The following is a 143248-nucleotide window of genomic DNA, read 5'->3' as shown; positions in this document are numbered from 1 at the left end:
GGGTCATAGGCCTGGAAGGTTATTGTCATTCTCTACACTAATAAGTCAGGAATTCTGGACCTTTGTGAAAGAGCCACCAGGATGAAGCTCACCATGGTTACCAAGAATAGGAAACATTCCAAGAAAGTGCTTTGGGCTTTCTGAGAGAGGAATCGCTCACCTGACCATGCATTCAAAGACCCCAAGTGTTAGAAGCACCTAGAAGTTAGGCTGACTAAATGCATCCCTCAGACCCTAGTATGACATTCCCAGCCCCTGACTCATGTATGTTGGCAGCAAGTGGGGAGGTGACCGCAGTGAAGGGGACTGTGTGGCAGTAGCTCCGGTTACACAGCAATAGCAAATGTTCAAGAACAGCAAGACAGCAAAAAGGGCTTTTAGAGAGAATGAATAATTCACATTTTGAGCAATGTCCTGGCGACAGGAAGAGTCCAAATAGGTCCCTGGGGCAGGGCCCACCGAGGGAACCACGAAGAACGATGTCAGAAAAAGTGTGGTAGGGAGAGTAGAAGGACACCGTGTAAGGGCAGGGCACAGTGTGTAACAGTAAGGGCTCCTATTTGTGTAACAGTTCAGTAAAACAGAGAACTTTGGCAGGGCCAGCTTCTCCCCCCATTGCAGAACTACACCAAGAGAAGTTTTGCTTGTACACATTGGTCTGTAAAATTGCTGAAGGCACAGGAGTAATGGGCGATTATGAATCCAGTTACCCTAGTGCTGGGAAGAGCTTGCCACAATAGGGGGGTAGAATCTGGGGTCTGAAAGGATGAGAGAATGGCAGTAGAGTACACACCTACCATACTCAATGTCCAGCAAGACCTTTACTAGTTCTGAGAAGCTTCACTCAGTACCACCTGCCTCCACTCAATATTATGGGATTGTCCCCAGCTATTGTGGCACAAGAAAGTGGATTATGGTACTTTTCTGGCATTCCTCCTACTTCAGCATCTACACAGCATAGTACCTGACAAAAAGAATAAGACAGCTGCAACTGGGGGCTCTCCTGAGGAGTGGGGAGAGAGAGATGATGTGTAAGATTTAGGACCTGAGATTTGCTCTTTATGTCATTCTTGCTTTTCTCACAGTGAGGACACTCTGCCTTTGGTAACACAGTCCAACATTGTCTGTCATTTTTCCCTGCTGATAGTTTACAGACTTACCTGAATCTCCAAATCTTACAGACTTGGATTTTCTATCACTTATTTTTAGCCTGATGAGGGGAAGATGCAAGCCAGTGTATAAAATGGAAGCTGGGGATTATTTTTCATTTCAAGCAACCTGAAATTCCTCTTGTCTGAGTTGTTCAGCTTTTTAATGTACTTGAAGGTAACTGCGCAGCACAAATTCCAGCTTATCTTAGCATACAGCAAGTAAATGTTCATGAAAGGATTACAGAAGTGAAGTTTATCTAACCACTTGGATCTGTATATGTGGAGTCTCCTTCTTTGGAGGTTTTTAAACATTGGCTGGATGGTCATCTGTCAGGAGTGCTTTAATTATGTGTTCCTGTGTTGCAGGGGGTTGGAATTGATGGCCCTTGGGGTATCTTCCAAGTTCCAACTCTATGATTCTATGTTCAAAATAATATAGGTGGATTATCATCAACTCAAAAAACAATCACTGCTGTTTTCAGTTCCAAAAAGGAAAATCACAGCAATCTAAGGCTCATTCCGCACATGCAGAATAATGCACTTTCAAACTGCTTTCAATGCTCTTTGAAGCTGTGCGGAATGGCAAAATCCACTTGCAAACAGTTGTGAAAGTGGTTTGAAAATGCATTATTTTGCATGTGCAGAAGGGGCCTATGATAGACACACCATTTTACTCATATCACATTAAAATGTTCAGTCCCCAAATCCACACGAAATACTTCAGTATTCTCTTGGAGCTGTTTTTCCTAAATCAAATTATTTCACTCTCTGTTCTTTCCTTTCTGTGCAAGATTCCTTAGAGCCTCTCTTTACCCCCTTGCCAGGTCTTAGTTGTCAATCCAGCAATTCCCAGTTCATTTTTTCTCCACCCATTCACTGAAATCTTCCTTGTATATTCAGTTTAAATGCCCCCTCTTATTTCTTATGTTGACCAAATCTGATACTCACTCCTCAAGAAGTCATTTTTTTCATCATATTCTCTCCATACTTCAATTTTTTATTTTACAGTGTCCCTCTGAACTCAAATAATCTGAAATTCGTCTTTGCAAGATTCTTTGCTGTCCAGGTCAGCCATTTTACCTTCAATTCATTCATTAGATCATACAACATTCCATATACACTTTCATGCCAATGATGATGTCTGTATTATTTAGCCTTGTTTACTGCACCTGGAATGGAAGAGAAACACAAAATGTGCATGCACGCACAGGCACCTGCACACACACACATACATACACCCAGCCCCCACTCCACTGGCCTCTGACTGCCATATCTCCCAGCCAACTCCCGTCTAATATCCTGTCCATTGTTCCCTGTTCACTAAGCTGCACTCCCACAGTTTCTCTGCCAAGCCAACTCACTTAGTACTATTTACTGCCCCCCCCTCCGCTTTTTACCACTTTCCCCCAAATCACCCCATCCTCCTGCTGTTCTCTCTGCTTATTTGACACCTCCCAATTTAGTATAAACTGCCAATATCATTAGCACTGTTTATTCTTTGGAATTGTTAATGTGAAGACATCACCTGAGCAGCAGCCATCCAAGGCATCATTGTTCAAACTCTGTACCCCATTGCCCAGTTTAGCTCCCAGGGCAGCCAGAGCAAGTCCCATGATGGGCCAAGCTGGCCACAGAGTGATTTGCACAGCCCATCTGAGCATCAAGGTAGGACTCTCTCTGTGTGTGTGTGTCTTTTTTGGGGGAGGAGGGAAAGAAACCATTCAGTTTGATTCAGGTGTGGTAATAAATACCTGAACTTAACATGATATCCCCGTGCTGATTTCCATATTGAGATACTGTTGCACTGAAGAACACAGAGGATTGTTTTCTGTTGTATACACGAAAGTGGTGATATTTGAAATGTGGAGACTATTAATAGAGCCTTATTACTTTATTTAGTGGCCCTTAGATGATTCTGATATCCATTAATAGGACTGGGTGATTCTTGCTAAATGCGTAACTATACTGAAAATGTGTGGCACAGGTAATCTTAGGCTGAGGAACATGCTGTGTCTGGATTCCTGGATTGTTCCATCTCAGTAGCCTCTGAAGTGATCTGAAGTAATCTGAAGAAGGAATAGATTATTCCACTCAGTTATATGTGCTCCAGATTTCATGAAAAATACTGGGCTGACGCACAATCCAATTTCTGCTAGCAAATTCATTCAGTGGAGCAGATGCCGGGTAGATAGGAAAAATCTAGTCCATGAGGCCTCTTCATGACTCCCTGTAGCTTCAGGCTGGGCACAGGCCTGTCCCTGTTGCTTCTACCCATGTCACAGACTATTTCCCTCAGTCTCAATCTCTCCTCAATCTCACCCAGAAAGATAGTTTATGTATAGATTTATTTGCAAGATTCATTTGCCCCTTGTTTCCCTAGCAGGGTTATATTGCCTTCCCTACAAAATTCTCAGTCTCCATTGTCATTTCACAAAGAAGAAATCAGTCAGAGACAATGACAACACAACCAGAAGAGGAAGAAACTGAGCTAGCCCTGTCTGGATGTACACATGCAGCAAAATGAGGGACAATCAGGTGGCAAAGTCCTCAGATGGCAGCATGACTGCACGTGAGGAATTCTGGCTTTGAATGCTTCCCTGTTTTTTGTTTTTTGAAGCTCCCCGCAAGCAGAAAACTAGATCAACAGTAATTGGATAGAGCAAGAAATGCTTTTTTGAGTAATATGAGATAATCACTCAAAATGTTAACTCACTACCTAAAATTTGCAGTTTTCTACCAGCTCAGGAGGTCTCTGCTAGGTCATTCTGTTGCATGTGTACATCTTGCCTTTACCTCTGACCCAGTTAGTATATAAATGAATGAGAATGTGTGTGAGAGAGAGAGGCTTTGGCATGTATGTGAAACTCTCTGAACTGATATGCTTCTCCATGTATACTTCTGTCTACATTTATTTGTCATTGTGACAAGATATCTTAACTGGAAGCTGTGCATGTTTTTAAGGCACCAGGCAAGGGGAAACAGAGTTTTGCCATGAGAGTTTGTAAAATGTAAAATCACATTCTCAGCATCCCAAAATACATGAAGCTGCAGGCAAACCAGAAATGATCCTAAGCAGACCCTTAAACCTTTCTAAATCCATGGCTTTAGATGGGTGTGACTCTGCTTAGATCGCAATGGCAGTCACAATGCAGCATAGTGCAGTTTGGCGCACTGGTCTGTTTTGCCAGTATACGTTTCATATTTCCTAACATTAAAATGTACACTTGTGCATGCTTACATGTATACTCAGAGCCCAAGCATGAGTGGGAGTATGAATCCACAATACTGAGGACCATAAATCCATTACCATGATATGGTCCATTTATATCATCTCAGAAACAAAACAGATTTTTTTCTGCCATGAATCTTGATTGGGTGTATAGGAAGAAATCATGTGTAAGGAAGGCCCTTTTTGGATAATGGGTCCAGAAAAATGAGGCTCAGGGCTCCACGAGTAGTTTTCATCTCATGTAAACCATCTTGAACACTCCTCAGAGGAGGGGGAGCCATTACTGAGCTGCAGCTCTGGTAAAGATTTGTTTAGTTGAGAGGAAGGGGCTCATAAATATGTTACCTTAAAACACAACTGTTTGATATATTGAGAACATGCCCCTTCTCTAGCAGATGATGTACTAAAACAGAATGAACCATTATGCTTGCTGCTCAGGTTATAGGTAAAGGAAACACGAGATGTAAGTGTTCAAGCTCAGCCACCTATTGAATATAAATTATGGCTGTGTTTGTGCTTGAACAGAGTTTACTGTTTGCTTTAATTTTCTCCAGCCTATCCCAGACTGCCCAGGTAAGTGAATGTTTCAGGCATATACTGCACAATGGAGAATCCACCCAAATCAATGAAATCCTCCATTGCCTTGCTTTTAAAGGCACAGACTGCATTTACTCTGTAAAAAGTCATACAAGTTTCCATTACATGGATGCTTTGATTATAATAGAGCCATCAAAGTGGAATTTTTTTCTTGTGGTGGCTAAATATTTTGGACAATAGTTGTTTCTGTGGCTAAAGTGGGAGCTACAGAGAAATTCTGATGGAAAAGACTGGACTTTCTACCATGCCATGTTACATGTAGATATGATTGCTTGCATTTTTCATTCCTTCCTTCCTTCCTTCCTTCCTTCCTTCCTTCCTTCCTTCCTTCCTTCCTTCCTTCCTTCCTTCCTTCCTTCCTTCCTTCCTTCCTTCCTTCCTTCCTTCCTTCCTTCCTTCCTTCCTTCCTTCCTTCCTTCCTTCCTTCCTTCCTTCCTTCCTTCCTTCCTTCCTTCCTTCCTTCCTTCCTTCCTTCCTTCCTTCCTTTGTTTCTTTCTTTTAAAACATGGCATTCTTTTACAGGAGAAATATTTTCAGGCATAGGTCATTGTAAACTTGTTTAATATCTGTGCAAGAACAGAAACAAATTCATGCACATTAGTACCGGCCCCTCTGATTGAACTGACTTGTAAATGAAACTGTATAATAGAATAGGGCACTGGGAACATCTTACACATATCTGATAGCTTGAGGATTGCATGATGCATTACCATTTCCTGTGCATATTCAGCCACTTGCATATTGCCCATCTAATCAATGTAATTGTGATGGGGGGAGGAAACACTTATGCCACCCTTCAAATAGCCCAGCATAGCTGCCTTCTCCTGTATGGAGATATATGTGGGAAACGATAGCATATGAATCAGTGCATACAGTTTGTGATGGCAGGTGTGGTTTGAATAAAAAAAAACACCCATTAACTGTTTGTGGCTATTGACATCAGAGAAGTGGGATGTCATGATTCCCCCCATTAGACTCAATACTTGCTTCCCAGAGATCTGTGGTATAATTAATGTGGCTGGGTGGGAATCTCTCCTTCTTTGTAATTCTTCCCAGGATAAGCAAAGTTGACATGGAAAGATGAACCCTGGTGTGGGTGGAAGCAAGATCCTTTCCTAACAAAGGACTGGTCGAGCACCACCCACTCATAACTTTCTTCAGGTCAAAACAGGAGACATTTAAAACAACAACAGGGCCTCTTGCTCCATTTCTAGAAAGGTTTTGTGGTGACTGATGAGACATCCAAATGCTTGAAACTTGTTGGGAGAAACAACACCTCGTGTGTGTTTTCCCTTTGCACATCGAGCAGAGCGCACAGAGGCTAAACACAGCGAAGCTTAACTGGACAACCACATGGGTGAGCTTGGGAGAGAGAGAGAGCTTAGGCACAAAAGAAAGTCAGTCTCGTTTGTAGTTTCTAATCTATTAAAAAGAGTATTTATTAGTGAACTCCATTCTGGATAGAAAGGTGGAGAGATAGGTTCACTAACTATCCTATTCTAGCTGGATGGAGACGGATGCGCAGGGGACACATCCTCTCCCTAGGCATGGTGAAAGTAAGATGGAGAGTTCTGAGAAGAAGGCAGAAGCAAGGGAGGAAGTCCCTAAGAGTATCAGTCTACTTCAAAGGACAGGATCAGCATGATAGAGTAAAGGTGACAAATTCCTAGGTCCCTGTCTAGTCACTGGCTATCTAGTAAAAAAAACCCTCTATAGGTTGAGGCATGAAACAGCGTAAAGTGCCTTTCTTCCAACAAAACAGAGGTGTTTTCCCCGCACGAGGACTGTAGGGCTACCACATGACTGAGAAAAGCTGTCAAAATCTTCTCTTCTTTGTGGGGTTTGGGATTACACATATCCCGTACACTACTGGAAGTTTCTGGAAACAGCCTTTGATTCATCCCTGAGCCACCCTTTTTTGGTTAAGAGCACGTTTCTCTCCTAACTTGTATAAGTGTTGGGTTGGAGGGCAGAGGTGTCAGGGATGCCGGTTTGTATCTTATTCCCCCACCCCAAGTTTCCCTCCTGAGATCTCCATCATAGTTAGGCTTCTCCTAGGGGCAAAAGGGATTTTGCTAACCTCAGTGAGATAGAGAAGAGAAAATAGGGTTAGTGCCACTCTAGATGGCCACCAGGCAGCATTGGACTATCCTTGCCAGTTACAGGAGTCCAAAAGCAACCCCTCTCCCCATTTTTGACCGAAGTTGTGGGGCAGCAGATGGACCAGGCAAGGATCCGTAGAGTAGGGTGTGGAAGCAATAGAAAAAAGCTGCAGGGCTGGTTGCTGTGGCGTGCCTTGGGGACAGGTGCTGAGAGTGTGGGCTGGCTACAGGGGAAGATGCCCGGCGTCCGCCCATCTAGGGGGCAGCTTGGGGCACGGCGCCTCCTCTTCGCGAGTGGGAGGGGTCTCTAAGGCTACAGTATACTTTCACGCACCCCCCCCCCCCGCACTCCATTCCATGAATCTTCCTGCTCCTTGTAGGTAGGCAGAATTTCCATCTTCCCGGCGCCTCCGATCTTATCTTCCCACAGTGCGGAGCTTGTCACAACCGGCTGCCCGGTGCCCGCCAAGATCAGCTGTCGGAGAGCCAAAGAGGAGGTGGCTCAGCGCCCTGCGCTTGGCTTGCTTTCTCAGCGGTGCACATCGGGCATCGGGGCAGCTGGGCTTGGTTCTACCCACGGGTATCCCCCCCAGCTGACCCCCACCCCCGTGAAGGTTACACGCCGAGAGTCTGAAGTCTGCTCGTACCCCGCACAACACCCCCACCCCCAACCCCCGGTCACAGTTTGGCTCCGTATTGATCGGCCCTGCCTGGCCGCGCTTCCCCTGCAATTCCAGGTAGTAAATCAGTGCCAGGCGACTCCACCTCCCCGAATTGCTATTGGCTGCCTGGCTGCGCTCGGCCCTCACTGATTGGACGCCCCTGCGCCACAAGGCTTTACATAAAGAAGCGCTCGCTCGCCCGGACTTGCCTAAACTGGAGAGAAGGACGCGCATCTGGAGCCCCGCAGCGCCCGGCGGCAGCAGCTGCTACCGGAGCAGGGTGGCTCGGCCGCCCGCCCGCCAGCCCGACATGCTCCGTGGCCAGCTGGCAGGCATGGCACTCCCGGAGCATGCCATCTCGCGGGTGAGTACCTATGATGACCACTCTTGTCCGGCTTGGTGCACTTGAGGGGGGCAAAGTTTCCCAAAGAGGCGGCGCAGAAAAGTTGGGAGCTGGCAAAGAAGGTGAGCGGCCGCACCTCGGAAGGGAGTCCAGCCTCCCCTGCTCAGAGGCCTTTGAAAGCCGGGCAGGCTCGGCGGGAGAAGATGCTGAGAAGGGAGCAGGGAAGGGAGGGCTGCGCTGGGATGCCCAGACAATGGAGGGAGCCCGCGGGGTGGGAGTGGGGGCTGGAAAGAGAAGTTTTGGAGATGGACCGAACTGCGGGTAGGGATGAGGTGAGGGCAAAGATGCCCTTCCCTTGCAGGCCTGAGGCAAGAGTCTAGTTGCGCACCCCTGGTATTGGGCAGGGACGGAAGAAGAATCCCAAGGGTGTCAAGGTCCTACTGTTCTTAAGGTGACTGCTTGCCTCTATACTGCACCGCCGGCTGCTGGCTGTGCCCCAGCTTTCGGGCTGGCCCACCGTCCCGTGCTGTGGCAGAGACAGAGAGAGCGCGGCGACACCAACTCTGAAGTACAACTCTCAGATCTGGAGCTGAGGAGGAGACTGTGGGTCTGGTGCTGAGCTGCACGAGTTTTGCAGGGAGGAAAAACCCAGCCGCCTGCAGCATTAATGCAGGCTCTGGGCTGGTACCAGCGGTGCAGCCAGAGACTGTGAGAGTCTCCTTTGTAAAGGTCCCAAGAAAAACACCAGAATCATCCTTGAGAGCTGCCTGGGACCGGACACTATCCTGAAGATGCCACATTCCTGCCCATGTCTACTTGCACTAGCGGTGCTTTGGAAGATAATATGGTGGTGTGGGGATCCCGTGATATCACCTTGTTAATTTGATGCAACCACAATCCACTGACTGTAGGGTTGTGATGTCACCGAACAGGGCTTGGAAGTACATTTTGAGGATGACACGGTGAGTCTATGGTATCACTGGGCCACAGGAGTGTAGGGAAGGTAAGATTTGTATGGGGCTGCTGGAGGGGTGTGTTTTACATGTGACATGTTGATGGTCCGGGAGTTGTAATGTCTGTTAGGAGAGCAATGTCAGAAACATGTAGCAGCAGCTGCTTGCTAGTGCAGAGCCATAACACAATTAAGTTTCAGAACCTTCTGAGAGCTCTGCTGTGGGCAAGCAAGGCACCCTCCCCTCTTCCTGGACATGCAATCATGCCGTGCCTTGTACTCTATGCCTGCATGCCACCATTACCCTCACCCAGGGGGACTGCAGGCTGTTGTCATCCCAACACAGTCTCTTGCTTCCCAGAGAATGTCCAGTGACAACCGCCCCTTGGGGCAGGATGTGCCGGGCCGGGAGCCATTCCTCAATTAAACTCTATCAATAGATATGTTGCAGTGTTATTGACCACACCCTGCAGGAGCAAGCAAAGCATGGAAATGTGCAGCAACTGACATGGCCTAAGACGGGCCTTCTCCTTTGTGTGGATGTGAACTAGCACTGCTGTGAGCACTAAAGTTTTAAAAGTTTTCCATCTGGCTAGCGTCTGGTGTCTGATCACCACCACCGTAACCTTGGAATGGGGCGGGGGGAGGCAGTTTACCCAATATGAAGAGGAAGGGAGATGCTACCCCTGGCTAATTTGCTGCACTGCACTTCCTGCACAGAACAGGCCTCCTGGTAGGATGTTTCCTACCCCAAAGATGATTTATTGGAAGAGTAAGAAATGACATGCAGTCTCCTATGGTGTCTTCCTTCAGTGTCGCCAACCAGAACAAGATGGCGACCGACTGTTGTTTTTCTCATCTGCTTCCAACAACTCCTTCTCCCAGTGCATCTTTACTGGCAGTTTAGTATCATGGTGCCCTTGTGGCCCTTGCCAAGGTTCCTAACATTGGTTCTGTGCCTGGTTTGGTAAAAAGACAGACTAAGCCTGGAGTTTGGATACGTCGTACCCAGTTGCCTCTGTCAAAGCCTCCCGAAAGAGAAGGAGGAAAGGATCCACTGATTTAGTGTGGAACATATAGGGAAAATCCTAGGTCAGGGGTGTCCAATGCCAGCAGGGGCTGATGGGAATTGTAGTCCATGAACATCTGAAGCCCCAGAGTTGGACACCCCTGACCTAGGTACAGTCTCATGTTCTGAAAGGTAGTTGGTCTTCAGCCTGAACACGGTAGGCTCTCTGCCTCATTTGCCCTGTCTTTTACCCAGAAGCTTTTGGGCTGTTCTTCTGCCTTCAGCACCCTACAGTGAGTCCTGAAGTGCATCACAGAGGATTTTGGCTGCTTCTGCAGCTGGCACAATGAGAACTGTTGGCACTGAATGCAGCCACCCCAGGGCTTAATCATTTCTGTCTCTGGAGACTGGTGCTGTTCCTTTTCAGATACTCTCCAGGGCTGCCTTTAAGTGGAAGATGTTATCAGTTACTTGAATAAAGTAGGAGTTGCTTCATACGTTACAAAATCTATGCCCGGTCAAGATCATATTGGATTTTGTGAGGACACAGTGCTTCTTATTCTGTGTATGCGTCCTAGGAAGTTACAGCCATTTTTTTCAAGTGAATAACTATTGGAGAAAAATGCTCAGTTATATGGTAATGCACTGCAATCTAAACAAAGGCAAGCAGTGCACATACCAAATGTTGGCATGCAAAACCATTTTGCTAGGCATGGTATCTCCCTCGCTCCACCCCAAAGCAGGACTATTGCCGGGCTGGACTTGAGCAGAACTTTATTTGAACCCAGAGCAGTGATACTATCAATGGAAGCATCTTCTTGCCCCTCCCACAGTGACTGCCAGCAACCCCACCCTCGTAACTGGTGCACAGTGTATTTGTGCAGCCTTGTTACTCAGTGTGCTTAGACCACAAGGTGATGTGGGACGTTGCCATCTGGATATGCAGTGCTGCCACTTTTCAGAAGAGGAGAAGCCATGGCTGACAGGCTCTGCCCCTCAGATGGTGCCAGCACTGCGCTTGTCCCCCCGCCCCCTTTGTTTGCCCCCATACCAACATATTCACAGTCAGACACAGCATTTGTTTTGACACTCACACCAAACGATCTAGATCTAGGGTGTTTTACCTCATTTCCACAGATAATTGTCTTTTGTGCAAGGATGTCACAATGTGTGAACCAGCCCAAAGCCAACCCTTGGTAGTGATATCAGGGCCCCTTAGCTCCACTGAATGGGCCCTCTAGTGAAAGAGCCGGAATGACATAAATCAAATGTGTGTGTCTCTGTCTGCCCATGCACAGGTGTAAGTGCCGTATGTGTGGGTTTAGGAAAGCAGCTTAATTAATGGCCATTTCCCTAATGATCTATCTGGAAAAGCTCACTGATGTATGGGTTTAATTAGCCCAGGCCAAACGCTGAAAGCTCGATGGTGAAACACACCATCCCTGTCATGAGGTGCCTGTTGCCATCTTGTTTGTTGTGGGAGCTTGTTTAATGACAAGTTAATCTGGGCCTAGAGTGGAGCATGGAGCCTGTGCCTAGGCTGCCAGCTCTGAGGGTGATGAATGACTTTGCTGTGGACCAACACACAGAGATGCATTGTGCTGTCACACCTTTTGTTTAGCCCCTCTGCCCAAAGGAATCTCTCCCCTAGGCCACTGACCTCAACAGATTACGTTCAAGGTGAGTGGAATAGATTCAGACCTTGTCCCACTAACACCACCAAATATGGCGGTCTTACTGGCGCATTGCACCATGATTATGAGTGCAGTTCTTTGACAAAGGTACAGAGACCTCATAATAATGGGACTTACAGACCAGTGGTATCTGTTACACAGGTTGCTCAGTGATGTATTCCAGCTGCTGCTTCATGTGTGTGTTAAGTGCCATCAAGTCACTTCCTACTTATGGTGACCTTATATGAATTAATGTTCTCCAAAACATCCAATCATCAACAGCCTTGCTCAGGTCTTGCAAACCGAGGGCCAGCAGCTTCCTCAATAGACTCGATCCATCTTGTATTGGGTCTTCCTTCTTACCTGCTGCCTTCAACCTTCCCTAGCATTATTGTCTTTTCCAGTGACCCTTGTCTTCAGTTTAGCCTTTTTAGTTTCTAGAGACGGTTCAGGCTTGATTTGATATAGAACCCTCTTATTTGTGTTTGGGGGGTGGGTGGGTTCTGTTTGGTTTTTTGGCAGTCCATGGTCTCCATAATCCTCTCTTCCAGCACCACATTTCAAAGGAATCTACTTATTGTCAGATTTTTTTTGTTGTCCAGCTTTCACACTCATACTTAGTAATAGAACATACTGCAGCATGAATTAACTTTATCTTGATTGCCGGTGATTTTGTAATTCCTTCATGGCTGCCCCTCCTAGTCTCAATCTCCTTCTTATTTCTTGGCTGCATGGTTTGTTTTGGTTAATGATGGAGCCAATGAATAGAAAATCTTCAACAATGTTAGCTTCCTCATTGTCCACCCTAAAGCTAAGTAATGCCCTAGGCAGGGGTGGCTAACCTATGGTACTCCAGATGTTCATGGACTACAATTCCCATCAGCCCCTGCCAGCATGGCCAATTGACCATGGTGGCAGGAGCTGATGGGAATTGTAGTCCATGAACATCTGGAGCGCCATAGGTTGGCCACCCCTGCGGCCTAGTGGTTATTACTTTTGCCTTCTTGATGTTCAGCTGCAGTCCTGCTTTGCCACTTTCCCGTTTAACTTTCAGCAGTAGTAATTCCAAGTCTTTGCTATTTTCTGCCAGTAATGTAGTATCATCAGCATATATCAAATTGTTAATGTTCCTCCCCCAATTTTCATTCCACCTTCTATTGCTGATTCATCCTGTATCATAAAACTCAATTAAATGTAGAAACACCCATTCAACCTTTAGGGTATATGATGATTTAGGCTATGTTATGGAACAACTAAGTCTAGCTGGTTCTAGGCTAAAAGCTGTAGAAATTTGAAGTGTATCTAATTTTGGCACATGTGCCTGCTGGTGGCATGAGTGAATCAATTTCCAGGGTGCTACTTGGCCCAAGTGGGAAAATGGGTGCAGAAGGAACAATGCAAAAATATTTCTTTAGCTGAACCACACATGAGTAACCAAAAGATGGCTATGGAAGATGAGGCATGTTTGCTGGAGTCTCGAATACAATGGGATTTGGCTGCAGTGGTTGCAGTCCCAGAGAGAGAGGACCAATGAACAATGAATCGCAGGGATACTTGCAAGGTTACATGTGCACCTTAACTACCCTTTTGTTCACACAATTCAAATGGACAAAGCATGATGAAAGGATGGATCCCCCCTTCTCAAGAGGCTGTGAAGACAGTATTGATTCCTAACCCACAGTAGTGATTATAAGAACACTTTAAGTTGACAGCCCCTTGAAAAAAATATGCTGATTAACATAAGATGCAAGAGTTCTCATATGCATGTGCTGACAGAATGAAAAAGTGCCTCCTTTTACTAACCAGATTGCAGGTACAAATGAGGAGGGGAGAGTTAAACTGAGGAGGACTACATTTAAATTGTGAAAATGTATCTTCAAATGTAGGAGGTTAACCAGGACCGGGGAGGCGCCCTAAACTATTCCTTGAATTGGGCAGGCTGCTCTTCTCTGCTTGTGACATGTCAAGCATTGTGGGTTACCCTGTAGGAGGGATCATTGTGCAGTCGCTGAATATTTTTTAGTGCTGAGAGAATCCTTAAGATTCTCTAGTCTTATAGTCTTTAATCAGACTCAGTAATTATTTTAAGGACAAAAGTAGGGACTAATTAATCTACAAGAGAAATGTGATTATGTGAATGTCCTTGCACATTGCACATCCCCTGGTGTGTATGTGAATAGGTGCAGATACTTCAAGAAAACTGATGGGTATGTTGCACTCTCCTCCACCTTCTCTTGTGGCAGAAACCTTGTGAGTGCATCACTGCCCTCTCATGTTCTCAGCTCCAAGGCCCTGACTAGGAAGGTGGTGAAACTGAATAGTGTGATTCTAAGTAATGACAAATCAAATAAAGCTTCCATTATTAGAGGCAGTATATCTATTGTTCAATGCCTGCAGCAAACAATGTGGCTTAATAAATCATGCCCTATTTTTGAGCAGCCCATGCTGAATACAGTATGTTTGACTAGACAGACCTTTGGTCTGATCCAGAAAAGCAATGCTTATTTCCTTGGGACCTGTAGATTACTGCAGGGTTTTTTGCATTTGGAGGACACTGAGTTCTGCCCACTGAGACTTCCAGAGTAGTGAAAGTCCATTTCCTTAGTTATTTTCCATTCCGATCTATTTTTACCATGCATTATATAGCATTTTAATTTTCTACTAATGCTAATTTAACCTCACTATTACCAGCAAACTTGTGGTTGGAAGGAAGGATGCATCATGTCTTTCTATTGAAATCACTGAATTCTGGATTAAACACAAACACGTGTGCTGTTGCTTAATGTTTTTTTATAGCTACTGTCCCACTATCCAGCCAAATAGACAAAAGTTGGCTTCCTCTCGGAGTGGCTGTATCCCAGCAATAAGGCCTGTTGCGATATCTTTGCCAAAAACAATGATCATGATTGCCAAAAATATGCAAGGTAGGAGCTGCCTACCTCTCCAGAAGGCATTTTAGGCTGCTGTAAGGGAAATAAGGAAGTCACATTCTCAGGATAGAAATCAGATTTCTGAAGAACTTTCCTGCAGGTCCTTTTCAGGAGCAAGATCAGGCTTTATACTGTGCCATGGAGAGAAACACATCTTACTGTGAGATGCCTCTGAAGATGCCAGCCATGGATGCGGGCAAAACATTCAGAGCTAAAACTACTAGACCACAGCCCAGAAAACCCACAACAGCCAGTTGATTCAGGCTGTGAAAGTAGCAAAAAGACAAGATCAGATTGTCAAAGTTCAGGCGAGTCAGTGTGCTGTGGTAACTGGGGTATCAGCCTAGGTTCTGGAAGGCCCAGTTCCCACTATGACTTGGAAATTTGCTGGGTGACCTTGGGCCAATCGCTCTGTCAGGCTAACCTATCTTACAGGGTGGTTGCTAGGACAACATTGAGGGAAGAGAACCGTGTTATAAGCTGCTTCATGTCCAGGATGGGGAGAAAAGTGGGACATAAATGTCTTAAATAAATCACTCATTCTGCAGTCTGGATGGGGAGTCATGTATTGGGGAAAAGAATTATCCCGCCCCTGCACAGGAATGACTGACCTAGCCACATGCCTCTCTGTTTGCAGGTGCCACGGGGGCTGCTGCTGCTCTGGTGGAGCTTGGTTCTGGCTTGGCCTGGTGAAGGATCCCAGCGCAGTGAGCCCATGTTCACAGCTGTCACGGACCATGTCCTCCCCCCTGACTATGAGAGCAACCCCACGCAGCTCAATTATGGTGTGGCTGTGACTGATGTGGACCAGGATGGAGACTTCGAGATTATTGTGGCTGGGTGGGTACCACAGGGCGATGTTTGTTAACTGCAGAGTTATTGGGAAGTGGGATGGTTGCTGGCCGAGAAGCTGCCGTGGCTGGGGTGGTCAGTGGGCTGGCTGCCACAAGGTGCTGCTTCAGGAAGTTGCCATTAACAGGACTAGGGGCCAGTTCATTCTGGTGTTTGGGAAACCTCTTCAGGGAATTTTTAAAATAGGGACGGAAGGGGTCAAGCAGAAGCGTTTGACTGTGTTTTCGCAACAGGTTGGGTTCAAAGGGCAGCGCCAATCTGGCACAGATCTGGAATAAGCCCAAAATAGTAACAATGCGGAGACCCAGAGGCAGTTCAGGCAAGTGCTGAAATGGCCGTGAATGTGCAGACGCCGTAAAACTTCCTTCAGCAGCTTCCTCAGCGCTTACAGCTTAACTATCTACCCAGAGTCATTTCTCTGACAAACTGTCTCTGCCTGCAGCCTGCTTATCCCCACCCGCCCAGCCCCAGCCGTGTGGGAGTCATGACCAAAGTGAATGGACACCAGAGGGGTCTGTCCCTTTATACTTGGCCACCACATGTACAGCTTGTTCTGCCCATAAAACAGCTGTGAATTGCATTCTGCTGGAAAGAGCAAATATACTGTCAGAGAACTTTATGCCTAACACTTCTTAGAGAGCTGGGTGGCTGATCCTATTTGCATCTCCAGCTGAATTTATTCTCCCAAGAAATCTCACTTCTGCGTACCCTGCTTGGCCTTTCCACTGCTTCTCCCTTATAAGTCCCTCAGTTATTTTTTATTATTTAATCCTTCCAAGGAACTGAGTGGTGTGCATAATTCTTTCCTCCACTATTTTGGCTCTCACAGCTGCCCTTTGAGGCAGATTAGACTGACTATATGACTGGCCCAGATCATTTAGCAAGCTTCATGGCAGAGTGAGGACCTGAACCCGGGACTCCCCAACCCCAGTCCCACAATCTAACCACTATCCCCCACTGGCTTTCACTGGCTGATTTGTCCTCTTCATTCATAACAGGAAATGGCACAGTAACAAAACTGCTTTTGTAGATACATATTTTCCCCAGCTTGAAAATTTCCTGTCCATCCCTATTAGAACCTGCAGGAATCTCGGCTGTCTAAACCTGCATTTTATTTTTTTAATAGCCATTTCGCAGTCGTGTTGGCTGTATGATGTTCTCTTAAAATCCCCCCACTGGCTGCTTTCAGATCCAGCACAAGTTCTTCTGTGCCTTCAAAGCTCTCCATGATTTCAGTGACTTAACTTTACCACCCTCATAGCAGAACATCCCTGCCCATGAGCTTTGTGCATCCAACCAGTTGTTGTGGGTTTTCTGGGCTGTGTGACCGTGGTCTGGTAGATCTTGTTCCTAACGTTTCACCTGCTTCTGTGGCTGGCATCTTCAGAGTGATACACCTCTGAAGATGCCAGCCATAGATGCAGGCAAAACATTAGGCACAAGATCTACCAGACCAAGGCCACACAGCCCAGAAAACCCACAATAACCAGTTGAATCTGGTCATGAAATCTTTCGACAATACTTTGTGCATCCAGTTCTAGTCCCACCTTCATCTGTCTGACTGCCTCATATCACTTCAGAGAGTGTTTCCCCTAGGACTGGAAATTGGTACCCAGAACACCCTCTCACTTCATTCAGAACCTTCCTCAAAAGCCACCGTTTCCATGAAGCCTTGCTCACAACTCCTTACTAAAACGGAGGTAGTGGTTAGAACATTTGGACCAACATCTTGGAGACAAAAGTTTGATTCCTAATGAGCTCGTATGGCAGTGACCTTGAGCCTGTCACTCACTCTCGTCCTAACCTGACTCACAGGGTGGTTGTTGGGACAGAATGGAGAACAACACAGTAAACTCCTTTGGGGTCCCGTTGGGTAAGATAGATACAAATAGAGAGACTAAATAGGTGAAATGGGAATGGATGCATTTCTTTTCCTATCCATTCCTGTCTCCCTTAAGGCACATTTTTGATTGTAAGCTCACTGAGCAGAGACCTTGTGTTATTTAAAGTGCTCTGTGCATTGGTGTGCTTTATAAATACCAATAATTCATTAATAGCATCTGCAGCATCATGATGAATAAACAATTCAACAGCCATTCTATTTGCCTTGGTGAAATTCAGCACCCCTCATCAAGAATCCTATGGCTGTTCCCATAACCAGGTTCAATTCTTTGTATGCCATGACAAATCTCAGTCCCTAAGCAGTATAATTTGACAGGAGTTGTGCTGGAAGGGGGCTCACTGGTTTATGAGTCTGTGTGATTGCTGAACTTGCTTTTAAGGCAGCGGTGCAGAATGTAGATTGATGCCCTAACCTGAATTTCTTAACCTTAAGAACCCCATGCAGCATTATACCCAGCACCCCGATTATCTGTGTTGATGCAGAATGATTGTGTGGGGTGAGCGCTATGTGTGTGTGTGAGTGGGGAGGTGAGTTGTGGCTTGCTAGGCACTTGTGCAGGGTAGGCAAACCCTCTCTGCTCCCAGCCCCTTCCCTAGCACCAGTGTCAGCAGCTGTTGTCACAGACTGTGTGGAATAATTGTCTGCATTCTCACTTAACCAGCACCTTTCCTCGTAGTTGATGGTTATCCTTTGCAGGAGTCTGGGGCTGGTTATGTACTGGTGCTGTGCCCCGCAGCAAGGATAAGATTCCTCCAGGGCAGAAATTCCTGTACTGACGTGATCCCATTTGCAGTGTCAAAGATCTTGGAGGCCCTGCAATTAGTGAGAGCAGGGACCCCCCCCCCCCCGATGTTTTCCCCTTGCTTCAGGGTTTTAGACCTTCGGGGTCACTCCCCTATCCAACACAAGATTGAAATTTGCTGGAGGATGTTTTTGAGCCCTTTAAATGTAACAGCGATATTTCTTATATCAATATTCTGTAGGCTGCTATCATTATTTTTGTTTTGTTTTTAAGGAAATGCCAGTTGTTGATCCCTGTGAAGAGTAGGGAAGACCGCTCCCCACACTCCTTGCAAAGATTGACAGCCAACATTTCCCTAAAAACAGGAAAGCAATTACAGCAGCCTGCACAATATCATTATGAGGAATATTGATATTACATTTAAAGGGCTAAAAAATCCCTGGCAATCTTCTATCTTGCATTGAATGGAGGAGCGACCTGGAAGTGAGGGCAGGCAAACTGCGTAGCAGGCTGTGGGGCACCTTCTTGTGTATAAACAAGGAAACATGAGGAGACCGCACAGCGAAGGCACTGAGGGGCAAGGAGCATCGGGGAAGCACTCCATGCATAATGGGCCTGGGTATCTGCATAGCAGCACCCAGCACTCTTCTGAGAGGTGGAGGAATATCTTACCAATCAGCACATCTAGACTAGAGCTCCTGTTTTATTCTGTAGGGCAAAGCTGCCATCCTTGGGATCTAGACACTTCCGAGTCTTTCCCACAGTTACTTGGGTTTAATGTTTCAGCAGCATTTTAGATGGGAGGGAGCTAAGTGAGAGGGACCATAATGACTGTGGGGGGGTCTCAATGGCTGGTCTTGAAGATGAACAAAAGCTCTTTAGCGAAGTGTACCCCAAAAAATGTTGCAATTCCTGGTTTCCTCCTTAAAAGAGAGGGGTGATTCTCTTGCTGTTGTATGTTCTCTTGCTGTTCTGACAGGCTTCAGTGTGTCCCTTGACATTGTGTTAATTGGCTGGAGGGTACGGGAGGGCACCCAGCTCATTTTGGGCAGCCTTGGCTTGGAAGGGTGCACAGGAGAGATCAAGGTAATCAGCTGTGTGCTCCCAGCATCCACAAGCTGCCAGCAGTCCCATTGGGAGGGGAGGGGAGGGGATGGAGCGGAAGCTGGAAGAGGCCGCCAGCTGGCCCCTGTTGCATTTTCTCCTCTCTGATAAGGACAAACCACTTGGAATGAGGGGTGGTAAATGCAGAACAGCACAGCAAGTATAGGGAGAAGTTTCCATGCAAATGGTCAGTGACTTATATGTATGAACTGAGATCCATTTGGGGACACTGGTACGCAACCAACAATAAGCAGACATCAGAAGTAAACTTCGTAGGAAAGCAGTTGAATTCATAGGGTCGCCAGTGCTGGGTTGGGGAATACCTGGAGTTTTTTGGGGAGGGGTTGGGAAGGGGAGGAACTTCAGCAGGATTTAATGCAATGGAGTCTACCTTTCAAAGGAATCATTTTCTCCAGGTGAGCTGATCTTTGTCATCTGGATACAACCGTAACAGTGGAAGATCTCCAGGCTTTACCTGAAGGTTGGCAACCTTAAACCCAAAGGATCCCTTAAGCTGTCTTAACAGATGCCCTATAGCCCTCATAAAGTAAGGGAAATGGCTGGCAATACCCTGATCAATCCTAGCTTTGCTATCATTTAAAATTGTCTGCAAACCACTGTTTTAAATAGTTTGAATCCCAGTGAGAAGGGCCATTTTTGAGTCTGTTACTAGCCATAAAGCATTTTAACAATCCTTTGGCAACTAGTAGGCCCCCTGCCTTACGAGATGGAGCTGGCATTGGAGGAAGGCTGCAACTGAAAATAGGATTGACATTGATTTAAGGATTAATAAATGGTGAAGATTCTGGGTCTCATGGCAAAAACAACATGGGAGGAAACATTAACAAAACCCTCGTTCTGATGTCTGTTACAAAAATCATCCATTATAAGAAATGGAAGGATTCTTTACTGGAATGTTAAACCAGATTAGATGCATCATTCCGTATGGATTAGAATTTGTAATTGCTTGGAGGAGAGGATTAGATGATACTGTAAAGACAAATTTGCACCAATCCTTCGCAGACGTGCTTAGTCACCAATGTCTGTGTTTCATCTGAATCCATCCATCGTCTTTGTCCCATCATTCCACTGACCTTTCTTCATGGACTTGCATTCCAGACCCTTCACCTCCATCACTCGGTTCTGATCTGTCACCAATTTGTCAATGTTCTTATTAAAGGAGGAACGTTGATGATAGCCAGTGCTTTAGATACGGCTTGAGCCTCTCTGGATAAAGCAATTGGCTCCTGTTTTATGAATATATGGTTTCTACTAATCTGTGACTGCTTTTGTTATACTCCTAGTTTGCCTTCAGTTCGAGTTCCACAGCAATAGAGTATCTACACAGGGATATTCTCCATGGAGTTCTGGGTTGAGAAATACTGGAGACTTTGGGGTGGAACTAGAGACGTATTGGGAAAAAATGGAACCTGGAACAACACCTCCTCTAGCCTGCCCCGCCCCCCGCGCCCCACTTATGGCTGCCAGCTCTGACAGACCCGCAGCAGCCTCCTGGCCTGGCTGCTTCTTCAGCCAGTGGAGGAGAGCGGCGGCGGTCCTGGGTATCCTGGTGGGGTGGGGTGGGGTGGGGTGGGGTGGGGCGGGGCTGGACCTGGCGGGGTCGGGAGCCTGCCACAGATCCGCTAGGCACCCCTTTGGCCTAGCCTCGTCAAGCTGCTCCTTCAGCTGGTGCAGGAGGACAATGGCGGTCCCGGCTGGCAGAGCACGGAGCACGGAGGGGGGGGGCTCTCTGCGGGAGGGGTGGGAGGGGCAATTTTGTTCCCCCCACATGATCTAATGGGTAGAACCTGGGATCAATTGACACCCCCCCCCCCCGCAAATGTCCCTCTGGCAGATACACTCCTGGGTAGAACCTGAAGAGGGCAGGGTTTGGAGAAGGAAGGGACTTCAATGGAATATAATGCCAAACAGTCCACCTTCCAAACTGGCCATTTTCTCCAGATGAACTGATCTCTGCTGCCTGGAAATTAGTTACAATACCAGGAAATCTCCAGCAGCCAAACCCCACCTTCCCCAGGCCCCACCCCCAAATCTCCAGAAAGTTCCCCACCCAGAGTGGACCACCTTAGGAAAAGGGCTGGCAGGAGGGAAGATTAAGGCGAAATGGCCTCCAGGGAGGCCACCAAAATCCCTGCCTCCCTCCCCATGTTGTAAGGACACCCTTGGAGTAAAAAAAGCTCCAGTTTAGAAGGTATGGTGAAACAAAGCAACTGTGTAGAAGCAGCTCTCGTCTAAAAATTATTTGGGATTTTCTTTTGCATTAATATATTTTATGTTCTTGATTAGTTTTGGATAACAGCTGAAATTTCTGGTTTGTCAAGATAACTTTGAAGTAGACTCTTATCCACTAAAATGTTCAGGCCCCTGACACTTTTGTGTCAACTTCTGTGATTTGAATGCATTTGTGAGTTTAATACATGCATATTCCAGACTAATGGCAATATTAAATAGCTTTATTCCCAGTACTGATGTATGTAGAAGAATTCTTTTCAAAACAATGTATTTTAACTATTCTGTGGCTATGACTTCCGCTATTTTGTCACCTATTTCATAGTTTGGGTTGCTGACTGACCTGGAGAAAAATGTAATGTCTCTTTAGTAGAGGCTTAACAAGTAGAAATGTGTAGTTGAAGGTTTTCATGGCATGTTGAGCTGAGCTGGATTTTTGCACAAGTTAAGCTACAGTTTAGCGGTTCATTCGTTAAGCCTCCATAAGAACAGGACATTTTTCCTCAGACCAAGTGACAACCTTTATTCATAGTAGTTTTTCTCTCTCATGTTTTTCTTTTCTGCTGCTATTTACTTCATTTATACTCTACCTTTCTTCCCAGTGAAAATCCAAAGCAGTTTACATTGTTCTCCTCTCCTCCATTTTCTCCTTACAACAACCCTGTGAAGTAGGTTAGACTGAGAGGGTGTGACAGGCTCAGCCACCCAGCAAGCTTCCAGACAGAAGGAGGATTCAGACCTGCATCTCCAAGATCTTAGACACTAACCACTATACATGCTACTCTGAAGTCAGTAGTACAACCCATGCTGAGCCTAGAATGAACTTTGTTAGCATCAGTCTCCTACTAAGGAGCTGAAGAGGTTATTCTAACGTGAAGCTTAAACAAAGTCAGGCAGGAGCCCGGGTCTCGACTGTTGGCTTTTCTTTGATGACTGATGAATGGTAACCCAGAGATTTAGAGCTTCTGTGTGCTCTGAATGTAGCTTCCCCTCCCCCACTGTTAATGCTCCTCTTCAGAGGAGTTATCTGGTCCGAGGTCTCTGTTCTTGAAAGGTCGATGTACACTTCCCACCCAAAGCAGCTGCTGCTCCGGAGGTTTTTCAGCCTGAGTTCCCATGAGCTCATTATTGGGCATTCAAGGTAGAAAGAAGGAAGCTAATTGGAAAGGAGTGGCGTGTGGATGGCTTCACCAAGCAATGCCGCAGGCAGCTGTTCTGCACCGAATGGCGGATTCAGCCAAGCTGCAACATACCCCAGCTCCACCAGAAAAAAAAATATTTTGCCCTCAAGCCGAAACTTGTGGCAACCCTGAAGGGTTTTCAAGGCAAGTGATATTGGGAGGTGGTTTGCCTTTGCCTGCCTCTATGCCACGCCCCTGGTACTCTTTGGAGGTCTCCCATCCAAAAAAGGGTTGAGACTAAGAATGTGTGACTGACTTCCAAGGGCACCAGCAAGCTCCCTTGGAGCAAATGGGGATTTGAGCCTGGGTTTCCCAGATCCTAGTCTGACACCTTAACCATTACACTGCATGCTGGCTCTCTAAACCAGAATACGTAGTCAAGCCATCCAGAAACGTAATGCAGTCAAATGTAGATTCTTCTGCCCTGGAATTGAAGATAATCATATTGGAAGTGGAATCTAAAATGGTTTCTGGGGACTGAGCTGCAGCTAAGATTTCCACTTCTGGCTTGACAAATCCTTGGAGTTTGGGAATTGGTGCCTGAGGGAAGTGGAGGGGAGGGAGCTCAGTCAGAAGGTGATGCCACAGAATCCACCCTCTGAAGCTGCCCTCTCCACCAGGGAAACTGATCCCTGTTGTCCAGAGAGCAGTTGTCATTCTGGGATGACTCCAGCCCCCACCTGGAGGTTGTCAAGGCAACCCTAGCTGCAACCCCTACAGTCTGGTTAAGGAGGGGAGCAATTTTACTGCTTTCCTTTTGTGCCAGACCATAATCATAACTACAGGTACAACATTTCATAAGTAGATGAATATTGCTTGTATAATTTGTTTACTGAAGGCCATGATGACTGTTGGGCAAAAAACACAGCATTTGGAGCATTGTGCTGAGAAAGGGGCACTTGAAAGGTGAAGAATGGGGAGGAGAGGGCAGAATTATTATTATTTTTTTGCAGTTCTGTTGAACAGAGCTGACCTTATGCACAAGCCAAGTAAGCTACAGTTTAATAGTTCAGCTTATGAGGGTCCTCTAAATTTTGACTTACTAAATTAACATTGTATTGTCGAAGGCTTTCACTGCCAGAATCCCTGGGGTGTTGTGGGGTTTCCGGGCTGTATGGCTGTGTTCCAGTAGCATTTTCTCCTCATGTTTCACCTACATGGCTGACATCTTCAGAGGATAAATTAACATTTTTTGGTGATGTTACATATGTGACCCTTAAACTTGATATGCTGAGGATCTCCGCTCTTGACTTACTCTTTATGAAGAGGGTTTTCCAATGTCGGGCAGCTCTTCTGTGCAAGTAACATTAATAATCATAGGCCACTTCTGCACAGGAAATGTATAACAGGTTGCAGTTATGAAAAAGGAACCCGGTTTCCTGTTCACATGCGTTCTGTGCAGGCACAGTTGGAGGCCACAGAAACAATCCAGGTTGATATCATGCCTTTGCATGGAGATGCTTCTAACAAAACATGCATAACTATGCCAGCAGGCTGAAATGAACCCCCACAGCCATACTGATGTCCCACAATATGACCAGCTGCACCTGGGTAGCTACGCAGCTGCAAGCCTTTGTAGGTAGGCAGCTGGAAGCTGCAGGCAAAGGGACCTCCCTGCAATGGCCAGGCAATGGCAGGCGGTTTCTCCCTGACCGTGGAGAACGGGGTAGAAGGGAGGCAAATAAAGCACCCCTTGCCTGGCCGTTCGCTCGGGGGCAGCTCCAACCTAGGATTTTTCAAAAGGATCGCTCGTTTAGCAATTTTTTAAAAAATAAAACAGGTTGGGGGAAATAAAACAGGGCAGACTCATTTTGGGGGCGGGACCTGTGCAAAATCCTCCACCCCCAGGGTTACATAGCATCCTACACCCCTGTTTCTTGGCACATGTGGAACAGGCTGTCAAGTCACAGCCAACTCATGGCAGCCTCAGGACCCTGGGACTGCCAAGGCAAGAGAAGAGCAGAAGTGGTTTGCCACTGCCGGTCTCTGTCTGGCAATTGTGGTCTTCCTTGGTGGTCTCCAGAGATCAGGGTCTCCAACCCTGCCCAGCTTCCAAACTCTGACAAAATTGGGCTAGTCAAGCTGCAAGGCTGCTGCAAGTGGCATTATTAGGAGCCAGCTTCAGAACTGGAGAGTACGCCGTGGCTTTCAGAGCTCCTTGACTGTGAAGCACCCTGCTGCTCCTGCTGTCCCAGTGAAACATCTGGGAGGAGACATGAGAGCCATTTATCTCTGCTGTTTTATGGCCTGGGAAATAATGGAGCACCAGGCATTGCTCTCTGCTCTGGATGTAGCAGTCTTAACTGCACAGGAAATGCTCTCAACCCTGTTGGAGGGAAGAATTGGTATTTTCCTGTCCCCAGACCGAAGCCTGGAAACTATGAAGGCTTAATAATCTGAAGCCCCAGATGGAGGGCTTTCTTCTGATTCTGTGGTTGTTCTTTATACGACTATGGGAACCAAAGTCAGTTGTCCTATAAATATCAAGTTACTTGGGCCTTTAAAAAGGCCAAGATCATGGGTTGTTACCCCTTCTTTCCTTCATGCCAATTATGCTAGTATTAGGCTGTTTCCTATGATGATTTTTCAATCGTGTAAATCTCAAGCAAACTACAGCAACATTATATAGAAAAAATTAATTCAGAAGAACTATTAGGGATTTTGTTACATGGAAGTTTCCTCCCTTCCCAAGGTTATTGATAGACAGGACAGTGGTTACTCGCTGTAGGATGGAAACCTCAAATGTTGAGGCTATCACAGGATAATTGCAGTCATTCATGTAAGAGGACCTGTTATCAGAATAAATAAACAGGGAGCGTGTGAATTATCCCAAATATTTTTTAAAGCAAAAAAAAACCACGACTTCAAAGCTGGCACTGTACATTTCCCAAAACCAATCTTTTCCATGCCAAGTCACTGAGCTCCCTGCCTGAAAGGTATCCATCCTTGTCCTCCCGAAGCCTCTTACTAAGAAGCTGGCCCTGTAACTCGGCACGTTCCAGAGATGAGACACCTCTTCTGATGTGTCATAAGATTAAGTCTCTGATGCAATTACGGCCCTTTTCATTGATTGGTCTGCTGTAACCCCTGGCCTGGTCCCACTCATGCGTAGAAATGCATGGGGCCCTGCTACTTTTTTCCCAGAGCTTTGTCCTTTAAGTTTTGCCAGGCTCTATATTTATCTCTGGCTCCCCTGCCCTTATTCTCCTATATTAATTTACCCTTCAAATGGCGCATTTTCATCTTTAGTAAACTTCATGCTAACTACACTAGAGTGACATTGTTAACTGCCAGATGAAACCACTCAGCCGTTTCTGCAGCTTTGCCTTGTGTGGTGTTAATGTGGATGGATGTCTAGGAATCCAGGTATCATCCTGATGAGAACCCTGCCGTTTTGGCTGCTCCGTGACTTTGGATGGGAGGATGTGATTTAAAGCTGGCTCCTTGTTGTAGGATGCTGCAGGAAGATATAAACTCAGCCTGATTTCTGTCACTTTTATTTCTTTCTTTATTTGAAACATGTATATGCCTGACTTTCTCCCAGGTGGGCGTCTTCATGTCTGGCACTTCTTTCAGCCTAATCCAGTGTCAAGCTTCCCTTTGGCACCCCTTTTGTGAACCCCAATGATGTCCAACCTAGTATGAGAAACTTTTGCTAGAATCTGGGAGGCATTAACAATCTGGTAGTGTTAACAAGCGAGCTCTTCTTTTCAGGCCTCTGCTGACCGAAGAATTCTGTGGATTTTCCCAGATGTAAAAGGGAAAATGTCCACAAAGACAGGACACCCCACCCCTCTCTCTCACACACACACACAAAACACACCAGCCACTTCCAGATCTTCTCCCCTTATCCATGTGCCATTTCCTGCCCAATGAATCAAATGTCTTGAGAGCAAAAAGATATAGAATAACTTTCATAATAAAACATAAGCTACGGCTCATCTGATTGTACAGCATTGCCTTCTGGCATGCTGCATAAGGTTTTACTTAACACTATATAGCTTAGTACTGGATCCAACAAGAAAGATCCAGACTTCCTCTAAACCATTTTTATCTAAGTCCAAAGTCATAATCTGCTCCCCCTGAAGACTTTTTGTTTTCTTGGTAGAATTTCTCCTCAAAAATATCAGTCTAGTAGTTTGTCTTTGCTTCTCTTTTTGCCAGGGAAAGCTTCTACTTGGTTCTGTTTGTCAGGCATGGATTAGAAAATGGCTTTTCAAATTTCCATGTGCTGACTACTCATACCACTTGGACAGGTGTTACCGTACACAAGAGGAAGATGTGTTCAGTGGTCTCCAGAGGTGGATTCCAGATGGCTTGATATATTGGGGAAATGTTGGGAAATAAGATAGGCAATGAGACAGCTGCCTCAGACCTGGTTTCACGTTCAGTTTGTGGAGGTTTCTCTCATGATGGGAATTATTCTTGGAGTGCTCTCTCTACCCAGCCTGAAACATCCACGAAACATTATGATCTGTAGTAAATTTGATCATTTACCAGGGAGATCTGGGGTCAATTTTCCATTTATCCATGAAGTTACCTGGATGAGCTCAACCCATTATCCTTTGTCATCCTACTTGTTTTCCAGGTAATCCTCCTCTTGTTCTGAGGATAAAATGTGATAACCCCAATGCATATTGCCCTGACCTTCCTTGATGAATGGCAGGATACCATTGGGATTAAAAAAATATTATTTTGCTTTGAGCAATGTATTGTTTGTACATTGGGGTTCCTATCCATCCCTCTTCCAGCTATGGCAGCTATTGGGATGTGCCCTTTGCTACCTCAACCAGGAATCTGTGCAAGTGGGAATGTGGGGAAGCTCCACTTTGGTGAAACTCTTATCCCCGTGGGGGTGAGGAAGGCTACTTGCCTGAACCACCTCCATGACACATTTCCTGCCTCTCTGTTCCTTCAGGTATAATGGGCCCAATCTGGTGCTGAAGTATGACAAGGCACGGAGGCGGCTGGTGAACCTTGCAGTAGATGAGCGTAGCTCCCCGTACCATGCTCTGCGGGATCGTCAAGGCAATGCAATTGGTGTGACTGCATGTGACATAGATGGAGATGGGCGGGAGGAGATCTACTTCCTCAATACCAATAATGCCTTCTCTGGTGAGTGTCAAACTCACACATCTTTGACACCACTATGTGCCAACCAACCTAGACCTCAACCTTCTCATAAATTATCTTTCCAGGCCTCTGATAGTCCTTTTTAATAGTCCATTGAGAACCACCTCTCGCTCAAAAATGACTTTGCCTCACATCACTTGTCCAACATTTGCTAAGTAATCCATTAATTGCCAGCTAGCCCAACCTTCCTACCTACCTCTGTCCCACAATGTCCACCTAACCCAGGACTCTCACCCATATCACTGATACCAATAACTTTTTTCACAAACTGTTATTCCATTATAACAAACTCTATTGGCACATAACCAATTCCCCCTCCCCCTTTATACTGGCCAGGGCATGGGTGTGATCCAGAGAGGGCATATGGTGACAGGGCATATCCTGTGGGCTCCACTTCCTGGTTGATTGCCAGTGGTGCAGATTCCCTTCCGTTGCATAATTTCCTTTGGGGCTTCTTCCTGCAGCCCTGAGGCACAGACTCCAGTTTCCTGACCTTCACTGGCCACCAGGGTGGGATGTTTCAAGACTGGAGTTAATTTCCCAGCTGAGTGATTTTGTCGATTCTCTGGCAGCAGCCGAGATGGGGGAGGGGGAGAGACTTGGCTGCTGACTCAGGGCTTTGCCACCTCTCCAGTTGCCAGCAGGGACTGCAGTTTGGATCCACCGAGAGGATGGGCAAAGAGAGGTCCCTTATGAAGTCTGTGGGCAAAGAGAGGTCCCTTATGTAGAATGGATTGTAATACACCCAGGGAAGGTCCCCAACCCCTTAACTACATTTTTCACTCCCCACCCCTTACAAATGTGCAACCTAGTGGCAGAGGGCACTACCTTTTTCTTGTGGGGAAGGGATGCCCTGCTTCTTAGCCTGGCACAAAAATACCCAGTGCTTTAGCTGCAAACTGTATTTTTTTAAAGTTATGCTGTGCTGCTGTAGAAATAGAGGAAACATGTAGGGTTCTCTTGCAACCTGCAGTTACACAAACTCTTCCTATCACTGTCCAAAGACTTAGGACACTCTTTGCGCATTTTCTCTCTTGGACGACAGTCCCAGGGGGACACTGCACTGCACTCAACAGACTCTTTGCTTGGGTGATTTCTCATTTGCTTATGGGAATCCTAAGAAAACACTGCTAGATCAGGGCTGTCTAAAGTCGCCTATGGTGGATTCCACACAGCACATTTATAACGAGTTGCAATCATTATAAATGAACTCATTAACATGTTCATTTATAACAATTGCAACTCGTTATAAATATGCTGTGCAGAGTCCACCTATGTGACTTGGCCTCTGGGGTCCATGCTAGATTTTGCAGCCTCTCCTATTTAACCCTGGGATAACTTTGGGAATGCAGATAACCCTCCTCTCCACTTTGCCTGGGGGCCTTTTGTTCTAATTCAGTAACTAGAGATCTCTAGCAACCTGCCTAGAAAGGAGCTCTGCTCCCCTCCAGTGTCCATCTAGAACTGGGCTGGGCCCCTCACCTGCACCATCGACCTGCTCTTGGCTCTACTTATCCGTCTTCCTGACACACCTAATTACTGCTTTGCAGCTGCCAAAGACTCCCGCTCCCTAAATCAGCCATTCACATTACTCCTGGCGTCAGGGCCTGGCCAGGGCCTGCCATTGATTTTCCTTTTTTCCCTTTATGATGTACATGGCTCCGCGCCGCTCTGGCACATTTTACCTTAATGAGTTTATTCTTCTGGGCCTCCCTTACCAGCCCTTAAGCTTTGCTGGGGTTGCTGCATTTATTGTAGTGCGGTCTTGGTCACCATCCTGCAGCATTGCCTGGCAGTTAGGCACAGGGGCCAGGGCTGTGGAGGCGGGGGGCGGGGGTTCCTAGAAGGCCGAGGATCAGAGTGGGTGAGACCTAAAGGAGAGATCAGTGAAGCTGCAGTCATGATCCAGTTGTAGGGATTCAGGAAGGATATGCAAAACCTTTGCATGTACATATAAGCATACAGGATCTCACCTCTGCAGAGGACATTGTTCTGCTTGGGGTCTGTTTTATGCCACATTCCGCCACTCAAGCACCTGCAATCCCTGGAGCCTTAGTGAGTGTCCATGTCCCCTGATAACATACCGAGAGCTCTGCAGAAGCTGTACATAACTCAGACTGATTCCCTGTCTTCAGCACGTGAGCAAGGGACCCTGAAATGAGAAGCGTGATGCCTTATCTCTTCTCCCCAGGTGTAGCCACCTACACAGACAAGCTGTTCAAGTTCCGCAATGGGCGCTGGGAGGACATCTTGAGTGACGAGGTGAATCGGGGTGTGGCCAGCCGGTTTGCTGGGCGCTCGGTGGCATGTGTGGATAGGAAGGTGAGTGTGCAGGCAGGATGAGCAGCGTTATGATTTCTGGACTCAGCTCTGTCAAAGGACCTGAGTGACGTGAACTAGTCAAAGAGGCATTGTCAAAGTTACACACAGAGCGAAAACAGTCTTGAGGGAGAAGTGCTCTTAACAAAACTCCTCAGTGGCCAGATCCTGTCGGCCTTGCTGACCGCTCTGCCCCCTCCCTCACAGCTGTCAGGACTCCCATCAGGGGCTGCAGTGCCAGGCAGGTGCCGTGCTGCTGATAAACACAGCCTGTCTGGGTGATTTATGCCCCTGTCACCTATGCTTTCTTCTCCTTCTACCTTGCGTGGTTTGTTTTCAAACGATTATTGCTAAATCAGGGTGCCATGGGAGAACAATGGGGGCAGGGTGGTGGCTGGTAGAGAGGCTGAGGCAAACGAGGGGCATACAGACTGGGGTCTTCTCTTTGGAAGCCTATGGAAAAGAACTGAAACAAGGATTGGGTTGGGTCGCCTTGTGCTCAGCTGTAGGGTTGCCAGTCTCCCAGTGGGGCCTGGGGAGCTCCTGGAATCACAACTAATCTCTGATGACAGAGATCAGTTTCCCTGCTTTGGAGGTTGGACTGTATGGCATTATACCCCACGGAGGTGCCTCCCCTCCCCAAAGCCTGTCCTCCTCAGGCTCCACCAACAAACCTCCAGGAATTTGTTTACTCTCAGTTTGCAGCCCTACTCAGCTGTCTGGGATTGTGTTACCCGTTTTCCAGAGATGATGGACTGAGAGCCTGCTAAGCTGGGAGAAGGGGGGTGTTTGCTTGGAGGAGGCTCTTCATTGGCTGCCCTACTTCCTGCAGGGCTCTGGACGTTATTCTATCTACATCGCTAACTATGCCAGTGGAAGAGTTGGCCCCCATGCCCTCATCGAGATGGACACAGCCGCCAGTGACCCCAAGCGTGGCATTGTGGTTTTGAGTGATGTGGCTCAGGAAGCTGGTGTCAACAAACTGACAGGTATTGGGAGCACCAGGAGGTCCATAAACCAGTCATACCTGAACATCCGCATTGGAGGAGGGGATCTCTGATTCTAGTCTCACCCTTTGAGAGTACAGCCAGAAATCTTAGCCCTTCTCTCTGTGCCAGTGACTTGGCAGTAACTAGACTTGTGGTCATTGAGGTGAGTTGATGGCTGCCAGTGTTGGAATGAAAGGGCTGAGAATGGGTGGAAGAGAACAGCAGGGTGAACCAACTGGCGGAGATCTTGATGGGCTGGAAACCTTCCCTGTGGAAACCTTCCCTATCGTACGGCTGCCACCTGCCCACCTTGGATGTGACGTGAATATATGTGTGTGATTTGCCTTGGTTCTCTCACTGTTCTTCTTCCCAGGGGGTCGGGGTGTGGCCGTGGGGCCCATCCTGAGCGACGCAGCCTCAGACATATTTTGTGACAATGAAAATGGGGCCAACTTCCTCTTCCATAACCAGGGTGATGGGACCTTTGTAGATATGGCAGCACGTACTGGTGAGTACGTATGAACTGTGTGTGGTGTGTGTTCCAAGGCAATGAACTGTCAGACAGACTCTATTGTGTAGCTGCAGAGCCTTCTATAATCCTCAGGAGCCGAGCAATTTGCCCATCCCCCTCCTTGCTGGCTGCTGGGCCAGGCAAGGAGGGGGTGGGAAGATATGATGAGTGCACACAGGCTCAGCCACCGGTAATTGAGCGTCTGCCTGATCACTGAAGTTTAACGAGATGTCAGGTTGGCATCCATCACCATGGCGCCGCTGATGACACCTATTTTCTTTAGAAACACTCCTTCCTTGTCAGCGGGAGAATAGGAGTAGGGGGGTTTGGGGAGGGAAAGAGGATGGGGGTGGGTGGATTCTTCTGAGGTTCTTTAGTTGCGTTTTCTCATCTGTCTATTTGCACACTCACACCATTTGTCCACCACCACTTTTTTTTTGGTCCTTGCCTCTGCTGACAGGCTAAATTTGGGCTTTGTGAGGTAGGAGTTACCAGATAACCATCCAGTTCTCCCCCATTGTGACCCAGTTCCTCTATTGAGACCTGTGTCAGCAATAAGACATGTTTTGTACATTGAACAGTTCACGTTTCTGACTCCTCTGCTGCACTCCACAGGCCTGGATGACCCCTACCAGCACGGCCGTGGAGTGGCACTGGCTGACTTCAACCGGGATGGGAAAGTTGACATAATCTATGGCAACTGGAATGGACCACACCGGCTCTATCTGCAGATGAGTGTGGGTGGGCGGGTCCGTTTCCGGGTAAGTGCCATTTGTGGGGGTGGGGGGATGTCTGCTGTGCACTGCCAGGGTAACCTGGGCTGTGAGCAGGGTATTCAGGGGGTTCCAGAACTTGAAAAGTCTAAGAATCAGACTGCAGCTCACAAATCAGAGTCACCCACCAAAGAGACTGCCATCTGGGTTGCCAGATGTTCCTTCTCAGTTTTCAGGCCCATTGCTCCAAACTGTTCCTTATTCCTGTTATAGATCTGGCAGCCTTTCCCTCATCTTGGTTTTTGCCCATCAGTCAGTCACCAGAAGAGACTATTGACTCAGTCTATTCCTTCCCACCCAACACTGCTCCCCAGGTCCCAACCCAGCCCTAGCGCCTTCCTTCACCTCACCTTATTCCTAGATTCTAGACTTCCCCTTGGCCCTGCTCCAGCCCCAGCCAGCTCTCCCTGCCCCACTAATCCCCGTCCTTCCCCCAGGACATTGCCACGCCCAAACTGTCCATGCCATCACCTGTCCGCACCATCATCGCTGCTGACTTTGACAATGACCAGGAGTTGGAGGTCTTCTTCAACAACATCGCCTATCGTGGCTCGTCTGCCAACCGCCTCTTCCGGTGGGTGAGAGCCACATGGCCACCTGAGACTGAGGCAGAGGGCTCCCCGTCCTTTTAGGCTCTGGGGCAGGGCAGAAAGGACTTTGCCATGTGAGACGCTGGTGTGAACCAGTTCCTTCTTTAGCAAGACCTGCATGCAGAACTGAGATGGTGGGGTGGGGGAGGGGGGCTGGATCCTTGTTATCCAGCAGAGAGCTTGCCAGTCCCAGTGCCATAATCCGCAGCAGCAGAGTGGCTCCCCATGGATGGGGTGGGTGGTCCTCTCTCTTGTTCCATTCTGTCCTCATTCCTCACTGACAACGCTGTGGCTGAGCACATCCCCACTAATGCAGCAGCCTGCTCTGCCTAGTCTACATCCCTGGAGGTTCTGGCTTTCACTAATTAGCACTTATGCACGGTTCCCATTAATTGTAGACAATCAATGGCTCGTTAAACAGAGCTGCTTACATTTCTCAGTCTAATAAAGTGATAGCACAGCAGCATGTGGCAAATCTGGGGAGTTCATGCAAAATACTGTCGCTGTAAGCATGACCAAGGGCCCCTTCAGTCGAGGACAGCTTTTGGTATGCAGGCACACAGCGTGCCAATTACAGGGGCTTGTGTGGGTGGGGCCAGCCACCCCTCTTCTCTAGCACAACTCTCTTCTGCTTCAGGATTTCCCGCAGAGAACATGCTGACCCAGCCATTGAGGAACTGAACCCTGGTGACGCCTTAGAGCTGGAAGGGCGTGGCACAGGTGAGTTAGTGTTTGAAGGAAGGGTTGGCAGAAGTTGCAACTGAATCTCTTGGTGCCTCATGGTAGGATCAGAAGAACCTTCTGATTTTGTGGCATGCTGAGGGACAAACTGTCCACATTGCTAGAGCAACAAGACTTGTGATTAATGACCCAGTTGGCCAGCTACAACTCTAAGCTTAACAAGGAAGAGAAGTGGCAGTCTTTGTATCTGATTTCCATCCATACTCAGGATTTCAAAATCTTGGGTATGATTTGGGCAAAGGATTCCACACAAGGACCAGAAGCAGGCATTTCCACTGGTGATACTGGGTCCTTTGTCAGGCACAATGGCCGTGAAAGAAAATCAGAATTATGCTTTGGTAGAATCAGGGGATGAAGTCAGTAGAAATGCTCCTCCTTGATTTTTTTCCCCCTCACACTGGATCTCACTTCAGGCATGACTGTGAATGGAGAATGTGGAGCTATCAGCAAGGATGTTCTAGAAGTTCTCTGTGTACTGAAATTGTTGCCTTTCCAGGGGGTGCAGTGGTGGATTTTGATGGTGATGGAAGTCTGGATCTGATTTTGTCCCATGGTGAATCTATGGCACAGCCACTATCAGTCTTCAGGGCCAATCAGGTGAGTTCAGTGATGTAATCAGATCCCAGCCTAAGTGTTGGCAAGCGTGGTCTGCTTTCTCTGGTTTCATGCTCACTACATTCCTCCACTATCTGTCCATCTTTACAGGGTGATGGGAACAACTGGCTAAGAGTGATCCCACGAACACGGTATGGAGCATTTGCTCGTGGTGCTAAGGTGGTGCTTTTCACACGGCACAGTGGTGCCCATCAGCGCATCATTGATGGAGGCTCTGGGTACTTGTGTGAGATGGAGCCTGTTGCCCATTTTGGGTTGGGTGAGTGAAAAGAAGTGGTGGCAGAACACTGTGTCATATTGTCCCAGGGTTCTTCTTTACTTGTTTACACACACACATCCCAATACTACTCATTTTCTGGACTTCCAAGATCATTTCTGTCTCTCATCCAAGACAGTACTGGCCAATTGCTGCCTAAGTACATTACAAGGAATACAAACATTTATTTCTGTCCCCTTCCTTACCACCCAACTTGCTTCAGTCCTTAGCCTCCATCTCTCTTCCTGTTTCCCTACATCTGGACTCCTTTAACTTTGCTAACATCCTCAGAAATGCAAGACTAACAGAAGTCCCATCCTGCATTTCTTGTCTTTCAAAATATTTGGAATGTCCTCCGAATCAAGGAGCTACTATTCCCATGGAGCAGAATGTGTGATTCAGGGTGTCTCTGGCTGTCCCCTGCAGCAGTTTCTGTTGGAGGCACTGCATGTCTCCACACCTCATTACTCTTCCACAGCCCTGAGATAGCCCAGCTTAGTGGGGCATGGCCAGGTCAGACTGGACTGTGAACAGAGAAGCCGACTGGCTCAGAAAGTCAAAAGGTCCAGGCACCAGAGTGTGCCACATCACTAACAGCTGGGATGGTTTCCAGAAGCTGTGCTGCGGTTGGTGTGGAGTAATTAACAAAGGAAGTATCTCCACTGGATTTCAATGGGCTTTTTTCTGTGCAAGAAGAAAATGTTTCAATAATGGTGGGGGGGGCAGGTTTACAGGTAAAGAGAGGAAAGCACAGACCGCTATATGAGAGGCAAGTGGTTGGAGGAGAGCTCTTCTGCTCTGTGAGTTGGTTAGAGTTTGCTACCTGTCTCAGTTCTGGCTTGCCCTTTTTCCTTGTAGGACAGGATGAGCCCAGCAGCTTGGAAGTGACCTGGCCAGATGGCAGATTTATCAGCCGCACTGTAGTGAAGAGTGAGACCAATTCTGTGCTGGAAATTCCCTACCCCCAAGAAACAAAGAATTCACCTCCTGTTGTACTTCCACTTGAGGTAAGCCTCATTTTTTATAATTATTTGGCATGGGGTTCATCCTTCCCATCCCAGATCAGTGTGGTAAGAGCCAGTGTGGCGTAGTGGTTAAGAGTGTCGGACTGATATCTGGAGGACCCAGGTTTGAATTCCCAGCCATGCCTTGGGAGCTTGCTGAGCTGCCCAGACCAGTAACACTCTCTCATCTTACTGGGTTCTTTTGAGGATAAAATGGAGGGAAGGAGAAATATGTAAGCTGCTTTGGCTCTGGGGAGAAAGGCATGGTGTAAATGAATTAAATACATACATCGATATTCTTCTACTTCTCATTTCTCACTGGCAAAAGTCCTGAGTTTGTTTCTGTGCATACAGAATTAAGGCTTTTCCCAGTTATTTAAACAATGGCACATCAAAGCTGAATTTTCTATATCAGGAATATGTAGGCTCAAGAATCCTCCTAATCACTTAATATCTCTAAAAAGTGCCCAAGAAGTGGTAAGAGCTGTATAACATTAAAAAAATCAACAAGGGCTTTGCCTGAAAGCTTAGAATAAAGCATATCTGAGTCAGAAAGAGTGGGAAAGGTCATCAGAACATCAGAAACATCAAGAAGGGAATAAGAGATTGATCCAGGTAAGAAAGCAAGTTTAAAAAAATAGATTTAAAGAATTGTATATGTGTGAGGGTTTTTTTTTAAAAAAAGATGACAGAGAAGAATTCAAGCCAATGTCATAGAACAGCAGTCAGGAACTCTGCCCAGAATATACTGTCGAAGGCTTTTACGGCCGGAATCACTGGGGTGTTGTGTGGTTCCGGGCTGTATGACCATGTTCTAGTAGCATTTTCTCCTGACGTTTCGCCTGCATCTGTGGCTGGCATCTTCAGAGGATCTGAATTAAAGCAAGTGGAGTGTATATACCTGTGGAATGTCCAGGGTGGGAGAAAGAACCATTTGCCTGTTAACAAGTGTAAAGAGTGCAGTTAGCAGGCTTGATTTGCATGTGTTGGGTGGGATCCACCCATTTAGCACGTGAGCAACCATGAAGACAGCATAATCAAAGTGAAGGAATCTGCATCGTAGCAGCCTGGCCTTTTGATTCCTTTGATTGCTTACTGCCTCGAGAATCATATTGGAATGATTTGCCTGCTTTATAATATTGGAATGATTTGCCTGCTTTAAAAAAAGCATCACTTTCTGAGCTTGGAATGCCTGATATGTACAGCAGCCATGTTTTTCTAGGAAGGGGGCATGAGCCAAAGCAGTTCTACAACAAGGACATTCATTTTTTTAAATCCCTACCAATGGTACTATTTTTGCTTCTCTTGATCCACACCAAACCCCCTTTTCCACACCTCTTCAAGCCAGTCAGTTTCACTACTCTGCAGCTCCCTGAATTGTGACAGCAACAAGGAAACTGATCAGAGTGCTCCAAGCTGTAAAATAGCTGAAGGGGCCTTGACGGGAGACAGACAATAACTGAAGTGATGTTGTTATAGAATGTGCTTTGTCAGCACAGTGACTTTCAACACTAGAGTGGCGGTGGCAGGAGGCAAAGAATGGCCAGCCGTTCTGTGCCAGAAAGTCCTGCAATGCTACTTTTTCAGCTCTGGCTGAAACTGAATTGCTGAGATCGCCTCTCGAGAAGCAGTCCAGCTCTGACTTTGTGTGTCCTTCGCCTGCTCTGGTACCTCGCTTGCCTTCAAGGGGAGAGCACGAGCTGACCTGTAAAAGAACTGTAGGAAATTTACGCATTGAATCAGAATATTTGTTTCCTTTGATAAAAGGCTGCCTGATCAGCTTCAGACCAATGGGCTTCGGTGCTTCAAATGCTGCAGCCCATGTGGCATGCAGCCAGCACATCTCTTACATTGCACAACCTCTCTCGTACGTGAATGCCAACTTATGAGTTTTAGCTATGTTCAAAAGTTTATTTTTCAAATAGATTTGGATTTGCACTATGGAAACAAATGACACTTCTCAAAGATGGGATTTGCTCTGGCTGTTTGATTCTTGTCCCAATCCACAAATCTGTTGTTGATGCTGCATTGGAGTTCTCTGTACATAGGGGCTGTCCCTTTAATTTACATAAACGGAGAAAATCTTTGTGGGGCAGATGCACCACAATACTGTGTGAAAGCAGGGGCGGGGAACCAACTTCATATTAGCACCCAAGGTAAACTCAACACCCAGTCAGAAAGCTGCCATAATTTCTACGCACTTAGCAGGCACTGTACATAGACTTTTCTGGATGTACTAAATATCAAAAAAGTCTACGAAGTGGAAATTGCCCTGTGGTCTGAGGCACAAGCATCAGCCGTACAGTTTCCTAAATTCTCTGAAAGTGAAATCTTAGAAGATGCTATGTGAGACAGATGAAATTAAATTAATGGCTAATGACAAACTTTGCTCTTCCTCTCACAGTGTGGCCAAGGATTTGCTCAGCATGAGAATGGGCGCTGTGTCGGTGAGTTACCAGCAGGGCAGATCTGAAAATGGTTCCAGGGTGCCATTTCCTCTACCCACGATAGGACATAATGGGGTGGAATGGAGGCTCTTTGGTATCCAGTAGCAACAGCAAGGCTGTATTCTGAAGATAAAGCAACAGCCCAACTGAGAAGTGGTCACATTAGATTTTGTAATGATCTGGGCTTGTATGTCATACCTCATACCAGCACTGTCTCTGTCTCCTCCTCAGATATGGATGAGTGTGTTGAGTTTCCATTTGTCTGCCCACGAGACAGGCCCATCTGCATCAATACATATGGCGGGTACCGTTGCCGCAGCAACAAGCGCTGCAATCGAGGTTTTGAGCCCAATGAGGATGGCACAGCTTGTGTTGGTGAGTGGTGGCTTGGGCACAGCAAAGAGAGTAATCCCACGCTTTGGGGCTTACTCCCTGATGTTAACCAACATGGGTTTGGGAATATGTGATTCCTGGGTCAGGCAGGGAAATTTTTAGATGGAGATCTGGGTTTTGTATCACACTAGGTCACAGGGAAGAGAAAGCAGACTGTCTAGTGAGATCCTGGATTCGAAAGCCCAGTCTTTTTACATTGGTCAGTGAAAAAAATGGTGCAGAGCAGTAAGATAGGGGTAGAGAAGAGGTGGTGGTTATCTTTGAGGGCCTAACAAGACATTCAGAGACAGGAATGGAGGCCCTGTTGGAAGAGGAGGAGTACAACTTTCCAGGAGGGTGGGGTGCTTTGACTTTTCCTCTGCAATCCCTCCTCCAACTCTCTTGTAGCTGTCCACTTGTAACCACACTTCCCAGACTTGAGTCTGCAGCCAGAATTTTATTTCAGTCCTCTGAAGAGCTGCTCACTGTCGTTGTTTCTTCTCTGCCTTTCTCTCTCTCTCTCTCTCTCTCTCTCTCTCTCTCTCTCTCTCTCTACATCTTCCTTTCTCTTTCTGTTTCCCTCTCTGTGCAGAGCAAGTGGCCTTTTTCGGTGGATACCCTTCTTCAGGGAGCTGGCTGGGCCCCATCTTGCCTTCAGCCCCTCTCCTTCCACTTTGCCTCGGACTCTGCTTTCATTCCTATGCACTTTAAACCTTGCCAATAAAGAACAGAAGCAGCCTTTACAGATGGACTGGCCTCCCCTGTACTCCTTCCCCCCACTCTCTCTCTCATCCAGTCTTATTATGGTGACCCCTAGGAACATGGACTGAGGTGGGGGTAGCCATCTTTGGAGAGGGCACAAACACAGTCCAGATGATGACGCTGTCACTGGTGACTCCCTCCTTGCATGTTTTCTGAGAAAACAGACAGGGCAGAGGCCCCACCCCATGCTTTGTTTCCTCAGTGTGGCTGCCATCTTCCTAGGATCTTGCCCTTTACTTAAGATGGTGGTCCCAGCTGGTAGTCGCTTGCTCTGTCCATTGATACAGTTGCCCCTGTGCCTGCTGGTTTGGCCTGTGATATGATAGCTTCCCTTCCCTCCTCTTTCTCCCACAGCCCGACTGGACCGGGATTCACCTCTGATCTAGTTTTACCAATATGTGTCTGCAGTTTGAACCCGCCCAGTCTTCCAGCTGAAGCATTGCCCTCCCTACTACCTAATAAACTCTACTCTGTCTATAAGCATCTGCTTGTAGCTATGCTTGGGATGTGGGTGGGGATGGGGATAGTCTAAACTGAGCGGGTAAAAGTAGGCTCAAATGAGAAGATGCAGAGGTATTTGCCAGTCCCTTCCCCGTGGACTGCTAAGGACAGTGGCATAGCCAAATGCCTACTGGACAGAGAATTTCTCATGCAGCCATGCACCTTTGGCTCCAGAGGAAGCAATCCTGTTTTGTATGATGGCTGCCATTTGCCTCCAAGCACTCCCTGCTCCCATCTAAAATAATATGATGCTGCTCTGCCTCGAAGTAGCCAAGTGTCTGGCCTGATTTTCCCTAGGGAAACAGAATCGCAGGCCCTTCAGATCATTCTAGTGTGCTCCAAGCACACAGTAGGGCTGAACAAAATGCTCCATACCAAAGACTGTCCCAAGGCAAAAGGTCTGCTTTTTACTTTACATTGCAAGTGTGTTTATAGTGTAGTCACTTTATGCTACACCATGGACACGCACTCACTTTGAATGAGGATGCATGCTTGTAGGCACACACTGGACATAGTTGTGACGTGGTTATGATTTCCAAGTATGTGTCCACTTCGTGTTTACAGATGTGTATTTCCTGTTTGACCATGATGGCTCCCCCCCCCCTTTAGACATGCTAAAAATAAGATTGTTAATAATGAAAATATGCTACATTAATCATGAAACAGCGCTAAGTTTAGCCAGAAAAGCTGAATAATTGGTGACTGTTTCACCAGTCAAAGGAAGGGGGGGGGGTGAAATGAGACAGAAAAGTCAACCAATCTGAGCAGCTAAAAATGCCTTCTCTAAATAGAAAAATTCCTCTCAAAACCCTGGTATTATCTGTCAGTCTCTGTATTTAAAGGAAGGATTCACCCCAAGCTTTACTCAGTTCTTTATCCAAGAATTTTAAGTCATTCTCTGATTCCTTCAGAGAAAGAAAAATCAGTCAGATTCCTCAGGCAGCTGCAGTTTCTTCCTGACTATATCTGGCCATTATTATCATTCAAACCTTTTTTGGACATTTATCTGGCTCAGCTATGATTAATGATATATTACTGTTTCCCTTAACCATTCTAGAGGCAGTTTCAAAGTTTCCCTCTCCTGGTGCTTATAAATCTTCATCTTTAAGTGTCTCTTGGTAGAAAAGTGGGATATATATTTAAATATATGTACAATAAGATATGCATACTTTCGGCTGTACGCTAAATGTATTAACAGATACCATGGTCCCACCTGCTTTTATACACCCTTGAATGGAAACAATCCTCTCCTCAGTGGGACATGGAGTCATAACAGAGTATTACAGCCTCTTTGGGTGTACCTTCTGAGTGTTCTGTTTCTTGTGTCTGCTGGTTTTTCTTGAAGTGCTGTCACATGACTGACACTGTCTCCAGCACCTGCTTGCTGGAAAGCCCACTTGAGGTTGGGCTGCAACCAGTGGTGGGATCCAAAAATTTTAGTAACAGGTTCCCATGGTGGTGGGATTCAAACTGTGGCGTAGCGCCAATGGGGCTGGGCGGGGCATGATGGGGGTATGACCGGGCATTCTGGGGCAGGGCATTCCTGGGTGGGGCTGTGGCAAGGACGCAGCCGCTGCGCCGGTCCTTGGGCGGGAAACGAATGCACGCAGGCGCAGGCTGCCACGCACGCCGGTGCACCTCCTGCTAGACTGTTTCAAGTTCTGTGCGCTACTGCTGAGAGGAGGGGTGTAAATAAGGCAAAAATTACATGGCAAAATCACCAATTAGTAACCCTCTCTCGGCACACACAAATAATTAGTAACCTACTCTCAGGAACCTGTGAGAACCTGCTGGATCCCACCCCTGGCTGCAACAGAACATTGTATCCAGAGAAGTATCACAGCTGTTTTTTTGGAATCTGATCACTTCAGGCAAAACAGATAACACTCAAGTAAGTCTCCAGAAGGATGTTCTTTGTGCACAATGTCCGAGCTCCTTGTTCCATGTTTCTTCCCATGGGAACAGACCAGCTTCTGTCTTTCCCAGGGCCTGGGTCTCAAGACTCAGCCTTGCTGTTGACATGTTGCATGTGTCCAAATGGCAGTTTTCAAGAGGGATCTATCTATTGCATCTGATTCCCATCATAATACCACCTTAACTTGGATCTCGGGCACCCACAACTGAATCTGGAGGATAGCAGCATCCTACGCTACTGCACTAGCCAATGTGCTGTGCTGTATCCTGGGCATCCAGGCTTTAGTTTCATGGAGCATTTGCAAAATAATGAACAGTGATATATGCATTCAGGGGCACAGACTGAGGAGTGAGCAAGCAATTGCTCATTTCCTTTCTACTACATAGCACATTTCTCTCTGCTAGTTTCATCAGTGGGATGGCAACAATCAAATATGGTGTCAGTGCCCTCTAGAGGGCAGAATCAGAACAGCTTCTGGTTGCAAGAATGTCCACTGGGGAGAGAATAGTAGTACATACATGTTTTCCTTTCTAGGGGAAAAAAGCATCCAGTCCAGGATCCTGGTTCTTACAAGAGCTAGTCAGAAGCCTCTAGGAAGCCCGCAAGCAAAGGCTGAAACCAGCAGCTTTTCCCTGCTGTTGCCCCCAGCAACCTGCTGGAGAGGTGCACGGCCTCAAATTAATTCAGCTAACATGGCTAATATGCCATGGATTTATCAAGTCCTGTTTAAAGCTGTTTAAGCTATAGGTCATTGAATCATGAGACATCAAATTGCACAAATTATTGCATTGCATGAAGAAGTACTTCTTTCTTGTCCAAAATCTACTACCCATCAACTTCTATAAACGATTGCCAAATATGACTATGGGAAAGGGGAGGAAAAATTCACAAGCTCCCCCTATAGTCATCAGTTTTCTAAAGTTTAAAAAACTCCCACATTCTTTAGCTTTTTCACATAGGGAAGTTATCCAAGCCTTTAGTTGCTCAGTTCGTACCGACAAGCTCTACAATATCCTTTCCAAGATGAAGTGATTAGAACTGCACATGATATTTCAAATATAGCTACATCATAGATAGATATACAAGGACATTAATATGGTGGTGATTTTATTTTTAATTCATTTCCTAATAAGCCCTAGCATGGAATTTGTCTTTTTCACCATGGCTGCACACTGAGTTGACATTTTCATTAAGCAACCTACAATAACCCCAAGATTTTTCTTCCCGGCTACTTAGTAGTATGTCACACCTCATCAGTGAATATATGCAACAAGATCCTTCCTTTCTTCCTTCCTTGCACCAATGTTCATTACTTCATACACTGGAACTTGATTGCCATGTTATTGTCTATGGGACCAGTTTATGCTAGCCCCAGGAGGTACTCACCATCACAGTGATGACCAGGGTTTTTTGCAGGGGTGGGGGGAACTGTATGGGCTTTTGTGCTACATTTTTATCACCTCAGGACAGATAGCAGGATGGCAATGTTAAGCAGGTTTTCACCAGCGGGGACAATAAGGTCAGTAAAGCTGAAGGGTAAGGTAAATGAGTGGTCATGGGTTTTTCCACCTTACCAAATCAACCTAATGAGCATTCTCCTTTTCTGCCTAAAAACTGGTGAATATGCCTAAGATCTGCCCAACTGCAACAAGGTCTGTATCAATACTCAGGGTATGTACTCTTGCTGTAGCTACCTGGATTTCAATACCACGATGCCAGTAAATGTCTGGGTAAGTTGCAAGCATCTGCTAAGGAGGGGAGCAGCTCCAAAAGCAACACCAGAGGATTACCTGGACCAAACAGCCCTCACCATTGGTCTGCCCTGAGCTTTCTCATCTGAGCTTTCTCATCTGAGCTTCTCCCTGATCGAGCCAGCCTGGAATTCTGCTTGGCATTGAGCTGTGCAGTACACAGTGCTCCCCCACCCACCCACATACACACAAGTTGTAATTATGGGACTGGGCTGAGTTCGTAAGAAGAAGCGGCTCAACTGGGCACCTGGTTTTCTCCATACTTCCTTGTGGTCAATTTAGTCCAGAGGCGTAGCTCCAGGGGGATGGGGTGCGCGGTGCACCGGGCGCATGCCCCTGTGGGGGGAGGGGTGTTTCAAGGCAGGGCGGGGGCGGAGGACACACCGGTGCACTGGGCGCTTTTCCCCCTTGCTACGTCTCTGATCTAGTCCAATCTCCACTGGCCTTCTGGGTGACCCACGGTGTCATCCTCAATAAAGATACTCTGTTCTAATTCTGTTGGAGTCAATGAACTCAGAAGGGTGCAAGTGTGTTTAGGACTGAACTGACATTCCTCTTCCTAGTTTCTACATGTGAAAAATGCAGAGAAAATCAATACATGGGGCTGCTGGCCTTGCCTGACCATAGGAATGACCGAGGGAGTTGCCAAGCGTGTCAGATTTTGAGATGTACCCAAAGTACCCCAGTATTTGGCTGCTCTTCCTGCACTATGTGGCAAAAGGTACCAAGCTGCACTCTCAAGGCCCAGAACAGCTGCCCTTTATGCCAACATTGCCCTGGTGAGGGCTCCTGCATCTTAGTGGCAGCAGGGCTGGCACAAGGAATGGGGGAGCAGGGTGCTGGGCCATGCCATTCTACCCAAGCTGATCTATGGCTGAAACACCAGCAGTGACAATGATGCCACTGCTTTCTCTCTCCACTTGTCCTCTGAGAAAACTCACTGGGCAATTGTTGCTGTCCAGAAGCAGTTTGGGAGAAAAAGAGAAGAGAGCAAGTGGGACTTGCCACCCTACAAAGAAGCTGCCACCTCCCTCCCCTCAAGTATGGAATTGATCAGCCCATCAGCTGCAGAGAACAGGTCAGGAAAAGTCTGCCCCCCACCCCCCAAAAACATAGGCTCTTCTTCCTTCTTTAGAGTGCCCTCCAAACTTGGCCTCTTCTTCCAGTGTGCCTTCAAGAGCAGACCTGTATGGCATTTGTAGGCCCCCTTGCCTGTCTGGCTTAGGTATAACAAGTCCAAAACAAGGCAGTGCCAAACAAGAAGTATCCATAAGTCTCCCTCTCCCAGCCCTGCTGGTTTCCTCTCTCCACTAGGATTGCCAGCTCCAGACTGGGAAATACCTGGAGATTTTTGAGATGGAGTCTGAGGAGGGTGTGGCCTGGGGAGGACAGGAACTTCAGTGGGATATAATGCCATACAGTCCATTTTCCAAAGCAGCCATATTCTCCTAGGAACTGACCTCTGTCTCGTGGAGATCAGTTGTAATCTCACAAGATCTCCAGCCACCATCATGAGGGTGCCAATCCTCCCTGCCCCCCGCCCCCACCCAGCTATTCATCATATTTCTGTCACCCCTAGCCTCGCCCAGTATAGATATTTGTGACTGTCTTATTCACAAAATCTAGAGGGGAAGGAAATCCTGTCTCCCCATTTTTAGGGCCTGACAGTCTTTAATGTGGGATTTGCCTACCCTGTTTTTTATTCTTTTCCTCTCCAAAGCTGTTTTTCTGTCCAAAAAGAACTGGACTAATATAAGATAAAAACAGGAAATTCCTGAAGCTCCAATCCTTTCCTTTGTAAGTCACTCAGTGGGACTTGCTCCAGGGTTTGTATATTTTATTTATTGTTTTTATTATTTATTTATTTATTTATTTATTATTTTGGCTGACTTTTCTTTTAATGTACCTTTTTTAAAAAAACACTCTCCTTTTCATCTCATGGTGTCTGAAGAAATTAATGCTAGTCCTCAAAGGCTTTTGTTGGGACAACATTTTGCTAATTTTTAACATGCCCAAAAAGAACAACATGGATGTCCCTGTGGGATTATCGATCCTTTATCGTTTCTCTTTCCTGGGGAGATTTTAAAGGTGGTCCCTCACTTGCAGCCTCAGCACCAGAGAGGCTCTGAGGCAGGGCCAGGGGCTTTTTGGTTGTCACATTGGAAATGTTGAATGCCAAGTAAATTAAACTTGGCATTTTCATTCTATTTTTTAAACTTTTCTTTCTATCAAATATGAGGAGGGTGCACCAAAATCATAGGGTGCCAAAACCTTTGCACTGGCCCCTGCCTGGCACTTCCCATTACGAGTGCCCAGAAGCCTTTTCCTTTTGGGCAAACAATTGGTTCTCTTTACTGGTATCACCAATGTTTACTGGTTTACTCTTTTTTCTGCACTGTGTGGCAAAAGGTTCCAGGCTGCACTCTCAAGGCCCAGAGCAACTGCCCTTTATGCCAACATTGCCCTGGTGAGTGTACCTGCAGTGCAGCAAACAATGGTGAGTGCCCACACAGTGTAGTAAACAATGTTTACTCTTTACTGGTATCACCAATGTTCTTCAGCTGGGGCCTGCCTTGCACTAATCTGAGCTACATAGCAGGTGTTGACCTGTACTTATGAGTTGACATGGTTGACATCGCCCAGTGGTGGCACTACACAGATGATTTCTTCTATCCCACTGCCTCCAGGTGGGCTTGGTGCTATGTTTCCTCCCAGGCTAACACAGCAGAATCTGTCATGTGGACTAGGATAGCCTTTCCCCTGCTGAATCAAAAATGGAGCTCACACCTCACCTGTTCATTACATGAATCCCATCAATTGTTTTTTTTTTGTGACCCTCTGTGTGTGACGTGTTTCCTTCCTTCCAATACAAAAACTAGGGAACCATCTTGCTAAGCATGTGGTATCTAACAGTAGAAAAGACTGGGGAACTGTGGTCTGGGCTGAAGTCCTGTGTTTCCATTTTTTTCCTTTACTGACAGCTGTGTCCTTATTACAACTGGGAGCCCAAGCTCACAGAATCATCCCAGCTTTTAGCTTTCAGTGACCCAGCCAATTGTTTCCTCCTGGATTATAAGGGAAAATGTAATTGCTTATTTTATAAGCAGGAAGGTAACGCTGCCTGAATAACAAACAAGGGGGAATCCAGATGTTGAAGGTTTCTTCTTGTTACTGATTTAATCCAGAATTTCCAGTCCCTTGTGGATCACTGTGACATGTTTTTTTCATGCAGCCAGCAATAAAAACCAAAAGCAGAAGATTCAAAAATGAATTTACCGAATGTATGACCAATTGCTCAAAATATGAAAACACATTGACTTAAATAAGGGTTGGGATACAAGAGTGCAGACAAACAGTCAGGAAAGGTGCTATTTCTAGCTTAAATTTATTTATAATAGTCTGGTTTATGTAGCACTTTTAATATTTGTTGACATTCATTATTTCAGGAATCCTTACAAAACCCCTCCATGGTTAGATCAGCATCATTGTAGAGATCCTTCTGTGATACTGAGAAAGAGAGAATCTGGAACTGAGAAAAATTTGGAATGAAAATTTTCCATTTTCCACTTTCAGTTACTTGTCAAAGTTGTCTGGAATCAGGAGTACCCACCAGTGTGTTGGCTATGTAATGGGCCATTCATTAGAGACCATGTATGGATTCCAGCTGCAGGTGTACTAGAATAAAGCAAACTTGAGCTTAGAGAGTGGTGAATTTCAGATCCCAGTCATCATCACTTTGAGCCCAGTGCAAACTTCATCTCATGAATCATGAAACAAACATTTATACTTTATTCCTGAAATGACATTAAAAGATCTTATCACAGTCATTCTCTTACAGCCCAAGCTAGGCCATTCATTTCTCTCGCCCCCTCATTTATGTTTGGGATCTGGTGAATCCACAGGGTGGATCCACTAGGGCAGGGGTCTGCAACCTGTGGTTCTCCAGATATTCATGGACAACATTCCCATCAGCCCTGCCAGCATGGCCAATTGGCTGATGGGAATTGTAGTCCATGAACATCTGGAGAACCACAGGTTGCAGACCCCTGCACTAGGGAATGCCTGTTATTCAGAAAAGGGCTAGCTGGAGAATGCCATCTTCATTGGGCTGGAGGACTAGATGATCATCCAGTTAGGTTAGATAATCCAGATGTTTCCATCTAAATTAGGCAAAAAGAGGTCAAGAAAAACAACAAGTAAGGACCCTTGTCACCTGGTATGGATGTCCTTCTGGTTGATTTTGGTAGATTAGAGCTTGGTTTGCACTGCAGAAAGGTGATGCTGCCTTAGGAATAAAGTCCACACAAGGCTTGCACTTTTAAGGACAGTGGACTGAGCTGGAGCAAGAAATCCCAGAAGGTTTACTGGTCACATAATGGGTGTGTGGTCATTTTTATTAGGAAAATGACAGTTCTCAAGCAACGGTCATTGGATGAATTATTTCCTAAAAGCTGAAAACCTGAGCTACCCTGCAGTCAAACAGGGCTGCCGTTGGGTAGAACTAAAATGACTGCACCTTAATCTAGACAAGAGAAAACTCAACAGATATTGCCACCATAATGATTTTCTAGATATTAGCTAAAATATTAGTAACTGTCTATCACAGTCACCTCGGCCATTCTCATTTGGGCTCCCATTGCAATTTTCCTGCTCACTGCAGATGCTTACTATCACTGCGTGTTTGTGGAAGTAATGGAAATTATGGAAATTACAGAGCTGATTGTCAAGAAGTTTAAGGATGGCCGTGTGACTTCATAAGCTGAGATTGTGCTGATAGGTCTCTAATCAACAAGCCATGCACAAAGCATCATGATGTCTGTAACGCACGCTGATTATCACACTAATAATGTCTGTCTGCTAACAGCTGGGCCCATAATCCAGTTAAGCCAAAACATTGGATTTAAGCTGCTTTTAGTCACAAAATGAAATCAGTGTAAGTAGACTGAGCTGATGCCAGTGGGATGGGCAACCTAATTTACAGCTCAGATCACACTGACTCAAGTTTGTGATGCTAATACCTTTTCGGTGATGTCACATGTATCTGATCATATATCTTCAATTTAACATTTTACAATAGTTCCAAATGTTCTGCATTTATAAGAATTACAGGGTCATATATATTCTTGTGTCAAGCAGAGGTTCACATCTTATCTGTCAATTTCTCACATGTAAATGTGATCTGTTGGGGGATTTAGGGTATATAGAGAAAAGTTTTGGGTTATACATTATAATGCCATTCTATGGGTCACAGTTTCTTCCTTTACTCCAGTTTAGCAAAGTGAAGAACACTCCTGTTAGTGAAAATTCAGAAATACAAAAATCTGTCAATTTCCTTCTTCTCCCACAAATGGTTCTGCAATTTATTTACATACATACACAGAGAATTCAGGAGAAATGTCAGAAGTGATAGTCTTGAAGTTCCAAGTCCAACGCTTACTTCATTCTGTTCTAATTCATTGCCTGCTGATCCTGTGTAATATCCCCGTTATCTAACAGCAATCATTTAAAGGAGTAATGCTATGGGCTCAAGAATGCTTTCCCCTAGTGCAGGGTTCTGCAACCTGCATCTCTCCAGATGTTCATGGACTACAAATCCCATCAGCCCCTTCCAGTCCATGGACATCTGGAGAGACACAGGTTGCAGACCCCTGCCCTAGTGGATGACACTAAACACAACAGCATCGACTCTGACAGTTTGTGGAAAGAGCAACTGGAAAGAACTGGAGATTCCCACAGCCCAGGTCTTCTGGAGCCACTCCGTCCAGGTTAGTAGTTCTGCAGGTTTCTATGAGGAAGCCCTCTGTATTACCCAGATCACTTTTCTCAAATAATGTGCAGTTTCCACAACAGCATATTCCACTTACACATGCTACTAAGCTATAAAGTGGAGCTCCTTATCCTGCTGTAGATTTCAGGCAAGGTGTGTATTCTGAATATAAGCTGCTCTATTAGCCCTTTTCTGACTATACAGGAAAATTCAAGGACATTTGTCTTCTGACTGAAGTTTGCAAGACTAGGTAAACATTTTGCTTTGGTTAAGAGGTAGATATGGCTGATGCCTTATGTAGGTAGGATGGGTAGTAATCAGTTCAGCTCATGTCATGTTTGCCATATGCCAATCTTGGGATGAATTGTGATTCATCCCTGGTTTGTCATATTGCTTCACCATGTTCCTGCCTAATGGCACAGTTTAGTGCAATTGATGTCTATTCCCAGACAGTGCAGTTGAGTTATTTCCTCTACTTCTTGCTGTGCTTCTGCTCCACTCAGCAGGCAATTGTTTAAATAGGTCGCTTCGCTGTTCTTCCACACACACCCACAGAGCACATGACAGTTTTCTCCACCCTTTCCTTGATTCTTTGTTGTGGTGCTATAAAGGTGAAGGTGCAACCCCTTAAATCTCTGCAACAAAAAGGGCTACAGACCTACTTTTTATAAATGAATGCTGACAATTCAAAAACATATGCACCACAATAGGTCATTAGAATATGCGTTTGCACTACTGCAATAACAATTGCTGATTTTAAAGAAGCTTGAAAAAGCCCCCTTTTGGAAGAGAGAATGACAGTGCAGAAGGGCTGGGACATAAGAACATAAGAACATAAGAACAAGCCAGCTGGATCAGACCGGAGTCCATCTAGTCCAGCTCTCTGCTACTCGCAGTGGCCCACCAGGTGCCTTTGGGAGCTCACATGCAGGATGTGAAAGCAATGGCCATCTGCAGCTGTTGCTCCCGAGCACTTGGTCTGTTAAGGCATTTGCAATCTCAGATCAAAGAAAACTTTTCTGTGGATGCTTCTTTGTCACGATGAATGTCTCTACCTGGAGTGACATGGAGAATCATGCACATGTGAAAGTAGTCCATTCAGTGCTCTCTAAGTTAGAGGTCCCCAACATGACTCTCGTGGACTGGACACCATGACACCTGCTGTCACTTTTTCTGGCACTCAACCAGTGTTTTTAAAAAGTGGGTGGGGTCAGATGGGGATTTTGCCCTGCTGCACTTCTGATTGACAATTGTCTAATGGACAATGTAGATCCAAAAACAAAACATTGCTTCAGTAGCAGCTGCCATCACAGCACAAGAACCTTAACTTTATGGCTGAAGGGAAGCTGTGTGTATGCATCAAAATATTTTCAAAACAGTATATTCATTTTAAAAGGCAACATGTTCAGCAGAGCTTCTGTCTCAAATGTTGAAGAGTGACTTATGGACATTACACATATTCTCAGTCCCTGACATTTTGTGCTGGTTTGGCACTGCCTCCTGTGGCAGCCATTTAGTGGTTGTGCCCACCACTCTGTGTCAGGTTTCCCAAGGTGCCCTCAACTTCTAAAAGTGGACCCTTTGTGGTTAAACAGGCCTCAGTGACCTTAAAGGTTGCTAATCCTTTTGGATCAGCAGGGTTTTGTGCAGTTTTGAAAATACTTATGCAAACCTGGTTGGCCAGCATTTAATGCCAAACCAAACAGACGTAGGGATCAACTTATGTCTGATAATAACAGTTGAACTAGGTGAGTTTGATGCAAAATCCACAGCATCTTTTATGGCTAATAAAAAACATAATAAGATTGGGAGATACAATAAAGCACCAGCAGCTGCCGCTCACCTATGCCAAAGCAGAAGTATGAAACCTGAGACCCTTCAGTATTATCAGTATGGAATTGTCCTGGACTATGTGATCCTGAAGGTGTAAATCCCCAAAGGAATATTAACATTTCCTCACTTGTGAAGTCTTCAGCTGAGGGGAGAAAATTCACAGGTGCAATCACACATGCGTATATATCATTCAGTTTCTCAGCTATCAAAAGTGTCACTTCATGGCTCACAGCTGAAAGTGTGAACTCACTCCCTTGGGAATATAGTGATTGAGGTGAGCTAAATGCTCTGACAGCAGTGTTTTGATCTGTGATGTTGTTTCATGCATGCAGGTGATGAACATGCATATAGGAACTAATTCATAGAATAACACAGTGGAGCACATGTGAAAGCCCTTGAAAAAAATTAGTTGCCTTTCCCCTTCCTTCATAATTTAGCTAGAAGAAAAGAAGGAAGACCCAGTTTGCAAGATCTGAGTGAGACTGGTAATACCAGGATGTTTTGGGGAACATTAATTCATGGGGTCACCATAAGTTGGGAGCACCTTGATAGCAGTTAATACGTACATCACTGTCAACATAGTTCATGCTTCTGTTTCTGGTTGGCTGATCCTGGTGTTGCCACTCTTACAAAAACAAATATAGAGTCAAATAAGCCGATGGAGTTTGTTGATTCTTTCCCCCTAAAGTCGTACATGGAGCAGCCAGCTGTGAATAAGCACCTCCATGCACACATCACACATGGTCAATGCGATCAGCTTTGATAATTCCCTTCATGTTTGGAGAATACGGTGAGATAGAACATGTTGGATTTCATTCTCACATAGACTGAACTTCTTTTGGACTGAGCCCAATCAATGATGCCAAATCCATGGTAACCATCTGTCAGAGAATGAACTAATTGATCAAGGACCACCATGGAAATAACCCTTGAAGTTAGAAGCAGGGCTTTTTATTCCACTCAGCATCCTTCTGTGTTCGCAGATAACAAGCACTCTAGGCGTGATAACCTGCTTCTGCATATTAATCTACTTTGTTAGCTTGGAGTTATTTGACTGCATAACTGCACTGCCATAGCCAGTGCAGGTTAATTGAACATCAGTTGTAATATGACATCTAAATAAACATTCTTAACAGGAGATACCACCACAATTTTGAAATCTATTGATTTAGGAGTAATGTTAGGCTAGTATCAAGAAAAAAAAACGCCTCTGCTTTGCTCATAAGTTTAAACATGTAACTTTATATCTCACTCATCTAGTGACTGAGTCGAAATGTAGCTCCAAGCTAGTGCAGACACAATCATTAAAATGCGGTTGTCACTGCATTCTACTGACCATGGAATCTGGATAGAAATGGTGGGGTGAAGCTTTGAGGCAGAACTGTATTCTTAAAAAAATTATCTATGAAAGGCATTCTTCATTCTCACGATATAACTCATGGGAACTATTACTTGTAGCAATTTATGTAATCTTAAGACTACAAAAAGCACATGGCTATGAAATAAATGTATGCACAAGTGCAAATGTACCATTTATGAAGAAAACAACATTGGTAGACTCTCATTTGCCATTTATTAATCAGGAGTTTTCATATGGAGATAGAGGTATACAGCCAAGACCAAATCCAAATGGCATGTATGAAGTCCAACATATGGCATGGTGAGTGGCTGCTCAAGGCATCTCTGCACAGAGGAATGCTTACTCAGGTTCACATTGGCCAAACCTCTATCTATCTGCCTTCCTCCCTACAGCTCCCTCCACACGGTCTATTCACTGTCCAAATCCCTGCCAACTCAAATGAGGTTCCATTCTGAGATCTAGTTGTTTGGATCATTAATGAACGAGCTGAGTTTGCCCAGGCCAAGCATTCAGTTACTTTGCCATGTTATCCTGGTGGGACATCACAGAATGAAATCTTCCTCCACCATTCTACAAGGTTTAGAGATGAATGGTTTAGGGCAGTCTCAGCAAGTACATCTGCCCATATGTGAGGTTTGTGGTGAAAAGTTGGAAGCATCTAAGGAGCTGGAAGAGATGGACTTTGTTCACTCTTTGGATATATGTTCTTCAAGTAATCTGGTACAGTCCTCTGTCCCTGTTTTACCATCTTAATTCACAGAGTGGTACATGGGGACTCAGAGAAGTTGTACTATACCCCACCATTGACAGGGACTCAAACACAAGTAGGGCCCAATGAGCTATTTACATAGGGAGAGGGAGGGAACATGCAACAAGAAAACAACCTGTGCATGCAAAGGGATATAATGATGTTGTTGAATACTAGTGTGGATGGGGGACAGGGGTGTCAAGTGCCATAGGTTAGATATAACTATGCCCACCTTGGAGATTCACCCTCCTTTTTCTTTGTCAGTTATGCCAGAACAAACAGGACTGTGGTAATACTGCATTGTCAACTAGGAGAAAATTCAGTATTTACACACATAGTTAAAAGATGCTCAGTGGGCTGGGCTAGTACTGACAAGAACCTCCCTGCCCAAAAGCATTGCCAGCATCTTCCAGTAGCTTCCAGGATGGCAGAATTCGCTGGAACCCACTGGAGTTTGCAGAGCTGATATAGTGCAGTCTCCCAAATTCAGAGGCATTTACAGCCCTTATCTGTATCTGTGATGCTGCTCCACAGGAGGGGCCCAATGGAACCTCCCACTTTCCTCTGGTCTCATTTATTCAACCATACCTATCTAGTGCCTGGACAGATGCAGAACACAGGACATGTTCCTTAATATTTGGGAACAGGTGCTAACCTGGCACTTATGAGAGGGCATGCTGTTGCCAACACAGGTATCTGCACTCTACAGGACCAGTGTAGGGGATAATGTAGGCAACTGCAGTAGCAGAATTATAGAACTCTGGGTCTTGAGGGCTTTAAACGTATGACATACCTGAAGTGCCAGGAGAAAGACATGCAGAGCATCAAGCACAGACAAGAGCCAGGATGCTGCCAGTGCAAACTCATGAGGGAACTGACTGCTGATGCTCAGAAAAAGGACTGCTAGGGGGTCCCAGACACCAGCCCTATCTACTTCCCATCCCAACTCACCATGCTGGATTGATCTTTGCTGATTATTCAACCTTTAGCAAGAGGACAAAGTTAGTCAGAACAATGTGCCCAAGGCTTAGTTGAACAGAACTTAGACAATGACAAATCTGGGCAGCAACAGGTGACACAAGGATGGGGAGCAGTCTTCCCAGAAGCCCTTAGGAAGCGTCCCCACCCCAGGGTGTGAAGATCCTAGGCACAGAAAGTGGGCTTATGTGGGTGCGAGCTCCACTCAGGCAGAGCTGAATCATCCCCGATAGATGACTTTGCCCTTGCTGGTTGTCACAAACCCCAGGGGTGTCACAACACTTTTTGCTGGCATCCCGACCCCCCTGGGGGAGCTCAGAAGCGGGTGCTCTGATAACGCAGCCTGCGGATCTCGGAGACACTATCGTCCCGGCAGTACAAATCCCTGCCAGGACTCTCTGCCAGTCACCGGCCCCCTGTGCCCCCACCCCCACCCCCAGCACTGCTGCTGCTGCTGCTGGAGCTGCCTGAGCTGGAGCTGCTGCAACGGTCCTCATAGATGGAGATCTCAATCTGAAGATAAAGGGTTAAAGACAATGGAGGACAAAGTGGGCCCCCCCCCCACCTCCACATACAATCAAATAGGCTCACTCTCCAATGCACCAGCTCAGCTATGCTGCAAGGTATCGTGTTGCTGGCTGTTAATGTTGTTGTTGTTGTTGTTGTTATAATACCAGCAATAGCTGGTGTTATTACTGTTGTTATTATTAAGAATATTATTATTAATTTAATTTATAGCTCACCTTTTTCACTATGACTCAATGCAAATGACAGAATATCAAAAGTAGTTCACTCGAACAGCAAGGACTCTGAATAAACAGACTAGAGCTGATATTCTCTCCCCCTCTCTTCTAGGATTACAGAACTGGAAAACAACTGGAAAACAGTCTATTATTAATTATGAACAAGGTTTCTGGTTTGCGATGAGGGCAAATGTCCATTGCAGCAAAATTTCTCATACGAACATATTTCTGCAGCCCCACTTTCACTTTCCATTCTCTCCACAGCAAGCGAGACTACTTCTAGTGCAACTTTTAGGCCAATTATGCACAAGGTGTCTGCTGTGTGATGCGTAGTTTGTCTGCTGAACTCTACCGGGCCTCTGATCTCCCAGTTCTCTTAACTTCACCCATCAACTTAGCCTTAAAGGCACAGATCTCATCACACCTGGTAGTCTCAAGACTAGAGCTGATATTTTCTCCCTCTCCCTTCTACTCTCTCTCTCTCTCTTCCTCCTGCTACCAAAGGAGAAGAGAGAGGCTTGTTTTAAAATATGGTGGTCTTATTTGAAATAAAGTTTTAAAAAGCTTTCTTGATCATCAGGGAGGGTGGAAGCAGAGCAGGAAATGTGGGATAGACCCCAAAAGAGACCCTGCTTGTACTGTTCCTTGCAAAAGTCAACCCTTTGAAATTATTTATTGAAATATTGATATATCGTTATGAGCATTTAAAGGAGCCAGGAACATGGAATGGGGGTGAGGGGAAAGGCATGGACAGCAATGTGAAGGAATGGAAAGGCTGGCCATGGGCAGAGGGAAGATGTCTTGGTCAAAGCTGTGCTCACTGGCAAATCTCCCTGCTCTAGTGAAGAAGCAAATTAAAAGTCATGCTAGAAGTGGTGTTACTTGCCACGGAGAGAATGGAAAGTGTATGCAGGCGCAAGGAAATAGGTCCATACAAGAAACCTTGCCACAACAGACATTCGCCCCCACCATGTGCAGCAGACACCTTGTGCATAATCAGCCGAAAAATAGCACTAGAAGTGGTCTCGCTTGCTGTGGAGAGAACGGAAAGTGAAAGCGGGGCACAAGGAAATACGTCTATATAAGAAATCTTGCTGCAACAGACATTCGCCCCCATTGTGCATGAGACACCTTCTTGCATGTAAACAGGGAAACATGAGATGACCCAACTACAAGCCCACTGCACAGTGGAAAGCCCCGGGGTAAGTGTTCCATGTATAATGGGGCTATGGTCTCACTTGCTACAGAGAGAATGGAAAGTGACAGTGGGGCTCGAGGAAATATATCCCTACATTCACCCCCATCGTGCACTAGATACCTTGTTCATAATCGGCCAATGCAAACTTGTCTAAGGTGTAACATATCATAATAAAAGATGAAGAAGAGTTGGATTTATATCCCCCCTTGCTCTCCTGCAAGGAGACTCAAAGCTTACAAATTCCTTCCCCTTCCCCCCTCACAATAAACACCCTGTGAGGTAGGTGGGACTGAGAGAGCTCAGAAGACCTGTGACTAGCCCAAGGTCACCCAGCTGGCATGTGTTGGAGTGCACAGGCTAATCTGAATTCCCCAGATAAGCCTCCACAGCTCAAGTGGCAGAGCAGGGAATCAAACCCGATTCCTCCAGATTATAGCACACCTGCTCTTAACCACTACACCACTGCTGCTTCAAGGAGGTTACAAAGGTGGAGGACATTTCAGGAAAAAGATTCATACAATAATCAGTGCAATGGACTACAATACTATATCTTATAGAAGCAACCTCCTTTGTGGTTCTAACACCATTCTATTCCCATTACAAAAATGCCATTTGGAACATTTCAAGCCTTAGACATTTTGATATGTGATGTACAAATCCCAAATTACAGTCTACTTTTCAGGCAGCTGTTTGCTTGCTTGCTCTATCTCTCTTACACACTCACATACACCAGCAACACTGAATGATCTGGACAGGGGGTAGTAAAAATACAATGAATCCTCTCTGTCCTTTCCTGTTCCCCTTCCAAGTGTCCTATAGTGTCTTACAGACACTCACATTCACAGCTGTCACTTTCCACCCACAGTCAGTCTTCTCATTTCCTCACAACTCTGTCAGCTGTCTCACTCTGCTGGTGAGTTTCTCAATGAGCGTGAGCCACCGTGCTCAGTAGATCAGAGGAGTGGGAAGGGCTCTGCTGGCTCAGTTGTCATTCTTCCAGCATTGCTTTTCCCCACCCCTTACCTAAGAGATAGCAAAAATGTATGGCCGTGCAAGGCGCAGCATGATATGAAATTCATCTGCATTCATGCTGAGTCAGGCATTCATTTCACAGATAAGGGATGCCCCAAGCGAAAATGCAAATCATTCATTGTCTCATCAAATATCTTGTTCTGATAATATGAAAGAAAGTGATAACTTGCTCTTTTGTCGTTTTCCCCAACCATTCATGTTTTACTCGAGTTTAATTCTTCTTTTTAACAACCTCTTTTATGTCAATTGGCCCAGATTTATTTTAGGATGCAGTCTACACTGGTATGGGAGTAAATCCCACTGAATTCAGTATGTACTTAATGTGTGCGCACTGCGGTTTTCTGTATATTTTTACAGCTCAATAATCCCTAAAACTTTGCATTTTTAAAGTCTGCCATGCAGCTTCTTGATGTACGTAGAGAACCATCCATCATGACCCCACAGCATTTTGACAGTCTTCCAGATGCTTTGGAACAAAAATGTCAGCTAGGTTGAAAGAAAGGCTGAGGGTGTGGTGGAATAAACCTTGCACATACATGAGTGTTAGAGATATGAGTTTATGTTTCACCCTTGGTCAGCCAGGAAGGATACAACCCGCATGCCTCGTTCCACTGGGTCTGTCAACAGCAGCCCTCGTGGAGCATAGATTTTCTCATTCTGCTCCTGGATGTACTTGGAGATCTTCTTTAGAACCTGAGGAAAGAAATGGAAAACCATTCAACAAAGGGGTTCATTTAGTGACCTCAAAGAATAAGAAACTCAAGTTGGGGAAGAGGATGCCTTTAACTGGGCTCTCCAAAGTTGTCACCCATTTCCAAACTGAAAGAGAGACCCATGAAGCCTAAATTCTCCCCCAACAGAAGCTCACATTGAGTGAGGTGCCCTATCCCATCTCTGACCCATGGCTATCTCTAATTTCCCATAAAAGCTCTTCTTACTGCTTAGCTTTTTTTGAAACTGAGTATGTTACTGTTGATTTTCACTTTGGGACATTTTCAAAAGTGTACTTTATTCTCTTCTATGCTTTTTACGGACATCTGTAAATTACTGCAGTGCATTTTGGTTTTTCTGGGTGGTTTTCCTGAACATTGGAAGATGGGAAGTCTCATGGACAGTCTGGCACAGAGAGCATTCCTTACACTTGAATCACAAAAAAACCTTGTCAATTTAAATTATATTCATTTCCATTTGAATGTTGTAAATTTTACCTGCATGTATAATTTGAAAGTAGCCACTCCCTGTGTTTATCACAAAAGCAGAAAAACCAGACAACCCTCAGACCACGCAGGGGTTTTTACATGGTTGGTAGGTTCCCGTACATGCAGATGAATTTGTAGTTCAACCAATAAAAGACAAAAAGAAACAAAGTAGTCCAGTGAAGACTAGAAGAGTTGGATCTAAGCAACTTTACTACCACCAAAGAAGCTGCTTGTGGGATCTGTAGGGACAGAAGCCATGCAGTATGGGAACTGTAGTAAAAGGGGCGGAATTCTGAAAGCTGTTGAGCATCCATCTAAAGGGGTGGGATGGAATTTGCCAGATCAAGCCCTGAAAAAAATTACAAAATATAGGAGGGTCTTTCTCTTCCTGTGATTGGCAAGTTCTCACAGGACTTCAGCTCGTTCTACCAGAATTCTCCCCTAGGCAAGGAAATACAAAGTTCCACCTATTAAGGTTCTCAGGCCAGGGTACTTTGAGGACTGCTTCCGACCTTGTTATTCAGTTAAGATCTAGTTCACAAGCCCTGCTCTCTGCACCACTGCCCTTAGAAATGAAGCAGTAGGGATTTCTTCTCTCAGGAATGCCTACCCTTTTGAGTACCCCCAAGATTTCTTTTAGGAGTCAGACCAAAACATTTCTGTTCACCTAGGCTTTTAATTAAAAAGTTTATTTTTAGAACTGTTTTAGTCTGGAAATTATTAAGCTGTTGGTGGTCTGTTTTTGTGATCTATAGTTTTAAGCTGGGCTAGATTTTAATTAATATCATTTAATGTTTTCTTTTTACTGGTTTTGTTTTGTAAGCTGCCTCAGACAGGTTTCTGGAGAAACGGCACAAATGTTTTTTAAACAATGAATATAATCTACTGTATATTGAAAAAAAAATCACATTTGGGGCTAAAGCCATGGCCACTAAACTAGAGAACAGAATCATGCCATTTGTGCACTGTGGTCTGATCCACAGTAAGGTAACATTCCCTTCAGTTCAGATTCTCAATTGCACACAGGTTTTTCCCACTGCCAAACTCACTGCAGATGAGAGAATCCCCACAGTTTCCAAAAGAGGAGGATATACAACTTTTTCCCAGTGGAAAAGGGGCGGGGGGGCTGGAGTTGTGGGTGCCACTTCATGAGGGCACACAGCAGGGCAGTGCCCCCTTCACAACTGTGCCCCATTTTGAACTCTGGGAGGTTTGGAGTGGGGTACAGTTGCACGCCAGCAAGCAGGGCTCACCCCATCACCCATCTCCATGTGGAGATCAGGAGCAGTGCCAGCCAGGCTTGCTCCACCCCCCATCTCCCCATGGAGGTCAAGAATGTGGTGAGCCAGCTCATCCTACCCCCGATCCCCACATGAGTTCAGGAGCAGGGCCATCCAGGCTTGCTCCACCCCCCATCTCCCCATGAAGGTCAAGAGTGTGGCGAGCCATCTCACCCTACCCCTGATTCCCACATGGAGCTCAAAGGCACAAGAGACCATTTGAGCCTGGCTTCAGCCAGCTTGGATTGAGCTATAAGCTGCAGGTTGGAAGTTCTATTGATGCAGCAAAGGACCATGCCAGCAAAGAAACACCAAAATATTTTTTAAAGCAAAAAGAAATCAGCAAATAAAAAGGCAGCAGGAGATGGAAACAGAAAAGCAATGGGAAGGCAGTAATTCCACCACCTCCACCATTATATTAAGAGTAATTTGAAGGACTTTTTAACATAGCAGTGAAGATCTATGTATCTGTTTTTAATCCAGTGAAATAATACTAGACCAAAGAGAGGAAACAAAAAAGGAGGATTGCAAGGAAGCAAGCAAGCCAGTGATGGGCAGGCAGGCCAAATGGTATATTGACTCAGCACATCTAGGGATGCTTCATGGTAGGAGACTTTCCTTTGAATAGAAAGCCTTGAGGCAATCCTACTATGAAGCACACAGTTGCACCACAAACAATAAGTTTCCAAAGGGCCAAAGAATCTGAATATGTCTTTACCAGATTTTTTCCTCCAGGGACCACTGAGTGCACACTGTCCTCAATCTGTATGCACCATAAACAGAGTCCTGGTTGGATGGCATACCCAAGTAACAGAGACAAATAGCACAGTCAGTGCTGACTACATTGTCTGCATGACTTGATGCAGTAGGTACAGGAGGCCACACAATACTTAAGGAATATTGGATTAAAAACAGTAACAGCAGAGGTAAGTAGAAATGGGCTGGTTTCGTTCCCATTCTGCTTTCAAATCACTGTAAAGACCCAGGCTTAGAATTCAGATCCCAAGACTATACCACCCTACTATTCACAACAGGGAGATTCCACCAACATTTTAAACTCTGCTTTAGCAGCTGCATTTATCTCAATTCAATATATTCTCCTCCATTCCCTGGGTGAAACCACACTGATCTGTTCAGTCCCAATCTCTTCCTCTTTCAAGGTTCACAAATTATTATTACTGGCATGAGAAGATGGAATCTAAAAATGATAAACTGTCAACTAGAATGGGTGAAGAAGACCAGTTTTAATCCATGTTTCATCAGATACAGATGGACAGTTGAGTATGGGGTGACTCACTATGTATCAGCTGAACAGTAGCCAACCCTCTTTGCCATATAGTTTGTCTCAGAAAGCTGCCAAGCTAGTCAACCCAAAGCCCAGTGCTCTTTGTACTACTCAAACTGTCTCTTATGTCTACGTGTACTATTTATTATTATTTATTTATTTATTTATTTATTTATTTATTTATTAAATTTAGTATACCGCCCTATCCCCGAAGGGCTCAGTTATATGGGTTTCTGACTATTCGGACGAAAATACCTTCCATTCCCATTATGCAGGCAAAATCAGATTTGCCACTGTTGGCAGGGAGCTGCAATCAATCATGAGTCTTTGGACAAGTATACCTATGCATTCTCCTTTTTGGGATATTTGCTTCTTCTCCAGAAATAGGTGCCTCTAAGAATCCCGTAAGTGGAACTCTTGGTACTAAAACCAGGCTTTGTGCCCAGAATACGTCTCTTTGCAAGAGAGAATCTCTAACCTGAGGATATGTGATTTGGGGAAATCCAAAGCTTACCTTTGGGATACAGAGCAGTTTAAATATCTTAATATTTGTGGTTGGATTGGACACTGAGTAACCAGGAAAATGAATAGGAACCAGAGAAATGAACAGAAAATAGCAAAGAGAACTGACTTCAGCCTCACAGGAGGACAGACTAAGAGAACCCAGCTGAATGGGATTCTCAGGTTACCTTACCACCTGTTTGACAGCCAGACAGATCTGTTGCCAGCTTATTGATTGCAACTCTGCTACAACAAAAGGGAGTCATTTTGCAGTTTCTGTAAGTTACAGAGACATTCATCCTTCACAAGGAAAGAATCCTAACCAAAGGAGACAAAGGCATTAGAGATCTTGCTATTCAAAGGGTTGTTGTTTGCTTCTGGCTGAAGATCATCACTCCACACATTGTACCCTATTCATTTGGGAACCAAGATAACCCCATGGTCTGAGACGCTTGATTCTGCGTTACATTTATACTACTGTACCTAGATAGCTTCTACTGTCTACCGTACCTAGATAACTTCATGGAGGAAGCAGTTTATTACAAATCTTATTTGCTATCTGAAACATTCCTTTCTCCCCATAACAGTTATGAAGACACAGATCCTTTTAAGAGGGCGTGCTTTAGAGCCAAACAAGCCACTAGGGATCTGTAGTCAGCTCCTCTTTTTAGATACATAGCTGGCAAAAACAGCTGGGGCCACTGTACTGGGGAAGGGCTTTCCCCAGTTGGGTATATACCATAGAGGGGGCTTTGTTTCCTAAGGACTTCAGGAGCCCAGGGGGAGGGTTATTTACAATTGAGAAAACTGTGTGGGAAGTTAAATGCCCCTTCCCCAGCCTGGCACCCTTCCCCCCATTGCTTTTTTTCAACTTATCATATCTGAGGATCTAATCATAATGTGGACATAATATAGGTCAGAGACTTTATAGCAGCCCAGAGACCACTTCTTGTAAATAGTTCTGATGTTAGTCCTGATATTGGTTGATTAAATTTACAAGTTACAGGCTGGGCTCATCAATGTGCTATAACAATACTGATTGTTGCTCTCCTTGCCCCATTATGCCTCCCAACCTTCTCATAGCGGGTCTCCATGCAGAGGAAGATGAAGTAGGCTGTGGCACAGGCCAGGCATCCCTCCAGGTAGGAACTGCCCCCAATTTTCTCAGCTTCTGTATAGAAGTTGTTGAGGGTCTTCACCGTTTCTTCAAAAAGTTGCCGCTCAATCTTTAATAGAGGAAGAAGAGAATAAGCACTGTGAGGGCATGTTCAAGAAGACTTTCAATGACCCTCTCCCCCAATGCAAAAAGTGTCAGTACCATGGAGGAAAAAATAGTAAAGGCAGAAGCAGCTATGCTGTGGTGTGGCATTTGTGTGAGTATGCACATCATACCTCTGACAGAGGTGGTCAGCCTGCTTTGTATTCTGCATGCAGTTACAAAGGCTAGCGAGTTGGAATGAATCCCAGAAGTTAATAAGGTTACCCCACATTTCCAGAATATCTAGAATATTAGTAAGGCACTAATACCCTGATCTAATTCCCAGTTTACTGTTCTGATATAAGGTCAGGTTCTTTGCCAGTCAAAGCATGAGGTATGCAAGCCTGTGAGATAACTAACTGTACCCGGCTGTCCAGCTCAGGGGGAAATTTGGTCTGGAACTGACATATAGTCCCATCACTGTAGTCCCGCTGTACAAAGACTTTGGTGGCCAGTGAGGCACTCCGCCGTAGTTCTTGGAGATTGTGGACCTGGAAGAAAAACAGAATTTGGGGGTTTCAACAGGCATGAGGGAAGCTCACACCTTCTTCCATCTCCTGGCACTCGCAGACCAAATGGGTGACACAGTCTTTTCTCATGAGGTGATTCATTCTCCCATTCAGTTTTTCACTGTGACAAGAGTGCTGATTTTTAGTAGTTACGGCAATTTCACTGAATGACAAAATTTCCAGAATAATTCTCTTATTTTCCCGCCTTTTTCCTAAGAGAAGGACAAGTTGAGATGTCCAAGGAAGACATCCTGAAAAATAGCAGGGGGACCAACACCACCAACAAGAGTAAGGCCATCATCCGATTTTTAAAATCTTAACATTATTAATTTATTAAAATACATAAGATTAATTTATGTAATGTCTTTACGTGGGTGAGAGCTTTACTCTTTAATGGTGCTGTCCTCAGTGACAATGCTCTCTTCGTTGTGCTTTTTAGGTGCCCTTTAGACTTCACAGATAAGAGGCTTTCAGGAAGCTGGAAGAATACCTAAAAGGTACCTAATCTGTATATGAATAAAACAGTAGTTCTGAAACAAAAATATTGCATCACTTTTAGATGATGCATGCAAATGTCACAGCAGGCACTTCCTCGGAAGAGGCATTCCTTTCCAAGTGAGCAAGAAGGCTTCTTCTAAGATGGTACTTGCTACATGCATTGTTTGTTTTTTTTGCAAGTACTTGCACTGAAAGCAATTCATTTGAAAGAAAAACAAAAACTATCGCCCAGTTAACTTGGGGTGCTGCTTAAAGGTTTTCCAACCTGAGGAAACATTGCATCACGATCAAAAAAGGAAAAACAGTCTTTCTGTGAGATTCTGATTCGGAACACTACTTACTGCAGTGGATGGAAACCTTGGTGTCATCTTGCTTTGGAACGCTGCTGGTAAAAAAATTAGATTTGGAAATATAATCTAAGGTTAATTTAAATATAATCTGATGTTAATCTGAAGTTAATAATTAATATTATCTGAAGATTTAACATGTGCATGTGTGTCACTTAATTACTCCCCCCCCCCCCTTGTAATACTAGAACTCAGGGGCACTCAACGAATGCCATGGATAATATATTCAGGACAGACAAAAGGAAGCACTTCTTCAGCCAAGAGCTACAGTAATTAAATTGATGGTTCACTACCAATGGATGTGATAACTAATAGCACAAATAGCTTTTAAAGGGTCAGATTCCATCAATAGCTATTAGCCATGGTGAATAAGGGAACCTCCATACACAGAGGGAGCAAACCTCTGAATACCAGCTCTAGGAGGTCTCAGTCTTTGTGCTCTGTTTGGTGGTCATCCAGGGCAACCAGTTGGCCATGTTATAAAATAGGATGCTGAGCTACATGAACCACAAGTTTGATCCAGCTCAGCACCTCTTACATTCTTATAACTTCCATATACTAATCACCCTTCATGGTTCACTGACCACAGGGCCTTTTCTAACATATGACCCTATGTTATTGATGTGTTTATTGATGGTTGTTCTACAATGTTATGTTTATTTGTTATTATGTTGTTGTGCACCGCCCTGAGCCTTTCAGGGGAGGGCAGTATATAAATTAAATATACCATACCATATCAGACACAATAGCTTCCAATAGAATCAATTCACATTATCAGTGGAAAGTCAGAGGTGATAAGATATTAAATAGTATACATGCATGTATGAATCAACTCCCCTTTTCATTTTATGTATCATATTTATGTACAACAAATATTTGCTTATTATTGTTGGGGAAGGAGGATAAAAGGATATCCAGACTGGATGTAAAAAAGATCACACATTTCCATCCACCTATAAAAAGTGAATTGTGGGCAGACACAGCCCCATTTTGGATAATGGCTGCCTGGGGAGGGGATTTAATCCTTGAACTCCCACCAGGTTTGCTAATCAAAACTGGGCTTGCTGTTATTAACATTTTAAAGGTTAAAAAAACAAGATCTGTCTCTTAAGATCTTATGCTACTTTAAAACCTGAATGATTTATTATGGCACATAATTATTATGATTTATTATGGCACATAAGGGGTCTTATGCTACTTTAAAACCTGAATGATTTATTATGGCACAAGCATGTAAAGGAAGTAGGTTGTAGTTCATGAAAAAGTTATATATGTTTCTCCTAATTAGGTTGCCATAAGACTTTTCCCCCCTTTGGTGTTGGAAAACAAGAGAGCTACTGATGAAATAGGTACCACAGACAAATCATAGTAGAAGGTGCTGTAACAGGAGATGGAGCAAAGTTCACCAAAATATTGATGATACTTTAAAAAAGCCCAGCATCCAAAATAAGTTTTGAATTACCCTCAAATCACCCCCCAGACTCCGAGGACTCTGCCCTGCAAAAGAACCTCTGTTGTTCCCTGCCCCAATGCCTGGTTTTAGCATGAACTGCTCAAAAATAACTCCCAGGAGAAACTGGGAGCAGATGTACCTACAGATTCTGGGGACCATGATCTAAAGGGGGACATAGATTCTAAGGTCAGAGTAATTTGGAATGGTCTGAAGCTTATTTCTGGGGGCAGAGATTTGTTAAATATCAATATTTGTAGTTGGATCTGCAAATAAGCAAATAACCAAATTCAGCCTCATTCCACACTATCAGTTAATTTTCATTTCATCTCAGCTGAAGGCCCAAATAATAGATGTCAAGTAGATCCAGCATACAAAGGCTAGAACCTAGAGCTGATATGCAGAACAGACCTTGCCAAGCTGAGGATATACACTTAATGCATCTGATGAAATGAGCTCTGATTTAGAACATCTTAAGTTGGGCTTCTGAGCTTCTTGCCTTTCTTATTTAAGGAAGTGTTAAGAATTTCAGTTCCACAGCAGAATCCACTACAGGCTGCTGTAAACTATGTCATTTAATTTTAGGGAGCAAAGGTCTCTATCCTGCTAAAGACTAAACCATGTTATAAACATTTTATCAATAGCTTCACCTTCTCTCAGTGTGTGAAAACATTAATATATTTTCAATTCACACATTGCCAGCTTGCAACTGAATTCAGTCTGGCAATTCTAAAGTGAGTTCTTCCCTGCCTCTACCTTTACAAAATTTAATTTCGTTGTTTGCATGTTTTATGTAACAAAAACACTTAATTTAATTAGCATTGTCATTCAAAAGCTACAGAATGACTCTTGGAATAGAATAGAATAGAATCTTTATTGGCCAAGTGTGATTGGACACACAAGGAATTTGTCTCCGGTGCATATGCTCTCAGTGTACATAAAAGAAAATACATTTGTCAAGAATCATAAGGTACAGCACTTAATGATTGTCACTGGTTCTGAGAGGTCTGAGTTCATGTCCCTTCTTTGCCAAAGACTTCTTATCATATATTACTCTGACATACCTTACACATTTGCCCAATGAATACACTCAGCATCTTGGTCTTCGCCATAATGGCACATTAACATTGTGTATTTTTACTCACTAATTTTACAGCCAACAGAATCAGGCAAATGATATTCTTCAAGAATTGTCTAATGTATGTAATAATTATACCCTAATTCCTCCCATTGTACTTTCTCAAATGTCCTGTTTGCATTTTAAATAATGTTTAGACTTCAACTTCAGAGCAGCACCTACAGTTGCTTACTTGAACAATGTTAATCACACACTTCTTCACGCAACGTGTGATTGGTGTTTGGAATATGCTGCCACAGGAGGTGGTGATGGCCACTAACCTGGATAGCTTTAAAAGGGGCTTGGACAGATTTATGGAGGAGAAGTCAATTTATGGCTACCAATCTTGATCCTCTTTGATCTGAGATTGCAAATGCCTTAACAGTCCAGGTGCTCGGGAGCAACAGCCGCAGAAGGCCATTGCTTTCACATCCTACATGTGAACTCCCAAAGGCACCTGGTGGGCCACTGCGAGTAGCAGAGAGCTGGACTAGATGGACTCTGGTCTGATCCAGCTGGCTTGTTCTTATGTTCTTATGTTCTTATGTTTGATACCTGCAACTTGTACTGTGGATGTATGAGTTTATGTTCTGTGTTTGCAACCACACTGTGCCTGTATAATTCACTGTCCAAGAGCAAACCTCACCAGACTGCCTTGGAACCAACTGCTACTGCACCAAAAGTTTCCTAAATAGGTATGACTCGATACCTACTGTCAGATGCAAATTGGGCAAGAAACATGTGGAGCTCAGAGAGGTCTGAGAGGACTATGACTGGCCCAAGGTCACCCAGCAGGCTTCATGCGGAGGAGTGGGGAACTGAACCTGGCTCTCCAGATTAGAGTCTGCTGCTCTTAAGCACTATGCCACACTGGCTCCCAAATGATGCTGACAGTGAGCCAATAGCAGAAAGAAAAATAATATCTACAGTAGAGAATGTGGGTTGTTACAGCTTGCAAGCAGTGGTGCTTCAGAGATGAATTTGCCAGTTAGGACTCAATGATTATTGGTAAACTGGCAGCAGGTCTTGTGCCCAATTTAATTTCCCTTATAATGATTAATCAGCATGGCATTCAACACCAATTATTCCCATTGCCCATCTCATTGGTGCCAGTTTCTTACAAGCTTCAATGAAATGCAACACTCTAACCTGCTGTAACCACTCAAAAGATACAGTCCAGGAATCTTTCCAGCTATGCCCACTTCAAAAACTTCACAGGTACGCTCCAACTACTCCTGGATGGAAAGCGTGGGATAATTTGTCATCATGACCATTCACAGTCAGTGCCCAGGTTAGTTCTGACTGGAGAAAGTGTCATATGAATCTCCAAAATGCAGCCTTCCATCCTTCTTGCCATCTTCTTACAAGATGCTAGACCAGTGCCAGCCCACTTGCTGGATCTCAGAAAGTCCAGGTGAAAAAGCATCTTAGACTTGGGGGAAATTAGCTGCTGCTTTACAATTGGCTCTCGCAGCATCTCTAATCAGTAGTTCCAGAGGTGCTGCTCAGTTAATCTGTTGCAGCAAAATTAGTCTGGTAGCATCTTAATGACTAAATAATAATAAGGTACTCTTTAAGGTGTTCTTGGACTTCTTGTTCTTGTGTTTGGGTTCAAGGTTTATTGAAGGAACATGAGCAGGGAATTTAAATGGGCCCTCGGAAGACCAAACCATAACAACAAGGTCTAGGCTTCTGCATATCTGAGGGGAAAAAATGAAATGAGGGTTTTCTGGTGCTGAGGGATTAGATTAGGCAACCTCCTCACAGAAGTCAATTGCTTGCCCAAAGAACCAAGACCTAGTTTCCACTGTGGGGAGCAGCTGTTTTACACAGGATCTAAGTAAAGTGTGTGGGGGAAGGGATTTCAATGTGCACAGCATGCCAAGTGCTTTGGCTCTGTCCCAATACAGGGGCATCCCGCTGCGGCTTTAGCTGGCTGCCCTCCCCCCCCCCCTCCTTCTGCCTTCAGAAGCTGCCGTCTTTCTCCTAGTAACAACAGCCCTTCGGTTACTTCCGCTTTGGCTCAGCCTGGCATCGTCTGTTCGCCGGGGCTGCATCTTGCAATTACATCGGCCTGAGAGCAATAGGGGGTGGGGTGGGGTCCCCCGTAGCGGCTGCTGAATTAACGTCGATTATGAGGGCAGCCCTTGAGAGAGCAGAGCAGGACGAGTGAAATGCGGGGGCTGATCACGGCAGGGGGGAAAGGCGCTTCTATCCACCCTTCCCCACCACCACCACTTGCCGGCTGCTTCGAGCTAGCTCCCCATGGAGCGCGGAACGGTTTGGTGAGGTTGCCGGTGAATGGAAGGAACACACCTCAGCCTGCCCTGAGGGCTAGGTCACAGGTATCCCTTTTCATCCATCCATCCTCCACCACCAACCCGAACCAAAGTGCAACGTGGCCCTGTGACCTCTAGGCTCCACTCCTAGTCTATCCCCGGTAGGCGCTGCCACGTGCTCCGCATCTTCTACCCAACCCCGCGGGTGATTCCTGAGAGTCGCCCCAACCCACAGCTGAGCGCAGCGAGGCATCTTTCCTTGTTGACAACAAGTTGCCTTGCCGTCTGGCCCAGGGTTGCAGAACAGGGGCAATGCCGAATCGGGGAGAAAACGGGGGGCCGGGGGGCGATATCGGAGGGAGCCGCGGAGTCCCTGGCCCAAACAGGTCCTCTCAGCTCGAGCTTCCTTGAACCGCCGCAGAGGCTCCCAAGTGCCCGGCAAAAGTGATTCGTTTGGCCTGCAATGCAAACCCAGGGAAGGGGTGCGGCGGCAGCCGACGCTGGTTAAGGCTGGGGGGCTCCAACTCTGATGCCTCCTTGCAGCATCAGGCAGAAGTACTCATGCAGGGAAACCCAGCAGCCTCCTGCAGGGAGATTCTGCCCGGCGGCGGTCATGACTCAACAGAGCCGGAGCCGCCCGTGCCCGCTTGCGCTGCGTTCCTTGCTCGCACTGCTCACCTCGGTTGCCATGTTGTGCCGGGGCGGTGGGTCTGCGCTGGGCCCGCGGACGGAAGCTGGGGCTCGCCGAGGGGCTGATTTCCCCCGGGAACCGGCCGAAGAGCGCTGTCCCTGGTGCTGTTGGCGGATGATGGGCTCCAATCCCGGAGCGGCTACCAGCAAGCTTGGAAAGTCGCCTGCGCCGGGGCGGTGTGGAGGCGCAGGGAGGGATGGGCGCAGAGAGCTTGGCGCTGTCCTTGGTGCTGGATCGGACCCCCGAGCAGGAGCTGGGGGGTGAGCCCCCAACCTAGCGTCGTCCGCGTTGCTGACGCATTGAGAGACCCATTCCCCAATTCGCCCGCCTCAATCCGTTCGCCCCCAGCTCGGGCTTGCTCAGTGACTGGCAGGCACAAGCGGAGGGGGCGGGCTGCCTTTGCGGGAGCCGCATCCCCTCAGGTCGTCCCCACGCTGGAGCGCTGGGCTCCGGCTCCAGCATTGAGTCGGGGGAGGGATACAGAGAGGCGGCGCCGCCGCACCAAGCGAGGAAAGAGCAAGTGAGCCGGCGCTCATTTCCTGCTTGTCCTCGGAGAGTCGGTGTGCGGGCTACCTTCAGCATTTGCACCTCCCCATCTTGACCGGGGTTCTCCTTAATCTGGCGAGTGCTGGGCTCCCCACGCCGCCACACACACCCCCAGTGCCAAGAAGAAGAGTTGGGTTTATATCCCCCCCTTTCCTGCAAGGAGACTCAAAGGGGCTTACAAACTCCTTTCCCTTCCCCTCTCACAACACCCTGAGAGAGCTCAGAAGAACTGTGACTAGCCCAAGGTCACCCAGCTGGCGTGTGTTGGAGTGCACAGGCTAATCTGAATTTCCCAGATAAGCCTCCAGAGTGCACCTGCTCTTAACCACTACACCATGCTGGTTCTCAGTTAGAATTAGCATGGGGTGGGGGATCCAGTTGTTCGTATCAATGCACATCTGGTGTGCAGGGACAGCAGGGATAATTGTCCAGCCGTCCCTTTGGGAGGCAGCAGTTTTGCACTGTACAGTATTCTCAACACCTTCTGCCCAAAAAATGCCCTCTGGGTTTACACACCCAGATGGAATTAGACATTCAAAGGCAGGTGTTGTCTGACATTTCTGAGCAATGCATTTGGACCACAGAATAAAGCATTCTTCTTATTCGTTCAAATAATAAAGACACACACCCCTCACATACCAGCCTCCGAGAAAGTAATGCTCATCAGTTTTCAGGGACTCTAGAATTAAATGATTATTTATAAACCCTTTCCCTGACTTAAAGTTGGGTAATGTTCAACTTTGAGGCAGTAAACTTAGTTTTCTATATAATGTTCAATTGTTTGGCTGGTTGGTTCAGATTTAAAAGGCATGTAATTCAGACCCTACTGCTTAGACCTTGCTGCTTCCTTAAGCTTGTCTGTCCTTCTCTAAGGTTTCTCAGTTCACTGTTTACTGAACTCTACCCTGCCTCTGAACATTGCTCTCCTTTCCCTTCCCTCCCTCCCTGTCCTGCTTCTACCATACTGTCCTTCCTGACCACATGTCAGTGGTCACTTGAATGCTGAGCTTATTCTGCCAATAAAGCAGATTTGCATATATTTGCTTATTCGACACAATTCATTCTGTAAAGGCAAAAAACTGAATGGGACATTGATGCCACTTTCGTGACCACTGCACTTCTGAGTGCATAACTATCCCTTTGTGGCTTTGGAAATGACACCAGACATCATCTATATATGTTGTTCCAGCTCTCACAGCTTCTTATAGTTGTGAGCTCTGATCTGAGAATTTAGAATGTTCCTGAATGTCTCGCGGCATTGCTAGGGCACAGCCAAGGTTTAGAAAGCTCAGATACAGGCAAGTCACTGATTTTTTTTTAACTGATTGCATGTATGAGTGTGACTGTCTGAAATGTCTTGTTATTACAAGTAAGAGAAAAGAAAATGCTGAGGTTTGAAAATAATGGATCACTGTGTAGTCCAAGAAATATCCCACACATATCCACACTGAAACATCTGCACACACTAACAGGCAGTTTTAGCTGCTTGCCTAACTCCAACAGATATATGAACATATGTCTGCACAGTCCTTACATCCAACAGATAAGCCCAAACATGTGCTCCTCTTGTTTCTCCCTGTCATTCAGCCCTTCTGTCCCTTCCCATCCCCTCTCTTGTCCTGATTCCTGGTAGGCAGACTATGGAGAAGCACATTTCCCCAAAGGGAGTTGTAACTCAGGAAAAAGTAAAGAGTGATATGGATCACTGAGAAGCCTGTCACTCCTAGCTGAGCTCTTCATTTTCCCATGAGCAGAGAATCAGAACCAATGGTCATTCAGTTGTTGGTTGGCATGTACAGAATGGTTGCGTCAAACTGGTAGTTCCAGGCCACAAAAGCTGCTGCTAGGAGCCTATACATCTGCAGAATAATTTTGACATCCTTTCTCAAAACTGAGGATTTGGAAATGAAACCAATGCTACACTTTGGAGATTGCTGCACAAAATGCCATCAGCAAAGAAAGGCTGAAACAATTGCTCTTATCTGCTATTCATTCTCCACCTGATGTGAGCAGAAATGTTGCCAGCAAATTGAACAGAGGCAGGATCTACACATGCCAGAGATAAGGGAGTGAGATGGTAGAAGGGACTGTACTACTTAAAATTCCAAGTGGCAAATATAACTTCTGGATGTTCTTCCAGTGGAAACAAGGTCTATGCAAACAGAAAAGTAGCACAACAAGGAGAAGGGGTTGGCTGCATTCTCTGAGTATTGTGCTGGTTTTTTATTTGTGAAAAGTTTTTTTCATGTAGAAGAGCATTATGAAAGGTGAGACCCTACCTGCAGTCTGTAGGTCATTCAGCCCTTATTCTTCTGCATGTGTAGATGAGACCTGTGCAGTTTGCAACTGGCAGAGTCCTTATGTGAGCCAAAGGGAGAGGCAGAATAGTAGAGAACAGCTGAGGTGCTTTGAAGTTAGTGCAAGGAATCATGTGTGAGCAGAAGAGCAAATTTGGGAATAGCTCTAAGTAAAGGCTGAGCCAAAAGCCAATAATTAAAGGTCCTGCCTGAACAGGTCATGAACATCAGTGCTCATTCCAGAGAAACTCTGAAAAGTGTGTGGGAAAAAGTTTATTATTCACAAGCATGGCTACAAAAGATATTAGACGTACAGCAATTGGAGACACTAAATCACATTTCTGGTTTATGTAAAACAAGCTGTGATCATGTTCCATGAGCAATTGCAGTGTGTGAGAGGGGGATTTGGAAATTCCATTCCTAACCCTCCAGTGTTCTATAAGCTCTCAGGGGCTTAATTATGCTAATTCCCTCTTTTCCATTTTCCCTTTAACTGACCGTCAGCCACTCTCAGTATGAATCCATGCTCCTGAAAGTCAGACTTCATCAGGCTATTTTATTAGAAGGGGTTCACTTTTTTCTTTCAGTTAATTTACAAAATCATTTTTCTGCATACCTGAGGAACAGGTATTTAGAGATCCCTACCTTACTGGGGGGGGGAGGGTTGCTTTTGCTGTTTTGCTGATTGGCATTGCCACTTTGCCACTCAACATGCTGACAAACAGAGGGCCTTTGTGGAATCAATGGACCAGGTATACAATTGAGAAATTTAGTTCTACCTACTATACCCACAATATCCACAACCCCTCCCCCTTCCTCCCCTCCCTTGTAGAATCATGTAATAAATAGCACATAGGTGTATTTATGCAAATATATATAAATACTCTTAAACTGAATAATTTATAAAAGTCACAGTATCTCACCTTTTAAAGTATAGGGCACACAGTCCGGAGTGCCTGCTGGATAGTTTGGGATTGGTTGTTTTGTCTTCTTCTGGTCCCTAACCTTTAGTAACAGTCCATCATATGAAGTATTGCCTTTATATAGGTTGAGGATATTGTGATAGTTGAAACTACTAGATAGAATGTTTCTATTTTAACTTCATGTCCAAGCATATTCTTGGAGAAGACAGATTCCAGTGGTAAGTTCCCTCAACCAGGGATAGGTTGTTATGTTATGTTACTCTGTAAAGTTCCACACAGCATTGTGTGTATATTGTGACACTAACAGACAGAAAATGAACTCTGCCTGTCATCCTGCCTTTTACAGAGTAACAAGAACAAAGCAATAGGTCCCTGCTCCAAGGAATTTACAATCTAAACTGCCTATGCTAATAGTGTGTATGTATACATCTATAGGTACACACTGAGCAAGAAAGCCTAAGCAACTCAGCCTATTGAGAGTATCTAGGACAAACCATAGCCTTTTCCATGACTGCTGACATTTCCCCACAGATTTTGCTGACATCTGAAAACAAGTTTCCCTGCAGGACCTGAGCTGCCCTTGGGAAGCAAGCATGCCTTACAAATCACTTGCAGTAGTCACTGGAGGAAAGAATCTGCCAACATCAGTGCTTTATGGCAAGCAATTATGCCGGCTGCCTAATGGGTTCAAGCCAGCCCTTTCATGTCGAGGCTGAAGCTGGCAGATGCATCATGCCTTGCAATGGCAGGAGCCAGGCAGACATTTTCCCAGCACTCAAGACATTCAAAGGTTACAAAGCAGTATGAACAGGCAGGCAGGACAGAAGTGCAGGTACTGGACAGCAAAGGAAACCTTCAACTACTTGGTTGATTTATTTGCTTACTTATTAAAAACAATTACCGTATATCCTACATCTCTCAACACAAGAACGCTCTTGAGGTGACTTCCAAATTAATAATAAAAACACAAAGAACATCATAAAATAAATGAGCTTGTGATGAAAACAAACAGCAATCATAAAAGCAAACAGAGCGGGATCAATATATTTCTCTAGAAGTTGACATTAAAACCAATCCTTTACAAGTCGGCAGCAACCAACAGACATTTCTTCAGCAACAGAATTTCCCCTCTGCATCAAAAATATGGGATGGTTGATGCCAGGTGAGTGTCTGCAGGGAGGAAATTCCATAAGAACAGATGAACAGCCCCGTTGGTTCAGATCAGAGGTCCATCTAGTTCAGAATCCTATCTCACGTAGTGGCTAACCAATTGCCCTGGAGGGCCAACAAATGAGGCCACAGCATAGATCTATACAGAGGGATTATAATATTGGCTGTACTAGAGGCAAAAGTTACTCCAGTTTTTAAACAGGGCTCCATTGAAAAGGGGCCGGGAAATTACAAGCCAGTTAACCTAACATTTTCCCAGTCAATTAGGAGAAACTGCACTCAAAGATAGCATTATTAAGCATATAGAGGTCAGGAAGAAAAACAGGAAAAAAACCAGAAATGCAGAGGGAAAAATATATTTTATATTTCATTTATGCCTGTAGATCCCTATGCATTTTGCATGCTTCTTTGTCAGGGAATCTAGTTAAAAACAAAAGTAAAGGAATATGATGGTTGCAAGAAATTTAATAAAGTAAGTACAGGCAGCTTAGGAAGAAATTTTAAAGAAATTTTAGGAATGAGCCTGATTTTAAACACTTCTTACATAGGAACTGCATTTAGGTTTTCTTCATACGACAGAACTGCAGTAAGTGGGATAAAAGTGTTTATGTACATTTTTAGTTACTAGATTTGCAGAATTTAATCCAAAAAAGTTGTCAGGCAAAATATTCCCTAAATTAAGTATATTTACGTATAAAGTAGAACTCTTTCTGCGTGTTCCCAAATAAAGGCTTAGGCCTTCCCTAACGTTTTCTCCTGGCACTGGTATTCAGAGGTTTATTGCCTCTGTACGTAGAAATTTTCTGCAGGCACCATAGCTAGCAGTCACCTTCAGGCCTATCCTCCATGAAGCCTTGTGAGATTGGAGTTGTAGTAAGGAGGAGAATTAGATGAAATTGAATGAAAAAGCTGCTGGATCCAACCCAGGGAAGCACACAGTACAGTGGTAACATGACGAGTAAGCTGCATACATGTTGCAGGCAGGGAGAACTCAACCATTTCAATAGCAATGCTGTGCATCTTATAACATTTTCTAAGTCCATCCTTTTACATATCTAAAGAACTGATAATATACAATGTGATAAAATAAGGGTAATGTTGGCCCTTTCTGCACAAAACATATAAAACGTCGTGAGGCTGGAATGTATAAGTGTTCCCTGCAGGAATTCTGCACAGCTTTTCAGCTAAAACATTTTGGAAATGTTTTATTTCAGCCCAAAATGGTTTTATTTGGAAATGTGAAACTAGCAATCTTCTTTCCTGAAATGTTTTCAAAATGTTTCCTGGTTGCTGTGCAGAGATCAGAAAACGTTTTATTTCTCTTGCGCAATTTTGAAACTCTCACTTTTCTTTCTCGGCTGCTTGCCGCCTGCCATTTTCTGCTGCTCTGTGCTGTCTGACATTTGCTGGTGTCCTATGGATGTTTTCTTATATCTAGCATTGCAGCTGCCCACCATTTCCGTCATTGCTGTGCACTAATAAAGTCAGCATGATTACACAAGCATGTCGTTTTTCCTTTTTTGTTTTTGTTTTCTGTGAGGTATTTTTGAAGCTACACAGACACGATATGAAAATTGGCAAGGATGTGCAGATTTTAAGTCTCCATAGCTTCAAAGATATGACAGCATTTTTTTTAAAAAAAAGAGCAGAACCATTTTTGCCCGGAGCACTTTATTTTTCTGCGCTATGCAGATTAAAAAAGTCAAAATGATTCTTTTCAAAATGTTTGCACAATGTTCTAAAGGTTCTGAGTGGAAAAAACCAATGTTGGAATTTAAGGAGCTCATTCATGTTTTCTTTTTTAACTAGCAAAAATATATCATTACAAATTAAATACACCTGATCTAAAAGGGCTTCAGAAGCTAAACCCTTTTGCAACTTTGGATGCCATTCATTCTATGGAAGCTCTAGATTTAAAAGACGTAACTGGGAAGAGGGCCTGGCTTAGTTGTAAAGCATTTGCTCGGAATGCAACAGGTTGCATGTTCAATCCTTGGTATCTCCAGCCACAAGAACCTTGGGGGCTAGAAAAGAGCTTGCAGAGTCTAACGCCCCTTCCGCACACGCAAAATAATGCATTTTCAAACCACTTTCACAACTGTTTGCAAGTGGATTTTGCTATTCCACACAGCTTCAAAGAGCACTGAAAGCAGTTTGAAAGTGCATTATTCTGCATGTGCGGAATGAGCCTAAGATTCTGGAAAGTGGCTTCCCGTCAGAGAAAACAACACTGAGTTAGATGGACTACTGGTCTGACTCTCTATATGACAGCTTCATGAGTTCATTGGCATTGGCTTCATCTGTCAACTTCAGTAGCTTGAAATCCAAACTATGTGCTTCTTCTGGATATAAATTGGAAGAGAAAGTACATGGGATTCCCCCTCCTTTTCAAATTTGGCACAAAGATCCCTGCAACTCGAGCAAGGTTTTAATTTCAGCTTCACTAATTAATCAGACTAAAATGTTTACTTGCACTTGAAGCTTTAGTTGGTTCATTTGGTAAGAATACTGAAGACAACTTGTAACCCTTGTAGATAGATATAGCCACTACCAGCCTCAATATGTTTGCACCTGGCAAGATTCAACCCTGATTTCTGAATCATTTGGAAAAAGGAAATGGTGGCAGTGCTGACTGAGCTAGCACTCTGCAGTAAAAGAAAATTCAGTGGGAATGAAGAAATATTGAGAGGATACAGACATACAGACACAATCAATTACCGGTAGGTCTGCCTTTTTTATGGGTTAGAGGTCTGAAGCAGCACAAAGGATTAGAACCTGTAATTGGCAGGATAACCAAAGAATTTAGATATCAACCTAGTCAGTGTAGCATGAGGACCCTGATGTATAGGTCCAAAAGCATTCTGAAATGCATTATCAGTCATTTAAGATGAATGATAAACTTGCAGTCTCTATGTGCATCTTCTGCCCGTTACATCATCTAGGCAGTAAGGCCAACAAGATAATATCTAATTTAATTATAGTATTACATGCACTGCTAGGAAAGTCCAGTATAAAACTGTATAAAGGAAAACATGCAGCCTTCTCAACATGACTGCAGGTAAATGTGGCATCTTCATAGGTGATCAGAATGGAGAGAAACAGGTAACAGACCAAATGTAAACAAAGTGAGGAGACTTGCAAACCAACACAAGCATTTCAAGAGGCAAAGTCTTATTCAGAATCTGAAAATAAATCATCTGCAAGATATCCTAACATTATACATAATGGGGCGTTAGGACTGCTGTTTTGAAGCTGTGCCAATCAATGTTGTACTCTCTCTTGGACGGGTGGGGAACCTGCTTGCACACCCCAGGGATCCCAGCTAATTAAATGCAGCTAAAGAATGCAGTTAGCTTTGCTGAGAATGCTGCAGTGAACAGGTTTGGCATGCAAATATATCATGTTCAACAGTTGTAACCATTTGTGAGCTGAACCTCAAATCTGTTTGCTGTTCCGCAACCCACTTCAAGAAACTGCCGAACAGCTTCTCAGCTATACAGTAGCTGTACTGTACTGTTCCAGTTTCAGTCTTTCTGTTTTGCAAGCTACTGTTGAACCTTCACAGCAGGTGAAAATGATTTATTCCCCAGGGTCATGTCATCTAATTGCATGATGAGAGGGGATTGATGGCAACTCTGGCAAGGCAAGTGAGAAGAAGTAGTTTGCCATGGCCTCCCTCTTCACAGTCTTCCACAGTGGTCTCCCATCCAAGTACTGATATTGATTATCTTCAAAGATCTGGTGGGAAGAGATTACACCATGCTGCCTTCCATCATTGACCATAACACAGACTTAAATGAAAAAGTATGGCTTTTTTCATAATTGGAAGTGTTTATCATCATTGGTTGATTGCTTTATTTGCTCAGTACACATTAATATGATTGGCTGCTGAGGGTAAGCAACAATGATTCTTAACACTTGCTTCTGCATCAAGATCAACTGGCTCTGTGGGATGCTGGTCTTGGTTAGGTTGTTCCAGGTTAATAAACCACCAGAGTTTGTTTATCAAAGATGCAGTCCGCTGGAGTTGCCCATCACTGTCAAGAAGCAGGCGTTTAACCCTGACAAGAGCCAGAATGCCAGAGTAGGACACAGCTGTAGAACACCCTGTGGCAGTCACTTCCCATCAAAATCACATTTAGGAGGTTAAGAGGAACAGATGCCTAACAGTGCCGGTTCCGAGCTGAAAGAAAGAGGAGGGCATATGACCCACTCTCAGTATTTCCTAACAACTGGCCCTTATCCTGAAAGTCACTGGTCCAATTCAGCAGTTTAAGGGATTCAGCATAACAGCCCAGCCTTAATCCTTTTAAGTAAGTAAGTTTGGGATTGTGGAATTCACTCAGAAATCAAATTTCACCAAATTCAGTAGACAGGGATGGAGAGACCAGTGAAAGGGACAACAGAGTGGTTGACTTCCCTAATAAACTTCCTCTGATCACTACAATATGAATCAGAAGGCCTCAAGCAAGATGGCTCTTGGAGCCATTGGGACTCAGGAACTGATTCCAGGACCTTGCATTGGCTACAGGGACAGAAACATTGGCAGAGGAAGAACTACAAAGACAAGAAAAATGGCATGAGGAGGTCATGGAGATATGAAGAAATGGCATGGGAAGGAAAGGGAAGTGTTAGTCATCAGTGACTCTCTGCTGAGGGATATGGAACATCATGTGTCCAGGTCTGATTCCCTAGTCTGAGAGCTGTGTTTATGGCCAGGAACAAAGATAAAAGACATTGCAGACCAGATGCCAAAATTGATCAAGCATACAGATCATTACCGATGTGTGACTGTCCATCTGGGAAAACTATGACACAGCTGTGAACAACATCACAAGCTGACTATGAAGTTCTTGGGAGGAAACTGAAGGGAATGGGGGCAAAGAAGGTATTCTCTTTGATCCTTCCCATCAGAGGAAGAGGGATGCAATGGGAACAGAAGATAATGGAGGTGAACCACTGGCTGCATTGGTGGTGCCGGCAGGAGTGATTTGGATTCTAGGACCATGAGAGAGGTTTTCTGGTAGATAGCCTACTAGGATGTGATGGACTTCACCTATCAAGATCAGGGAATAATGTGTTTGGCAGAACATAAGAACATAAGAACAAGCCAGCTGGATCAGACCAGAGTCCATCTAGTCCAGCTCTCTGCTACTCGCAGTGGCCCGCCAGGTGCCTTTGGGAGTTCACATGTAGGATGGGAAAGCAATGGCCTTCTGCGGCTGTTGCTCCCGAGCACCTGGACTGTTAAGGCATTTGCAATCTCAGATCAAAGAGGATCAAGATTGGTAGCCATAAATTGACTTCTCCTCCATAAATCTGTCCAAGCCCCTTTTAAAGCTATCCAGGTTAGTGGCCATCACCACCTCCTGTGGCAGCATATTCCAAACACCAATCACACGTTGCGTGAAGAAGTGTTTCCTTTTATTAGTTCTAATTCTTCCCCCCAGCATTTTCAATGAATGCCCCCTGGTTCTAGTATTGTGAGAAAGAGAGAAAAATTTCTCTCTGTCAACATTTTCTACCCCATGCATAATTTTATAGACTTCAATCATATCCCCCCTCAGACGTCTCCTCTCCAAACTAAAGAGTCCCAAACGCTGCAGCCTTTCCTCATAAGGAAGGTGCTCCAGTCCCTCAATCATCCTCGTTGCCCTTCTCTGCACTTTTTCTATCTCTTCAATATCCTTTTTGAGATGTGGTGACCAGAACTGAACACAGTACTCCAAGTGTGGTCGCACCACGGCTTTATATAAGGGCATGACAATCTTTGCAGTTTTATTATCAATTCCTTTCCTGATTATCCCCAGCATAGAGTTTGCCTTTTTCACAGCTGCCATACATTGAGTTGACATTCCCATGGAACTATCAACTAAGACGCCCAAATCCCTTTCCTGGTCTGTGACTGATAGCACTGACCCCTGTAGCGTGTATGTGAAGTTTGGATTTTTTTTTGCCCCTATGTGCATCACTTTGCATTTTGCTACATTGAACTGCATTTGCCATTTCTTAGCCCACTCACCTAATTTATCAAGGTCCGCTTGGAGCTCCTCGCAATCCTTTGTGGTTCTCACCACCTTACATAATTTGGTATCATCTGCAAATTTGGCCACCACGCTACCCACCCCTACTTCCAGGTCATTTATGAATAGGTTAAAGAGCACTGGTCCCAATACGGATCCTTGGGGGACACCACTCCCCACATCTCTCCATTGTGAGAATTTCCCATTTACACCCACTCTTTGCTTCCTGTTTCTCAACCAGTTTTTAATCCATAGGAGGACTTCCCCTCTTATTCCTTCATTGCTGAGTTTTCTCAATAGTCTCTGGTGAGGAACTTTGTCAAAAGCCTTTTGGAAATCCAAGTAGACAATGTCCACTGGTTCCCCCTTATCCACATGCCTGTTTACACCCTCAAAGAACTCTAGTAAGTTTGTAAGACAGGATTTGCCTCTGCAAAAGTCATGCTGACTCTTTCTCAGCAGGTCTTGCTTTTCTACATGTTTTATAATTTTATCTTGAATGATAGATTCTACTAATTTGCCAGGAACAGATGTCAAACTGACTGGCCTAGTAATTTCCCGGGTCCCCTAGATCCCTTTCTTTTAAAGATTGGTTGTGACATTGGCCATCTTCCAGTCTTCAGGGATGGAGCCTGATTTCTCAAGGATAAGTTGCATATTAAAGTGAGAAGATCAGCAATTTCATGCTTGAAGCTCTTTTAAGCAAACTCTTGGGTGAATGCAATCTGGGCCATTGGGGATTTGGTAGCATTTAGTTTATCAATGGCAATGCCAGAACTTCTTCCTTGTCTACCACTATCTTCAAGTTAGGTTCCCTCAGATTCGCTCTCCTAAGAAGCTTGGTTCACAGGTGCAGGAATTTTCCTCCACCCTCCCTCTTACTTGGGTGAAGACAGATGCAAAGAATTCATCTCAGCTTTTCTGCAATCTCCCTGTCATCTTTTTAGCACACCCTTTGTTCCTTTGTCATCCTAACGGGCCTTTCATCCGCTTCCCCTTGCTGGCTTCCCTGCTTTTGATGTAACTTGAAGAAGGAAACCTGTTTTGTTGCTGGTTTTGATGTTCCACAGCCACTGCTGATTCCTCATAATCCTTTTTTTTGCCTCCCTTACAGCTAACTTGCTTCTCTTTTGCCACCATTTGTGTTCTCTCTGGTATTCTTTATCAGTTAAGTTGGACTTCCATTTTCTAAAAGACATCTTTTTTTCCCTAATAATTTCCTCAACGCCCCTTGCATTAACCATGGTGGCTTCTTTTTTGGACTGGGCTGCCTTTTCCTAACCTGTGGAACCTGACATTCCAGCTGAGCTTTTAAGACTGTGTTTTTAAATAACCTCCAAGCATCTTGGACATTTTTGACTCTCTTGATTTTCCCTTTCAGCTTCCTGCGCACTATCCCCCTCATCTTTGAGAAATTTCCCTTTCTGAAGGCGAATGTAACTACATTAGTAGTTGTCACTTGTTCGCATGCAGAGATACAGAAACCTTGGGTGATTCATCTGGAGGGCTTTAAAGTGACCCCACAAGGTGCAGGGAATGAGATGAGACAGGGATTTCAATGAAGGTGTGCAAACAGCAGTGGTCCACCTGGAAGGGCCAGGTCAACTGGAGCCAAAGGTGCAGGGCTGCCTATGTACCAGTCCCCAAACCTTGGGCAATAAGAAGGAAAAGTTTGAACTAATACAGACAGATGGATATGATGTAATAGTGATTGCAAAAACTTGGTGGGATGGTTACCATGACTGGAATGTAGTAATGGATGAACATGAGTTGTTGAAGAAAAACCAAAAGGGTCAAAGAGGAGGTGAAGTGGGGCTGCATGTGAGGAGAAGGTTTGCTTGTCCAGTGGAGGAGGAGAATGACAGACAAATGGATAGTATTTGAGTGAGGATAAGGGAAGGAAGGACTTTTGGAAATTGCTTTCCTCTCCCCACTCTTTTAGTCTGAGGCTTTGTATTCCCTTGCACCTACCCTGACAAAAGCAAGAAGTGAAAAACACACTACTCCCCCCCCCACACACACACACACACACACAACACAGCTATATCTTGGTAGCAAAGCAACCCTTTTGCCTCCCTATTTACTGCATGAGGACAGGATATCTTGACCAGAACAGGGGTAGATCAAGGCTGCTGTTGCACACATCTGGAATCTGCTTAATTCAAGAGGGTCAACAAATACTCCATATTTCTGACAGAACCTGGTTTGGATCCAGATTAGACGTTTCCACAACACAGGGGGCTTCTGCTCATGCGGCATGATTCCCCCACCCTCCCTCCCACGGCAGCCCAGAATGCAACCTGAAGTCTGTCTATTGGGGAGAGGGGACTCAAAGGAGCAGGACTTTGGGGATATATTTGAGGTGAGTATGGAGGGATTTCAGTTTGTGGACAGAAGTCCTCACGCCCATGAAAATGTTAGCTTGGATACAGTCCACTAAATGACTCAGGGCTCAGTGTGTGCTAAGTTGTGCATTATCATTGAAGAGCTGGTGGTGGCATAAAAGTCTGGCATCTGGTCCCAAGCACAAATGGGGAGTAGAGGGGTTACATGAGGTGCAATATCCTAAGGAACCCAGCACATTTAATTGTCAATAGATTTCATCATATGCATCCCCTGCTCTAGTTGCTCAACTGGACACTTGCCAGAGTACTGCAGCCAGTTCTTAGGAAGGTGCCAAGATTTGTCTGTCCCTGCCAGACTCATTATAGAAGGGTTTCGCTGCTGATAAGGTACGGGGCTGCTCAAGAGACTTCTATAAGCAGCTGCTGTCAGGTGGATGAGAGTTGTAGGGGACCACACGAAGAGGTTTGTGACAACCAACCCAAAGCCTAAGTTGCCTTCAAGAATCCATGAGAAGCCCTGAAAACATTGTACCAGGGGTGCCACGAAGTTCATGTTGAATCCATTTACCAGTCAGAGTTACTTTGTTTGACTGTGACGATCAGATGTGAGCTGATCACTGATCAGCACTGAAAGACTTCAACATCTGCTAAACAGGGTTGTGTCAGTTTCTCCCAAAAAACTGGGCATGCACAAAACCGCTGTCTACCATATCAGCAGCCATTATTGTTGCTATGGTCCACTTATGATGAACACCAGGATTTTAAAATAACTGCCTGCCCAGCAAAGCAGCAGAGCAATGAGAGTAAAGAGTAGAACTCAACTGGAGTGTGTGAAAAAACTATTCTGCCGTGCTATGCTATGCTGTAATATTAGGATTGCAAGGTTGACATAACCTGGTAAACCACACAAATTTGTCACTGGGGAGATGTAGTGTCCTATCAAAAAATCAGCTCCCTGTTTGTGACTGGCACACAGGAGGCAAGGGAAACTAGTAAGGCAAGCAGCTCTATATGGGATTTGGAAAGTGAAACCTTGATGACTGAGGCCTCTTTCCCCCTCCCCAACTAGATCTGAGAGCTTGTGTAGGGACTGCCCTAATGCAAAAACACAACAAGATTGCCTGCCTGCAGGTGAGGGTAGAGAATTACAACCGCCCTCCAGACTTCAGAAATCAGTTCCCTTGGAGAATGACTCATTTAGAAAGTGGACTCTACAACTTTATACCCACTGAGTTCCCTCCCCAAACCCTGCCTCCTCTAGGCTTCACCCCCAAATCAGCAGGAAGTTTCCACCCTGGAATTGGTAATCCAAAAACACAATCAGGCCATCCTTCCTTGCTGTTTCTGTAACAAGCCCTCCTGCCCCTAGGATGCCTTGTGCATGGAATCCTTTTCTAATATTGCCTGAAAGACCTCTCCCCTGCTGGCAAAAGGGATGTGCTGTGTTTCCATGGCAACACTTCTGCCTTGGGATTTATGAATAAAAGATTCACACACACACTCACCGTGTCCTTGCATTCTTTCCCTAGAGCAGGAGCCAAGGGGTTTTAAAGGCTTCCCTGTCCATCCTTGGTTGTTCCTTCTTTTCCAGAGGGAAACTCCCTGCACATAAAAATCTCAATGCTCTGTGCATCCATTTCTCAGGTACTCATAACATATTAGAAAAGGAATCTCAGTGAGTTGATCACTTGTACATGTAGGGTTGTGTGTATGGAAAAGGCATAGGTCTACCTTCAAACCCCCTTCCTGCTGCTAAAGTCTTCAAAAAACACCTTCTGGGCTCTTCCAGTCACTGCAGAACTGTGGCTACCAAAAACTTGTGTTTTGGGAGAATCCCTCAGCTATGGTCCCTGAGACACAGTCTCATATTTTTGTACTTCCAGAGTCTGGGTTCTAGGTTGTGACTGGGTACATGATGAGAAACACCAGCAGACATTCAAATACATCTCACACAGTCTACTATAATTGTCACAATACACCTTTTTAGCTTCTGAAGGGGTTGGGCCCTCTATATGTCCCAGAGAGTAGGTGATGTGAAAGATCTCTACCTGAGACCTTGGAAAACTGCACCTGTCAGAATAGTCAGTGATAAACCTTAGTATAACCTTGATAGACCTTAGTATAAGCAGCTTCATTCTATGTTACGTAATTTCCCTGAAGAAGTCCAGACTCAAACATGGGATACAGGACTGGATAGGACATAGATTCACCTGCACCTGTTCACTAACAAAGAGCAAAGTCATAATCTGACATCTGTGTATGTGGAATATAACTTCATTGGGAAGATCAGGATGTTGAATCATTAAACCTCCCCAATAAAAGCTCTTCTGGGCTCTTCCAGTCACTGCAGAACCGTTGCTACTCTGCATTGCTCCATCCATCATTCACACTCATGACAGTGAAGCACGCTTCAGCCAGATCTTGCATGGAGCTAGATGGAGTCAGCCAAGCTTGTCATCTACTCTTCTACTGTGTCAAAAATTCAAAATAATGGTGATGTGGAAATAAGCCACAGAGGAACTCTGATACTCCTCTTACACAAAAGACTATTGCAAGAACCGTCCTTCACGGTACACAGCAAGAATGATGGTCAGGTCCCCAAATAGAGACCTGGTCAAAGGCATTATCTGAGAGGTTGCTCTCAGTCTCAACCCTCCAAACTTCATCCTCACTGTTAGACAGATAGTGGACGTCTACCTATCTGATACATCTTCCTCATGTTCCCCCTTTCCCCGTGCTCAGAACTGAACTCCCAGGCATGCAGGGGCCCAATATGAATCAGGACCACATGTGAAAAAGGGGCTTAAGCCTCTCATCATGTGCTGTTTCCTGAACAGAAATGGCCCCAATGAGTCACTATTAGACTGGTTGGTAGAACATGTGTGTAGTTTGTGGGTACAAGTGTACACCATCAATGCACATGATGTTTTGCTGTGGGGTAGATAACAGCTCCCCATGGTAATTTTCAGTCAGGAAAACAGCATGGTGGGAATCCTTCCCTCCCCAAGTACCATGACCCTCATGCAAGTTGGGCATCTGTTCACCTGGGACTTCAGTTCCAAGTGTGGAACTTTCAGAACCTGTGTGGTAGGCAGGACCCACAGCAGACCCAGGAAGTGGGGGGGATCCAAAGACAATGCATCATGTAGTTAGGTCCTGAGTCCCAAGCAGATGAGGCATGAGAGTTAAAGACTACATAGAGATATCTTGTGGAACCGTGTAATTTGTGGCGAGATTGTCTGCTGAGATACCAACATATCTGATTATGACTTGTGAAGGCAACCTGTACCTGTTTTTTTAGAGGTATCCTCTGAGGAAACGATGGTTGGAGACAGTTTTTAAGAAACCTGGAAGCTGTTTGAGAGACTCACAGCTTCCCATAATAAATTTTTGTTGTTGTTCTACTCCCTCTGATCCAAGATGTTTTTAAATTGTTTCAAATTTGATCACAAGTAAGTGCAAGACAAACAATAGAAAAACTGCTGCAATCACTTACTAAAGACAAGATTGGAACGTCTAGAAATTAGAATGTCTAGAAAACTCATGCAATTAACATTGTCTTTAAATTATCTCCACTCTGAAAAACAATTGCCTACTTCCAGATTCTCAAGCCTATCTAAATATTGACTACAGTAGTCCCATCTGTGTCAGTGTTTTCATATCAGGGTGTAATTCTGCATGTTATATTTATAGATATGTTTGCTCTTTTGTCAGTTGGGTAAATTTGTTTCTTTTTATCTTTTGTCATCTTTAAATTCCTTAATCTTTAGTTAATTTCCACATTTGATTTAATACCGTAATAGTAAGGTATTTCTGTCCCTCTGAAGGGCATGGACCCCCAGTGAGTTCTTGAATACATTCCTTGTACAAGATCATTATAATATTGTGGATGGAGGTGTGTCAACTGCTTGTCCTCCTAAAAATGATGTTCTAGCAGCAGGCAATGGGACCAGTTTTGTGGATAGAGTTGCTATACTCGGACAACCAAACATTAATTTTGCGTTGGAATGTACATGTGGAAGTTTGCCAGCAGTATACAATTCAACGATCGATGGTATCCTACCTTAGGCTGGAAGAAGACTCTTCAGCCTAAAGAGACTTCCTCCAAATCAAGTGGCTCTCCTATTGGAAACCTGGCCTAATCAAAGCTTCTCCATGTTAGCAACCCTATCTCCAAGGGAACAAACTTGCTCCATAAGAGCCAAGAGCTCTATGTATCAAACAGCACACACCCACATTTTCCACTCAGTGGGCAGATAATCATATACATGCCACTCCCTGCAAACCCCTGGATAGCCCCAACTCCTTTTCTGCTTTCTTCCTTCATAACTGGGTTAGTTGTTTAAAGGTGAAATATGGTGAAAGAGGGTGTTCATTTCCCCCACAGCTCTAGCAATGTTGTACTGAGCAGTTATTTGTTGCACCCTTATTTTGCCCACTAGAAGGCTACCACTTTTGTTTGGGCTAGGAAGCTATTTGTAATTAATACATGTGGCATAAATTCTGTTTCTGGGTAGGCAACTGCTGGAAAACAGCAGGAATCTTGAGAGCTGTAGAGAGCTATGTCAGCTGGAACACCTTTGATGGAGGTGTGGCTGTTATTATATAGAAGAGGGTTAACTGAAATGTCTTATTCGTTTTCTCTGTCCTTTCTGTGCTTCATCTTCCCTGTGAATGCCGGATGCATCTCAGATCAAGGAGATGGAATTTATCACCCCATATGTGTTGGAGGAAGCAGGAGAGGGTGTTCACAGGTTGTTAGGCTAGGCACTACTGAGTTATTTTGGGACCTGATACAGCACTGACTCAGTGCAGTGTTGATGAAAGATTTTTTTCCATGATCCAAGCCAATGTAGAGATCAGAGGATAACATTTCCAGCATAATCCATCCCAGGTTTTACAGCAATCCAGGAGATCATGAGTACTTAGGGAAATAGCTGGCAGTTAGTTTGAATATATTGTACTGCAATCTGTATAATTAAAGTTGTCTGGCTGTTTGGCCTCAAAAAGCCTATTATAACTGCTACATCTCTGCTTTCCTCTGGGATGCAGCCGCACAAGGCTGCTCTCGGTGGGTATGGTGGGGCATGAATTTAAAAATGCACTGATGCTAGAAAATTCACAGTGGTTAGGAGATTGCTCCCAACACTATTCAGCAGCTTCTAACAGGAATATAAATTATGTAATCCCTCCTTTACCACAGCAACAACGTGATGGGGAAGCTAATGCCCTTGGCCACTTCTCTCAAACCTCCAGGCAGTCACCTTTAAGATCTATGTCATAGGTTGTACATTTTTTACAAAGAAGTGCTTTTTTAATTCAGGATAATAATGTAAACCACATGTATCTTATCACATGTGATAATTGTATACATTATTTAGGAAGAAGTAATAAGAGGGTTTCCACCACGTGGACACACAATGAAATGTTATACATGCCATCATCATGCCTAATGATCGGCATGCATTTTTCCAGGGAAATATGATGCATCTCCAGTCTGCAGTAAAAGGAAGGCAGAATTTTCATGATGCATTATAAAATTCTACTATCTTCACACCCATTGAGTTGGCTTGGACAACACCTGACAGATGATGCTGCTTCCCAGGTGTTCTTGCCTAGCTTAATATTGCCAAGGCAGCCACAGCACATGCGAAAGCTAAAGGAGAGTGAAAACATCACATGGATAAGCAACAGACAGAATTCAGATAAGCCTACAATATTGACCCTCACCAGGGAGGGACCAACTCTTGCATTGCGCAAGGTCTAGGGTTGGGCCTGGTACGTCAGGCTGCCAATCGCCAGGTGGTGGCTGGAGATCTCCTGGGATAACAACTGACCTTCAGGAGACAGCGATCAGTTCACCTGGAGAAAACGGTCACTCTGGGGGGTGGACTGGATGGCCTTATATCCCACTGAAGTCCCTCCCCTCCCAAATCCTGCCATCTTCAGACTCCACCCCCAAAATCTCCAGCCCAGACCACCCCTACAAGTTGGGTTACCCAGCATGGACTAGGAAAGTGCTGGAGTGGAGATTTGGGGGCAGACCCCAATGGATGCAGAGTTTGGGGAGCAGAGATTGCTCAGCAGGGATGTGATGCTATAGAGTCCACCCTCCTAAGTTGCCATTTCCTCCAGGTGAGCTGATCTATGAAGTCTCTCTGGACATCAGTTGTAGTTCCGGGAGAACTCCTGTCCCTGCCTAGAGGTTGGCAATCTTGTGACCTAGTCAAATAGCCACTCCCCTGCTGTATGATCATCCAGGTGTGCCTCTGTTGGGGGGGGGGGTACACTTATCAATCAAGAACCCTTCAAAACTCCACTGTTCAGAACATGTTTAGCAATTTTCTTGACACATGACCTGGGAATAATAGCCATATTCACTATTGTGGAGGAATGTATAAAATATGAATGACCACACAAGTTATTCTGCAATGTATGATCAGCAAAGCAGGGCTCCTGCCTCTTTGTTTGTATGAATATATCCCTACTGTGCAAAATGAAAAGTTGAGTTATGGTACAGATATGGCACTGGGAAGGAAATGTAGTCGAGTTCCAGCGAACTTTAATTCACATTGTACTTTAATTTAGTACTTGCACGCACATATTTCTGTCTTCCAAACACTCATACACGCAGAACTGTGGAAAGTCAGTGAACCTCTACCCAGCATATGACCCCTGCCATAAAATCCTGGCTGGCCAACAGCATTTGGGTTTGCTCCTATGGAAAATACCTACCTTGATCACTCCAAGAACACTGTATTAGTGCTAGCTCCATGTTTTAAGACCCCTCAAGTCAGACCTCTGTCTTGACTTGGATAGCAACCCAATCTCATCAGATATCAGAAGCTAAGCAGGGTAAGTACTGATTGATACTTTGTCTGTAGAGGCCTTTTATACCTAAACTTTTATCACTATCCCAATCTTTGTACTTTTATCCATTGTATCGCAATTTTAGGTGTAACAGGATTTTAAACCTAAGTCACAGGAAAAAAATTTCATATAAATTATTTAATTCCTGCGAATATCCCCTCAGTCAGTAATATTGACTATATATTTTGTACTATGCACTATCTTTGATTCGTGAATTATTATTGCTGAATTATGTATTTCTGTTTTTGCTGTTCTGGTCGTAGACCGTAAATAAAATGATTTGATTTGATTGATACTTTGATGGGAGACCACCAAGGAAATCCAGGGTCACTCCGCAGAGATATGCAATGGCAAACCACCTCGGAACATCTCTTGCCTTGAAATCCATATCAGGTCACCATCAGTTGGTGACTTGACAGCACTTTATATGCACACAGGTCAAGCTGTTACTGAGACGTCAGAAAATATGAGAAACAGTTGCCCCTCCCCATTCTGCACTCAAGCCTTCCACATCTAGGTGTCCACAAAGGGCAGCAAGAAAACACATAGAGGCTTCTCCTCCCAGTCCATATGGCAGAGATGGCAGCAGCGAGCTATGTCCCCTCCTCTGCCCTGTGGCTCAGTGACTAGCCTGTGCCTCAGAGGGAAGGTGGCATAAATAGGAAGCAGAAAGAGGGAGGTCTGGCCAGTGGGTGAGCCCTCTGTGAAGGCCCCAGCCCCATTGTTGCCCAGGATGCCAACCATGTCTGCCCCCTTTGTATTATGCATGTTCAGGAACTTCATAGTGTCACTAACTAGAATGTGAAGGCTGAAAGAACCCACTCTTCTCCCGACCCAGTCACCTGGGGACCTCAATCTTGCTGAGCCTGCAGGCACTTTTAGAATTCTGTAAAAGGGTAATGAATGCCATCTGTGAAGAAACCTTTTGAGGTTTGAAGGGAACATTTAACCATTCCCACCCACCCCCAGACAGGAGAATTCCAACCCTGCCCAGTCAGTTAGTGAGAGACAATGGGATGGGTGAAGCTCTCCTCCTTCTCCAAGCAAGTATCACAGATTTGGAGGTCTCAAAAAGACAGAAAGGCCTCAGGAAGAAAATACCTGGATCCAGCAAGAACAGCTTCCTTGACCAAGACAAGGGGATGGGGACTAGGAACTGATAAATCCAGGAAGAAGAGAGGAAAGGTCTCTTCTGGATAGGACCATTAGAGGGGACAGAGCTCAGGCCTGGAGTCTGGAAGAAGCAGCCATTTTGACCATCAACTAGCTCATAGGTAATAGTAGATATCCAAGGGCCTTTCCCCACTCTTTTGGATCCCCCCTATGCTGCGCGCTGCTCTCAGCGCGCGGCATCCCAGGCGCGTGCCCGGGCGTCCCCACGACCCCGCGCTCTGCGTGGGGTCATCAAAAGGCACCCTTAAGAAGAGCGCCTGGGATGCGGCGCGTTGAGGGGGCGCGACAGCGGCAGAGTCGCGACGGCTGTGCTGTCGCCGCCCCTGTCATGGGGAGTGCCGGGGGACCCTGCGCTACTTTCCTCAAGTAGCGCGGGGCTTAAGGTAAGTGGGGAAAGGCCCCTTGACTTCTCAAAATTTGGGACAGAACCACTGATTCTTCCATACAAAAACAGGTAGCAATTATAAGAAGTGACCATTTTTTTTAAAAGGAGAGATACACCTAAAACAAATGGCAGACCCAAAAGGACTTGTAAGGAGCATCTTATCCCCACACTACTTCATCTTTCCCATCCTGAAAAGCTCCCATAGTCTCTCCCCTTTCCCTGCTCTCTTTTCTCCTACCCACCCCCGACCCAGCCAACCTACCTTTATCACACACACACACACCCCACCTCCAAATCTTCAGCTTTCCCTCCCTCTGGCAGACTCTTCTTGGAAAAACTTTGGCCCAGTTGTGTGGTGCCAGCTAAACTGGGCCAGGTTTCACACTAGGAACCTGCAAGAACTTGGAGTATACCTTGCAATCTCCTCCCCTAACATGACAAAAAAATAAGTTACAGCACTCTTATAGCTAGAATACAAATGCAAGTGGACAGGATAACATATATACAGTCTCTCTACAGAGATTAGAAGACAATTTCTCCAAACAGCACAATGTCCAAAACCTTGGAGTATTTCAGTATATCCCAAAAGACAAATGCCTTTCCTTTAGCAGATTTCATAAAAGAAATAAGTAGGAGATGAAACTGTGACCCACATATTCATATAGGTATTTTCCAGCCAGCTACAGCTAAGTACCCATGGATTATTTGAGCATAATCAACTTTATTGACAATAGAAACAGGCATCTTTAAACAGGTTCAACAATGAGAATAGACATGAATACTCAGGATGCATATTTCTCAGTGTTCATCTGTGATGATTCACAACTCACAAGGAAGTTTTGGAAGCAATTTGCCCTTGAGGAACAAGCTTATTAATTTGAACAGTCAGAATTTTCCGTGACAAGAATTATGTAGAGGTGTAGACAACCTTTTACCAGGAAAATAATTAAAGAAAGATCATACTCCAAAAAGGGAAAGTGGTTTTGTTTTTTTGTATTTTGACTATCAGAACAGTGTGATTTGCATTAGTCAAGATTGGAGAAGTCAGTTCACAGTGATATCAGATTCCCGTGCCTGATGTTGATCTGTTTGGACACAAAGGTATCTTCTATAAGAACAGTAAACCGGCTGCAGTTAAACATTGCTACATGTGATCATCATAAAAGCTGACATGTCTCCTTTTGTCATGTTTTGCAATATTATAACCTGTCTTTGTAAAAAGATTAGGATGGCCCACTTTGGTCTGCCCTGCTTTTTAAAATATATCCAGGCTGATGAAGAATTCTGGAGAATTTACAAGCTTGCCTGCTGCCCTTTGTTTTTTTGGGCAGTCTTAAAAAAAGAGACTGTATTGCTTTTTTCACTGAGGCGGTACATCTTGATCTGGCTAAGGTTGCAAGCTCCACGAAAAAATTGGGATCCTGGGGAGGGACCCCTGTTGGGTATAAGTCAAACCCTGAAGTTGCCATTTCCTTCAAAGGAACTGAGCTCTGTAGTCTGGAGATCACTTGCTAATTCTGGAAAAATTCCTAACCCTAACCCTGGTCTCACCTGGAGGTTGGTAACCTTTAATGCAACCTAAGCACAATTGTACCATCCTAAGTCCATTGATTTCAGCTGACTCAGAAGGGTGCTATTCTGCTTAGGGCTGCCCAGTAAATGAGAAGGCCTCTTTTCTAGTTTTCTTACAGGCTAATTTTTCTGTGAGAAGGCCTATGAAGGGGAAAAAGTTACCTAAGAAAATAATTCTGAAGCAATGCTGCTGTTTGCTAAATATTTTAAAAGCCAAATATGTTTGTAGCAGCTTCACATATGATGCCATTTTATATTAGTCTTTGCAACCAGTGTCCGTGTTTTTTTTCATGTCACTTTACCATTAAATTTTTTGTGTTTGCAGTTTTACTGCAGGTAGACAATGAAACTTGCTTCAAATGAGCACATATCTGTAGTCAACTGGAAAGCTACAAGTAACTCGAGATGGTTTTATCATTTAAAATATTGATAGGCCCATCTTTATTGGCTTAGAGATGTTTAGATACACTAGCTCCTAATGCAGTGGGTATCTTCCAAGGAACAGGTGGTACTAGTAATATTCCACTCCCATCCCCTGCCTTCCTTGTCTGTCACATCCAGCCTTCTGCTGATTTCTGTGTGTAAGGAAGGCCAAAGAGAAGGTGTCTGCTTCACTCTGCTCATATTCCCCTCCCTTTCAGCTTTCATCTCCACCTGCAGCTGCTGTACCTGTTCATTAAGCCCACTGTTGCTGGGCTGTCATCAAGTGCCTGCTGAAGCCCTCTTCAAAGTAATAGAAAGAACAAGCTGCCTGGCCAGGAGCCTATCAGCTGCACTTAAAAGAGAGGATAGGGAGGGGCCAACTCTGATTGGATCATTAGGATAAAGGGAGAAACAGCAACTGAGCCAAGTAATAGCAGAAGCTGCTAAAGATATAAGTTGACCTTTCCAGAAAGGCACCAGGTGTGCATGGAAAGGGAATCTCCAGAGACCTGTTTCTAAGGGTACCTTTGTGTCTGCCAGATACTTTCAAATGCATGACCTTTGCAAGGTGCTCTAAAGCCATTTTCTCATCCTTCTTCTCCTTTGGTACATAACTTTGAGATCCTCCCCATGAAGGCACAAGAACTCCTGGCAGAGCATGATTCATGGGAGGAAGGGAAAGCAGCTCTTCCTTCCTAGTAAGGGCTGAAACTGAGACAGACCCTGGTTTGGGGAGGCAAGAGGTCCCTTTTTGGTTTAAAACAATGCACTGAGTTATTGTAGAACTATGGCGATCTGATGAAATTGGCTCTAGGAGGCTGCAGTCAAATCCTGGTGAGGTGTCAAGCATGCAAATAGAATATTTCCCTGCAGCAGAGAGCTCACATGACAAGATAGACAGAATCATAACCATTAAAAATTAACCTGAAAAGAGTTCATGGGCCAGTCTACATTAAAAAAGACCTCAGACAAGCATCTCCACCTGAGGTAATCTAGGTTCAACTATTTGCGGCTTTCCCTCTCACTTCTGGTGTCCCAGGTTATAGAGTTCCTGGCCCCAAGAGTGATGGAATAGAGCGCTGGGATTAATAGGTTCCATGAATGTTTGGAGGAATTGCAAGTTCAATAACAAAAGCTGCTTCCCTTGTTATAGACCTGATCTGGGACAAAGAAGTGCCATATAGTTCATCCACCGAACCCTGGATTCCCAGCTATGGCAAGGACTAACATTATAAGCTGCTTTTGAAATAGCCAAATCAATGAAAGACTCAAATTCACAAGATATTACTAATAGATCATGAATCTTTTCCACATAGTTATTAAATGACCTGAAGCTTAATGTGAACAACAAAAATCTGGAGGATCTACTACTGTCCTGCTCAACTATTTCCTTCTTTGGCAGTCTTCCTCTTTGAACTGTGCATATATGTGTAGTGATTAAGATTTTGACCACTCACTTTTATTAATCAAAAAGCATGTTTCTATATTATACATGTCATTTTGTAGATTAATGTTCATATTCCTTTTGACAAAACTGCAGCCATTGTTTGTGAAATCAGACCTGTTGAGACCAAATGTTAAGCTTTCAACCTGCCAGGCTTATGGTATATATTCCAAAGCCTTTCTATTGTGCTTGGAACCTGCACTCATCACCAATCTCAGTGACAAACGTTGGGGCGCTTGGACACTGATAGGCTACTCATAGCAATAGAAGAGAAAAGAGTATCCAAGAGGAAGACCACAACTGTACCTGCACAAGCAGGAAGTGGAGGCCTCTGACCAGGAACCAGGGTAGTCTTCCCTTCCCTACCATATCAGGATGTCATCATATTCAGTGACCGGTTATCAAGCCAAGCAGGCTGTGTATTGACTTTCTAACAACAACCACTTGCAGCATCTTAGGTCATCCAACAGCTTGGTCCTTTCCTAGGTTCCTGATACATTGCTGCTCTCAGAAACAGGAGCAGGGTCACAATCACAGATCTGGGCAAGGATAGGTATCCTAAAGCAAGCCAATGAGTGCTCTTTCTTGAGAGTGAGCAGCTAGCTGAGGAATCATGTGCTAGGCTTGACAAAGGCATACTGAATGCTGAGCTCCCCTGACAGGAAATCTGTGTCTTATGGAAGGTATTCTCACACCCTGCTGAGGTGATAGGCATAGTTTATTGCTCAGGTGTGTAATGCCAGAGAAATAAATTTGAGAAAATATTCAAGAAGTAAATCAGAGAAGTTCAGGCAACTCACAGCACTGAAATTAGAACCAGTGGCACATAATCAGTGTCACAGAGATGCTTCTCATGCTACTCACACCAGCAGTGGTATAATCAGGACTAGTGAATGGCTGTATATTTACTGAATCTCACCAGCTATGAATATGCTTTCTCAGTCAAAACAGTACTTTATAGTTGCTGATGCTGCTTGCAGCAACTACTGTGATGCCAGCTCGTGTAAACATTCCCAGCAGGATTTAACAATACTGATAGTGTAGTATTAATATTACCACCAGGAAGTAGTTATGAGTAGGAGGCCTAATAAAATCTTGACAGAGGTCCAAGAAACATACCATCTAGACAAAAAAAAACAAGAACCAATGCTGGCACTGAACGATACTGTGTATATTGGAAGAGAAAAACATATAACAGGTGGGCAGCCAGATTTGCATTCACTTCAAAAAATTATTGTGATTGGAAGATTCAAGCAAAGTATTTCAATCCACTAAAGAGGCATAGAGGTGCCTCCTCTGCTGCCAGAGTCATCTGGACAGCAGCATCAACACCAAAACAAAACTCTCTGCATTCCCACAGGGAGGTAGTAGTGGGGGGAGGGGGCGGGTGAGCTTGGTTTCAGTAAAGTCTTGGGACTCAGTAAGGTAGGTGAGAGTGCTTGACTTAGGCATTAATCCACCCAGTACACCTTCTGGCACTCTCTTCAACACAAAGAACTCTTCTGTTCATATCTCATATTCTCCCTATCAGCCAGCCAGGTCTGAGAAGCAAGGGACACATTAACTATGCAACTGGAGCAGGGAAAACATCTGTGTTGTTTGTACCCCAACGGAGCAGGAAGGATCCCTGATGCCCACAGCCCTCCATAGCAGTGATCCTTACCATAATTTTGGGGCTCCTCAGCCTTGGTGAGAGCAGGCAATGCGGTGGGTATCAATCTCAATAGCCCTCTAACGGCCAGGAAGGATTTATTAGTGTGAGAAGCAAGCATTGAGCACAAACTGAGCAGCCTGCAGATACATTTTACTCTCCTCACAGCCAGGCTGAGCATCAGCCAAGGACACATTCCAGAGCTTCAGGAACAAGCATGTGCGCGTGGCGTGTGTGTGTGTGTGTGTGTTTGACAGAGGTGAGGTGAGATGGCAAGCCAAGATCGGAGAGAGTGTGTGTACAAGTAAAGAGGCTCTCTGAGGACTGTCTAGCCAGTATCAGCTCTGCCACTGATTCATGCCAGGAGAAAAAAACTTATTCTTGCTCTTTGGAGGTTTCAATGAAATGAATCCCATTTGCAATCCTCCCATATAGTCCTAACCCCACAGGGTGTCCTTAGAGTGAATGACACAAGCTTATACCACCATTGACCACATGCGATACCTCTGACCCCTGTCTATTGCCTTTCTTCTCTTACACACAGTTCCCCTGCCCTGCCAAGAGGATTTCACCTCAGTTCTGAGCTCCCTTTCCCCCCTTACAGTCATTTTTGTTGTTTTCTGCAGGCCTAAGAAGTCAGATGCAATCGGTTATCTCCAGAAACCTTAGCAGCAGGGAGTGTATAACCAGAGCTTGGAAGAATCGGAGCCTGTAAAGTGATAAGAGACTAGGCTGTGAGCTGGAGCAGGAGTCCTCTGGCCCAGGGGGATTGTTCAGTCAGGCTGGCATTACAGGCTGCAGCCTTAAGTTGGGGCAAAATAGGGGCTCCTCCAGGGATGACGGTGGGATAAGCAGCCTCATAACAGTTAGTCCCTGGCTCGAAGCACCGGCCCTCTAAAAGGGAACAACAAGAGCAAGGGGGGGTAGCAAGCTAAGACAGCAAGATCACTAACAAGAGGAAAGGAAGTTGTTGTGATACCTGCACTGCAAGAGATGGCTCAGTCTCAGCTGGAGGGTTCTCAGCATTGCCAGTGGAGCTTCCTGCCCCCATTGACCAACAGCAAGCAGTCCCTCTTCCTGTTTCCCACACCACCCTGCTGCGTTGATGGGCTGGCCTCAGCATGTCACACACACTGACAGGCACAGGTGCTCAGTTAGACCAGCTCACTAAGTTGTCTTGTCAATCACTCATTGAGCGAGCCTGTGAAATGCTAATCCCAAAGTTTAAGACAGTATTTGGGCAGGAAGCAAAGTACTGACACCAGCTGTATCTGGTTCAGATCAGAGCCTCTGCCTCATTTCTTAAGGTTGCTGTGGTGGAGGAAAAAATCAGGAATGATAAACTGAGGGCCAAACTACAAGTGAGGGCTGTCATGGGCCCATTCTGAGGCTACTGGCACCATTTTAAAGCATTTGTAGTTGTGTATAAATTGTCATGAGACTCTGATCTGGCTCTAGGTCGTCTTTGGTGCAGAAAAACAGGGGCAAGGGCTCACAGAGCTGCTGAACTACACCACTATATACCTGATCCAGACTGGGGCCTAGCAGCAATTTTTAAAGAACCACAGATGCTTTTAAAATGGTATCAGAGGCCACAAAACAGACCTGTGATAGCCTCACTTGTAGTTGGGATCTGAAGGGACATACATGAAGCTGTTTTCTAAGTCCCGTTGGTCTGTTCAAGTCATTCTTTTCTACTCTGATTGGCAGGGTCCCTCCCGGGTCTCAGACAGTGATCCTTCATATCTCTTTCTACCTGATTCTTTTTAACTTCAGGTGCCAGGGATTGAATCTGGGACATTCTTCATGCAAATCAGATGCTCTGTCATTGAACCACAGTCCCAGATCAAAAGCTGGTGACAACTCCTATAATCTCCTTGGAAGGGGGGCTCAGAATGAAGTCTGGGTGAAAAGGGAGGATAGCACATGGAAGGGATTTGGCAAGCAACACCCATTGGATCTGGCCATCATCACTCAGAAAACATTAATATTAGATTACAGAAAGTCACCCTCCATAGGGCATACTACAAAAGGCGTTTGGAAAACATGGCTGTTCCAGAATGTAGCCACAAGAACACATGCAGTCACACCTGTTTCAATGGCTCCTTGTTTGTTTCCAAGGCCAATTAAAGAGCTAGTGTCAGACATCAAAGTCCAAAGTTGTTCCAGCCAGGATGTCAAGAGCCATGAAAATCTATCTGCTCACATAGCCCGTCACAGAGAGTCTGCTCCATATCTTCCTGCCATCTGATGTGCAGTAGGTGACTATATAAAGGGCCTTCTCAGTGTCAGCACAAACATTATGACACTCTCTCCCAAGGGAAGCTTACCCAGATCCCTCAAACCATTAAGTTCAAGTGGCAAACCAAGACTCTGCTGATTTTGCAGACCATTTGGCAGAGCTGACAATGACTTGGTATCTTTAAGTCTCTATTTGTTTTACTGCTCTTAATGATCTGTTTATATTGTTTGCTTATCCTTTATATGTTTATTTTTTGTTATATGTTTTTACACTGAGGTTAAATTCCCTTGCAGAATAGAAACTAGAATGTAAACTGAACAATCGAACCTATTTTTGTTTGACAGCTACTACAGGAGGAATAGGATGATGACAACAACTAGAAGAGATTCCAGTGATTAGGGATGCCAACTCAAGGTTGGGAAGTTCCTGGTGATTTACAGGTACTACAACCTGAGAAGGACAGAGTTTAGGGTACAGAAGCACTTCAACAGGGTATAATGCAATAGTGTCCACCTTTCATAAAGATAAAGATATTATCTTTAAGGGAATTGATCTCTGTAATCCAAAGATCAGTTGTAATTCTGGGAGATATACAGGCCCTATCTTGTGGCTGGCAACCCTATCAGAGATAACAACTAGATTGTTGCAGGAATCTAATCACTTTGATGCTTCTGTGAAAAAGACATTGCAGGTAGAAGAAAGGGGGCTCAGATACAAGAATGACAGCTCTAACCTCCGAGGTCCAGAGATGCTGTGATATCTTGGAAGAAGCACCCATGGAATAGAATGTCAAAAGTAAAAGCAAAAGGGAGAGAAGCAGAGATGTGGTATAAGGAGTGTTGCCTGTGTTTGAGTAAGGACCAGAGGCAAATAGCAGGAGCCAGATGGGCTAGTATTTCTTCCTTCTCAAAGGTCAATGCCACTAATTCCTCCCATCCCCCACCATGCAAAGAGATGAGAGGGCACAGTAATGAAGGAGTTCTGACAGACAGGGGAAACAGGCCAGCTGGCTGTGAGCCACTCTACACAGGTCTTTCATAATCCCCTACTCAGAAAGGTGGCCTTGTAAGGATTCTTAGCTAGCCTATGTGATGCGGCCTGGGGAGGTGGGACGTCCAGGTATGGTGGTGCTTAGGGGCAGAATGCCATGCTTCATATGGCTAAGTTGGAAATTCAGAGTGTCCAGAGACCATAAGGGAAGTAAGATACCAGGAAGAAAAACAGAGAAGTTCCTTACGCCCCAAACTAGGTGGTAACCCCGCATTCCTCTTCAGGAGCCAAAGATGCCCCCAAGAGAAAAGTTAGATTTGAGTCCTGAAGCATGTTACAGACTGAAATGATTGGGACTCAAATCTAGCTGTTCTACTGCAGATCAACATGACTACCCTCTGAAATAGCCCTAAGAGAAAAAGTGTTCAGGTATGCTTCTCATCCCTCTTTCTTCCCACTCCAGAACATTTGCAGAACTTATAACTGTTTCCACTTTGGCTTAAAAAACTGAAGCCAGACTGGAGTCTTTGCAAAGGCATCTCAGCCATAAACATCAAAATGTATCATTGGGGAGGGGGGGGGGAGGTGCTCCAGAAATGGAATCAGAACTCAGCAGGTACACTCTGCTCCCCTTAGAGCAGTGGTTCTCAACCTGTGGGTTGGGACCCCTCTGGGGATCGAACGACCCTTTCACAGGGGTCGCCTAAGACTCTCTGCATCACTGTTCTCCATCTGTAAAATGGATAAATGTTAGGGTTGGGGGTCACCACAACATGAGGAACTGTATTAAAGGGTCGTGGCATTAGGAAGGTTGAGAACCACTGCCTTAGAGTCAGGGATGCCCCATACTCCTAGATTAACACTAGAGGGCGTTATACTTCTTCCTTGGAAAAAACAGACACTGGGATCATGGAAGATTTTAGCCCTTAGAAGTTAGAACCCCATTTTCTGATATGCAACCTTCAGACATCATGCTACCTCCCCTTCTGTAGTTATCAGCCACTTTTCTGTTTCCACAGTGCACCCCCTTCGTAAGTGGAGAACAAGTTATTAGCCTGGATACACACAATTGGTATTTTACTCAGCAAGAAGAACTGCAGACATAATCCCATGAAGAGACCTTATTTTGACATCCAGACCTCATAACTAGGGCTCATTTCACATATTCCCTCTGGAAAAGGAAGAGGGGGAGGACATTCCTTTCTCCTAGTGAAAAGTGCTCTTCTTCCAAATACCTGAAACCCCAGATTTGATCTTCTCAGACAGTCATGAAGCTGGAAAAAATAGGAAGCCTGTGTGTGGGTGCAGGAGGTAAAGACAGAGCAGGGAGAGGAAAGCACAGTACAGGCTGTCTCTTCATCCACATTTGTGGCTTCTGCACTGGGAGGAATAGCAGTAAGCTGTTCCTCAGAGAGCAGCCACATTTGGCCATGATGTTCACAGCCAGTTTCACTAATTGGTCTTTTGGCTGGCTGTGCCGCAGGCGCTTACTACAGTTCTCGGGAGGGACAGTAATTACAGTGATCCAAGGCCTGGCTCTGATGGACAGGAAGCAAATAAGCTGTGATGAGACTGGACAAGAGTACCTCAGGCACAGCACCCTATAAGGAGGGAGAGGGAACGCACATATCTAATGCTCTTAACATAGTAGTGCTCTTAATGTAGTGCGAGAGAGGACAGCAAACAGATAAGAAATTCAATAAGTAATTCACCTGATGAATTTTTGCCTCTCAGGGACAGACATACAAAATCTGCTAGAAATAAAATGATAGCAGCCCTACTAGCAATGAAAGGGCCTACCAAAACTCAATATCTGGCCTCTTTCCAGGAAGTCCCCCAAAAGAAACTAATACAGCTTTGAATTTCTCTCTTTCATAGAGAATGAGGCTAGATATTGGGTTTTGGTAGGTCCTTATGTATAGCCTTTCATTCCTAATAGGGCTGCTATCTTTTTATTTCTAGAAGGGTTGGTATCTCTACCACTTAAGTCACAATTCTCCACAACTCCCCACAACTCTCCGGTGAGCCTACAGCCACACAATTGACCAACTGCCAGAGAACCACGGGGCCTGATGTCAAAAAGAAGGGTGGGTCTCCATCCCTTGGCAACCATTATAACAAAGTGCAGAGCCCTCTGTGCAGGGCCAGCATTCTTCTGCGCCTTGGCATTCCATTCCACCTGTTATGTACTCTTTGGCCCATACAAGCCTCCCTGCAATCGGACCCTCTGGTCATCTTTGGAGGCCAAGCTCAGTTTCCTTGCCCTGCCCACTAAAGCCAAACAGGGGAGCAACTCAAGAACGGGGTTTTGTCAGTCGTGGCCCCAACACTTTAGAACTCCCTTCCCAGAGAGAGTCACATGTCTCCCCATTATATCTTCAGCTACCAGGTGAAGGCTGTTTCCTTTCATCTAGCATCCTACTCCTGAGGATAGAAAGTGGCCTTTCCTTGGGTGTTTGTGGACGTGTTTAGAATGGAATTATTTAATCATTTGAATTGTTGTTTTTAATTGTTCAGAGGTTTGAGTCTTTTTTTCTGTGTCTTGCCTAGCAGATCCTGATTGTGTAGAAAGGCAGCATCCAACTGATTTCAATAACACATCACTCTTTCCACCAAACCTGTCCCCTTCCCAACATTCCTCAAACCTGCCTTCTTCTGACCAACAACCTCCCCGGTCAGATGTGACACTTTTCCCCATATAGCTGTGTGGACAACCGGTTTGCAGCTAGAGGAGGTGACTCCTCCTCTGAAAGGACTCCATTTCCTGCAGAAACTGCGGAACTCAACCCGTCTGCCCTGGCCTCCTAAAATACCTTTGGTGGTCTTCAGCAGGACCCTCTTTTCAACCAGAAGGGGTCCTGCGATCGTCAGACTTCAGGGGAGCCATTTCCTTGTGTTCTCTGCCGCTGGGAATACCAGTCTGTCAGGAAGACCAAACAGATTCCATTTTTCTGCATGCATAGCCAAGCCTGAAGATGGCATGGGAAAGTTTAGAAGAGAAGAAGAGTTTGGATTTCCACCTTGCTTTTCTCAACTGTAAAGAATGTCAAAGCAGCTTACAAACTCTGCCCTTTCCACTCCCCACAACAGATACTTTACCTTTATTCATGTACTTTATATGGGCAGTGGCGGGGGGTGCGTCGTGCACCGGGCGCACGCATGGGGGGCGCAAAATTGCCCCCTGGCCCCTCCCCTTTCCCCACGCCCCCCCGTGGCGCCCCCCCACAGCACACACACACACACACCAACCCCCTTCCCACACGTACCTACATTCCTTTTCTTTTTGTAGTACTTTTTGAGGCTGAAAAAAGCGGCCTAGTTACAGTTCAGGGGAAAAACTGCCTGAGGAACTACAGTTCCCAGGAGACCTTGGGGCTCCCAAGGTCTCCTGGGAAGTATAGTTCATCAGGCAGCTTTCTCCTTGAACTGTAAATAGGCCGCGTTTTTCAGCCTCAAAAAGTACTACAAAAAGAAAAGGAACGTAGGTAAGCGTGGGAAGGGTGGTGGTGTGTGTGTGTGTGCTGCGGGGGGGCGCCTGGGAGGGCGCAGGGGGGGCGGAAAAAACACTCTGCGCACCAGGCGCAATTTGGCCCAGCTACGCCTCTGTATATGGGCGATTTCCCACTGGCGATTAATCCTGGGATAGTCACCCGAAATATCCAGGTTTCCTCACGAACTCCCCATTGCCGAACTGCAGAATACAGATCAGTCCTGTTTCTGGCACACACACACACACACACCACAATGGGAGCTAATAGGAGATGGGGGCTACACATTTGAGGGTCCATAACTTTGGGCCCCATGAACCAAACTTCACCAAGCCTGGGTGGTATCATCAGGAGAGTCTTCTACTGATACCACCCAGGTTTAGTGAAGTTTGGTCTAGGGGGTCCAAAGCTATGGACTCCCAAAGGGGGTGATATTATCAGGAGGGTCTCCTAAAGATACTCTGAAATTTTGGTTCTGCTAGCTTAACAATTGCTCCCCTGACAGCAGGCACCCTCACAAGGGGCAGGCCTAGATGTCTTCACTAGAAACATGCTGCAGTGAGGATGTTGGAACCTGGATGAAAAAAATGCCGATTCTTTTGACATTTGAGAATTCCCACTGAAAATTTAATCTAGATACAACCAAGTTTCCAAAGAATCAGCACCTTTTCATCCAGGTCCCAACGTCCTCACTACCTCTGCCTGGTCCTTCTCGGTTTCCTTGCCCCATCCGCCAGTAACAGATCTATCGTGTAGGCTCCTCCCCCTGGCAACTGACAAACTAAATGAATGTGGGGTGCTCTTCCTCCAAACAGGGCATTCTCAGGACTTTATATCTGGCTCTCTCAGCCTTTGTGCTCTTCCCTATTGGTATGCAAAATCGCCCCCAACCCATACACACACATCTACGTGCTGAGAGCAGTGGGTGCGAGTGCCCCAATCCCAGCAGCACCCTTGCTTGCTCTTCCTTGTTCTTCACATGCACATGTGAATGCTTAATATTATAAAGAAACATGGCAGCTGGAGCCAAGCATTCAGATCACTAGTTGTGTGAGACAAAGGACAGACCCCAAAGCAAAGGGTGGGCTGGCCATAATTCATTGCATTACCGACAGGTGTTGTAAAAAAATGCTTCAAAGAATCTGAGCAGCAGCCTGCTTCATCTTTCATTCCTACAGAGAGCTGTAGGAATAGTTAAAGGTATTTCTTCAAGGGCTATGTGCATTCACCGTTTTACGACAGTCTTTAGAAATGTGAGTATATTAGGAGGGGGACCACAGGCCTTTGAGGTGCACGGCTATGAAATGTGTTAACATGAGCTTGTGCGTGAGCTGAGTGCAAGCCAAGCCATATTCTCTGGCAGGACGGCCTGTTCCTGGATCTCTCCATTTCTCCCCGCCCTTGCGCTAGGTTTACCAGGGCTTTTCTCTCCTTCCCACCAAGCAAGCATCTGGGAATGGTTATCTCTTGGCAGAGACCAAGACGGAAGAAGGTAAGGCAATGAGAAGCCTGCAGGAGGTGCTATTGCACACAGAGAGCTCTCCGTGCACACAAAAACAAATGTGCAGCATCTCACACAAACTCTCTTGACTGGGAATTTCCAACACCGTTTGTCATTCACAAAGAGGCAGGGTAGAATGATAGGGATCACCTATTCATCAGTATGGTGGGTGTGCAGGTTTTTTTCAAGATGAAAGAAAGAAAAATTCTGTGAGATCCATACTCCTCCCTCTTTCTTATAAGAATTAGTAGTCTTTCAAAAATCATCTGAAAATGCTGATTCATGCACACATTTCTGCCTTCACACTCTTACACATTCTTACATGCACACTCTCACCTTTTGACACTTCCCTGAGGCCTGTCATTCTTCCCTTCCTTTGTCAACAAGAATACTGCTCCTTACCAGATCCATTCCACACATTCATCACAAACCAATGATTTTCTGTCAGTGCCAGAGGCGGCTGGGCTTATCTAGTTCCTACCTGCGATAACTGGAGGCCTAAACCCACCACCCCTCGCCCCAGTGGGCTTGATTAACGCTGTGACTTTATCTTATCTGAACTCCAGTGGCAGCCTCAGATTAATGTGACTGTGAGGAGGGGGGTTTCCTTTGATACTGCTGGCAGTGGCAATGCTGGATCTGCTCAGAGTACAGGCCTATATCCAAATTAAGCATGGACTGAAAGATGTGCATGGAGGAATGGTACACAACAGCGTTCAGATGGTAGAACATGCCAATACCCAACAACAGCGACATCTGGAAAGTAGCTTCACTTGAAATGCAGAAGAAATCCACTTCATTAGTTCTTCAAAAAGAACACCACAAAAGTTGACCAATAATGAAGGAGGGTCACATAAGCCCTGGAGTATTATCTGGAGCAGGGGTCTGCAATCTGTGGCTCTCCAGATGTTCATGGACTACAATCCCCATCAGCCCCTGCCAGCATGGCCAATTGGTCATGCTGGCAGGGGCTGATGGGAATTGTAGTCCATGAACATCTGGAGAGCCACATGTTGCAGACCCCTGATCTGGAGTATTGAGTGATGTAGCACTTGCACACCCAGGAAGGGTCGGGTCCAGAAACACCTGCTTCCTTTGTTCATAATTCCTGATCCAGTGGGAAGTACCTCAAGTCCAAGCTGCCTCCTTTTAAAGTGATAAATCGGGCCTAATCTCTGATAATTGAAAGAACAGTCTTCCTTGTTCTTCCATGTGATTCGTGGCTGTCCTGCAGAGCTCCCATTCACTGCATCAGCATCTTAGAAAACAAAAGATGATCATCCTGGAGATTAATTTAAAATAGATAGTGAGTTTGATGCCAACCAATAGTCTATTTTTAACATTTATAAGCATGCAAGGTGCAGTTTCCTTCTGTACACAGAAGACAGTCTGTTTTAAATTTACATATTTCAGTGATGAGACAATGAGAATGGATCTGCTGAATTCTGTTTTATCACTAGCTGTGGTTGGTTCTCCACAATAATTCTATATTATAATTTTTGCTGTTTATGTCCGAACCTATGGAGACTTCATTAGAGCCAGCTAAAAGGTCACAAACAGGTGAGAAGCTTTCAGATTCATTAAACTCTTCACCTTGCTGCTCTTTAAGCAAAAGCAAGAGGGCTGGGGGTGAAGAAGTGCGAGCAGACAACATCAGGGGAAAGGCTTGACCTCTTTACCCTGTTAGTTGACCCTCTGGAGCAACTGGCAGGGAGACTGTGGGGAGGTGGGATACCAGGTTAAATGGACTATTGATCTGATCCAACGGGGCTTTTCTTGTGTTGAAATAAATATGCCAGGGATGCTGGAAAAGCCTCAGAAACATCGGCTTTGTTAGAAACACTCTCAGTCACCCACCAGAGCAGGGTCTGGAGAAACCAATCATCAAACCCAGTGATCAGAATTTTAAACAGCTTTATTAATAAAGGGAGCAAAGCAGGATGGTGTTTCCTGTTCTACTCAAAGCAACATAGAAATCACAGCAGTTTATATTTCCCTTATCTCCCATAATGCAATGGCCCCTCTCCGTTCCCCCATTGGTTAAGGGTAATTAGAGTTACACCCTTTCCAATCCGCCTATTACATAGACATATCAAACATACTAAACATACCAAACATTACATAAATATATCAAAGCCCCTTCCTGTAACAAGCCCCACACCCCCATTTCCATAATCATTATTAAAGCCCATAGAGATGTTCAATGTATTGTCAAAGGTACTGTCGAAGGCTTTCGCAGCCGGAATCACTGGGGTGCTGTGTGGTTTCCGGGCTGTATGCCTGTGTTCTAGCAGCATTCTCTCCTGACGTTTCGCCTGCATCCGTGGCTGGCATCTTCAGAGGATCTGACTCCACTTACTTTACTACCAGCACCCCATTACTAAAGCCCTTTAGTACTTGTTTTTGCTGTGAGCTTAAGCATACCGGTAAATTTTTTCATAAAGGAATATCTTTATGGAGCAGCAGCGGCGTAGGAGGTTAAGAGCTCGTGTATCTAATATGGAGGAACCGGGTTTGATTCCCAGCTCTGCCGCCTGAGCTGTGGAGGCTTCTCTGGGGAATTCAGATTAGCCTGTGCACTCCCACACACGTCAGCTGGGTGACCTTGGGCTAGTCACAGCTTCTTGGAGCTCTCCCAGCCCCACCCACCTTACAGGGTGTTTGTTGTGAGGGGGGAAGGGCAAGGAGATTGTCAGCCCCTTTGAGTCTCCTGCATGAGAGAAAGGGGGGATATAAATCCAAACTCTTCTTCTTCTTCTTCATCTGCTTGCATGTGAAGTTGAAGCAAACCTTTCTACATACCTTGAGCAAAACTCCTTTTGTCAGCTCTTTGCAAGTGTTTAAGTCTGTTAAAAACATTTTCAACCCCTTCATAACAGCTTCACCTAGTTGTGGGAGGTTTGAAGGACCTTTAAAGGTACAATCGTGTTGCTACAAATACAGGGAAGCCTCTGCTTTTAAAAAACCACATGCTCATTCATTAAAAAATAATGAAAAAAATCACTTTAAGGGATGCCCTGAACAAGCAGAGGCCTCCCTATCCCCAAACTGGAAGAACTGAGATCAGATCAGATCAAATTTATTTTGTAAATCTATCCTTTTGTTTGGGGTCAGGGGTCTAAACATGTTTTTTTTTAAACCTCAAATTCTGGGAGATATTTGTGACAGGGAAAACTTCAGCAGGTCGCATCCCTATGTTGGGGTACCTACACCTGTTGCATTTGTCAGAGAGGTTCAGAAGTCCTACTAATAGTAGCTGAAACTTAATCCAGGGTCGACTTTCCACTACTTTTGAGTACCAGTGCTAAGCAGAGAAAGAACCCCCGGAAAGATCATCATAGCCCATCCCACCAAAATGAGGTTCTGCCTGGATATTTTATCTCTTGAATCCATTTCAGGACCAAGCAGTGCCTCACAACCAATAACGTGAGCAGGGATGCTGCTCTCCTCTCATAGTTGGTGTACCACTGCCTTTCTCAGTTATCCAACACCCCACCCCCTCATAGGGCAAAGGTTAGAACAGGAAGCAATGACTAATTAAGTCTCAAGTGTGGCTGTTACCACCACCACCACCACCCGCCACCCCGTTTCCCAGCAGCCAGTTGTCACAAGGGTTGGGTCACTGATAGCTGGAGAAAAATCACTTTCTAATATATCTGGGGAGGGGTGCCTAGTTCAGCCAAGCCTATTTCCTAGGAGACAAAAGCATGTAGGTTTTCTGCAGCCACCAGAAGCTCTGGACCTCAAGTGCCAGCAATAGCTTCCTATACATCATGACTGTACCTGTGTCCTCTCAGTGGAGGAACATTTTGTTCTTTCTTAATTCTCCATGCTAGTGAGCAGGTGATACTTTATTTATTTCCCAGGACTTGGGTAGCTTGTCACATCTTGGAAGCTAAGCAGGATCAGTCCTGGTTAGCATTTGGATGAAAAACCAAAAAAATTGGATGGACTCTAGTCACTAGGGTTACAAACCTTCAGGTGGTGGTTACAGATCTCCCAGAATTACAACTAGTCTCCAGACAACAACTCCCCTGGAGAAAGTAACTGCCATGGAAGGTGGTCTATCACTCCCCTTTAAATTCTCTCCCCTCTTCAAACTCTACTCTCCCCAGGCTCCACCCCTGACATGTCCAGGAATTTCCCAACCTATAATGTGTATGTAGACTCAAAGAACAATGATGTTAAAAGGAAGTCACAGAACTGAAATCTGTTAACAAATCTGGTTGTAGCTGTATTCATCTGTAGCAGCAAAGCATGTGCTGTGGCTGGCGAATGGCTTACTGTGGCATGAGATTTTGAAGGCAGAACTATGTTTCCTTTGGCGCATGATATGGCTAGCCAGAGCCCAACACAAATTCCTTAAAGAAGGCTTACTTAAGAATACTTAACCTCCCTAGATTGAATTGTGGAGTCTTTTTTTAGGGTTTGAAAAAGGGTTGGATTAATTCTTGCCTCATAAAATGTAAGGGCTGTCCCTTTAGACTGTGTACTGTATGAATTACTGTTTAGTATACCTGTAATCTGAATATGTTTTATGATGGCTGCTTTCTTTTCCCAGCTCCTGCTCCTGTGCAGTTAACAGCAGATTGATAGGCAGGTGCCAGTGCTTATCTCCATTCTCTAATAAACTTCAGCTGCTCATTAACCTGAAGATGAAACAGGAATTCTGCTTGGTTCAGAACACCAGTTGTTGCAGTCATTATCTTGGGTTGCATGATGGAGGGGGGGGGGAGATATTACACCAGTTCTAATATGAGTTTGGGACAGAGACAGTCTTGGTTGCCTTGATGGATGATCTCCACAGGGAAAGGGATAGAGAGGTCAGTTGTCCCTGATGGTACTTAGATCTTTCAGCAGCATTTGATACCATTGACCACAATATTCTTCTGGAGCGGCTGTAGGGGTTAGGACTGGGGTGGGAAAGGTCATAAAGAGGAAATGGTGTTGGTTGTCACCAATATGCATATGACATCCAACTGTTCCTTTTGGTTCCATCTGTATCAGGTGAGGCTGCCCGAATGCTGGATTGATGTCTGGCATCAACTGATTGGATGAGGGTCTACAAATTGAAACTTAATCCCAATAAGACAGAGGTGCTCTGTATGCCAAGCTCCTGATTCTGGGGAATCAAGGGACACGCAGTGCTGGAAGGGATGGTTCTAACCCAGGAAGACCAAATGTGGGATCTTGGGACCATCCTGCTGGCTCTGGAAACCCAGCTGGCAGCGATGACCAGGAGGGCTCTTGCCAGTGCACCAGCTCTGCTTTTTCCTTGACCAGGATGACTTGGTCACAGTTACTGCCAGATTGAATTATTGTAATGCATAATATATGGGCTGCCTTTGAGAACAGTCTGGAAACTCGAACTGGTGCAGAATACAGCAGCTTGACTGCTGATTGGTGCTTTGTACTGAGATCATGGACATAGGTAAGGGGGGAGGGTTCTTGGGTTTGAACCCCCCCTTCATGTCCGAAGCTCTGCCCATCCATTTGTAGGTTGTAAAAACATTTTAGTGCTTTTTTGGTTTTTGGCCTGCAGGGGGCGCATTGTTTGGGCTAGCAGAACCAAACTTTCAGGGATTGCTTGGGGGACTCTCCTGATGTTACTACCCGAGTTTGGTGAGGTTTGGTTCAGGGGGTCCAAAGTTATGGACTCCCAAAGGGGGTGCCCCCATCCTCCATTGTTTCCAATGGGAGCTAATAGGAGATGGGGGCCAAACCTTTGAGGGTCCATAACTTTGGACCCCCTGAACCAAACTTCACCAAACCTGGGTGGTATCATCAGGAGAGACTCCTAAATGTACCCTGAAAGTTTGGTGCTTCTAGATTAACAATTGCACCCCTGACAGCAGGCACCCCCAAATTTCCCCAGATTCTCCTTTTAAATCCACCCCCTTTGGCATGGATTTAAAGGGAGAATCTGAGGTCCTCAGTTTAGAAGAAGAAGAAGAGTTTGGATTTATATCCCCCCTTTCTCTCAAAGGATCTCCTTGCCCTTGCTCCCTCACAACAAACACCCTGTGAGGTGGGTGGGGCTGAGAGAGCTCCGAAAAGCAGTGACTAGCCAAAGGTCACCCAGCTGGTGTGTGTGGGAGTGCACAGGCTAATCTGAATTCCCCAGATAAGTCTCCACAGCTCAAGTGGCAGAGCAGGGAATCAAACCCGGTTCTTCCAAATTAGAATGCACCTGCACTTAACCACTACGCCACATTGAAAGTGATGCTGTTTCAGGGTGGGGGATAATCCACCCCAAAACAGCATCACTTTCAATGTTGTTTAACTAGGGACCCCAGATTCTCCCTTTAAGGTGGATTTAAAAGGAGAATTTGGGCTCTCTAGTTTAAACACCATTGAAAGTGATGCTGTTTGGGGGTGGATTCCAGCATCACAGCGGCTGCCCGGGGAGTTGGGGGGCACGAAACTCAGATTTTGCACCAGGCTCCATTTTCCCTCTATGCCTCTGCCCAGAGGGGAGGGCAGAAGGAGCTGCCAGCTGCCGGCTGGGAGCCCTGCTGGTGGGGGGCAGGGGAGGGCAGGGCGGGGGAGTCTGCCATCCCCGGCCTTGGAGAGCTGCTTTTATAAGAGCTATGCCAGGGGTGGGGCTTGGGGAGGCGTGGCCATACCCTAGGGGCAGGTGGGGGTGTGCCCCCACCCCTGAACCCCCCCATAAAAAATCTATACCCCTATTCTCAGGAGTCTGCACTGGCTTTCCAATGCACTACCGGGCTCAATTCAAAGTGCTGTTGCTAACTTATAAAGCCCTGTACAGTTTCAGAGCGCATCTGCCCATATATCCCTCCCTGGGTGCTGAGATCAGAGGGAGAGGCCTTCCTGGTTGTTCTGCCCAATCAGAGGTAAGAGAGTCTGGTGCAGCCCAGAGGACTTCTCCACAGTGACCCCTACTCTGTGGAATGCCCTTACCCCAGAGGTTCGGCAGGTGCCTACCCTCTTGGAGTTTTAGTACCTGGCAAAGACCATCCTTTTCACTGGGTGTTCACATGACTTCTCCCCTGGTGGCAGACCCGCCCCTCCTTCTCAAGAAGTCTGTACACCCCTCCTTTTTTGTGCATGTGTGTGGGAGATTTTAGATTGTGTCTTGGTTTTTAGACTGGAATTTCATTGTGTTTTTAGAATGCGGGTTTTAGAATGGGATTTTATTGTGTTTTTAGAATTGAGTTTTATTGTGTTTTTACTGTCATGATTTTAATGTTGCATGTTTTATTGTAAACCATCCTGTGGTAAAGAATGGATAATAGAATAGAATATCAGAGTGAATTGATCAGCACAACAACAGAATCATTCATCTCTGCTGAATATCCTGTTGCAAGTTTAACCTCGTAGTGTAAACGGTATCTTGGATGGGCACCTGGTCCTCAACATGCACTGCTCACAGTTGGGCAGTTTCCAGTAATCCAAGTCACAGTCTCATATCAGCAGCTTGAAATCACAGTTATTTGGGACGTTTTCAGATTAAACTCTGAGGCCGTCACCCTATTCTTCTTCCCACTCTTCTTGCTATGTTGTGACCCCCATTCCCATTGATAATTAAATTCCAAACATTGACTAGATACTTCAATTGGTATCTAACATGAACCTTTTTTCCTTCCGGTTCCCACTTCTCAGGCTTCATCTAAGGCCCCTTCCACACGGGCCAATAAATGCAGGGCAACAATGGCAAAAAATCCGTTTGGGGGGGGACTTCACACGGTTCCCACTCCTGACACTCCCCCCAAAAATGGGTTTTACCAGAATCATGCTACCCGCAGGGCTTTTTAAAAGGCTCAGGTCGCAGCTGCTTGCATGTGAACGGCCAGAGGTGCGTTCTGTGGCTGTGTGTTCCGTTTTTCTTTTCTGTCCCACCTTGTACCTACATAGCCACACAGGTGCACAGGGTCATCAGGGGGTCCAGTCATGCATGGCTACACATTGGCGGGAGGTGAGTGGGGGTGGGGAAGAGTTTCTGTGCGAAGGCGTCACAGCAGCCTGCATTGCTTCCACGGGCTCCATTCTCTGCCTGCACAGAGGCATGCAAACACGAAAACAGGAGAGTGGGTTACTTTATCCCAACTGCAACCCGCTCTGCCTGTGCTGGGCAGAAGTTAATCTCCTGAAATTCAAGTGAAAAGGGGTTTGACTAACTGTTCAGTAGCCCCAGGTGGAAGATGCTTTTCCTGCCTATAAGGTAAATCTGAAATCTTCAATCAGTTTTACCTAGATCTTTCCAGACTGAGCACCAGTATCCTCATGGTCTTATTCCCTCTGTGACCTACAATTTAGACCCAACACTTTCTAGACCCTTATGTCCAGGATGGAGAAGATTTTATCAAGGAAATGCCAGATAACTGTGTTCTGAGCCCAAATTCTCAATTTCAGTCTCACTCCCAACTTTACCAAGCCTCATCTTGCTCCACATTGTAGCCCAATAAATTCCTAGAAAAATCCACATCTAAGCCTGCTGCTCTCACCCTTCTGCACTGAGCATTTTTTTATATCTACTTCAGAATCCCCTTATCAGGAACCCAGAATGTAATAATGCTATGAGTTGAAACATTCACACAAGAAGCTCAGATTGTAACAGTTTTGCCTCCACAAGCTCAAAACTCTTTTTCTATATTTGCCATTCATTTCTAATCTGTGCATCATAAATTGACAGTCCATTCACAGTTGTTTCAGTATTTAACTAGTGAGTTAGACATTCACGATACATCATAGAGTCCACTGAATTCACCAGTTTTGCAAATGTGTTTCACTCCTAGCCATAAACATTTTGACACTTGTAGCCTCCCTGCCACCAAATTAAAATCAAGCACAGATCCTGCACTGGAATGGAGCTCACTTTATTGGCATTCCAAAGAGGGAGACTGTGCCATTTCCCTGCTTTCCCTACTGAAATCTGCTGTCCACATCTGTGGTCAAAAGTATTCCATGGCATGTCTGCTGGCACCTACTTCATGCATATGTGTCTCTCTCTGTGTGTGCGTGTGTGTGAGTGCATACACACGCAGGTGTGTGTGGTCAGCGGATGGGGGAAAGCTAGCAGAGTAAAGCAAGAGTGTATTGGGGAAAATAAGCAGAAAGTAGAAGAGAAAAACAGGAAGGGAGGAGGAGGAATGAGAGTGGGAGGTGGGGACATCCTCGTGGCTGGATCCCAAGTCAACCTTGAGAGGGGGGAGTGTGCCTGGTGAAGATTGGCCGCTGTCTCTCCCCAGGAGGCTGCTTTGTAAGCCTAGAAGGGGTGGTGCTAAACAGCTCAGAGCAGAGACTTTGACTTAATCTAGCTGCAGCTCACTTCATCCCACTGATAGGGCCAGTTACTAACACATTGCCTTGGAGAGAACAGATTGGCTTTCATGAAAGCAGACAGACAGAGGCAGGTGTTGGCTACTTGGCCTGGGTAGAGTCTGGGCATTGCCCACACTACTTGGCTCCCGTCAACATCCACTGGCAACCTAACCCCACGTGCCTTTTGGTGAAGAATTAAGGGGAGTGTCTGGGAGCCATGATGTCACTCTGCCAGTGGAATGTCCAGGGCACAGTGCTGCTAACTCTGTTGCTGGGCTGGCCACTGGCCACAGGTCAGGAGTATGACTACTATGGCTGGCAGTCAGACAACTTTCAACATGGACGCTTCTACACCAAGCAGCCACAATGCGTGGACATCCCAGCTGACCTGCAGCTCTGCCACAATGTGGGCTACAAGCGCATGCGCCTACCTAACCTGCTGGATCACGAATCTATGCCTGAGGTCAAGCAGCAAGCCAGCAGCTGGGTGCCTTTGCTAGCCAAGCGGTGCCATTCAGACACGCAAGTATTCCTGTGTTCTCTCTTCGCACCTGTCTGCCTGGATCGGCCCATCTATCCATGTCGCTCTCTCTGTGAGGTAGTGCGTGACTCATGTGCACCTGTCATGGAATCCTATGGCTTCCCGTGGCCTGACATGCTCAGCTGCAGCAAATTCCCCTTTGACAACGACCTGTGCATTACTGTGCAGTTTGGAAACAGTCAGGTGACTCAGCCACCAGGTAACACCATGGGGAAGGGTGGCAAGGGGAGGGAGAAAGCCTGTGTTAAAAGACTGTTCCCTGGGTAATGCTATTTCTATGGCCTTTGATAACCCACATTCATCCTTCCCTCTTGATGTTGGTTTTTACAGCCATAATCTCATAGACTTTTCAGACAAGGCTGATATCCTTTTCCCTCCGGGCTTATTCAGGTAAATATTCAGGAGTTTTACTGGCACTGAAAAATGTAGAAATGCTTTCCAGGCTCTTTAGTAACAAAGAGGCTGGTGTGAGGTTAGTCTGGAAGGGTGTGTGTGTGTATTCCATGTGTGTTGCTTATCTGAGCCCACTGCTGATATGGTAGCAAGTAGCTTTCCAGTTCATCTGAAATAGCTCAGTACTAGATATTTTGTATTGAGATTTAAAGTGAGGTATTATATTCAAGACCTAAAAAAATTCCATGGTTCAAGCCTCATAATATTCATGCTAGTCTTTTTTCCATTTTTCATAGTTGCCCATGTTTTCATTTGCACAGTCTGATAGTTAGATTTATTCTTTATAGAGACTTATATGCTGCTGCATCATTTTGGGCCAAACTGTTTAAACGTTTTCCTTTTGCCCGGCATATTGTTTGCAAAAGAAGCCCACCCCTGTGCTTTACATAGGTAGTGACAATGGAGCAGTTCATCTGAGAAATTCTCCAGTATCTGTTCCCCCGTCGACGCTGCCTTCTGCCCTCCAAGGTCCCAATGCAAGGTCTGTGAATCAGGGATCCAGTCTTCAGAGATAGGTTCTAGCCTTCAAAGCAGAGAACCTCAGCTAAGAAATTAGTTTGTGTGTTGAAGACTGGATTAAAAGAAATGGCTAAGGTTTGTAGACTAAGTGCATGTAGCCTGCATTCAAAAACTCTAATACTTTATATCACAGCTCTATAAAAGTATTAGCAACTTTTTAGCATAGCAACCAGTAGGAGGCACCATTCAACCTACCACAGTAGTCAGGGAAGTTCAAAGAGATGCCAGGTCCACTGGCAAGGTTGAAATGGAAGCTAGAAGAACTCCTGACTTTCAGTGCTTCTCCTCTGGTGACAATGAATCAGTACACTCAGTGGACTGGGGTGTGTCATCACTCCTTCATTATAGTCGTTGGAGACCTTGTTATGAGCACAGTGGGATAAGTCCCTCCATTTTTCTTAGCCTGGGCACCATATTCCACTCAAGCTTCTCTTAAACTTCTTAATAATGTCAATTGAGATAACATATTAATTCATTTCCCAAATAGGAAATCTGGGACAGCAGGATCCATTTTCTTTGAACAGTGAGATTTGTGTGTGTGTGTGTGTGTGTGCGTGCATGTGCGTGCGTGTGTGAATCTGTTCATTTACAAACAGAATCACTACCAGAACAGCTATTACCAGTAAACAAAAGCCTGGGAAGTGAAAGTCTTGCAACCTTCAAACTCACTATCTGCTTCTGCCCAGCCTCCATTTCTACATCACAATCAGTTCAAAATTTACCCTCATATATAGCCCTGAGTATGATTTCGGGGAGGAGGAGGATGAAGAGGAGTTTGGATTTCTATCCTCCCTTTCTCTCCTGTAGGATACTCAAAGGGGCTTACAATCTCCTTTCCCTTCCCCCCTCACAACAAATATCCTGTAAAGTGGGTGGGGCTGAGAGAGCTCTGAAGAGCTGTGACTAGCCCAGGTCACCCAGTTGGCATGTGTTGGAGTGCACATGCTAATCTGATTCACAAGATAAGCCTCCACCGCTCAAGTAGCAGAGTGGGGAATCAAACCCAGTTCCCCAGATTAGAGCGCACCTGCTCTTAACCACTACACCATGCTAGAAAGCCCTAGCACTTCAGTCTTCAATGTATAGGCCAGGGCTGGTGGAGGAGGGGTATCTGTCAAAGGAAAATGAACTACCGAAGGCAGAGGAGCTTGAGGCAGGTGGATTATTCCTGATTGCTTAAAAACTTGTTGGGTCCTTGAAGAGGACCATCACTAATCCACTATGTATGTTGACTGCAATCCTTTGATTTAACATCTTTCAGAATAGCTGGCATTTATTCTGGTTGCATTTCTTTAACCTTATATTTACAAGGGGGGCAAAGATGTTCTTGTCTGTTCTTCATTAATGCCAGTACTTGATTAGTGACCCAATCAATTTCCCCTCCAGTACCAACTACACACACACACAATTTCATGAAAGGATTTCTGCATGCTCAACTGTCAAGCAGATTGCTGGGGGAGGGGGGGGTCAGAGGGTAAGATATCAAAGAGGTAGTTTAATCAGTTAAAGCATCAATCTCCTCCTGCAACAGTCTTCATCAACTTCATACCCAAGAACCACCTTTGATCCAACCTGCAACACATAACTAATTTCTAATTTCTTACAGGGTATAGAAATCCTTTTCTTATTGACATTGATCTCTAAGTTAACAAAAGGTGAAGTGAGACAGAACACTTCTGCCTTTAACATTGATATACAAGAATGAATTTAAGCAGGGCCCAGTTGGCATGTTGGTTGAGAAAAGCTAGACCTGGTGAAATGTCCTTTTCTAAACAATTATAATAGATTAAGGAACTCTATTCTATTTTGTACCTGTCTTCCATCTTGAATTTCCTTCTGTTTTTCTCCTATCTCCTTCAAAGAAAAACATAGTGATACTTGCCTTGCAATCCACTTTAAGTCATGATGTTTACCTAGTTGAGCCTCCAGATGAAGTTCTAAAGCTTCTTGAGGACCACTTAATCAACCTTGACTGTTCTAGTTAATCTCAGTATACACAGCTAAAGCTGCAGGGGAAGGCTCTTCCTCTCCTTTTATCCAAGACAACTCTAGACTTGTTCTTGCAATAGTTAGCCTACACTAGAGCCTATTCCCTCCAGTCAGCCAAGATGACCATTCTGCCCTTGTAGTAGATCATGGGTCCCCAACATGATGCCCACCTTTCCTTGTGTCCACGAAGAGTTTTTAGATTTTTAATGATGTTCCTTTGGCAGCTGCCATCACCATAACACAAGAATCTTCATTGTGTGGCTCAAGTTAAGCTGTAGCAATTGCTTTGCAGCTGGCTCTGCCTTGGTGGCAGCCATTTTGTAGCTGCACCTACCACACTGTGGCAGAATTCCAAAACTGAACACAGGCTGAAAAAAACTGAGAACCCCTGTGGTAGATTGTGTCTATCCTGGTCCGTCACTGGTAGATTTACTTTCCAATCAGACAGAAACACATCTGAATAGTCAGCATAGCAGCCTTTAATGTACATCACTTTTAGTTAAGGAGACAGGAAAATTAAACAGAAATGTATTTAACTGGTGCAAAGATTAAGATCTACATAAAATGAAAGAACCGTTGATGTGTTTGATCAGTTCCATGAGAAATGTGTTTCCCTAAACACTAACACAAAGCCTTTCCCATAGGGATTATTGGCATCCTTTTCTGAACGAGCCAAGCTCCAAACCCTTCTGTTCTGTTCAGAATTACTTCATGAGTCATGACGCAGCATGATGATGCAGACAAGCTGGGGCTGGGAACAGTCATTACCACTAGGAGCAGACTGTCGCTGAATAGAAAAGAGCCAGGAAATTGAATGAGCTTCCTTAAAGGGACACAGACAGGGATGGCTAAAAATCGTTTGGTGGGCACTTACTCTTCTTCCACATTTACAGTGTCCAAGGTCTGCACTCAATGTGAGATGGAGCACAAAGCAGACGGCATAATGGAGCAGATGTGTTCAAGTGATTTTGGTGAGTCATTCATCTGACACCTCAACTAGTTTCTCCAGTTTGGTCATCTGAGACTGGCACTCTACTAAACCACTCTTGAGAATGTGTTGCAATTTTGTTCCCTACAACTGTCAGTACAATGTACTGGATTTCCAAGAAGTCCAGCCTTCTTTCAGTGAGAGTCATCATATTCACAGCCTTGCAACCAGTGGGCAGTCTAATGATTGGATTCATCTTCTCAGACAAAGTGAGAGGCAATGATAGCTGGGGATTTGAACACCCTAGCATTAACACTTATCTTTAGGTACCACCACCACACCCGCACACACACACCCCTTTTAGGTACCAGTCCCCCTATCCCCCACATGCCTAGAATAGCAAAAGCATGGAAAAGCCTCCCTTTGAGGCACCCACAGGCATTGCAGGAGAATCAGACCCAGATAAATAACCACAGTAATGTGACATGCAGTGACATGTATGTCTTCTTGAATGAATAACTTTACTCTTAGAAAAGCCAATTGCATGAGGAATCAGATACGGTCAAATTGGTGAAATGGGAAAACCTATTTGGAGGCAATCCCACAGTCACTATTTAAGAAGTTGTGGCCATAGTAATTCAGTCCAAGATGGATTGTGCAGATTTTGCCTACATTCCAAAATACATGGGTGGAAGGGCAAATTATACTACTGCCATAATACACACACCTACTAGTTTTTCTTCCAGAACGTCCACATTAATCACTATCTCTTCCTGCCTTCTCTTCATTTTAAATTGTACCTGATAGTGATGGAAGGGTGCTTCACAGTGGAATATCCTATATTCCTGTCTCCCAGGATCACACACACACACATACCTCTTTGTGTGATTCATGACAATCTGAGGGCCAGTTCAAGTTGCATAATTCCCCTGCACATGATCTGCTCCAAGCCCTTTCCAGAAACCTCCAACATGAGAAAATCCAAAGTGCAGTTCCTGCAGTCACAATGGTCATATAAAGTATTACTTCTGACTGCAGACATGGGACATTCAGCTCATGCTTTTCCATGCAATTTAGGTGGTTCTGAGAACAGATTTGAGCATGACTGGCTCCTGCCCTTAATTCAGAAACCTAAAGCACCTGATTCCTTCTCTAGTGAGTCTGTGACGGATTTTCCATTGTCTAAAACATGACACTGCATATGAGGTTAAGATGAGGAGAATTAATCAAACTGCCATCCTGAAAGAGAACAAGCAGTTATGGCACTATCAAGATACCTAATTCTCAATGTGGCAAAATCTGTGGATACTTAAATCTGGAGCCTGGAGCCATGAACAGACAAGATAGATCTTTCTGCAAAAATATGAACTCTTAAAACACACACTCACACATTTGAGTTACAAACTACTCAAAATTAGAAACAGCACTTGTAGCTTTAAGAAATGAATGCCCTCAGTGACCATTGCTATATAACCAAACAGTATGGCGAGTCTTCATGCTGGGAGCATGACCTTTTCTAGGGCTATTATGGGCTTGCCATGCAACTTGTGTGACTCACACAGGACTGGGCACTTACTACTGTTCAGCAGCAGCCACCCCACAAAAGTCAGTGTTATAGAGTAGTTAGAGCTTCAGGCAAGGATTTGGGAAACGCAGGTTCAAGTTGTGCTACAGAAATTCATAAGATGACCTTGGGCAAATCAAAGACTCTCAGCCTAACTTACCTTACAGGGTTGTTGTGAGGATAAAATAAATGAGAAGATGATGATGTAAGCTGCTTTGAGCCTCCATTATGGGAAAAAACAGAGTATAACTGACGTAAATAAATAATAAATATAGCCAAAAAGGGAAGCAGGTAGAGTTTTTGGTGCATGGATAGGATAGAGAGAAAAGGAAGCAAGGAAAGGTAAGGATATGGGGTTGCCAGGAAGGAAAAAAAGAGGAATAATGTGGTAAGGGGGATATAAGTGAAAATTAGGTCCCCCTGCAAATTTTTGCAGGTTCCCCACTGCACAGTTGGACAAGTGTTTGGTACTGCATAGTGTCTAGAACTGAGCAAAGTTTCTTGAGGAAGAGGTTGCCAGCAGAGAGCAGGCTGAAAAGAAGGTATAAAGGTACGTTGGGTGTATGTGAGAAGGAAAAAAGAAAGAATGAAAAGGGAAGAGACTACAGGGGCTTTCATGGAAAGATGAAATAGTGGGGGAGATTCCCGCACAAGTCCTTGCAGGTCCCTCACTTGTACTGATTAAATTCTTTCTCCTTGCTTATATTCAGTCAGGGGCTGGGAAGACATACAAGCTAGCCCAATCCCTGCTTTTACAAACCCTAACCCTATGATTCCACCTCCCACACATCTTTACACATATAATTTAATCCACTATACTTTTTTTCCTGCACAGTGGTAAAGATGCGCATCAAAGAGATCAAGAAAGAGAACGGGGAGAGGCGCTTGGTAGCTGCTCAGAAGAAGAAAAAGCTACTTAAAGTGGGGCCGCTGAAGCGCAAGGACACTAAGAAGCTGGTGCTGTATATGAAGAATGCAGGAGCTTGCCCCTGCCCTCAGCTTGATGACCTCAGTGGCAGCTTCCTCGTGATGGGTCGGAAGGTGGGTGGGAGACTATTGGTCTTGGCCATTTATCGCTGGGAGAAGAAGAACAAAGAGATGAAGTTTGCTGTCAAATTCATGTTCTCCTACCCTTGTTCCATGCATTACCCCTTCTTCTATGGGGCTGAACCCCACTGAATCTTCACTCATTCTGAGAATCCTGCTTACTCTTGCTCACAACACTGCATACCCTTTCAGTTTCACACTCCTACTCCATGCAGTATTCTTCTTCTATGAGCAGACCCCCCACATCAAACTTATCCTATGTGCCCATTCCTTTAAGGATTGTTCCTTCTCTAGAACAAACTTCATGTAGTCCTAAATCTACATGAGAGCTCTGTCCATCTTGATGCTTCTTATCACTCAAGACCTTGCAGAATTTTCCTTCATCCTCAACACTAGGGAATTAAGAGCAGGTGTAACAGCCCTTCAGTCCTAATATATCTCCTAACAGTGGCTGAATTGCCCAGGATTTTAGCAGAAGCATAATGGTTGCAAATATTTATAGCCAATGCCAAATTTCAATTGTTAATCTTGTGATTGTAAAGTCTAAGATCAAGGGATATCACAAGCAAGATTACCCATGCTCTGACCATTCCAGTTATTACCCTGTATAGTTGTTTCAATCGTTGCCTAATATTCTGATTGACCTAAACAGATTTCAGGCTGCTAGACACCAATTGGTCTGCTGGAACAATCACGTCCAACAAGAACCATATGGATCTGACAATCCCTAATGTTGGCCTCTCTGATCACAGGCCATCTAACATTTCAAGCAGCTTTGGTATACTTTGATACTCTGGTATACTTGATATACTTCAAGCAGCTTTGGTATACTTACATAGTGGTGTTGAGAGGAATGTAATATACTTTAACTAAAGATGCTCTTTAGCCATGGTGTGATAATCTAATACCCTATTCAGCCCCACTGTCTTCATTGTTCCTTTGTATTATAGGTGGCTAAGACATAACTCAGCCACCTCATTTGAGGAAAATCCCTGAAAATGGGACCTCGTTGATTGCCGTTTCCTCTGTCCTCCACATCCACTTGCTTACAGCTTGTAGAAATATTGCTTACTGCACAAAGTGTTACTGTCAACTATTCCTAGAGAGGCAAGTCTGTCCTGAATGCATTCAAGTGAAGGTGCCAAACAGCAAGTGGGTGGTTGTGTCTACCAGACAGGATGCCAGACCTCCAAGCTTGGCTGATGGCAAACACAGGGTGGATGTTTCTCCCCAGGGCCCCTCTGGCTGACATATTCCCAGCCTCCTGAGCAGGGGTAGGGAACCTGCGGCTCTCCAGATGTTCAGGAACTACAATTCCCATCAGCCCCTACCAGCGCTAGCCAATTGTACATGCTGATGAAAACTGATAGGAGTGGATTCAGGCTATCTGGAGAGAAGCACTACTCTGAGGTTCTGGAATCAGCTGGCAAGCTAATCTAGGAATGAATATATATAGCAGTGGCATGCCAGTTTGGGACAGGAGGGGGGAAATACCAATTGCAACACAACACAGACTGTGGAGATTAAGTCAAAATTTGCTGGGGATGGGAGGAGGCTCAAATGAAATTCTAAAAGTGACTACCCTGGAGAGTAATTCCTTGAGAGTGAGGTGCCTAAAAGCTATAAAAAAATGTACCAAATCCTGTTATTCCTGAAGACTTGAAGTCAACTCATGATTTGGTTTTCACTCTGCAAAATTCTATCCCGTACCTGCGCAAAGCTCCTCTTTTGTCTTTTACATTCAACTTAAACAGATGGAAGAACCTTTAATTTCTGGAGATGACCTCTTACTGCTCTCCCCAGAGGTTCATTTGTGCTAAAGAAAATCACATCTGCCTCCCAAGCACGGAATTTAAGGTTTCACCCATACAGTCATCTATTGCTTAATCTAAACAATCAGGCGAACTAAAACCACTGCCATTATATTGTTTGAGAATGACTATACATGTAGAAGAATAAAGGGAGTTTGAGACACACAAGATCTTTCGCACTCTTGCCTGCAAATATAACTGAAGGGTGTGGGGGAGGGGGGTGTCTGAGGACTCATTGAGGAGGGGACATACCATACCCACAAGGCTCTACTTCCCCCCTCTTGTTTACCTCACATTCCTATCACTGCTTTCTTTTTTTCCCTCACCATTTTTTGTCCTTTGCCAAATCTGTTAGCAAAGTCACCCAGTATTTACAAAAAATCTTGCCTCCCTCACAAACATGTGAATCTGCACAACAGGGACCATATTTTGATTCATAATCTGAAGTCGTTGTTTCTAGTTGACTGAGGGCTGCTTGGTTCAGCAATACTAACTATGGCAGCATGACAGCAGTTCCTAGTCGAGTCAACAACATATGCATAAGAGAGGAATAGAAAACAACAATGTGCCAATAAAAAGGGCTGATGCCTATACAAAGAACAATTCTGATTGAATTCACCCCTTCATAAACACACATACACAATAGCACCTTTAACAGCAAAGTGCTAGAGAAGAGAGTACCTCCAGTTTCTCAGTTTGTGTAGGTGGATTTCAAGCTACTTCCTTCTGGCCATGCTGTGAAGGAGGTGTTTATTTTTTCAAGAGCAAAACCGTGGGGAAAATCACCCACTCTTTTAGGTTAGGTGACAGAGAACAGAAATAGTCCTGGGCTCACTGGTGCCTGATAGAAGAAGAAAACACCAAGGAACAGGGTAGCTGTGTTCTTTCAGCAACTTCCCAATCTTCATGGTATTAATATGAAAGGAAAAGTATTAAAATTGGACCATCTCTCTCTCCCTATCCCCTGCCCCTCCCCTGAATTCTGAACAGATTCACATATTTGAGGTTTAGAAGATTCCAAATTTATGATCAGGAAATTTTGGATAAAACGCCATGTACGCCATGGTGAACAACCTAATGTTAAACCCACAAACTTCCAGCTCACTATTTTCACCCAAATTTCCCACGAGTTCCACGTTAATATTTTTAGTTCTAGATTTCCTAGAAGTATACCAATATGATGCATTCCATAAATAGCTCCAAACAAACTTTTAGCAACTCCTACTATATGTTACCTCATAATGCAAATATAACGTGGAAAAGACAGTAGACCAAATGATTGTTACAGAGAATAGCATGCAAAACATATGTCCCAGTTCAGTTGTGCCACCCCAGCATATATTCCATAACTTCAGTCTTGGTGCAACCAACACGTGTTCTTGAGCTGTGTATAATAGGTCAAATCAATTCCTTGCAAAACTATTTTGAAAAATTCCTGGCATCTTTCTCCCATTTGAACATTCCCAAGCATCAGACGTATGCCATCTAGAGGCCAAATCCACAATGAACAACACCGCAGGCTGCCAAGAGTTTCCAATTGTCCACTGCTTAAATACCACTTGCAGTTTTGGCCTCTTATTTTGAAATTAGCCTCTGCACTCAGCCCAAATCTTAGAACTTTTTATATTGACCAAACACCTTTGCTCTTTGAAGTTAATGCAACTGAGAACTCCCCTGTCAAAACTGGATTCCCCTTCCCTAAACAGTCTGATATCAATAGAAGTCACACCAGAACTACTGACACAACACGTTTCAGGAACCTAGACTATTTCCCCCTTGAATCATCACTCCCCACTCTTATCATGCAAGCTTAGATGAACAGGTTCTGGCTGCCTCTGACAGTTTAGTACTACATTCACTTCATTTTGGGGTTCCCAGATTGCTGTGGCACCTAGCAACACTAGATGTTATGATTTTATGGAAGGTCTTCACATGAACTATTGGAAGTACCTTATTCACTTTCACATGCCATTGAAATAGAATTTTAAATGCCTAGTTTTGTTCTGCAATGCTAAAAAGGATAATGGGATAAAAAAGCAGCCACCTTGGATTATTTTCTATGGTAACACAGAAACTAGATCTCAAGACTTATGAACCAAACCATATAGTTACAGAGCTCTTTCACTAAACTGAACATTCCCCAACTTGGTCATTTTCCAAGAACTGCTTTTGTTCCAATGCTTAGGATGAAACATTAAACCTGGAGTTGTAAGTACAATAACCTATTTTAGTTTCTTAACGGATGGTGGTATTCTAACAGGGCAGTCCATTGTGTGGTGTTTTGTTTTTTGCCATCAAGTCACATCTGACTTGTGATGAACCAGCGGGATTTTTGAGGCCAGAGATGTTCAGAAGTGCCATTGCCTGCTTCCACATCACTACCCTGGGACTCCTTGGAAATCAGAGGGTTGACAATGCTTAGCTTCTGTGATCACATGAGATCAAGCTAGCCTGAACTACCCAGATCAAGGCATTGCACAGTTCTTTCTAAATCCATTTATTTCAATTGTATTAAACTCGAGTAACTCTGCAGAGGATTGCAAAATGCATGCTAGTGTGGTGCAGAGGTTACAGTTTTGGACTAGAACCTGGGAGATCCAGGGTCAAATCCCCACACTGCCATGGAAGCTTGTAAGGTGATCTTGAAACAGCCACACACAGCCTGACCAGGCACATAGGGATGTGTATGAGGATAAAATGGAGAAAAGGATTATATATGCCACATTATCTCCCTGCTGAGGAGAAAGACGAGGTATAAATAAATACTGAAAATAAGCCCAGTTGTTTTTTAATTGTTCATTTAGAACTACATTTATAATATCTACTTAAATAATCCCAATACATCCTGGTCCTGTTTGTCATTTGTCCTAGCTGACTTCTTTCTCCAGTATTGCTCTATTTTCCTGGCACTACTCATCAAACATTTTCCTTTTCTCCATTCTGCGTGCACCGGGAACTTCACTGCAGGGTTAATCTATCTGTCTTCCTGGAAGCAGAGCTTGTGAAACAGCTGCAAGTCATTCACAGCTCAAGCATTCCTAAATACTCTCTGGTTTTCGAGTTTTATCCTACTATGCTGCATGTATCCAGGTTCAGAAATATGCTGAAGGTTTAATCTTCCATGCGAGTAGAGTCAAAAGCCTGGAGGAAGAAGCACATTCTGGAAGCTATTGTGGTGTACTGGTCAGACTGGAAGACCCAGGTTCAAATTCCCACACTGCCATGGAAGCCAGATGGGTGACCATGGGCCAGTCATTCTTGTAGCCCAACGTACCTCACAGGCATGATGTTGTGACAAAATGGAAGGAGGGAACATGATGCTTTGGGCCCCCATTTGAGAGAATAGCAGGATGTAAATATCTTAAGTGAAGAGAAGCCACACATCAGCTGAAACTCTAGTTCCTCACTTCATTGCAGAAACCCTGCCTGGCATCCCCGTCCCCAGTGACCAGAGGCTCTGCTGCTATGAGCTTTCCCAGAGCATCCCTGTACCTCGAGCCTGTGATCAGATTGCCATAAATAAAATAAAAGCTTTATGTTCTCCCGACAGAATTTGGCAAGATTCAGGAAACACCACGTCACAGCAATATATATGAGACGGCATATTGATCCACTCCGGTGCAGTCTTATGATATGCTCCATTCATTTACAAAAATTGCCTTGCAAAGTTTAAAATGTCACTCTGTGCCAGCGATGCAGGAAATTATGAGATTATTATTATGTGCAAGTGGTAGAATAAAGTACAAATTGTAGGGGACCTGTAAATAAAGTAGCAGATGAACAGCGATCCTCCTAGTAGCCAGCTCCCATAAAGAGATGATTAGCATCCCACAGGCTTTAATGAGATTACTTTTGATATTGATTGTACACTGCTGCTATTTTTGTCTCCTGCTTGAGCAAGCTAGGGAGCAGAAGTTGCACCCACTCATTGCTAAGCTGCTCAGCTCCTGGCTGCAGCAAGGCAAAGGCCTTTCCGACCAATGTATGGGATTCATTCAGCTTCCCAACTGATCTATGGTCAATTCCTATACATTGGCCCCAGGGCAAATGCACAGATAGCCAACAAGCTATGGCAACCTGCTAGCTAGGGGGATAGGACATAGTTTATTTATGGGTCTTCTAGGCCACTCTTCCCAAACAGGACTCAGGGCAGCTAACAGCAAAGAATATTATAAAAATTCATAAAATCTAGTAGTTTCATAATTTTCATAACCTATTTTGAAGCCCTTAAATAAATTCATCCAGCGATTATCATCCCTGCCTCAATATAGCCATCATCCATCATGTTGGCGGAGGGAAAGGGGAGGGAAGGGGGGAGGCCAATAAGAATGGGAAACGTTGCTATCCTCAACTAAGGGCCTGGCGGAACAGCCCTGTCTTACAAGTGGATTACAATAAATATACACAGGGCCCTGGTCTCATTAGACAGGGTATTCCACCAGGCAAGGGCCAGGACTGAAATGGCCCTGGTTGAGGACAGCTGTACTGTTCTAGGACCAGAGACCAACAGCAGGTAGTTGTGATTATCCTGCCATTGCACTCCTCAGCCTCACTTATTGAGAGCAGGTTCAATTCATAGGCAAAGTTCAAGTAAACCAATGAACCTAGTGTCAAAGTTTGCTTAAATAGGGAAGCAATCTGTTTTATGGTTAAGGCAAGAGAACATCAAGTTGATAGAAAGCAGACTCTGTGTTACAATTCAGAGCATTCAGAAGATGTCTCAATAGCACTTTAAAGGTTTATGAACTTCTTTTAAAAATTTGCCATTTCTGTGGGAACAAGGAAAAGTAAAAGAGTTTTCCATCTTCCTTACACTGTGCTAAACCCAAGCCATTTGTGCAGAGTAACAGCAGCTGTGGCTTTAGAACCCTGGTAAGCAGCCTGCACAAACAGGTAAGGAAAGTAAACTACAAGGTAGCAAAAATGTGAAATCTTGTGTTCATGAAAGCAGATAAAAACACAGCAGATTAATTCATCTTGAATTGCAAGAAAGACAAACCAATTGAGGGAAAGATGAATGGATAAGCAAGATGGTCATGAGTTGACTATGACCCTTAACTTGTGAGAGAAATTTTGGAAATCTACCACAATAATAATGTATCAGTGTTTTTATTGATATTTCTTGAGCTATTAGACTCTACCTTACAAAAGTCAATATCAGTAATAGATTATATATATATATATGTGTGTGTGTGTGTGTAAAATATTTTGTTGCCTCTTAGTAAACAGAATTGTAAAAATCATAGAATCTGTTCTTCCTTTTTCTGTTATATTATTATTAAAAATTTAAAAACAAATTAGAAGAAGAAGAAGAAGAGTTTGGATTTATATCCCCCTTTCTCTCCTGCAGGAGACTCAAAGGGGTTTACAATCTCCTTGCCCTTCCCCCCTCACAACAAACACCCTGTGAGGTGGGTGGGGCTGAGAGAGCTCAGAAGAGCTGTGACTAGCCCAAGGTCACCCAGCTGGCGTGTGTGGGAGTGCACAGGCTAATCTGAATTCCCCAGATGAGCCTCCACAGCTCAGGCGGCAGAGCTGGGAATCAAACCCGGTTCCTCCAGATTAGATACATGAGCTCTTAACCTCCTAAGCCACTGCTGCTCCTTTGGTAAAGCAATTACACTTTAACAAGCAGTGTTTGCAACTAATTTGGAAACTGCGACACTGCTCCTCATACCAGCTTGTAAATGCTAACTCTTTAAAAAAGAGAGCAAGAAGTTTTTCTTTTAAAATTGCTGTGCCACTCTATAAATCACCCCTCTGTTCATTAACTGCTGCGCTCATATTCGTCCTTCTTGTAATTCTTCTGTTCTTCACTTTTTTAAAAAATGGCAGTTTTACCCTAATAATTTGTGATGTCAAAATGCCGTTCGCACAATATATTTTGCATTGTCATTGATGAAAGCGTAAGAAAGACTGAAAGACACACCAATTAACCAAACCTGGAGAATTCTCTTATTGATAATAAATAACAAAAGAGAGTAACGGGGCGAGGGGGGAGAATGTGATTGATTCATGGAAAGCGACCAATTGAGAAGCCTTTAGTGTGCTTCTCCTGTCTTCTTTCCCCAGAGCAGTACCATCTGGCCTTTTCAAAGCTCAAACCAGTCACCTGTTGCAGGAGGTATGAAACAAAGAATCAAGACTATCATACTTTTATGAGTTTAGAATACAGAGCTTTACCAAAGGTGGTTCAGAGGAACTGTATTTTTAAAATCCCATGAGTTCTACTGCCATCCAACACTCTTACCTTTCTTTCTAGTAGGGTCAGACTCCATTGCAAGGATTTTGTATACACAGTCACTGTGTATTTTCAGAGTGCAAGAGAGTTGGTGCTGTCCAGCATCAGGTCTCCAACAATGGTCAGGCAGATGCCTCTAATAAACAGCAGGCATTAAGGAATTATCTACCTACTAACTATGTCTGAAGTCAATGCCTCCGGACTTGTGCCCCAGCAACCCTGACTCAAGTCACTTACTTACAGGATGTGGCAAGCTGCAGCAGCCCAAGGAGGTGGGAGAGTCAGGCAGCAGCTATCCCAGACCAGGACCAGCAAAGGAAGGGCTTGTCTCAGAGCCTCACAGGAAGCCAATCCGGCAGCAGGCACAGCCCTTTCTTCCCAGGAGTCAAAGAGAAGAGGTAGGGTCAGCAGAGGTTTAAAGGCTGAGGCCCAGGAAGGGCCTGAAGGGAAGGGCTCAGGGGGAGGGCTGTAGGGAAGAAGGAAGCTATAAAAGCTTCGGGGAGCCAGAGGGTCAGGGAGGAGAAGGCTAGTTGATGGCTGCCTGCAGTACAGCCAATCAACTACTGGCAGCAGCTCACTGGGGTGATACCCAGAATATCTGAGACCCAAGAAGGCCACCTAAAGCAATGGGAGCATTGTGGTTGAGGCGACAGGGAGTCCTGGTCACAACAGACTGCACTCCAACAGGCAAAGAGGTGCTGCTTCTGAAAATGGTAGTCCCATTTACTAAGCAAGCCAAACAGATCTTGGCTTGGATTCAATGGTGCACAAGTGAAAACAGACTTAAAAACGTTTCTGCATGGTAAGAACTTGTACAATACCTAGAGCTTTGCTCCCCATATATTACAATGACCAGAAACTGATTGTGCAAGCAGAAATACAAGTAGGAGTACCATAAGCTTGACTAAGCACAAGTAGCTACTGTGATCTTTTATTTGTTTATTTATAGCTTACATTTCTCACTGAGACTCAATGTAGATTACACAGTGGAAGTCAACGTAATCAACAGAATCAGGATGACCAAGAGCTCTAGCACAAGCTGAAATTCTGCATGGATCTAAACCCATAATTATACTCCCTAAATTTGCCTAAATGTTTTAAAGCCACCATCAATGTTAGCAGAAATTAACTCATACCATGTTACGCATTGTGAAGTAGTGCTTCTTGTGACCTACTCCAAATCTATTACCAGTCAGATTTTTATATGTATAACACACTATTACGTAACTTTTGCACTCCTCAATGCTCTCTCTCAGACAAGAGGATGAGAAATGCATGAACATTCATTTCCAGGATAGTTTCCCCCCCCCTCCCCCTGGCCCGCCATATTAGCTGCTCTGCAGTAATGGCACACGCTGCATAGGAAGCTGCAAGAGGGCAGTCCTCTATGCAAATCCTCATACCTTTGCCAGTCCCTCTTCTATCTCTCAGTATCTCACACGGCTGAGTACAAGACAACCCAACAACTGGCATTTCTTCTCTCCCAGCTTCTGATATCTTCTCAGGCTGATTGTTCTGATCTCCTCTCTTTTCCTAGTCTGCAAACCCATTTCATAACTCCCCACTTCATGATTGCATTCAAAAGCTATCAAACTCCAAAGTATTCTTAGGTTCCCTTCACATCAAAAGCTGTTTCAAACACTGGAAATATTGGCTCCAGTCTCTAATGACATAATTTATTAGTAATAGATACTAGAAAGCAGCAACAATCCAAATAGTCCCCACTTCTGTGAGCCAGCTCCTACTGAAGCAGGTACCCTACACATCTGAGTTTTGTGATTAATGAGAATCCCAGATATCTGAAGAAATATCTGCTCTCACAGTGCAGGGATGAGTGAGGACGTCTCAGGTCAGACTGAGGAGCTTTAACTATGTGCTACCAAGGATGAGCAAATACAAAAGCAGGGGGGACAAGAGAAGAAAACAGGGATTCTGCTCCCATTCAATGTAAGAAAAGAAGGCAGATCCAGCTGCACAATATTCTCAGCTACAAGGGACATATGGGGAGGGAGGGGCTTCTTTACACAGCAGAGCCAGCCACAGCTACCTTCAAAGGAAGAACCACTCTCAACCTCAGAACAACTGGCATCTCACTTAATAGTATCTCACTTTTGGATACCTGGCGGTCTAGATGCCAGGAGGAGCACTGCAAAAAGGGAACTGTGAAGAAAACATGGAAGGGAGGAAAGTCAGGCCTTCAGGAAGGCAAAGGACCATCTCCACTTCCCTCCCAGGCTAGTAGCAAAGGAAAGCTTACAGTAATCTAACACATAAAGAACCTCCTGTACAGTTCATCCTGATTGCAGGACCCTCCCCAACTGCTCACACATCACAGGGGAGAGGCGCACAAAGGGCACTTAGGAGGTCAGGTGTGCCAGCCCATCCTATCACAGTTCCAGGGAGGAGCCAGGTGAGAGTACGATGCCATGGCTTCGCTCCCACAAGGATCAGTGCAGACAGGCAAGGATGCAGAGCAGATCCAGCAGAGAACAGGACTCCAAACCGGCTTTTCACTTGATCAGCTTTTCACTTGATCAGCATTAGATTACAGTGTCCACACACAAAGACAGTTTCCCGCTGAGCATCAGGTGCTGTGGTAGAAAATACAGGTGAGAATTCAGGGTCCACCAAGCTCCATGCAGTCTCACACACACACCCCAAAAGAGAATCTGAAAAAAGCTGCTTACGCCTTCAAGGACACATCCTGAGAGACCAAAAGTACTTTGATCTCCACCCAGCTCCCCACGCCAGCACAGGCCAAATCTGAAGCATCCCTTTGAAAAAGAAAACACCCCCCTGCCCTACACCCTCAATGCCCAACACAAAACCATCTTACCCACCTGTAGCCCCCATGCAGCTCTTGGGAACTCTGAAGGAGCAACACCTGCTGCAGAAACTGTTCCCGCAGTTACTGCAGTTTCGCTGCGGGGAGGGAATAAAAAAAGAGAAAAACAGCTATAGGGACAACTCCTGAGCAAGCCCTGCTCATGTCGTTTCTTCCCCCAAAATACAGCTCTTCTCTTCCCTGTGGCCAAGCTTTGCATCCCACTCACAATCCTTGCTGAAATGGATCAAGGAGACCTCTTTGTCTACTTGGGGGTGGGATGGGGGAGAGATGAGAAGGGGTTGTGCTTTGTCTCAAGAAATGCCACTCCAGCTCAGTATTCAAGTGGTTGTGCCATCCCTTTCCTTGCTGCCAGCCTCAGAGCCAAGAAGACAACGGAGCGTAGAGCCAGAGAGTGTATTAATAAAACCCCATCAGATACTCATTATGATTCTCTCCCCCTCCCTCCTCCAGTGCTGCAGGAGCTGCAAGGACTCAAGAAGGTGAATCACTGGGCTGCAGCATGCAGTGTGAGACCCACATAGCAAGAGAGCAGGAAGGGAATGGGGAAGGGAATCAGGGGGAGGAGGGACTCACCCGCTTCTTCAACAGAGAGAACGTGGCTGAACAGTTGGCACAGTTTGCTGAAAGGAAAGAAAGTGGGGGTCCATGACAAATCTCTTAAGTCATGTGGGCCTGGCCCTGCTTTCACCAGTCCTGGCTGCAGCCCTTCCCTGCCAACACCCCCTTAGCAGCTCTCCCCTGAAAATGCCTGCCCACCATCATGTTTCCCTCAGTCTGGCTTATGATTGCTTATGGGATTTGACTGGGGGAGGGGAAGACAGAAGTAATAAAACTGTCCGGGCAGGAAGCTTCTCCAGAGCTTGCAATGCAATCTGAAGAAGAATGGCACCCTTTTTAAAAGTCCACTGAAGTTTAAGGCTTAGAAAAATAACTCAGCTTGGGGCTGCTGCCTCTCTACAATTGCCCTGCCTTAGGATTTTGTGGTATCACATGATCCTGTCTTCACCAGAACATATCCCTCACAAGGTCATTGTGAGTATAAACATCAGACAACTCCATCTACACAGCCCTGGGCTCTTTCAAACAGTTGTTTCTTTTTTAATCAAATTTTCCATCTCTTGTAGCTGTCAAGATCGGCTTAAAAGTAAGGCCAGATGAAGTCTAAGAAACTTAGGAAACTTGTGTACAGGGAAGATTTCCACAGATCAGCATCCTGTCTATCTCCTTGCTTCGTTCCCACTCATCCCATAGGGAAAACCTGCAAAATAAATCAACGGAGCAGATCCAGCCATTCCACTAAGCTCCTCTGATGGAAGAGTTACTTAAGTTGGAGGAGAGCTTCATTCACACTATGCTGAGAAGAGTTGCAGATTCACCCCAACATATATAAAGACTATGTATTTATACACATATATATTCTGTGGAATGAGGCACTGATTTTTAAAAGCACAGCGCATATATACCCTTGGACAGAACTACATTTTTGGCATCCAAGACTCACTTAGCACACTTGGCAGCTCTCACTTCTTCTGTGACAGCTACTGGGCCAAATATCCTGTTTGTACCAATCCCCAGCACCAAGCACATGCATCTGCCAGAGTCTCCCACTATAGCAGTGCCACCATCCTACCTCCCAGTCCAGTGCCAAGGTTACTTGTTGGGTAGCGCTTGCGCAGACGCTCTGCCAGTCGTGACACCTTTATGCGAATCACATCATCCTTGGTCAGGAAGGTGCTGACAGAATGGCCTGGCTCAAACTCTATTAAGCGCTGGGAGACATCATCCTCTTCCTGGGTATAAGCAAAAGGAGACGTTGTCTGGAAGAAGCCCAAGGACACCCTAAGGCAGCCAGATAAGGACAGATCGAAGGATTTCAGCAAAGCCACAGCCCAAAGGCATAGCTCTGTACACAGAGAAAAATGAGGATCAGAAAACTGCTACCATCTGGCAGACGATACAGGGCCCTCAGAACTAGGACAAAGAGGTTTAGAGACAGCTTCTACTCTAGAGCTGTGGCTATGCTAAACTCCGCTGCTTCATATTGATGTATTTGGGGCTGTGTAGGGATGGGTGGAGGATGATGATGTATGAGTCTGAAATTGTGTGCATCGAGGAATGCTGCTGTAAATTTCGTTGTGCGTGCACAATGACAATAAAATGCTTATGCTTATGCTTATGCTTAAAAACTGGAGGGGGTCCAGATACTGAGTGAGGGGAATCCCAACTGTTCTCACTTGAGGGGATGAAATTGAACAAAATGAGAGTAAAGAATTCTAGTTTAAGCAGATGCCAGGCATCAGCTGTCCTAAGGATCAAGAAGCAAAAGTAAGAGGTGTTTTTAGATTTATTTAAATTATGCTCTGGTCCCTGCACTCACCATTGGCAGCAGCTGCGTCTCCTACTTCCGCAGCAAGGAGAAAAAAAACAAGAAATAATGGCTAGGAGAAAGAAAGCAGAAGGACCCAGGCCTAAGGTATCCTCACCTTAAATGTTGTGCCACCCCGCCCCAGAATATGCACCTACCTTTATTATTCCCCCTTCCCCACATCAGGCCTTTCCCTTGCCTCACAACACAAACCAGTACAGGCCCTTGAAGCCCCTCCCTTCTGACACAGACCTCAATAGCATCCTTGAACTCATCATCAGGCTCCGCTTCCTCTGCTTCCTCCACACTGCCAGGGGTCAGATCCTGCAGGGAAAGCAGATACCTGGTGTCATAAGATGAAGAGAACAAAACACCCAGCAGTATTTGAGATGGTGGCATTCAAGCCAGGATGTGCCCCTGGGCATTCTAGCTATCCTGATGAAAGGTCACATGGAGTTCAATAACAGGTTCTGCTTCCCTCCAGAACCTGGTTATTGGTCAGGACAGCTTTTACTCAAGACCTCAAGAAATAATGGGAAAGTTTAGCACTCAATTACTGATACCTCCTAGTGGCAGGTGACACTTACAGGAGCAGGCAATAAAGACAATATGATGAAGGGCAGACTCAAAGCCACTTCTGTCAGACCAATAGAAGAGCTGAGTGTGCAAATATACATGTTTTAACCAGCAAAACTGTCAGAAAACAGATTCAAACCTTGACTATCAATCAACATCCTGTGACTCCACCCCTTAACAGTGTTCCATATGCACCCCAATACTACTTCATCCTCATAACTAGCTGAGTCCAAAAGGTCTAACAACCACCGAATAGTAAAAAAAGGCAAAGGATGTCAGCCCAGCCCCCAAAAAAGAAGCACCCCAAAGACATCCTAAGCCACAGTGCCAGACCTAATGCTGGGCTTTGCACAGTTTCTCCATAAAATATTAAATTATCAAAAATTATTAAATTTAATATTACATGTTAAAAGTATTAAATTTGCAAAATGAAATATCAATTCATAAAGTGCTTGGGGTTGAAATACACTCACATGCACCTCACTATTCCCTTGAAGGCTTACCTCCGTGCTGGTTGGCGTGGGTGTCTGGTCTGGTAGGACACCCGTCCCACTTTCCCCTGCATCCAGTTCAGCAAGTTCTGGACTACTAGAAATGGATGCAAGGCCCAAGCGTTGTTCTACAGATGACTTCAGCTCCAAAACCACTTAGGAGAAAGAAAGGGAAGGTAGGGAGATGGAAGGACACCCCTGGAGACCAGGAGAATCTTTCGAGCAGATGGCCCACATTTTTACTACCACCAGAACACTGTTTCTTCTAAGCACAAACACCCAGGACTGAAAATGGAGTAGTTGCTCTGCTCTTCCAATAGCTACTAAACTAGCCTTGTATCCCACTCAGGAATAAGACACTGGACTGGATCCTATTATTCTCTTCCATTAAGTCTTCCTTCAAAGGAAAATAACTTTTTTTTCCAATGGAGAACAACATTTCTTCGTGACAGAAAACCTTTCTTTGCTGAAGGAAATCTTGGCAGGAGGAGTCATTGTATCCAACAGTGAAAGAGGACAACCCTCACTGCTAATAAACTCTAGTGGAGCAGACATGCAACCACCCACTCATTTTCACTGCAAAGAAGAAGGATAATAAGCCCACAGTAGTGCTGCAAATACTCTCTGGAAAACACAACATCTGGAGTTGGGGGTCTAAAGCACTCTTTAACACAATGTCCCCATACTTACCTAGGGGGGGGGGGTGCAGCAATCACCCTTCTCAGCTACTGATCCAGCAACACTGCAAAGTCAGTTTAGGATGAGAACAGAAGGCCTTGCCCCACTCCAGGAGAATAGTACAAAGGGAGCTACAGTGCAAATACACCTCTGCCCCTGCCCCCACCCAAAATTGCTGTAACTGATGACATGTTTTGCTGGAGCAAAAATATACTGAAACATGCCATTGCCATGGTTTGTGCACTAAATGAGAGTTGCTGTAGTCTTCCACCAGACCCTCCCGCCCAGCATTTTATCACCGCCTTTCCTAGGTCTGCCTCCCTACTGGGACATCTCTCCATGGACGAGGTTTCCAGTTCCAAGAGGTCAAAGCTGGGCTTAGGGAATGTATTCATGATTTGGGTTCCAAGAATATTGGACAGTTTGATATGCAAACCTGCTCCTGTTAAAACCAGGATGGAGTAAACAGGAACCCCCAGCATCCCACATGGCTACAGCAAAGAATGGCCACCTGGACCGCAGCCTGACTGTGCTATGCTTTCTCCCCCACAGCTCCCAAGGGACATATTGGTGTCTGCCTAGAAGAACTGAAATTACCTTACCTCGGTAAAATGCCACATTGCCCAAGAAAAGGGCATTATTGAGAAGAAAGAAGACCCAGCACAAAGGCAGCAGGTAGAGGGCACAAACGGAACCCATCAGTATCCCATAAAACCTGAGCGAGGAGGGAGGAGGGAAAAAAGCAAAAGCCACGCTTAGGGATCAGCAACAGCCCTGACCTTCTGATATCTCCTCATTCCCATATACTGCACATAAATATCGCCTACATATGTCCACCCACCAGTTTCCCCTCAAGTGATGCAACATGTTCATTTTCCTTATAGCCCCAGACAGCATCCTTCTGAACACCAATGCACAATAATGGGAGGGGAAGGAGAATCCAGGCTTTCAATAAGGTGACAGGGCCTTTTCAGAGTAGCAGCAAAGTCCACCAACCCCGCATTACTACAACCTAAGGCAACAATATCCCAGCCCTCATTGTATTCTCTACTCGCAATACTCACTGGGAGGACAGAGAGGGGTTCTCCCACTGAAGGACACGGTAGGCTGCCTCGCAGCCACCACACAGCCAGCTCAGGAAGGTCTCTAACTGGATCAGGCTGAAAGGAAATTACCACAGAGTTATGCATAATCATGCTGCCACCCACAATCCCACAGAAATCCCGGCAATGCAAGTTCCAGGTGCTGTACACATGGGGAAAGGTTATCCCTACCATCCTGTTTATTTCAAAATAACCACAAGGAAAAACCCACTCAGTGAACAAAACAAAGTTGAAAACAGGTACCCCCATCGACATAAAATATGGCTAAGATGAGGACTGAAGGAAACATCCATCTCAGCCAACTTCAAACAGTCAGAAATTAGCACAGGATGAGACTGCATAGGGTTGGAAATTGGATGGAAGCCAGCAAGGTCCAAGGGACAGAGTGCTAGACTTGACTACAGGAAACCTGGGTTCAAATACCTACTAAGTTATGAAAACCTACTTAGGCTACCTTGAGCAAGTCACAGCTACAAATTTCTTATCAGTCAGATACAAACAGTGATAACTTCAAATTCCAGAAGCAGTGAATTATGGACTTAAAGGGCCTCTGTTCACTAAGAATGGCACAATATATTAATTTACTTTAAATGTTAGATTATAATAAGAGAGTTTGATCTTTCTTACAAAATAAATACAAGACATGCCAAAGAAATAATTCCAACTCCCAGTAGCTAGGTTAAGTTAGTCCCTTCTTTACCTGAGAAAGCCTTGTGTCCAATCACACTCACAAAAGTATGCATACCTAGAGCCCAAGCAAATAGGCCTGTCCTGTTTCATTCTAATGGCAGATAAAAATATGAACTGGGTCAAAAATGGGAAGAAGGTGAATTGAGAGGAGGCCAGTATAGCAAATCACCAAAAGAAATAGGAGAGAGGTGGAACAAAGAAGCTTTTAGATTAAAAGCATGAACCTGGAGTTAAGAGACAGTCTTTCATCTTGGAGCAATTCAGGAATCTAATAAGGGAGTGTTAGGGAGAGTCCAGCTTTCTAAGACTTGGCATATCAAAAGTTAATCAGTACTGTCTAACAGTGCAATATAACTCAGATGACTAGCCCCTTTTTCGTTGTACAGTCATTCATCAAGTTTCCTAATCTTATTTAAGTATTCCAGTTTCAATAAATGCCTCATTTAATTCATTTCACACATCACTGGTGCATTGTAATGGGTTGCAGGAATGAGAGACAGAACAACTGCAGAGTGGTTGTTGTTGTTTTTTAAATTCTCATTCATTCTGAAAACTATGGAATTGTAAAAAAACAGTTCAGGTGTTTTCCAGAAATTGTCACCTGAAAAGAGCTTGTGGAATCCTGTTTTTAACTCTTTGAATGAATTTGTATTTTCTACAGAAAGCGTATGGAGGGTGATTTTTGAAGCCCTACAACATTTGTGTAGCAAGTTATTCCATCATACTTGATACCTTATTCAAGCTACTGGCAGAGTTATCACCGATATCATCTACTGAGAATAGGAAGAATGCAGGCTCTACACATGTAGTAGGTAGGATAAGAGTGTAAAATTCTGAGGTGGCAGAACAGACTGCCCCACTTCAAACTGCAGGAAGGTTAGCAATTTTCTAAATGAAGTGAATGCATTTCTAAATGGAGACTAACAAAGCCAGGAATTAACAGGATTAGAATATCTCACTGCTAAGGGCTTTTTAAAATTAATTTTTCACCCTGAATTTAAATGAACAGTTATGAAAAATAATATTTCCCCACTACTATCACCTCATATTCTGAAGTGAAATGATCTATTCTTCCTTCTGAAGAGAACACCACTTCCTTTTGCTTTTTGTGTAGCTCACACCTAAGGAAGTTTCTGTCCTGATCAAATACTAATCCATTCAGCAACCTTCAACTCACTACAGTTCTAAGAATATCCTAGACCAGTCTTGTAGAACCTTTGCTTGCATAAGCTCATTTGAAGTCATGCAGTCAGTTATTAAAAACTTGAAAAACATCAAGATCTAAAAACTGGTTAGACAAATGCAAGTGCCAATATTCTGCCCCCCACCCCACCCCCCGCAGTAATATATGTACCATATCTGGAGTAATGGCTGTGGTTGGCTATAAATCAATGTGCTTAATAGCTCCATCAAGTAACAGAAACACACTTTTCTGAGGAAAAAATAACCGTACAGATGGAAAAGTTGATTAAAATCAATTATTTTAAGATGAGGTTTCTTGCTTGGTGATTGAAATTGATCCACCTTTCTGGAATGAATAAGGATAAACACAAAGGGGCAGGCACAGACGTGGCCCCAATATAAATTTTTAGCAACCCTTCCTCTAACCCATAGTCACAAAACCAGGAAGCATACATTTAACACCAAGGAAGAACATGGGTCCATTTAAGCTCAGAATTGCCACTTCTGATTGGAAAACAGCTATTTCGGGCATCAGGCAAAGAGCAGTCTCTCCACAGAACCTATAAACCAAGATTCCTTAACTGCCAATGCCAGGAACTGAGATTCAGGAGTTTAACCAGGCTCTACCTCTGAGCTCTGGTGTGTCAATAACCAAGTCTCATGGCAAAGATGTGTGATGCCCCCCAATGGATGAAAAGGAATACTGTAACTTATATAACATAAAATGTGAGAGTCTTTATCATTACAAGGAGTAGCATTCTAATCATGCACTTCAAATCCACCCTTTCCCATTTCCCAACAGCATTTTTCACCAACAATACTTACAAGCCCTTCACTTCAGCCACAGCCTCTTGCCGTGAAAGCTGAACTTTTCTGACATCTTCACGGCGCACACTGTGGTACCTACGACGTGCCAGCTCTTCTTCAGTCAGGCGGACACGGCAGGTCTCCTGTAGGTAGCCTAGCATGGCAGGCACTGAGATCAGGAGGGCACACAGTCCAAACCAGGCAGCTGGCATAAAAAGGATACTGTAGTTACTAAGTGACTCCGCTGCTTGCCTAGTCAACAGCCAGCCACAGAACTACCATACCTCAAACCACTATCTGCTTGCCAATCTCACTATACCTTCACCAGCTCTCAAGGCACCTGTGATTAAAAGGATGCTCACCAATGGCTCATCTTCATCCTGGAGAGACTAGTGGGGTACCACAGCGTTCTGTCCTGGGCTCAGAGCTATTTAATACTTTTATAAATGACTTGGATAACGGAATGAGGGCATGCTAATCAAATTTGCAGATGACACCAAATTAGAAGGGGTTGCTAATACCCCAGATGACAGGGTCAGAATTAAAAATGACCTGGACAGATTAGAGAGTTGCGCCAAAACTAACAAAATTAATTTCAGCAAGGGAAAATATAAGGTACTACATGCAATTAGAAAAAATAAAATGCACAAATATAAGATGGGTGACAGCTAGCTTTACAACAGCACTTGTGAAAGGGATCTGGGAGTCTTAGAAGACCACAAGGTAAACATGAGTCAACAGTGTGATGTGGCATCTAAAAAAATCAGTGCAATTCTGAGCTGCATCAATAGAAGTATAGTGTCAAGTTTAAGGGAAACAATTGTATCACTCTGTTCTGTGTTGGTCAGACCTCACCTGAAATACTCTGTTCATTCTGGGCACCACAATTCAAGAAAAATATTTACAAGCTAGAACATGTCCAGAAGAGGGCACCCAAAATAGTAAAAGGTCTGGAATCCATGCCCTATGAGGAGAGACTTATGGATCTGGATATGTTTAGTCTGCAGAAGAGAAGGTTAAGGGTGACATGATATCCATATTTAAATATCTGAAGGGATGTCATGTTGAAGAGGGAGTAGGCTAGTTTTCTGCTGCCTCAGAAACTAGGACATGGAGTAATGGATTCAAAGTGCAAGAAAAGATATTCCACCTAATAAACCTCCTGATAGTAAGGGATGTTTAATAGTGGAATACACTGCCTTGGAGAGTGGTGGAGGTTTAATGGTTTGTAAACAGAGCCTGGACAGCCATATGCCAGGAGTGCTTTGATTATGTATTCCTACATGGCAGGGAGTTGGACTGGTTGGCCACTGCGGTCTTTCCCAACTCTATGGTTTTATATGAAATCACACTCTCCTGCCCACCTGGCCCAATCTTCAATGACACACCTTATTTTTGAAAGATAAATAACTCAGGTCCCCAGCCCATCCTTCTCACCTTCACTCAAAGTCAGTAGCAGAAAGTTGAGACCCAGGCAAGTGAGAAGGGAGCAGACGGGCATCTGCCAGCTGTAACACAGGTAAGATTAAGCATTTTGTTGGAACCCTTTCAACTACATGAAGATGACACTGATGGGAGATGAAAAGGAAAAAGGGCAGTAATTTACAAATGTACAGAAGGACTCAAATGAAAAGGAAGCAGATTTTAAGAATGGCCAGTAAAGTCCTAGTCATGTCTTGGGTTGAGCAACCACATACCACAGATCTTTTACCAAGCTACAAAGGTGGTTGCAGGTCTTCCTTAAGCCCAGCCATTCAGAGTTCCCTGTATAGTAATATCTAGCATCTCTTGGAACAGGGCATAGTACCCAACTTCTGAAATGATACAAGGTCAAAATGATAGTATACTCTTCCCACATGTAAAAGTGGTACTTGCAAAAAATGCATCTTCTCTGCCCTCATGAAAGAGAACAAGCAAGAAACACTCCCCCAAACCTATGCCCTGAAGGTATCACTAACACCCACCTGAGGAGAAACCACACCCCTTCAGCAATATCCTGCAGTGGCTCCAGGTACAGCTCAAGACGCTTGTAGGACACTACTAAATTGAAGAGGTCCAATGAAGGGGGCTTGGGAGATGAGGGGGGAACAGGCTGGGTATCAGTTGCTGTTGGGCTATCCAGCCCATTCCCTGTGGTGGTCCCACCTTCACGTTCTGACACCTGCATACTGTAGAGGAGAAGATCAGTGGATGTCAGAACAACAAACCCAAGCAATCATACAAACACTCCATGAAGACAACATCAACTACCCTAACAGTCCCAGTAATACTACAGAAACAGGCTACCTTCGCTACAACTCAGCAGGTCTTGAAAAAGTGCCAGCGTCTTTGACTACATCTCTGTGACCCTAGAGCCTAAAAGGCAGACAGTGCCAAAACACAAATCCCCTTATATTCCAGGTACTGCAGGGCAATGGAAAGACAATGACCTTCTTTATGCTTCAGCAGGGAGCAAGCAGAGCTATCAAACACAGGATGCAAAATGCTGCCACAGTCTGATGCTAAATACATGAAATTACATCCTAATATTTGTATTAATCAGACTGAAATAATCATAAAGGGACACAAACTTCTGCACCATTTTTTAATCTACTCTTAACTACAGTGATAATAAGGCAGCTCCAAGAGGGCCTGGAAAGAGATCCTCAATACACAGAATTGGAGTGACCTTCTAAGTCATAAAAACAGAAAACCAGACTTTGTTTTAAATTGTAGTTACTACAGACAACCTCACTACCAGTTAATCGATCACCTTCTCCAAATTGGATCAAACCAGCAACAAACGGGATATGCTCTGACCTGCTTGTTCAGTGCACAAAGAGCCAGTCACTGCTTGTAGAGCCAGACATAGGACCTGGAAGGATCTTTCCGGCATTAACAGGTAGTTGCCGGAGGTCGCAGAAATTCAGCAGATGCAATTCTCTCCCTCATTTCGTCTCCAGGAAGACCTACTGCTAAGACTGCATGTTTGCAGGTAACTGCTACAAAGCCCTGGTGGGGAACAGACCATCACCTATAGACCCTACACAGCCGCACCTACACCTGTCCAGAGGAATAAGCGTCCCCTTCGATAGGTATAGATGCCTAACTTAAACGGGAAAGCAGAAGCAGGCACCCCAGTTCTCCTGGGCCCGGTCCGCAGCCCCAAATATGGGGAAAGGGCGGAGCCTCCCCACTGTCCGGCCTCACCCCTTGCTCCAAGTCGCCACAGCTACCGCCACTTCCTGGGGAGAAAGGCCCGGCTGTGCCGGAACTCCACTGCGCAGTACAGGCTTTGCAAGAGGCGAGGAGCCGGCTCGGCCATGTGATGCGGACAGCAAATCAGGAGCACAAGGAAGCCCTTCTTCTCCCTGGAAAGCCCCGCCCCCAGTTCCTACAGAACCGCGTTGTCTGGAGCGCCTGAGGAGCTCAGTCCTTCCTGTCTAGCTGTTCCCCAGCCTGATTGCTTAGGCGGCCCTGAAGTCACGCTCTCCTTTCGTTCCAACAGACACATCAGTGATAATAAGGCAGCTCTCCCTCCACCACCCCACCCCCGCTTCCTAACTAAGCAGTCGTGTGAGGGAACGCCTTGGACTCAGCCTACCAGGGTAAGAGGAGTGTCCCCCGGTGCCCCCTGAACATCTGATGGATTTGGGGCTCCCAGTGAGAGTTGCAC

The 143248-nt window shown here is 45.0% G+C and overlaps 4 protein-coding genes across 13 annotated transcripts; 2 read left to right on the top strand and 2 right to left on the bottom strand.

Moving 5' to 3' along the window:
* Positions 1-7961: 7961 nt before the first annotated feature.
* CRTAC1 (cartilage acidic protein 1) lies at positions 7962-39675 on the top strand. Of its 3 annotated transcripts, none has more exons than XM_048506295.1 (15): positions 7962-8105; positions 15286-15488; positions 27599-27795; positions 30005-30135; positions 30965-31121; positions 31495-31629; positions 32248-32393; positions 32843-32979; positions 33633-33715; positions 34233-34333; positions 34442-34610; positions 35466-35614; positions 38016-38058; positions 38290-38433; positions 39547-39675. In XM_048506295.1, the coding sequence occupies exons 1-15, from the start codon at positions 8052-8054 to the stop codon at positions 39576-39578; spliced, it is 1881 nt and encodes a 626-aa protein (XP_048362252.1). In that variant the 5' UTR covers positions 7962-8051; the 3' UTR covers positions 39579-39675. The 3 variants fall into 3 exon arrangements, with proteins under 3 accessions (XP_048362252.1, XP_048362251.1, XP_048362254.1); XM_048506294.1 differs by lacking the exon at positions 39547-39675 and adding an exon at positions 39023-39173; XM_048506297.1 differs by lacking the exons at positions 15286-15488; positions 39547-39675 and adding an exon at positions 39023-39173.
* Positions 39676-52513: 12838 nt separating this feature from the next.
* On the bottom strand, positions 52514-97334 carry GOLGA7B (golgin A7 family member B). Of its 5 annotated transcripts, none has more exons than XM_048506318.1 (6): positions 72258-72304; positions 63890-63930; positions 62907-63032; positions 62357-62509; positions 57610-57711; positions 52514-54558 (listed from the first exon to the last, which is right to left on the bottom strand). In XM_048506318.1, the coding sequence occupies exons 2-6, from the start codon at positions 63914-63916 to the stop codon at positions 54451-54453; spliced, it is 516 nt and encodes a 171-aa protein (XP_048362275.1). In that variant the 5' UTR covers positions 63917-63930; positions 72258-72304; the 3' UTR covers positions 52514-54450. The 5 variants fall into 5 exon arrangements, with proteins under 5 accessions (XP_048362275.1, XP_048362274.1, XP_048362273.1 ...); XM_048506317.1 differs by lacking the exon at positions 72258-72304 and adding an exon at positions 69420-69902; XM_048506316.1 differs by lacking the exons at positions 63890-63930; positions 72258-72304 and adding an exon at positions 97234-97334.
* Positions 97335-113792: 16458 nt separating this feature from the next.
* SFRP5 (secreted frizzled related protein 5) lies at positions 113793-122062 on the top strand. 2 transcript variants are annotated; one of them, XR_007245292.1, is made up of 4 exons: positions 113793-114500; positions 118156-118233; positions 120590-121579; positions 121619-122062. XR_007245292.1 is itself a non-coding variant. In XM_048506312.1 (3 exons), the coding sequence occupies exons 1-3, from the start codon at positions 113978-113980 to the stop codon at positions 120931-120933; spliced, it is 945 nt and encodes a 314-aa protein (XP_048362269.1). In that variant the 5' UTR covers positions 113793-113977; the 3' UTR covers positions 120934-122062. The 2 variants fall into 2 exon arrangements, 1 of the variants encoding a protein (XP_048362269.1); XM_048506312.1 differs by having other exon boundaries at positions 120590-122062.
* A 7706-nt stretch (positions 122063-129768) lies between these two features.
* On the bottom strand, positions 129769-142890 carry ZFYVE27 (zinc finger FYVE-type containing 27). 3 transcript variants are annotated; one of them, XM_048506301.1, is made up of 13 exons: positions 142783-142890; positions 141558-141761; positions 141031-141101; positions 139612-139798; positions 136876-136971; positions 136414-136526; positions 135146-135288; positions 134319-134390; positions 134079-134099; positions 133332-133491; positions 132275-132321; positions 131694-131775; positions 129769-131444 (listed from the first exon to the last, which is right to left on the bottom strand). In XM_048506301.1, the coding sequence occupies exons 2-13, from the start codon at positions 141758-141760 to the stop codon at positions 131380-131382; spliced, it is 1260 nt and encodes a 419-aa protein (XP_048362258.1). In that variant the 5' UTR covers position 141761; positions 142783-142890; the 3' UTR covers positions 129769-131379. The 3 variants fall into 3 exon arrangements, with proteins under 3 accessions (XP_048362258.1, XP_048362257.1, XP_048362259.1); XM_048506300.1 differs by having other exon boundaries at positions 142393-142859; XM_048506302.1 differs by lacking the exon at positions 134079-134099 and having other exon boundaries at positions 142393-142858.
* Positions 142891-143248: the final 358 nt, after the last annotated feature.

Source organism: Sphaerodactylus townsendi, linkage group LG08, assembly GCF_021028975.2.
Source record: "Sphaerodactylus townsendi isolate TG3544 linkage group LG08, MPM_Stown_v2.3, whole genome shotgun sequence".
Lineage (NCBI taxonomy): Eukaryota > Metazoa > Chordata > Lepidosauria > Squamata > Sphaerodactylidae > Sphaerodactylus > Sphaerodactylus townsendi.
This window is presented reverse-complemented; position numbering and strand designations above follow the sequence as displayed.

Bases quoted from the DNA above. Each gene is read 5' to 3' on its own strand.
- SFRP5 (XM_048506312.1), top strand. From the start codon at position 113,978: ATGATGTCACTCTGCCAGTGGAATGTCCAGGGCACAGTGCTGCTAACT. The intron at 114,501-118,155 runs GTAACACCATGG...CCACATTTACAG, and splicing joins TCAGGTGACTCAGCCACCAG to TGTCCAAGGTCTGCACTCAA. The intron at 118,234-120,589 runs GTGAGTCATTCA...TTTCCTGCACAG, and splicing joins GATGTGTTCAAGTGATTTTG to TGGTAAAGATGCGCATCAAA.
- CRTAC1 (XM_048506294.1), top strand. From the start codon at position 8,052: ATGCTCCGTGGCCAGCTGGCAGGCATGGCACTCCCGGAGCATGCCATC. The intron at 35,615-38,015 runs GTAAGCCTCATT...TTCCTCTCACAG, and splicing joins CTGTTGTACTTCCACTTGAG to TGTGGCCAAGGATTTGCTCA. The intron at 38,059-38,289 runs GTGAGTTACCAG...TCTCCTCCTCAG, and splicing joins TGAGAATGGGCGCTGTGTCG to ATATGGATGAGTGTGTTGAG.
- ZFYVE27 (XM_048506301.1), bottom strand. From the start codon at position 141,760: ATGCAGGTGTCAGAACGTGAAGGTGGGACCACCACAGGGAATGGGCTG. The intron at 141,102-141,557 runs GTGGGTGTTAGT...CCTGTGTTACAG, and splicing joins GGGGTGTGGTTTCTCCTCAG to CTGGCAGATGCCCGTCTGCT. The intron at 136,527-136,875 runs GTGAGTATTGCG...CTCCTCGCTCAG, and splicing joins AACCCCTCTCTGTCCTCCCA to GTTTTATGGGATACTGATGG.
- GOLGA7B (XM_048506316.1), bottom strand. From the start codon at position 97,305: ATGGGGGCAGGAAGCTCCACTGGCAATGCTGAGAACCCTCCAGCTGAG. The intron at 62,510-62,906 runs GTACAGTTAGTT...CCTCTATTAAAG, and splicing joins CCCCTGAGCTGGACAGCCGG to ATTGAGCGGCAACTTTTTGA. The intron at 54,559-57,609 runs GTATCCTTCCTG...CTTTATCTTCAG, and splicing joins TGGAACGAGGCATGCGGGTT to ATTGAGATCTCCATCTATGA.